This window comes from Sapajus apella, unplaced genomic scaffold (genome assembly GCF_009761245.1).
Source record: "Sapajus apella isolate SASKATOON/1434 unplaced genomic scaffold, GSC_monkey_1.0 scaffold9, whole genome shotgun sequence".
Classification (NCBI taxonomy): domain Eukaryota; kingdom Metazoa; phylum Chordata; class Mammalia; order Primates; family Cebidae; genus Sapajus; species Sapajus apella.
The window spans coordinates 33483542-33627720 of record NW_022436949.1 but is presented as its reverse complement, the minus strand read 5'-3'; the positions used below and the strand labels follow the sequence as shown (position 1 = coordinate 33627720).

General features: G+C 34.1%; 2 long non-coding RNA genes across 3 annotated transcripts; both read left to right on the top strand.

Moving 5' to 3' along the window:
- The first annotated feature begins 23684 nt into the window (after positions 1-23684).
- Positions 23685-99054, top strand: LOC116551343. Of its 2 annotated transcripts, none has more exons than XR_004268865.1 (3): positions 23685-24898; positions 95578-95715; positions 98976-99054. It is a non-coding gene; the product is annotated as an uncharacterized LOC116551343 (long non-coding RNA). The 2 variants fall into 2 exon arrangements; XR_004268864.1 differs by lacking the exon at positions 23685-24898 and adding an exon at positions 92045-92262.
- A 19801-nt stretch (positions 99055-118855) lies between these two features.
- On the top strand, positions 118856-121459 carry LOC116551344. The gene is made up of 2 exons (XR_004268866.1): positions 118856-118938; positions 119957-121459. It is a non-coding gene; the product is annotated as an uncharacterized LOC116551344 (long non-coding RNA).
- The last annotated feature ends 22720 nt before the right edge of the window (positions 121460-144179 follow it).

Below are 144179 nucleotides of genomic sequence, written 5' to 3'. Positions count from 1 at the left end.
CTGAGCAATAGCACCCAGCCTATTAAAATAGATTTTATTTTAAGTTTTTAGTTTACAGAAAAATTAAGCAGAACATTCAGAGATGCCATATCCCTTGCCTCAACACATGCATAATTTATTTTGTTATAACGCCCCCCACCGGAGTGTTACATTTGTTACAACTGAAGAACCTGTCATTTTCATCCAAGTTCTCAGTTTACATTATTGGTCACTCTAGGTACTTTGCGTTTTATAGGATTGAACAAATGTGTAATCATATGTGTCTACCGTTATGATACATATCATATATAGTATTTGTACTTCCCTAAATAGCATCTGTGCTCTATTTATTCATAATTTATTCCCCATTAAACCTCAACAACTGTTTTGTTTTGTTTTGTTTTGCTATCTCCATAAATTTGCCTTTTGTAGAATGTCATATAGTTAGAAACATATACTATGCATTCTTTTCAGATTGGTATTTTTCCACTTAGTAAAATGCATTGAAGTTTTTTCCATGTCTTTTTTTAAAATTTATGTTTTTAATTTTACTTTAAGTTCTGGGTTAAATGAGCAGAATGTGCAGGCTTGTTACATAGTTATACACGTGCCATGGTGGTTTGCTCCATCCATCACCCCATTACCTACATTAGGTATTTCTCCTAATGCTATCTCTCCCTAATCCCCCTATCCCCAACAGACCCTGCTGTGTGATGTTTCTCTCCCTGTGTCCATGTGCTCTCATTGTTCATGTGGTCTTTGGTTTTCTGTTCCTGTGTTAGTTTGCTGAAAATGATGGTTTCCAGCTTCATCCATGTCCCTGCAAAGGACATGAACTCATCCTTTTTTATGGCTGCATAGTATTCCATGGTGTATATGTGCCACGTTTTCTTTATCCAGTCTATCATTGATGGGCAATTGAGTTCATTCGAAGTCTTTAATATTGTGAACAATGCTGCAATAAACAGATTGTGCATGTGTCTTTATAATAGAATGATTTATAATCCTTTGGGTACATACCTAGTAATGGGATTGCTGGGTCAACTGGTATTTCTAGTTCTAGATCCTTGAGGAATCACCATACTGTCTTCCACAACGGTTGATCTAATTTACACCCTCACGGACAGTGTAAAAATATTTCTATTTCTCCGCATCCTCTCCAGCATCTGTTGTCTCCTGACTTTTTGATGATTGCCATTCTAACTGGAGTGAGATGATTATCTCATTGTAGTTTTGATTTGCATTTCTCTTATGACCATTGATGATAAGCTTTCTTTCATATGTTTGTTGGCTGCATAAATGTCTCCTTTTAAGAAGTATCTGTATCCTTTTTCCACTTTTTGATGGAATTATTTGTTTTTTTCTTGTAAATTTGATTCAGTTCTTTGTAGATTTAGGATATTAGCCCTTTGTCAGATGGGTAGTTTGCAAAAATTTTCTCCCTTTCTATAGGTTGCCTATTCACTCTGATGATAGTTTCTTTTGCTGTGTAGAAGCTATTAAGTTTAACTAGATGCCATTTGTCTATTTTGGATTTGCTCCCATTGTTTTTGCTGTTTTAGTCATGAAGTCCTTGCCCAAGCCTATGTCCTAAATGGTACTGCCTAGGTTTTCTTCTAGGGTTTTTATGGCATTAGGTTTTATGTTTAAATCTTTAATCCATCTTGAGTTAATTTTTGTATAAGGTGTAAGGAAGGGGTCCAGTTTCAGCTTTCTGCATATGGCTAGTCAGTTTTCCCAACACCATTTATTAAATAGGTAATCCTTTCCCCATTGCTTTTCTTGGGTTTGTAAAAAATCAGATGGTTGTAGATGTGTGGTATTACTTCTGAGGACTCTGTTCTGTTCCATTGGTCTATATGTCTGTTTTTCTACCAGTACCAAGCTGTTGTGATTACTGTAGCCTGGTAGTATAGTTTGAAGTCAGGTAGCATTATGCCTCTAGCTTTTTTTTTTTTTTTTCCTTAGGATTATCTTGGCTATGTGGGCTTTAAGTTCCATATGAAATTTAAGGTGTTTTTTTCCAATTCTGTGAAGAAAGTCAATGGTAGCTTGATGGGGATAACATTGAATCTGTAAATTACTTTGAGCAGTATAGTCATTTTCAAGACACTGATTCTTCCCAACCATGAGCATGGAATGGTTACGTTTGTTCATGTACTCTATTTTCAATGTCCTTTAATGGCTTGATAAATAAATTTTTGTTAGTGCTGAATAGTATTCTGCTGTCTGAACATACCATAGTTTATTCGTTTGTCTATGAAAGAGCATATTGACATTGGTTGCTTCCACATTTTGGCAATTATGACTAAAGCTAATATAAAAATCTATGTGTAGGTTGTGTAGATGTAACTTTTTTAGTGTGGTTAAAGGCATTATACTTACATTTCAGAAAGAAGTCCTATATTTCAGAGACGCATACTGAAATATGGATTAAAAGGTATAGTGACCAATGTTTGAATATTATGAGAGAAAGTTAAGTGAGAAAGACAAAAAATTGTGGGTTATTTTATTAAAAATTGATTTATGAGTACATGAAGATTCGGCTCACCTAAGAAAGGCTCATCTGGAGCCTTAGTTAATTCAGTCTTTCTTGCCTCCACCATTTTTCCATGTTCTCAAAAGCAATGTGTACAAATGTGTATGTTTTTCTTTCTAGTTGGTACAGTGGAATTGATGGCATGTCTTTAGAATTTTTATTTTGCTTCTTTTAAGACGCAATTTCTAGGGATGTTACAATAAACCAGGTGACTTCATATATTTGTTTATATATTTCCAGAAGGCTTAAGTTTCCATGAGATTTAAGAGATAACATGCCATCTGTTTGTTAATGGGACACTGAGTGACAGGGTAATTATTATTGGGAAAGGTCATATGAAGCAGATCCTCAAAAAATAATCTGACCTGAGTTTCTTCACAGATTAAAGGAATACATATTTGTAGGTCAAATCTTATATTGATCTAGGGAGTATGCTCTTACATAAAGAAAATGAAAAGTAATCACCACTATTTCCTTAACAAATACACACTACAAACACTTGCTCTCTCAATGCCTTCTCTTCAATCTTTGATACATTCTATGGCACAAATAGTGATGACTTGACCATTTGTGATGTCAACAAATACTTTGGATTACCCATTTTTCATTTCTTCTGTCACAAAATTTATCTTAGGAATTCTTAATATGTAAGCAACTCGATCCCAGATTCCCACTTTGTGGGTTTATTTTCCAGAAGCTTTGTAAGTACTAATTACTTTGTCAGTCAGTGACTAATAAGGGAACAGATGGCATTCTCCAATTAAGATAATTCCAGAATTATTTGAAAAAGCAGAGATCTTCAGTAAAAGAAAAGTCCTCCAGAAGAAAAGCAGGCAGATAAATGTCACAAATACGCATTTATACCTTTCTTCCATTTCTTGCTGGGACTCCTTTTTGGAAACCACAGGATGAGACAATCCATTGCTTTAGGGCCTGCTTGTCACACTCTCAGGGTGGACAGCAAAGTGGAGAAGATTATATGTAGGTTTGATCTCTAGCGGTAAACAAAGTATACTTGGGAAACAGAACTATCTTCAGTTAGAACATGTCCTTTTGAAATAAAAATAAAAATATTCAAAGTAAGGAGCAGGATTTCATACCCAAATGGAGGGAAAGAAAGAAGTTTCATGATCAAGTCCCTAGGATGGCAAGACAGAAGCAAAAATGTGGGAGTTGTTTTATGACAAGGGTGGGGGTAATTAATTCAGTTTAACAATATGAAGCCAGTTTTCATGTTATGGATACATGATGATTGAATGTCTGACCCTGACCTACTGACCTTTGCAGTGGAAAAGAGTTAAAGTAAAGCTCAATATTCTAATAATACCTGTAACCACAAGAGAGAGACATGTACATGTACATGTATATGTATATATGTATATGTATATGTGTATATCAGAGCAAAATATAAGAAATATCAGAAAGGATAAATTTAAAGAGGATATATTTGTATAAGAAAAAAATATTTTTGTGAGTTGCAACTGATTGAGGTGTGCATGTTGTGAAACACTGTGAGAAAGGGAATAGTTTTGTATGATTTTCTTGAAATGAAAAGTAAATTGCAAGGAAAAAATGTTGGATTATATAGTTCTCTGTTCTGGAAAATAAGAAATATTAACAATCTTAATATTTATAATTAATAGGCTATTTTTGGAATTTAATAGGAAGAAAGTTTAGTCTCAGAAAGGGTTCCTGAAACATGATTAAAGTATATAATCCAAAATAATTGAATGATTGCCTACCTCAAACATGACCATATCAAGAAAGGACAGGCAATCTGCTTGTAATCAATACATATAAATTTAAATATTTTATATATTACTATACAGTAATATTTCAGACTTGCTATTATAATAGGCTTACTCTAACAAACTTACTCTAACTGAAAGGATGGCTATGTATTTACTAAAGAAGAATATGCTATCATTACGTATAAAGAAGCATAGCACCGACTGTCCCAAGCTACAAAGTCCAGATTCACAAACTCACTCACTTGACGTATGATCTCAGGCAAGTTCTATAATCTCCCTGTGCATTGGTTTCCTCATACATAAAATTGACTAACAATTGGCAATTTTTCACAAGGTTAAATAAATTAAGTCATGCAGTGTTCCCAATGCAGAACCTACAGGTAGTAACTGTCATCATTATGGTACATTCATCGGGCTTTCCCAAAGATTTGACATGATCAAATTGATTTTTTTGATTTTTTTTTTTTTTTTTTTTTTTTTTTTTTGGCGTCACTCTGTTACCCAGAATGGAGTGCAGTGGCACAATCTCGGCTCACTGCAACCTTCGCCACCCGGGTTCCAGTGATTATCCTGCCCCAGCGTCCTGAGTAGCTGGGACTACAGGTGTGCACTACCACGCCTGGCTAATTTTTTGTGTTTTTAGTAGAGACAGGGTTTCACCATGTTAGCCAGGATGGTCTATCTCCTGACCTTGTGAACTGCCCATCTCAACCTCCCAAAGTGCTGGGACTACAGGTGTGAGCCACCGCACCCGACCTATCTTACTGATTGTTTTTTCAACTGTTAACATTTTGCCACATGCACTTTAAAAAATATATTATTATTATACTTTAAGTTCTGAGATACCTGTGCAGATCATGCAGGATTGTTACATAGATATAGACATGCCATGGTGGTTTGCTGCATCCATCCCCCCGTCATCTACATTAGGCATTTCTCCTGTTATCCCTCCCCAATCCCCTCACCCCCTGCTGCCCCTCCCCTAGTCCCCCCACCCCACATTGAGATATAATCTCACGTCAAGTAGAATGGTAATCATTAAAAAATCAGGAGACAACAGATGCCGGAGGGGATGTGGAGAAATAGGAACACTTTTACATGGTTGGTGGGAGTGTAAATTAGTTCAACCATTGTGGAAGACAGTGTGGCGATTCCATGAGGACCTAGAAGGAAATTCCATTTGACCCAGCAATCCCATTACTGGGTATATATCCAAAGGATTATAAATCATTCCATTATAAAGACATATGCACACATATGTTCATCAGGGCACTGTTTGAAATTGATTCTTAAGAAAACATTTCATTGACATGTAAAAGCAGAAAAGTGTCCTACTTAAAAAGTGGACATTTCTCAAAGTGTATATAGCCATATAACCACACAGTTTAAGAAACAGAAAATTGTTTTCTCAGAGGCTCCCCTATGTAGTGTCACATTTGCCATGTCCCCGGATGTCACCAGATTATTGTTTCTTGGTTCAGTGTTTCATAGTCTCTGAAAATGGAAGGTGTTTTCTTGGACAATTGGAGAAATGTGATCTACTATTCTGATTACTGAAAAGTAAAATGCATTGACATTTAGGTTCATAGTTACTAGTTATTATGTTCCACTTTATTCATTTTAAAAAGCGTGATCAACTCAGGGTCTCCCAATCAATTGATAATGAGAAATAGAGAACTATATCCTATATTGCAATCATATCACTGAAAACTATATATTTGATTGTAATCATGTTACCTGGAAATCTTCCTCTCTATCACCTTTAAGCCTCTCCCTTCCTTTTAAGTTCAACTTTGCTAATTATACAAGGTTTTGTTTTATTAAGATTTTTTCCAGCTAGTTAACAAAGATCAGATTAGCACTAGAATAGCATGAAATAGTGATTATTTTTATCTGAAACTTACACCAAATAAAGAAGAGTCATCAGGTACAACTTAAAATGAAGTAAGTCCAAACACAGCAACAAAAACAATGCACAAAACAAAAATATGTCGATATAGTTTATTATTATTTACTGCATGTCTTCAGCTAGTGATAAGATCAGGCTTCACATAGCCATAAATGGAAAAGTAAATTACACCTATTGACCCTTCCACCTTCTATATATAGATGTGTGTGTGTGTGTGTGTGTGTGTGTGTGTGTGCGTGTGTTTATAAAATATAGTGTATCTTTGAGGTTTACAACATGATGTTACAAGATATATATAGATAGTATATGAGATATGTACAGGGTAAAATGATTATTACATGAAGCAGATTAGCATATCTATCATCTCACATGGTTTCGTTTGTGACAAGAGCAGGAAAAATCTACTTTAAAAAATCTCTAGTATAATATAAGACAGTTTTATTAACCTTAGTCCTCCTGTTACACATTGGCTCTCTAGACTTGTTCATCCTACATATTTGTTATTTTATTTCATTTTATCAACATCTCCATTTTCTTTCCTATGCCCTCACCCTTTGTAACCACTGTTTTATTCTCTATGGCTCTGTATTTGAGTTCTATTTCTTTTCATTGGATATGCATGTGAGATCATGTAATATTTTTCTTGTTGTGTCTGTCTTATTTTACTTATAATATCTTCCAGGTCAATCCCTGTTATGGCAAGATGTCCTTTTTTAAGGCTGAATAACATTTCATTTCATTTCCTATAGGTGTACATATGTGTGTATATGTACATATACACACACATACATGCACACACCCGATATTTTCTTTATTCATTCATTTGTCCATGAGCATTCAGATTGTTTCCATATCTTGCTATTGTGAATAATGCTGCAATAAATTTTGAAAGTGCAGATATCTTTACATAGTGGTGATTATGTCCGTTTAATATATATGCCCAAAAGGGGGATTACAACGTATATGGTACTTCTATGTCTTTAGTATGGTAGTTACTAATGTTTTTAGTAACTTCTATACTTTCATAATGACCGTACCACCTTGAAGCCCCACCAGTGGTGTGCTAGGGTTCTGTTTTCTCCATAACCTCATGTTCGTCCTTGAAATGGGTTTAATTGAAATGTACCACCATAAGGCAAATTGAAACAGAATTAGCACTTTTTTTATTATTATTTTAGTAGATATGGGATTTTACCATGTTGGTCAGGCTGGTCTCAAACTCCTGACCTTGTGATCCACCTGCCTTGGCCTCCCAAAGTGCTGAGATTACAGGCATGAGCCACCATGCCCAGCCCAGAATTGGTATTAATGTATCAAATCTTATCTAAAACCTATAATTTTTGACTTAGTAATATTTTCAATTAAACATGTAATTTGGAGAAATGTATAATTAAGATGTAAAATCAGACTTGTCAAAGTTACCCTACTGTATATGAATTCAGATATTTAAGATAATCGGTATATGAATATTTTATCTCATAAATTGTAATAACTTACAATATGACTTAAATTCATATTTACAAAATATTTGAGTTGAATATTTTTGAGCGAGTTGAGTATTTTTAGATGCATGGAAAACATCAATAAAATACTTTTAAAATCCTGAATAATTTTTGACAATAAAATTAATTTGTATTATCAATGTTTGAGAAATACACAAATAAAGTAATTGTTCAGAGACATTCTTTTGCATTCATATCCCAGTTTCACCTTGCCTCTGTGAATCAAGTTACCTGAGACTTCCAATATCATCCTCCTTTCTTCTACTTCTTTCTTTTCCTCCTATGACAAGTTCTGTTAATTACAACATTTACATTGTTCCTTCTTTACACTATCAAATCCGCTAAACCTTCTTCAGTTGCTCTTGTGTAGTAATCAATTCCTTCCTGGTCCCTTTGTATGCAGATTTTATCCACAAATATATCATGCACTTTGTCACAAGATATGTTTCCCAATGTATAATTCTTTCTTTAATTGTTTTGGGTTTTTTTTGTTTGTTTGTTTTAGAGACAAGGTCTCACTTTGTCACCAAGGCTCGAGGGTAGTGGTATGATGCTTATTGTCACAGATACTCAGAAGCTGAAGCAGGCAGATTACTGCAGCCCTGAACTCCTGGGCTGAAATGATCCTCCTGCTTCAGCCTCCTGAGTAGCTGGGACTATAGGCCTGCATCACCACACCCTGCTATTTATTTTTACTTTTTGTAGAGATGAGGTCTAGCTACGTTGCCTAGGCTGGTCCTGAACTCCTGGTCTGAAGCAAGCCTCCTGCTGAACCCTCCCAAAACATTAAAATTATAGGCGTGATCCACCACCCTTAGCCCCTAATGTGTAATTCTGATGATTTTGTTCAATTGCAAAAGACTTAAATATTTCTCCCTACCAATAAAACAGTAGTATTTCATATAGAGCTTTAGGCCCTAAAATAATATATCTGTTAAACATATTATTTGTTTTACAGATATATTATTTTAGGGCCTAAAGCTCTTCTTTAACTCCAACTATCCTGGAATGTAATGCCAGCCATTATTTATATTTTCCCTGCCTTTGGGTCTTCAAATGTTACACCAATTAAAGGCTATAAGATTTGCCACAGGGACTTACGGTCATAGATATGGACATGAAGGGATTACTACAGATTGTAGTTTGAGTTTTCTGTACCGTCACAATGTTTTTACTTGGAGTATAAGCTTCAGTTCAGCAATAATAGTGTTATAGAAGATATTTTTATTCAGAGTGCATATAAGCATGAGAAGGTATCAGTGTTTCATATTTTAAAATATGGTTTGATATGAAGTGTGAGATGGATGCTAAGGCCTTCTAATCCACCATTTGTGTTTGCACTATTATATTTAAAGAATGGATGATCAATCGACCTTAAAGTTTCATTTGTGCTCACATTCTTTAATCCTAATTAAAACAAGAATTCTCAATTCAGTGCCACCATCTGATTAGACTTATTTCAAACTGTATTTTATGAAGATATTTTATTTTGAGATATCATTTTAAGACATTTTAGATAAGTGATATAAATGCAGCCAATGCAAAATTTAGATAGTATGTAAATAAAAATACTGTGCTGATGATTATCTTTCATGAAATAAGAATTATTTTCATAAAAAAGATAAATAGTTTCTATGTAGCTATTTTTTTTGCAGCAGGAAGTCATAACAGTATTTATTATGTCCATAAATGAACATTACAAGCCAATTCTAAAAATAATTGCACCACATTTTCCATTTGTTACAATGCTCTGCTAAGTTGTAGGATCCATAGTTCTGTATTATAAATGATATGTGGTAAGTACATGTTCTAATGTAACTTTATCATATTTCACAAACTTAAACTATCAATGACCATACAATCACAATAGTACTCTGTTGTTTTTTGTTTTTTGGTTTTTTTTTTACATGATGTTATGGTGAATGTGTTGGATATTTAATCCCTAGTCCAGTTATTTGTGAGACGGTGCCTAAACAGAAGAGTTTAGGGCATGAGGGCTCCAGCCTCAAGAATGAATAAATGCCATTTATAAAAGGGTTTGAGGCTGGGCATGTTGGCTCACGCATGTAATCCCAGTACTTTGGGAGGCCAAGGAGGGTGGATCACCTGAGGTTGGGAGTTCGAGACCAGCCTGACCAACATGGAGAAACCCTGTTCCTACTAAAAATATAAAATTAGCCAGGTGTGGTGGCACATGCCTGTATTCTCAGCTACTCAAGAGGCTGAGGCAGGAGAATCATTTGAACCCAGGAGAGGGAGCTTGAGGTGAGCCAAGATCCTACCATTGCACCATTGCACTCCAGCCTGGAAAACAAGAGCCAAACTCTGTCTCCAAAAAAAACAAACAAAAACAAAAAAAAAAGGGTGTTTGGGGCTGCGTGTTTGAGCTCTTGCTCTCTCTGTCTTAGCTTTTCTGCTATGGGAGGCCTTGGTAGGAAGCCCTTGCTACATGCTGACCCCTTCATCTTGGACTTTTCGGATTCCAGAACCAAGAGCCATTTACAATGAACAGAAAATTACCCAGTCTGCTGCATTCTGTTATAAGCAGCATGAAACAGACTGACACTGATGAAATCTATAAAGCATTATTTTGAATAAGTGAATTAATTAAAATGATTACAATACTGTATTTTCCATCACGATATAGTCTTTAAGGGAAATGTAATGGCCACAAAAATCAGTCTGTTCAGTTCTGACTAAAGATAGTAGCATATAACAAAAAGAATACTTAATAAAGAATTTAACCCTAGAATTCTCAGGTATTACCTTAGTTTTACCATTACATAGGTTATACTTCATGGAGAATAAAAAATTCTTTGTCATATTAAATCAGCTATTGGCACAATTATGCTATGTAACAAACCACCCCAAACCCCACTGGTTTATGTTGAAAACATTTCTTTTTCTTGCATTCTGTCTGCAGTTCCCTTGGAGCAGTTTTGCTACAGGCTGTGATTTAGCTGGGCTTGGCTAGGCATACCTGAGCTTGGCTCCAGTTAATATAGATTCAGGTCTTTTTCAAGACTATTCAGGCTTAAGGGGCCAAAACTACACAGAGCGTGCTCTCTTTTGGCAGACCAGTGCAGCAAAAGAAAGCAAAGCAAACTACCAACTTCACTTAAAACCTCTGCTCATGCCACTCCTACACATATCTCATTACACACACACACACACACACACACACACACACACACGCACACTCACTCACTCTTACCTGGTTAAGTAGAAAATCATACTTTCAGAAATATAGCCACTTCTTGAAGAGGGAGGGAATATTTATTGAAGAGTAATTTGTGTTATTGCAGTCCAAACTCTTATTCACAAACATCCTCTTCCCTCTTGTATGCAAAATATACATACACGCCTTCCCTATGCAGCATTAAAAGTCTCATTTATTTATAGCCTTAGGCTAAAATTCTAGAATATCGAGACTATATTAAGTATAAATTTGGTTCTTCTTCCTCCAGAGACCAATAAAGCAAAACATACGTGAAACATGCAATTAGGAAGAAAGAAAATAAAGGAGGTTCAGAACAACTGGCGGAATTGTAACACTGGAAAATGAAAAAGATTTGAGCCATATGGAATACAGTGATATATGGTAACTCAGAAATATCACTGGATAAATGTTTCCGCTTTCTGCTATCCTTTGTTTAGATAGCTTACTGGTTTAGAATTCTTTTTTCTTATTTCAAACAGGTCCCCATTTCAATATTATTGACAGTGTTTGCATCCATTTCCAGAATGTCTCCTGTTTTATCATTCTCCTTGGCCACAAACGAGGAAGTTACTGGAGACTCTTCCCTCCTTGGCAACTTGAGACTCAGTCCAATTACTACCGGTATGATATTGGTGGCACATGCATTATGCTTTTTCATCTCAAATACTTTCTTTTAATTCAGGGGATGGGTGCTTTCATTAGCACAGGTGTCCGAAATATGTAGTGAGTTTTCTATGTATGATCTTAGGTAATTCCATTTTCCAAAGAACATACCCACACTTTCTGAGTTGTGACTATACATACCTACTTGCCTATCTGTCTACCTCCCTCACTGCCTCTGTCTAGACTTGACTACAGGAAATTTGGATAAAAACAATGTGTAGGACAATTAGCCTGTTAAAGCCACCTCAATCTTCTTATATGTCTTTGATTTTATATTTGTCTTAATGCCATGTATTGTGATCGCATATTGAATTTTGTCTTTTTCTAGCGGCTACTTTTTAATGGTTGCAACTTTGATTTGGTTAGAAATAATTTTAATTCCCAACATTTCAATTTCTTATTTTTCTCTGTTCTTTCACATTTCTGTTGACAAATTTGCTAGTACTTTTCTGAGATTATCGTGTTTGTTTTGCTATTGTTATACCTTATCAAATATAGTTCATGCTGTTAAATTTCTGCCTAGAAACTTCTTTGATGAAAAGAAAATGAGTTTATTAGAAACATTTGTAGAATTTTTGCAGTTAGTGAAATGGCAATTTTTACCAAAAGTCATATTTCTACATAATAGGTTCCATTATTTTTTCAGCCTCTCAAAAGGGTTTCCTCATGACACATTACTATCAGTACCCTATATCTGGTATCAATTTCTATATTTATTAGCTCTTGTCAAAATAATACTATAAAATACAACACCTTGATTGAGTTGTTTAAACAGTGAACATTTATATCTCCACTCATTGTTGTCGATATTGGCTGAGGCTCTGTTTTATTCATTGGATCAGCTGGCTTTCGCTGGGATTGGCTGGGCTTGTTTCCAGGCAGCAAATCTCAGCTTAGTTTCAGTTGGCTTCATGTATTTTTTTGTTCTAGTGATGTAGCTAAAAGAGAGTGAATATTTGCTCATCAGTTATTGAATCAATCACAGTTCTGTACTTCTCAATGCCATCATCTACAAACTGAAGATCATACATCTGATCCTCAATAAGACTCTTAAACTGAATAGTGATAATGCCAATGGAAAATAATTTTCATAACAGGCATATTCAGTTCAATTCCTACTGATATCTACATTTCTAGTTGTTTAACCTCACACTATTTAATATACTTCAGTTTTAGAATAGGCACAGGTATCCATTTTTCTCTGAATAACTAAAAATGTAGGAATAATAAATAGGCATGATTGTTAAAGTGCTCACTTCCTTTTTATCTGTAGTGATTCAGTTAGTTGATAGTGATAATAGTGTTATTCCTCCTTCTCATTCTAAAGAAAGCATACTTTGTGATGTACTTTCTCTTATACTTGGTTAAGTGATTTGATGACTCTTTAGCTATTGACGGATATATTGCATGGTATTTAGATAAAAACATTAGTTTATAAAACAAATATATTTGAAGATGTATTTTAGCAAGTTGATGTGATTTTCACAAGGGAGTATTGAATATATCTGATATATTTAATGGTGTACTAATTACAAAATAACTTTGTAAGTGTACTTCTTTAGTAGCAGTGCAACTTTGTAATATCATTTTTATGATTTATGTTTCAATATATATAGTTATGTGAAATGTATGCAGAATATGAAATATATATTGTCAGTCATGTAAAATACATGTGATGTTGCACAGTAAATTAAATCTTATAAGAAGATTAATTTTTAATTCTTCAAATTGAAGAACCCATTATACTTTGTAAAATTCTCCTTTATTATCTAATTCAATAGAAATGTTGAATATTTTTCTAAAACAGTTGAAGTTTGAATGCATTATCAATGTCTTCTTAAATATCTTATCAAGGCTTCCTTGAATATTTATTAATGTCCATAGAAGCTTAATATAACTGTGCTAAAATGTGTCCATATGATTAAGGAGTCATGTTACTAAAGCATATGGGAATATAAATAGCTTATGATTAGAAATATTACAAAAATCAGTTAAGGCTCTTGTCCTTATTATACACATTTTTATTTTTTGCCATTATTTCTAGTATGGGTTTTAAATTTTAGATTATTAAATTATGCTATCTCATAAAGGTCCCAATTGGAATACAGATAACTTAGTTATGCAGTCATAAGTTCCTAATGGATTGTTAACTTACTGAAGGAGTTAGTCTTAAGTTTAGCTCAAACAAATGTTTAGGAATAATTTATCAATTATTTTAAAAATTAATTTAAATTTGTGTGGAAGCATACATTTATCAATCTTTACAATATAGTTTGACAATCACAGAAGATTTTCATATTAAGGAGCATCAAGTTATAAGTCCCCCCAAACCCAAAATAAATTATTATGCTAATTTTTAAACAAGTTTAATATTGTCAGTTGTAGTCAATGCTTTCTTATAAAATTGCCTACAGAATGAATTTCTAAATGGAAAAAAAAAGGCAAAAATGAGTTTTAACCCAACAACTATTTACAATGTAACAAGATTTATCAACAAAATAAACGTATCCTTATCTTCATGCAGCAGTTTCTTTTTTACAAGATATAGTAAATAATAACTAGGGCATATAATTATATCTCACTGATCCACTAATTGTTAATAAAATTTTTACTTTATGTTTCAATCTGGATAATTATCTACCTATCTATTTGTGTATCCATCCATACATCTATCATCTATCTACTATTCATGAGAGCATATCAATTAGAATTGCATTTTGCTGCAAGTAACAGAGAAACCTAACAAAAGTGGCTTAAGTAGGTCAATAAATTACTTGTTTCAAATACCTAAAGGTATTGGATTTGAAGCTCAGAGCTATTGGGAAGACCAGAGGGGTCCCCCGTGACGAGGCACCATTGCCCTCCCTTAGTTTGTGCCTTTTATGCTCATGGTAGGAAATACAAGCAATGATAATTGGTATAATTAACACACTTCAATATCAATGGCTTTAACCTGGTAAGATTTTATTTCTTATTCAAAGTCTTAGGTACTACCTTAAAATGTAACAAAAATGGAATAAATTCTCAGTATAAGGTTTGCATTTCCTAAGAAAAAGGACTGTGCCTCTTTTATCTCATTAAATTATTATTTATAATGGTGCCTAGAAAAATTCAAATGATTATGAATGGAATATTACTAAATTACTTACTCTTTCATGTTCTTCTTGTGTACACTAGCACCATTGTTTGCCTATATACAGCATAAAGCATAGTAGCCATAGTGCTGAATGCAATGGTTTTCTAACCTGTTAACACTTCTGGATTCTTTGAAAACCTCCTTATGTAATGGGAATTAATTTAGCAAAGGGAGTAGGGTAAGAGAAAGAGAGAATGAGTTTGTTTCTGGTCTTTACAAATTTCAGATTAGTAGACTGTTTCTCTACTAATAGAAGATTAAATAGTCTTCTATTTATTTCTTATAAACTTCAAACTTAAATGTTAGGTAAGTGCATTAGTTTTTTCTCACACTGTTAGTAAAGACATAGCTGAGACTGGATAATTTATAAAAGAAAGATGTTAAATTTACTCCCAGTTCCACATGGCTGGGAGGTCTAACAATTATTGTTGGAAGCAAAGGAGGAGAAACGTACATATTATGTGGCAGCAGGAAAGACAGCATGTGCAGGAGAACTCTCATTTATAAAACCATCAGATCTCCTGAGCCTTACTACCATGAGAACAGTATGGGAAAAACCATCCCCATGATTCAGTTATCAACATCTGGCCCCACCCTTGACACGTGGGGATTATTAAAACTCAAACAGAGATTTGGGTGAGGACACAGTCAATCCATAAAATTCTGCCCCTGTCCCCTCCCAAATCTCATGTCCTCACATTTCAAAAGAAATCATGCCTTCCCAACAGTCCCTCAAAGTCTTAATTCATTTCAGTATTAACTCAAAAGTCCACAATCCAAGGTCCCATCTGAAACAAGGCATGTTCCATCCACCCATGAGCCTGTAAAATCTAAAGCAAGTTAGTTATTTCCCAGAAGTATGGGTACAGGCATTGGGTAAATACACCTGTTCCAAATGGGAGAAATTGGCCAAAACAAAATGGCTGCAGGCTCTAAGCAAGTCCAAAGTTGAACGGGGAAGTCAAATCTTAAAACTCCAAAATGATCTCCTTTGACTTCATGTCTCACATTGAGATCACACTGATGCAAGAAGTGGGTTCCCATGGTCTTGGGCAGCTCTGCCCTTGTGGCTTTGCAGGGTTCTGTCCCCCTCCTGACTGCTTTAAAAGTCTGGCATTGAGTGTGTACTGTTTCTCCAGGCACTTAGTGCAAACTGTCAGTGAATCTACCATTCTTGGGTCTCGTGTATGATGGCCCTTTTCTCAGAGCTCCACTAGGCAGTGCCCCAGTGGAGATTCTGTGTCACGGTTCCACCACCATATTTCCCTTCTGCTCTGCCCTAACAGATGTTCCATATGAGGGCCCTGTCCCTGCAGCACACTTCTGCCTGGATATCCAGTCATTTTCATACATCCTCTGAAATGTAGGTGGAGCTTCCCAAACTTCAATTCTTGACTTCTGTGCATCTACAGGCTCAACACACCATGTGGATGGGGCTGCACCCTCTAAAGACATGGCCTGAGCTGTACCTTGACATGCCCTGGAGACATTTTCACCATTGTCTTGGTGATGACATTTGGTTCCATGTTACTTACGGGAATTTCTGCAGTGGCCTTGAATTTTTCCTCAGAAAAATGGCTTTTTCTTTTCTATTACATCATCAGGCTACAAATTTTGTGAATTTTTATGCTCTGCTTCCCTTTTAAACATAAGTTCTAATTCCAAACCATATCTTTGTGAATACGTAAAACTAAACACTTTTAACAGTACCCAAGTCACCTCTTGAATGCTCTGCTGCTTAGAAATTACTTCTGCCAGATGTCCTAATTATCTCTCTGAAGTTCAAGTTTCCACAAATATCTAGAGTAGGAGCAAAATGCTGCTGGTCTGTTTGCTAAAACATAGCAAATGTCACTTTTGTTTCAGTTCCCAAACAAGTTTCTCATCTCCATCAGAGACCACCTCAGCATGGACTTTATTGTCCATATCACTATCAGCATTTTGGTTGAAGCCATTCAACAAGTCTCTAGGAAGTTCTGAACTTACCCACATAGTTCTATCTTCTTCTCAGCCCTACAAACTATTCCAGCCTCTGCCTGATGCCCATTTTCAAAGTCACTTCCACATTTTTGGGTATCTTTACAGCAGTGCCCAACTCTACCCTTATCCATTAGTCTGTTAACAATGATGCTAATAAAGATATACCTAAAAATTGGTAATTTATAAAGGAGAGAGGTTTAATAGACCCACATTTCCATGTAACTGGGGAGGCCTCACAATCGTGGTGGAAGGCAAAGAAAGAGAAAGGCATGTCTTATATGGTGGCAGGCAAGGGCGCTTGTGCAGGAGAATTCCCATTTATAATACCATCAGACCTTGTGAGACTTATTCACTACCATGAGAACAGTAATGGGAGAAACCACCCCCATGATTCAGTTATCTCCACCTGGCCTCACTCTTGACATATGGGGATTATTACAATTCAAGATGTGATTTGGGTGGGGACACAAACCGTATCAGTAAGAAAATGTAAAATAGCAACTGTGAAATAAAACATTTAGTTGATATAAACTGAATACAAATTAAGCAGTCTTAAGAAATTAATTTAGTGATATACATATATTATATAAATGTATATGTGCATATATACCTCTGTGAGTTTGTTTAGCTATTTATAGTTTCCTTCCTTTGCAATTGGTATGGACCTTGTATCACTACTTGAGATACCTTATTTTATAATTCTATATTTAAATCAGAGAATCCTCATTAAACAGTCTTAAAGAATGTTATTTTTTTTGTAGAAATTAAAATTCCAGAGAATTGCCACTGAGCCATTAATGTGAATAGCAATAATAAAGGTCCTTGTGTGTCATTTGCATGATATATAAAATATCACAAAGTTATGTCTCTCAAATTTTTATTTATATAAAGAAATAATTACATGAATTTTGCATAGGTCTCAAATGACTAGTATATATATTTTAATATAATGATGAAAAAAAATCCGGAATCTATTTACTGTATTTTCAACTCTGCTTTTTCACTACTGAAGCTTCATGTATCTTTTAGTACTGGAAAGATCTTGTTTGTGTGTAGTATTTTTGTTGATTAAAATAGGAATTTAAGGCATACCTTCTGGAAAATGTTTATTTTCAGAGGAATATTTCAGTATGACTAAGTTACACTTAACACATATAAAAATAATCACAAACTTTGCATGTTACTTTAGGGTTTGCATAATTTTCAGTAATATAACATTCCAGTTATATATATATATATATATATATTACTCCATATGGTTATACAGAGCAGATAGCATATCCCAATATTTTTCTTTTGTGTTTAACACCTTAGAATAAACAGAAAAGTGAGATTCCAAGGCTTTTTAAAAACCATCTTTAATTATTTGAGTTGAAAACAAAAATTATACATAATAAGGCAAACAAAAGCCATGCACTGTCTTGAAAAAAAAATCCCAAAGTAAATAAATACATTAAAAAATATCAGTTACAAAGTTAACCTAAATTAGAAGTAATTGAAATTCAGAAATGTTCACCATTGTGCTACTGATTTTATTTGGAAATAAATTATTCACACAACTTTTTTTTATCAGGAATATATATTTTTTAAAAAGGAAACAAATATACAATAGGTATAAATTTTATATATACATATATAATGTGTTGGTAAATAATAGGATTCGGATGGAATATAATTGAAAAGATTGAACGTGTTTGTCTTATAAAATGTCTATTTAAATTACAGAACCTCTGTATATTAGTTTGAAAAACAAATATTACGCTTTAGGATTAGAACAACTATGCTCATTTTATGTTCATGATTTTGTTAGGAATATTTCTTGATTAGTCTATTTTCTAAACTCATTATCAGAAAATTTATAATTTTTTTCAGACCTGTTTTAGAAACACACAATTGTTTGCATTAAGTTGGTACACTGATCTTAAATTTCAGAAATTGAGCTTTGATAATGAGGTCATCAGTTATGATAAGAATTTGATTACTAGCAGTGTGTATTTATTTGAACAGATATGATATATAAATTTATTGAACATAAAACTATTGAAGCTGTTCATTTCTGCTGCAAAGTTATTCTGATATTCAGGAAACAAAAAGATTTGTGTTATTCATTCTTTGCTGATACCCATAAATTGTGAAGTTCTAGATGAACTGCTGTGAGGATTTATGAGGTAGAAAGCACTACTCAAATCCAAAGAATTACTGGAGAATAATTAGAATGCTGATAATATGGAGCTTGGTATTTAGGATCTATAGACTCAAGTTTAAGTCTTAATATGGCAACTATAATTGTTATATGCTTTTGCATGAGGAGGTGACCTTTCTAAATTTCTAAATTTAGTTTTATTTATCATTTTTGAAGGGAAGGGAATGGTTCTGATAGTTAATACTGCTTGTGGGTGTGTCAGATTGTCTACTACATTATGCTACTTAACACAAAAAGCACGGAGTTATGCACTAGCATTTCCCGCAATTTATAGAGGAGGGCCTATAGACTATGATATATAAATATTCTAGGGATAGAGTTGTTCAAGTAGTAAATAATAAAGCAGTAAAACATTTTTAGACAATCAGATTCTATAGCTCAAGCATGTAACCAACAGTATATTCCTTTTTCACAGGACTATTACAAAGATTCAATTAAAACCTATTTCTAAAAATCAAAATAAGTTGCATTATACATACTACAACTTCAAGACTTACTAGTTATTATCGCTATTAATAATACTTATATACAATATAAGATTAATTTTAGTCAACAGCAATGTTATACATTTCATAATGATGTTATTTTGTATTCTTAATCTCATTATACCTAGGATCCTAAAGGGAGACCAACACATAGCATAAAATTATAATACTGTTGTATTAATGTGTAAGTAAAGCCACATATGAGCTAACTTAGCAGTATGGGAATTGAAGTCCCTTGCCTTTCTTGAATAAAATACACTGCCAATGCAGTCTACACAAATTCCAGGTTCAAATTCTTTAAATTTACATAGGAACATGAGGATGAATGTGTAACAGTCTGAGTGCATCCATTTCTAGGTTGATGTTTACAAGTTATTTTTCTACTTTCATGTTTGCTTACACAAAATCAATTTGATAACATACTTTAGAAATTGTATTAGAGAGTTCCAAATCTCCAAACCACAAATCTCTTGCCTTTCATATTTATATTCCATTGGTTTATGTACTCTTTAACTGAGTTGAGTAATTTGAATAACAAGTATGAATGATACAACAGATTTGACAAAAATTCTTCTGTGGTGATCACCAATGAAACTTGTAGGGAATTTAGCCTGACAAAGAGCCTGTTGTTCCCTGGCATTCAGAAAGCCAAAGCCACCAGAAGGGTACATTCTACAGAAGGGAATGTAGAACATCTGTTTGTTAAGCTGGTTAGTAATGACAAGATAAAATGCCTTCTGCTATACATTTGGATTTCATTTGAACTTTACAGCAACCTCTTAAAGCAAGTAAGGAAGAAGCTTATTATTTATATGAGGAAATTGAAAACTTACCTAAAAATAAATACTCAGAAGTGACAAAACTGGGAATGAAATCAAATTCTGTTTCCCTTTCACTATACAATATGCTTTGTAAAATCTAAAGAAATGAGCTGAAACATGTTTAGGCCATTAGCTTCTCTTCAATAAGATGCATTGTCTCTAAATAAGTTATTTTATGTATTTTAAACAGAAAATGTTGCATCAGAATAGGAAAGAAACCAAATATCTCATTGGGTAATGAAAATACACACACACACACACACACACACACGCACGTGTAGACACTGCATTGGCTAACGCTGCATTGTATGAAGCTAGGATTCCTCTAGTGAGTGTAAAACTTTAGCACAGGGCTCTTTACTACAGAAATATGACAGGCATTTTTTTTTATTTTCCCTGATGTAATTCACGGAAGTTAAGATACAGTCTTCTTTTTCATTGTACCACCACAACTCAGAGAAAAGAGGTTTCAAACTTGAGAGACATTAAGAGAATTTCCTATTTGGTTCCAAAATGTGTATAATGCAAAACCCATATGTAATTATTTTAGTGTTTTGAACCTTTTAACAATTTCTTGAAGTCCATGTTCCCCATAAAGGATAAAAATTAAATGCATAAAACTCATTGAAATAGAATACAGTAGATTACATTGAAATATAGTAATCAAAATATTAGAAAAAAGACATTTGTGATTAAGCAATCTATATACTTATTTATTAACAGATTAAACAGAAAGATCTAGTGACGGGGCTGCTAGCTATTTTTTTCAAGATAGTAGCAAGTGAAAATTATGACTAAAAACAACTGCAGTCACTGCAATATGATATGAAATTATGTGTGAATACAACTTTGAGAAAGTCATATAATGCTTATTTTGTCGTTTGCTGCCCATATTCATCTATAAGGAAATGAATAATTTCCATTAATGTTAGTAAAAATAATGATATACTATTTGTCTCATAAAAGTTCAGGAACACTTTTAATTCTGTTTACAAACCATTATGTTTCACAGAATGTAGAATAAGGATTCCTGCTACAGAATATTCTATGGCCCACATTTTCCTTTTCTTTTTAGTCATCTCTATGTCTTCTGTACATTTTAGTTTTTGATTTTATATTTTATTTCCCTTCAAAAACGATAGTCAGTTCAAATATAAACACTGCACATTGCCAAAGTTATATTCTGCTGTTTAATATGATAGCATTTGAGTTGGAATTAGTTTTGCAGCAATAACACAAAACCTTAAATAACAGAGTAAAAATATTTAGAGGAATGTCATACCATAAATTCCAATTACAAAAATTAACACAAATATTCAATAAAATAATATAGATATAAATCTAATGTTTTAAATATTTGTAAGTATGGTTTGTTTGTTTTATTTCAAAAAAATCCTTAATGTTAAGATGTAAATGTAGAATACTCAATATTTTTATTAGTTTTTAAAAGAAAGGAGTTTAAAAGGATTCAAGAACAGTGTATGTTAATTAGGAGATATATATATATATATATATTTTTTTTTTAAGTCCTGAAGTATACCTAAATAGTGGAGCCTTGAGAATTAAAACAGACAGAAACAACACAATCCTTGCCCAAATTTACACATTCATTGCTTCACAGGAAAATTCTGTGAATTTGGATTCAGATCCAAATTCAGATATGTGTCACTGTCTTCTTATATTTGAATGTATGCTTAGATGACACCCAAACAAAGCTGAGAGCTTTAGTGTGTAATCTAAGATGCATCCAAACACCTATACCTTTATAAGCACTAATTTATTCATTCAGACATGTAATACCAGGTGTATAATTCCCACAATGTCTCGTGTTACGTAAAAAATTGGTGAGAACAGAGATCAAACACTTATTTTCATTAAATAAAATGCTAACACCTTCACATTCACATTTATTAGGACGTTAAACTGAAGAAGTGAGAAGGAAGTCATACATCTTTATTTGATTTAAGTGAGCTAAGTGCCCCAGAGATAAGTGTTTTCTACCTTCTGGCCTTCTATCAACCAGAGTACAAAGGAGCCTGAGGTCTGGTGCTCTGGGCAAAACGGGTGCTTTAATTCTCTGAATCCATTAAGACAGCCTCATCATGGAATCCATTCTTGCTTATATCTGTCGCTATTATTTGACTGAAGTGCTCAGTCATCTCAGATCATCTTTCAGATGGTTCAAACAAAGTCTCCTCTGATCAAAATATTTTAAATTTTGCCCCAGATTCCACACTTTCATTTTCTTTCGCATTTTTTCTATATTACTCAATAACATCCAGCATGTGCTATATTTTATACTTTTTCATTGTTTATCTTCTGATTTTGATTGTACACTCTGCTAGAGAAAGGAATTTTGTTTGGCTTATGTACTTGTATGTCTCCCATACTTTGAATATTGCCTGGCAGGTGGTACTTCTTGATGAAAAAGTTGTTGATAGATAAATAAATGATTAAAGGAGATGTCTCCAAATAGGATAGTTCCACCTACCAGTTTACCTTAACATCTCAAATCCCAGTATGGATGACCAAATCAATGCTTTCTCATGCCACCAGGCAGCCTCATGATCTGCACATACTCTATTAACCTCTTCAGTTTTCTGAACAACAAACAGGAAGATGACACAGCTAGAAATTGTGAAATCATCTGTGTCTCCAGCTCTTCTTTCATTACCATTGCAGTCTTAGCCTCACATATGAGTAGAACATTTCAAAAAGTTTCTGAACAGTGTGCTTCCTCTTAAAAGAATTGGAATCCCTGACAGTGATAGCTCTAACTTTCATTACTGGCATACCATTGTCATAGAAAGATACTCTAGTTTTACATTTTTTTCACCCTAAACCTGCATTTTCTTCATCTGGTTATTATTTTCTTGGGGGAAGGAAAACCGGATGTATATTTTTTTTTTTTTTTTTTTTGAGACGGAGTTTCTGAGTTCAAATTAATAATCTAAAAAGATTAATTTCTTGCATTCTTATGTTTTAGAAATGGTGTTTCAGAATTAACAAAGATTAAGATTTTCTTGAGATTATCTCACTCTGTATTTACTATTTCCACCTGTTTGTAAACTAATTTCTCTATATAAGCATGGAACTCATTTAAGCGGTATGTTAATTTGACCTTATAACTAAATTGATAAATTCTTTCGCAATACCAAGTAGTGACCATCCCTTCTTTTCCAAAGGAGAGAATGAACCTTGTGGACTACATGTTAATTACTGCACCAAACTCATTTTGCTAAGTGCTTGGGCATAAGTAAAAGTTATCTACCATCTTCTCCCCTTCCTGTGTTCATCTGTCTTTCCTTATCTGTGTTCTTTCCTCTCTCTCTATTTGGTGGCATGCTCAGTTTTCAATCACTTTACCTTGGCATCACTAACAAGCCTACTTTTTTTTTTCTCCCACATCCAGGCTGTTCATCCAACACATTTCAAAATTCTGTTATTTCTTCCTGTTCCTGTCCTTAAAAGCTGTCACTTCCCCTCTGTTCCTGAAGCCAAAAACCTCATCTTAATATCTTTGTCTACAGCAACATGTTCTCTTCTACTCAAAATTTATTCTGTGGTTTATTTTACAAGCCACATAAATTAGAAAAATTCCTGTTTTCCTTTCAAGGTGATTGCCCATTTTACATTAAGTTACTTCTGACTTGATGGAAGCTGAGTTCCTTTTGATTCACCCTGATGCTCTTCTTTCTGCCTGTTCACATGGAAACCTGCCCAATTTACTTCTCCACATTGTTTTCAATTGCAGACATTATTTGTTTGTAATTCCTTTCATCCATATCTCTAAGTTGAGAAAACTCAAACCTTACACTCCTGAATCAATCAGGATAGGATAGGAAGTGCTGTTGTGACAAGTAAGCCCTGAATTGCAGAGGTTCACAACAAAGGAGAATTTTTCCTCAACGCCATTCTCAGGTGTTGAGACCACTGCCTGTGTAGTTTTGTGGTGCCTTTACTTTAGGTCCAAGGTGGGCAGAGTAGTGTCTGGATAGAACATTACAGGTTTTGGCAGGGGGACATAGAAACTATGTACTGAGTTATTAAACTGTCTGCTTGGAACAGACAAAGGCCAGTTATGTTTACATCTAGTGAAATTTAGTCCCATGACAATGCTCTAGCTGCATAGGGTGAGGATATGTGTTTCCTGCTGGTTTGCTGAAATCTTGAGCACCATCCTCTTTGGTCAACAGTAATATAATCTTCCCTACCTTCACAGTCACTGCCACTACCACCAAAATTTTGCATTTTGACCAAGAAAATTCAGTTGACCTGGAAATATGAAAGGTTTAATCTGTCACCAGCTCTCCCCGAAATGAGGCTGTCAGTTTGAAGCAAGGCTCTGGCAAACTGTAAGTCTGTGTGGCAGAAGCAGGGCAAAATCTATCTTGGAAATGTGAGTTCCAGAAGGACAGATAAGAATAATGACAAAAGTCTGCTGCAGCCTCTTCAGTGCAGTTATACACACATGCACTATTGTTACTAAATTATTTTTCCTTCAGATATAAGAGGCAGTAATATAGTGTGTGAATGCCACCTGCTTAAAATAAGAAGTAAATGAAAAGAAACAATTAGCAAATGCATTAGACAGGGTACCATTGGGGGAGAAAATGACTGATTTCAGGAATCTTCTTTGAAATACAAGAGAGAGAACTGATGTGAGATTCAAAGATTTGCCATTCACAATTGAATTTGAACACTCTCAAGGTGAGATTCCTGATTTTAACTAGACACATTGAATTTACTAATAGAATTCCTGTTCTATATTACCTTTTCAATCCTAGTTATTTAATATAAATTATAAAAATATATTAAAATTTTGTATAGAGTCTACAAAATATTGTTTATTGAATATGGCAGTTGATTTTGTAAGTATTATTTTAGGAAATTATACTAATTCCAATTTCTTCTTTTGCATTAGATAATAAAATCAACTGAACATAAAATACTAATACCATGGGTGATCTTAGAGATGATTTCCTTTAAAGTCCCAACCAATTCTGGAACATTTCTTGTGTGCTTGAGTACAGTTGTTTTTTTTTTTTTTTCTTTGATTTATATCTCTGTTAAGAAGCTTGATACATCTCTTGTCAACCTGTTATGTTATAAACACTTCTATTTTTCAGACAGACCTTTCTTCCTATTTACCTGAAGTCTATCCATAATGTCTAGTATATTATCATGGTTCTGATGACTGGAAAAATGTCCATTTCATCTTTTATATAAAATAATTTGCAAATCACTATGGCTTCTTTCTTACCTTTTCCTTCTCCTTTCATTCCCTTTTCCAAAATAAATTCCTTAGTATCTCTGATGTTCTCTGATACGACAAAAATTACATATCTTATAACAGTGTCATAAAATTTTCCAGTACCTTTTCGTTCATTTAATAATTACTTATTGTCTGTGTATTCTGTAACATCAATACCCATGCTGATCCAATGTTGAGTATTCAAATGCAGTTTCTGCTCTTGTGAAAGTTACAGCCTAATTGAGAGACAGATATTTAGAAAAAGATATGTAAGTTAATATATCATAACATAGCATGGTGCATGTTCCAAAGGTAAATGACAGTGTGCTTTAACACATGGTATATTGAACAAACTACCCTGGATAGGCATGTTACACTAACATGTTTATTAATTTAGCCTCCTAAATTCATTTCTGCTCTTAACATCCTAAGTGGCATTAGCTTTATTTGCTGCAGCATTAAAACTGTGACAAATTTCTTGTTAATAATATATGACTTTAGTATCAATATGCTTAAAAGCATATAGAGCATATAGAGAACTTTAAATTCTACCTTCCAATATTTATTTTGCCATAGTATCTTCTATTAAAAAACCCTAAACCAACAGCAGCAACAACAAACAGTGTCCACAAAGCAACAAACAAAAACCTTGGCAGGTTTTTCTGAGTTTTCATGCATTTGTTTGGAATTATTTAGAGGGAAATTAAGTTACATTTCAGGCTTAGGTCTGATGGATTGCGGAGAGAGAATGAGGTGCTGTTTAAGTTGAAAATCTTTGGAATGTGTCAGATTAGATCACGAGAGACAATTGCTATTTGTACCCCTTTGCCAGAGTTCAACAATAAGCCAGAGTGTAACGACTTATTGTTTTCATCTAGCCGGGAAGTAAAAGTCTCTTTTTATTCTTTTTGCAACTTAGTAATCATAGAATTCTCAAGAAAGGCCTAAGGTGGAAAATGTATTGAACTAGATAGAACTTAGCAATTTAACGAAAAGTGCTGTTCTTGTCCTGTAAAAATGAAAGAGATGATTGAAACTTAAGACATTAAGAGGTAAAAGAAATTGCATTCTCAAGATTAATTTTTTAAAGGATCCAAGGAGTTCTAGTTTTTCTTTTTTAAAGAAAAATTGTAGTTGTAACTTGCTAGAAGAAAATGAAATCTTTAAATTTTATTACAAAGAGGAAAAAAACAAATCTGACCTAGACAATTTATGTGTGTATGAGGTCCATTAGAAATAGTTTATAATTTGTTTTGGCAAAACCAAAACAAATACAAATGTTTCCCAAATTAATACATTTTCAAATTAATAATAATCTAATTTATAATTTATGAAAAATTCTAAAATATTAATATATACTGAAAGAACAGTAGTTTGATTTAACCAATTTTCTAACATCTGAAATAAACACTTCACGTAAAACATTAAAATAAAATATACTGTTAAGTGAAAAGTTAATTCATTTTCTTAATCTATAATAGAGATAAAGAAAATGTGATAATTACAAAGAAGATGATGAGGAAACAGAATGACTATCAGTAAGACCAAATTGTATTCACAACCCTAGAATCATGCTGAAGCCCACCGAACATAAGTGAATTACTTTTCCCTGGGTGTGTCTGTATTTCTCAAATAAACTGAGAAGTCTGTGTATTATTGACTTCAGTCTGTGTACATGTAAAGGGGCCACAGTTGGCTTGCAAGTCAATTTTTAAGGTACCTGGGCTTTGCCTTCTTTAACAACCCTTTTGCTCAGAATGTTGTGTGCTGTCTGGCTTGCCTTGCAATTAATCCTGGATTTGAAACTGACAACTGTGAACCAGCAAGAAAATGATGTGGCAAGAGTTGCCATGGCTGAAGAATATTCAAAGAAAGGTCTGCCTGGGCAGGTCACAGTTCATGGCAGGATCACAGACAACAGGGCAGATGCTTGTCTCCTGAGACCCCTTAGGCCACAAAGACTTTGAAATGTTATATATATATCTCTCACATTTGTTTTTTTTTTTTCAAAAAAGTAAATATAGTACAGGTACTAATTTTTAAAATTATTATTACTATTATTATTATTTTTTGAGGCAGGGCCTCAATATCAGCCAGGCTGTAGCACAATCATGGCCCACTGCAGCCTGGTTCTCCAAGGCTCAAGTGATCCTCCCGCCTCAATCTCCCAAGAGTCTGAGACTACAGGCATGTGCCCCTATGCCAGGTGCATTGTGTGTGTGTGTGTGTTTTTTGGAGAGAGCATTTCACCATGTTGGCCAGGCTGGTCTTGAACTTCCAGGCTCAAGCAATCCACCCTCCTTGGCCTCCCAAAGTGCTGAGATTACAGGCATGCACCGTTGTGCTCACTGATACCAAATATGAAATAACATTTTGAGTAGTTTCTGAGGCAGTACCTCGTAATCAAATACATTAATATTTCTGTATCCAAAAGATATAATAGTCACACGAAGAGGAATAAATTGCAATTATAGAGCATGTTATTGCAATTAAGATTCAATTTGCAAATGAGTAAAATAATTTTTAAATATATTAGATTTTGAAAATTCCATATATTTTGTTATTCTAGATAAGGTATTATAAGCCCATATGTACAAAATATTTACTGTGTATTTAAGATGTTTCAGGAAACCTGAAAAAAGAATATGGAAGAGCAAGAAAGATAAATCCAACCTTTTGGTTTCACACAAATTTTAAGAACTCCGAGGTTTGGATTTATACAGGGAAGGATTGTATTTGGGGTTTTCCATGTGGGGAGACGTGACCCCCATCAGGCACAGGGCATTTTCTCCTGCAGTGTCTCACACAGCACTGTAGAAATACCAATTGGCAATTGCCTCACCACACTATCAATATTTTTATTTATACTCTCTCTCACTAGACTGTGCAATCCTTAGAAGCAGGAATTATGTCTTATTCATATTTACATTTCCTGTACCCAGTTCATTGCCTGGAATATGAAAAGCACTAAAAATGTATTTAATAAATAAGTATAATGAAATGATTTTTGCCCGAGTTTGGGGATAATAAGGCAGATCACTTAATGATTCTTAATTTTTTGTGCTAGATTATACTAAATTTGCTCCTCAACTAATCAGAGAATGCTTATGAAAATAATACAGATTCATAATATGCAGGCGTGGAAAGCAAATTCAAGTCCTGATACTGGTTTTTAGTACTGTATAGGTCTCTAGTTGAGATCATATGTATGAAAGCTGAAAAAAAAATCAGAATAAGTAAAAGACACAATATACTTGTCACACAAATATTTTAAATTTGATATACTGTGAACTTAATTTGAATGAATGAGGATGAATGAGTATCTGCTGAAGAAATGGCATGTATTATTCCTGACTCCTACTTTCATCTTCTGTTAAATAAAAAACAAATAATGACAACCTCTGTGCTTAGCACTGTTAAATAATTTTAAGAATGAAATCATTTCATGTCAATATTATTTAACAGAGGAGCTCAGGAAAGGGAGTAAACAATATGGGCTAAACATTTTTTTAGAAAGATATTTTGAGGTACATTGAGAGATTGGAAACAGCAAGAAAAAAGAACAATCTATTAAAAGATTCAAGTTAGTGTTGTATATTACAGAGGAGATGCAGTGATAACTAAATATACATAGATTTGGGAGGGCTACACTGAAAGATCTTGACAAGGGGAAAACACATTGCAAATGCCTGGGCATGAGTATTAAGGGATAATAATAAAATTTAGATCCATAAGTTGTGTTGCATTCGGATAGAATTTGTAAGATTTCATACAGAGATCATAGGTTTTATTCCAGTAAAATGTGTTTTTAAACTTAAAATCCATAATTACATTCAGGGTACAACAAATCACACTGGACAATTGCCATGTCAATAAGGATTATTACATATTTTCAAATTTTGGAATTATAAAAAATATTTGCAAGAGTTTCAGCAAAATTAGCTTTCTAGGAGGGGAAGGATGGCCAGATCTGCCAAAGCCAGAAACACGGTTAAAAAATTTAGAAGCTTCCTTTTTCAGGGAATATGGGCCATCCAAATGCATGGGTGTTTTTGCTCAGCAGAAGAATGGTGAGACTCAGGCAGGCCCATGATATCGTTCTGATTTCAGAAGATTTGGCTAATTACAGTGGATCTCTAGCCAGAAGAAATAGACTAAGTAACACAATAGTTCACACGGTTTAAGATGGGAGAACTAATGAGGAAAGACCTGTAGTCCCAGAGGCCACCTACCTGAAGGTGCTGCCTTTTGACTAACTCATTTAAAGCAGGCTGTGACCAGGTAAGAACTAGAAAATACTCCGGATAGGGCCACCATGACCTAAAGAATCAAATGACAGTGTCAGTGCTATCGTCAGCATAGGAAATACAATCAGAATAAAAAGGAAAAACATAGGCATATCTAGGAAGAAAGAGTAAATTTAAATTTAAAAGTACATTTTTTTCAGTTCTCAAGTTAAAGCCTGCTGGATTCACTTTTATGTATCTTTTTGTTGTCATGCTTTTCCATGTTTTCACATGTTGAGCCACATTCTTTGTATTTAAGTTCTTGCATCTCCTCCAGAATCTCCTTGATCTATCTTTAAGAACTTTCAACTGAAAAGTTATTCAACTATAATTTTTTTTTTTTTTTTTTTGCTGGGGTGATAAAGGGTATTTCTGTTCTAATAACTGTATTTTTTTTTCTTAAAACTAGGGTTGTTTTTAGTTTATCATTTTCCCCTGGCCACTAAGAAAACTGATATTTAACAATGTAAACAATTAGGAACTAGAGAGAGATAGAGCATATGTGTTATCAATTGCTTAAGAAAATATTTGATAGACATTAAAATACAAATTTCTTACAATCAACAGAAAAAAAGAAGTCAGCAGGAAACATAGCTGAGCAATCAAGACTAGGATGACCTACCTGCTTTACCTCCATGTATACAAATTATCTGTCTTGCTCATTCTCGTGTAAAGAAAGCATCTAAAAGGAACAGAATTACAGGCATACTTTGTTTTATTGCCATTAGCTTTATTGCACTTTGCAGATATTGTGATTATTTATTTATTTTACTTTTTAATTTGTTTTGTTTCATTATGCTTTAAGTTCTAGGGTACATGTGCAAAACGTGCAGGTTTGTTACATAGGTATACGTGTGCCATGGTGGTTTGCTGCACCCATCAAACTGTCATCTACATTCTGTATTTTTCCTAATACTATTGCCCCCCAGCCCCCACCCCTGACAGGGCCCAGTGTGTGCTGTTCTCCTCCCTGGGTCCATGTGCTCCCTCTCTTCAGCTCCCACCCATGAGCGGGAACATGTGATTTTTTTAATTGAAGGTTTGTAGCAACGTGGTATCAAGCAAATCTATTTGTGCCATTTATCCAACAGCATGTGCTTACTTCATGTCTTTGTGTCACATTTTGATAAGTCTCACAAAATCTCAAACTTTTCCGTTATTATTGTATCTGTTATGATTATCTGTGATCAATGATCTCTCACGTTACTATTGTAATAGTTTTGGGGTATCAACAAATTGCACCCAAATAAGATGTCAAACTGAATAGATAAATGTGTGTTGCATATGTTCTAACTGCTCTACCAACTGGCTGCCACCCCCTTGTGTCTCTCTCTCCTCTCTCTATGTCTGTCTGCGTGTCTGTCTCTCTCCCTCTCTCTCTCTTTCTTTCTCTGACTGTCTCTGATGAGACCTCCTTACTCCCTGAAACACAACACTATTAAAATTAGGCCAATTATAACCTTACAATGGCCTCTAAGCGTTCAGGTGAAAGGAGGAGTTGGAATCTTTCACTTTAAATCAAAAATTAGAAATAATTAGGCTTACTGAGGTAGGCATATTGAAAGCTGTGATAGGCTGAAAACTTGGTCTCTTGTGTCAAACAATTGCCAAATTGTGAATACAGAGGTTAAAAAATTCTCTAAGTAAGTTAAAAGTGATATTCCAGTGAGCCCATGGACGATGAGAAAGTAAAACAGGCTTATTTATTTATGGAGAAGGTTATAGTGGTCTGGATAGAGGATTAAACTAAATCACAACATTCTGTTTTAACCAAAGCCAAAACCTAATTATACAAAGTCCTAGTGTCTTTAATTCCAAGAAGGCTGAGAGAGATGAGGAAAATAAAAAGTTAGGAGATAGCAGAGATTGGTTCAGGAGGTCTAAGTAAAGAAGCTGTCTCCATGATGTGGAATTCCAAGATGAAGCTGCCAAGTGCTGTTGCAGAAGCTGCAGCAAGTTATCTTAGAAGATCTAGCTAAGATCATTGATAGAGGTAGTTAACACCACACAACAGATTTTCACTGTGGACGTAACATCTTCCTATAGGAAGAAGATGCCATCTAGGACCTTCATAGCTAGAGAAGAGACGTCAATATGTGGCTTCCAAGCTCTAAAGGACAGACTGATTCTCTTGTTAGGAGCTAATGCAGCAGGTGACTTTAAGTGGAAGCAAATGCTCATTTACCATTCTGAAAATCCCAGGGCCTTTGAGAATTATGCTAAGTCTATTCTGCCTATGCACTATAAATGGAACAACAAAGCCTGAATGACAGGACATCTGTTTATACCCTGGTTTACTGAATATTTTAAGCCCACCGTTGAAACATACAGTTCAAAAAATATGTCTTTTCATTTCAAAATATTCCTTGTCATTGATAATGCACTTGGTTGCCCAAAAGCTCTGATGGAGATGTACATGGAGATTAGTGTTGTTTGCGTGCCTGGGAACACAACATTCTGCTGCCCATGGATCAAGGATTAGTTGTGATTTTCAAGTCTTCCTATTTAAGAAATACATTTTGTAAGGCTATAGCTTCTATAGATAGTGATTCTTCTGAACGATCTGGGCAAAGTGAGTTGAAAGCCTTCTGGAAAGAACTCCCCATTCCAGCTGTCATTAAGAACATTCGTGATTCATGGGAAGAGGTCAAAATAAAATTAACAGAAGTTTGGAAGAAGTGTACTTCAATTCTCCTGGATGACTTTGAGGGATTCAAGCCCTCAGTGGAGGAAATGACTGCAGATGTGGTGGAAACAGTGAGAACTAGAATTAGAAGTGGAGACTGAAAACACTACTGTATTGCTGTAATCTCATGACAAAACTAGAATGGACGAGAAGGTGCCTTTTATGGATGAACAAAGAAAGTGGTTTATTGAGATGAAATTGTATCTCCTGGTGACAACGCCATGAACATTGTTGGAATGACAACAAAGACTGTAGAATATTACACAATCTTAGTTGATAAACCACAGTGGGGTTTGAGAGGATTAACTCCAATTTTGAACAAAGTCGTACTCTGGGTAAAATGCTATGAAACAACATGGCATGCCACAGGGAAATCTTTAGTGAAAGAAAGCCCAGTGAGTGAGGCAGATTTCATAGTTGTTTCATTTAAAAATTTTTCCACAGCCCCTCTAACCTTCAGCAACCACCATGCTGATCACTCAGCAACCATCAACATTGAGTTGAGCCCCTCTTCCAGCAAAAACATTATGACTCTCTGGAGGCCCAGATGATTGTTATCATCTTTTTACCAATAAAGTTTTTTCTAAATTAAGATATGTACAGTTTATTTTAACACAATGCTATTGCACACAATATACTATAATATCTTGTAAACATAACTTTTATGTACTGGAGAAACAAAAAGTTTGCATGAGTCACTTTATTGCAATATTGCCTTTATGGCACAAGTTTGGAACCAAACCCACAATGTCTTCAGTTGTGCCCGTACTAAAAATAACTGGGAATCAATATTGAGAAAACAAGTGTGCCATCAGGAATCTGTAAAAAAGTAGCTTAATAGAACAGCATCATTTTTACATTTGGTATGAAATATCTACTTTTTTTTTAAATCTAAGTACAAGTATTTCTGGAAATGTCTTTTGCACCTTCCTACTTCCATTAGAATATATATTATCACCTTAATCAAACAGTCAGTTTATTTTTTCCCAATTTTTTTCAATATTACATTTTGTGTGAGAAATTGAATAGAACATTGGGAGACCTTTATAAAGTTCTGTGAAGGCTGCTACATTCCTTCAGCTGCTTACATAGTGTAGAGACAAGGGCTAACTCAGATAGAAATTAAGTGAAATTGCTTCTGTCACCACTCCACATGTTTCTTTGCTTCTATCTCTTCCTTATCAACTTTTTACAGTAACTAATTAGCAAGTGGACCATAAGTTCCCTTGTGATGACTGAAATCATTTTGTTCTTCAAACAAGGTTATTTGACCCCAAACTGCCTGGCATCCTAAAATTTTCTTTCTGGCAATCTCTGTCCAGGTAAATTTGATAATTTCTTCAGAGAAGAATAAGAATAGATTACATACATCTCTTTGTTTTATTGGTGCTTATTTTGTGCTGGAAGTCTGTGTAGTGATAATCTTAATATCATAAATATTATTGACTATTGGATTTTTTATAGTTGCCATGTCAGTTTTCATAATCAATATATGTATATAAACTACTCGAGATTTATGAAATGTTTGAAACCTGTGTAGCCATCTTAATATCATAAATATTATTGGATTTTTTAATAGTTGCCATGTCAATTTTTATTTTATATATATGTATGAATAACTTGAGATTTATGAAGTGTTTACCCATCTATCTGGTGGATGTTTACACTAAGAGAAAAATGCAGAGAGGCAAACAAAGTAGAATGAATACTCTTATTAGTGGTTGTTATTGGGACTCCCGGTCTTCATGAAGATTCATAGGTACCCAAAATAAATTCAGTAACTATTTCATACCTAGTATGAAGATAATGCACAGATAATTTTAATGAGTTTTTTCCTCAAATACATTTAAATACAGATGATAGGAAATTATACATTCATGACAATATATAATAATATAACATCTAGCAGTATAACAAAAATTAATTTCTCCCTTAATGTTCAGTCTTTGCACAATACTCAATGTTAACACAATGTAAAAAAAAAAAAAAAAAAAAAAAAAAAAAAAAAAAACTCTCCGAGGATCTCTGAGGGAATTAGGAATTCTGATTAACCCTAAAAGATAATCAGGAATTAATAGCATGTAAAAATATCATTTTGAAAAATGGAGTGGGGTTATTGATTATGCTATGGCATAGGTGTTGGAAAAGAAAAAGGGCTACCTAAAATGTTGATCGTTACATATGAGATAGCGTATGCAAATCATTACAAATGAGATAGTGTATGCAAAGAAATATTGATGAAATGGCGTTTTACAATGCTGACCCAAGCTATCCTTGAACTCCTGGGCTCAAGCAATCATCCCACCACTGCTTACCAAGTAGCTGGGATTAAAGACACGCCACCATGTTTGGCTATATTTTTCTAAAACAATTCAAAAGACTTCTAAAATTTCAGTTTGCAGAAACAATGAACTAGAAAGAACACTGTTAACATCCTGATAATAAGAAAATAGCTGAACAAACTGCAAATTAACTATTTCTTCTGGAGCTATTAGAGACCTGAACTTAGGGAACAACCAAGTAATCTGAAATCTGGGGAAAGAGATGTACAAGGTATGGCTTACTTGGGGCTGATCTGCAGAGAGATACTAGTAAACACACTCACTTGAGAAAACTGGTAGAAATCCCCTGCATCTCATGGATAGAAGCTACCCTTGAGATAGGGGCAGGCATGCTTTATCTAGTTATGAGTGGGAAAGTGTGGTAGTCATGCCTAAACGCAGAGGTTTCCATACTGTAGGTCCTAATGAAAAGAGAAAATTAGAGTAGTGTAAAATGTTAAATAGGGTAGTAGGTAGGATTAACCAGATTGAAATCAGGACAGGTAGGAGTTTGAATTTTTGTTATAAAGAAAGTAGCCAGAATAAGCAAAGACATGGAAGCAAGCCAATTAGGCTTACGACTTATTAAGATTTTAATAGGGCTGCAACAGAAAATATTTGGCGAGATAAAATTATAGATCGGAAACCTAACAGCAACAACAGTGAAAATTCTGGTATACTAGGGTGAATTGTATTAGATTCTTCCTGAATACTGGCAAATAGACATTCTAGGAAATACAAAGGTTGATCAACTCGGAACTGTCCTATAGATCACAGAGATGAGTCTGGAATTAGATGTGAGACTGAGTCTCTATTAGCTGTAAACCTATTGAAAACTATGATAGTGAGCGAGCTTACTATGAAAATAAATGTAATCTGGGTGTACCACTCAGCTCCAGGAATAGTGAGGCAGTAAAGAGAAATACACAGTCTTCTAGGGCATCACATAGTCTTTAAAACACATTTATCAAATTACAAAAGAAATCTGGGCACTATGAACATGAAGCAAGTCAAACAATCAGTTTATTAACCAGATAGGAAGGTCATCTATCTATTCTCTTTCAGACAATTTTGGACCCAAAGGCTTTGGGATTAGAAAAAAATTCAGAGAAATTTCAGTTATACTTCATGACAAGGAAACAATATTAATATTCTAGGCTACTATAACAAAGTATCATATATGGGGGTAAAGTTACAGAAATTTATTGTCTCACAGTTTAGAAGGCTAAAAACTTGAATTCAAGGATTTTTCAGGGCCGTGCTCTCTCTGAAGACTTTAGGTCAGATATTTCCTTATCTTTGCCAGCATCTCATTGCCTAGGCATTGTTTTGCTATGGCACCATAACTCCAACCTCTTCTGTCTTCACATCTTTCCTCTGTGTTTGAATGTCTCTATGACTTCATGTGGCATTCTTCCTGTGTTGTGTCCAAATTTCCCTTTTTCTCATAAGAACCCAGTCACATTAGATTAAGGTCCACCCTAATGACCTCATTTTAACTTGATTAATCTGCAAACTCTATTTCCAAATAAGGTCACAGGTACTATGGATTAAAACCAACATACCCTTTGTTTTTTGAGTGGGGAGAGGCACAGTTTGGCTCATAACAGTTACAAACACGAGAGAAAATTTAATTCTTGTATTATTGGGAGAGGCAATAATAACTAACAAAGGGTGGCAGAACACTAGCTAGTGTGTACTTGGCCTTCACTGTGTCCTAATTATCATCCTAAGCAATCTAGAAAACTATTAGTTTAGTTAATCCTTATAGAAATCATGTGAAGTAGGTACTATTTTCTTTATTTCTTTTTTCCTAAGACCCCATGGATGATGAGTGGTAGAGCCTAGGTATTCACCTAGGCAGCATTATTGTGTTCTTAGAGTAAGCAGGTTATTTAGTCACATCTTAATATAGGAAACAAAGTTCATGAGACTCCTGGCATTAGCTAAATCAGTAATAGTTAGAAACTAAAAGCCACATTCATATGATAACTTTTCCTCAAGAGTATCAGAGTATAGAAAACATGTTCTTATATTTGGGAGAGTAACTCAGGCATCCATAGTGAAGACATCCAAGAAAACTGAAAAGAGAGAGAGGCTTATGTCTCCCAGGATGTGGAAAGAAATAGTTCTCATGAGATTAGCTAAAGACTTTTGGAAGACTTTATTGCTACCCATAATATTTACACCAGCTTGATGTGGCCAGGAAAATTATCACTGTGAATAATTACGTTATCAATTCAAAAGTAATAAAAGAAAAGGCAAGCATCTGGGAAAGAACATAGAGAAAATATAACTTAGAAGAGTAGATTGGCATGGAAGAAGTTGTATTAGAAATTTTACAAAAATGTGCAGAGATAATAAATTGATTAGGGCAGAGAAAGGAATTCTGTATTGAGAACTGGTTGTTAAGCTTTAATAGGTAATTTCTATTTAAGTAGAAAATGTGGAATCATCACTGCAAGAAGAATTTTGTGCTTGTTGCAGATATGGAAATCAAGTTGACCAAGAATTTTGATGGCCAAGGGGAGGAGAAATGGGGCAGTAGCTTGTTGACATAGTACTTTGGAGAAAACCTTGTGAGTGTGTTTTACTAATGAACATTTGTAAAATAACTACTACTATGAACAGAGAGCCATATAATTGATTTTTCTCCCTTTTCCAACTTGCAAGCATTTGGAAGGTCCAGTGATTGATGAGGGGAAGTTGAAAGCATATTAAATAGGGTCCACTTCTATTACAAATGCAATATTTGCCTGATATTTACTGCTCAATCAGTAGTTGTAATGATTATGCAAACTCAAAAGCTAAATATATGGATGTTCAGGTGTCAGTTGCAAGAAAATGCTTAACACTTTTGAATAAGTGGTCCAGACTTTTGGATATCATTTTGTTTTCCTGGATAACATGCTGAGCAGCCTGAGTGAAAGTTACTTGGTTTGAAACACAAAACGTGTTCCAGAAAACAATTAATAAACAAATACAATGTAATAATTTCATTCAATTTAGCTGTTGGCTGTATTTAAAACAACCAAGAAGCTGAAAACTAAATGATTCTTTGCTAAATTAATTTTTTATGAAATAAATGATTAATTTGGGATGACAAATTATTTAATTATGGTGTGATGCAAAATATTTATTTATGTAATAGTACTGTAAATTACAGCAGTCATGAAGACCGAGAGTCAATCCAACATACTTTTTTGTAGGCATGTCTAACTAATTTTAGTAGAACAGGCAGAGAAACAGACATGCTTTAATTCACCGTAATCTCTGCACCCTTGTGCTGTCCATGATCCTCGGAGAAAGACAACACTTGCTGGGAGTTATGAAAGAATATAAGCCTGTTTTGTTATTCAGAGAACCTATTTCTGGTTAGAACTTTACAAAACAGTATACCTTCATGTGGGTGAGGGACTTTGAACAGTAATTCATGACATATCATACCCTCAGCTGTTTTAGTATTGTCATTCTTAGTACCTACACTTATTTTTCAGTGCATTTTTCAGAATGTTCTCCTATTTTCTAATTGTGGCTGAAATAACATTTTCAAGCAAACCATCAACAGCTGTGTTGTTCCTTACACATCACACTGCATTCTTCCAGGAATTAGATTTACTTGAAAATGAAAGACTGAAAAAAGCAATTTTATCTTTTATTTTTCTCCCACATGTATCTTTTGCCCCAGAAATAAATTTCAATATCTTTCTGAAGAAACCTGGGTTTTAATTATTTTCTCAGAGACTGACAATTCGTATTTCCCAGATGATAAATTAAATGTGTATTGCTTGATTATATATCATATTTCATTATATGCAGCTGGATAATACCCCCGTGAAAGTCATTCCCTAGAAACAGACCAATAAAGTACCATTCAGTACACTGCTGATTCAATACACAAATTAGTACTTCAGTATTCAGAAATGGTTAATAAAACATCACAAACTGTGTAACTTATTTTGTTGAAATATTTTAATAATACCATTTTCTTTATAGTTTGCAAAGCAATTGCATAAGTGTTATCATTTTGTACTCATAAAAAACCCAAGAGATATCTATTGCTGTCTCCATTTTAGAAAAAAAATAAAAAATATATTACAACTGAAAGATTTTCTTTGCAAAAGTACCCTTGGCTGTTAAGTGGCAGGGCTAAGCATTTTACACTGACCCTCTGACAATAAGTTTTAGACTAGTTTCTATAGTACAGCTTCCTGTAGTTTTGTACGTGTGAGGCTATTTAAGTCCTCTTCTGAGAAAAGAAAATATTCTCAGTGTAAGGCATTAAACTAGCAGCTTTTAGTGCATAATCTGGAAAATGCAAAGCAAAAATACCTTAACATGTTTGAAATTCACAAATTTAATAAAACAGTGATTAAATGAAAATTAAATATATTTAGTTATATGCAGTATAAATTATAATTTTCTTTGTTTAGGGCTTCTGAAAAATTGTGATTGTTGGTTAACAGAACAAGTATTTCTCTAGGACTGTAGCAGACGCTTTCTTTCTAGTGACATGCATGAGTGGGTGGTGAGTATTTCAGATCGGAACATGGAGTTCTTGTGAACAGACAAAGAATATATGACTGGATTTCTCCCTCTCCCCCCCTCTCTCCCCCTCCCTTCCTCCCTTCCTCCCTTCCCCACCCCCAACCTGTGCTAAGCTTTGTCATCACACAGCATTTTAGAGTTAAACACCAACCCCTCTTCAAAAAGGAAAACAAGAAACCAAGTCTAGATAAACCTTGACTACAGATAGCTTCTACAAAAGATCATTTCTTTATGCTTTTTTTAAAGGAATAATTCCAAAATGCTTAATCAGACAAGTATTAAATTTTCTCTTTTCTCAGGATTAGATAAAATAAAAATGTAGTTTTGGTTATCATTAAATACGTTTTCAAGTCCTAAGGAGCTATTTCTTCTCTTTTATTCTACTTAAGAGAAGTATAGGTAAGATTATGCCAAGGGTAGTTTTTCATTTTCATAGGAGGTTAGGACCAATATGTAAGCAAAGAAAACCAAATGTTCATTTTTAACTCTTGAATGAGTAACATACAAAACAAGAATTTACATTAAGCCTACAAATTTTTTGAGCAAATAAGACATATCTTTTTTTCTTTCTTCTTTTTTTTTTTTTTTTTTGGAGACAGAATTTCACTCTTGTTGCCCCAGGCTGGAATGCAGTGGCATGATCTCAGCTCACTGCAACCTCCGTCTCCCACGTTCAAGCAATTCTCCTGCCTCAGCCAACTAAGTAGCTGGGACTACAGGTGACCGCCACCACTCCCAGCTGTTTTTTTGTTTGTTTGTTTGTTTGTTGTATTTTTAGTAGAGATGGGGTTTCACCATGTTGGCCAGGCTGGTCTCAAACTCCTGACCTCAGATAATCCACCCAGTTGGCCTTCCAAAGTGCTGAGATTACTGGTGTGAGCCATCATGACTGGCCTTCTTCTCTTAACATAGGTGTTCATATTCCAGAGAAGTCACAGCAAAATTTTTGTTCAGGTTTATAGAATTCTGAGTTGTCATCTTCTTGGTAGAAAATCTGAGTAATCTGCTTGTGATGCTCGCGTACTACATATTATGCATGTGAATTTGCACAATTCACATTTCTTGTGCATCAGTTTCCATTTCTGAAAAGTAAAAAAAAAAAAAAAGAAGAATATTAACTTGAGAACTGATTTATAATCTTAAGTGAAGTTTTGGTTATTTCTGATAATTACTGAGAGTGTTCCAGACGAACGAGATAAGTGCTAAGTAATGAACATCATTTTTCTTTCCATTAAAATGTAAAAGGGGACTAGAAGAAATACATATCCAGTATTAGATAAAAGGCTTTGAAAAAACTATATATCTGTCATCCTTACCTCCTCACTTACTCCAAGTTTATGTAGAAAGGTTAGAGAATCAGTAGATTTGAGAAGGGGGATGTCTTTGACTTAGAAAAGGCTTGTTAGAGTCCTCTGCATTTTATATATCTTGGCTTTCTCTTAGAGTGAGGGATTTTTCTCTTATTTCAAGGCTAGCTCAGGAAGTTTCAAAAGATTTGATGAGATAGGGAAGGCTGATGTCAATCATTACTCCAACAAGATGCTTTTTTAGCTGATAAATCTTGGCTTGTTATTTGTTGCTATTGGAGAGAAGGGTGCCAAAATGGGTTTTGTGCTCATGGGGCCTGACCCTCTGAAGAGTTTAATCAATGCAAGCATAGACTCCTGTCTTTTGTCTTAAGGCACTTAAGACAAAAAACTCTTAAGGCACGAGACTGGCTTGGGTGAATTCACCAGCAGTGAGCAAAGGGAATGTTGCAGGGAGAGATTGAGCTGGGTTTCTGTGCCTCTGGAGATAAAACAAAGCTGTGTATCCCATGGTCAGCTTGAAGGGACATTACCTTTGTAAAAAATTGGCAACCTTGGAGGTCTTCTCTACAGAGTAAATTGCCTTTAAAAGATCCCCAGTGCACCCCCATAATAAAAATAGCATTTGAGTATATTTGCTATTGAGGTTATACCAATGCTAGATTACAAATACACCAGCCAGGGCTGAGTGTTGTGGCCCATGCCTGTAATCCCAGCACTTTGGGATGCCAGGGAGAGCAAATCACTTGATGTCAGGGGTTCGAGACCAGTCGGGCCAATATGGCGAAAGTCTGTCACTAAAAAAAAAAATATAAATTAGCCAGGCATGGTGGGGTGTGCCTGTAATCCCTGCTACACGAAAAGCTGAGGCATGAGCATTGCTTGAACCCGGGAGGTGGAGGTCGCACTGGCTGGGATCTGGCCATTGCACTCCAGCCTTGTTGACAGAGTGAGACTCCATATCAAAAACCAAAACCAAAACCAGAATAAAAACACCAGCTGCAGGTAGTACCTTCCCCAGCCCATTGTCTTACTTCGCTCCCTGTTTCCCATCCCCAGAGGAGCCAGAGGCAGCTCAGTCTAGCAAGGAGAAGCAGTGGATGCCTCAAGAAAGGATACCACACCTTTTCCTGCTGCTCTGAATTTTTCAGACCAGAGTCCAGCCAGAGAAAAGACATGCTTAAAATGGATGGCAGCTTATAATGTTGATATTAATGTTAGCTGGACTTCTTTAATATATAAAAATGAGTTTTCTAGTATCTGAAAGGAACCAAGAATGATTTTGCATCTAAACATACTATCCAAGGGCGCGAAGGTAAGAGCCGACAGACATTACTTAAAGGAAGAAGGAGAAAGGAATATGGTTTTTATACATTGTACAGCATTGAGTTTAGCTTTGTAAAAATATTAGTACTGCCTTATCAATTACATTTTCAAAATATTACTCAAATATATTACTCAAAATATTACTCAACTATGTGTTTGATCCTCGTTGACTTCATATTAGTCCAAAACAATGACTAGTCTCACTTAAATAATTGCACCAGTTTCTGATTTGATCAGACTCAGGTCTGAAGATTTCACAGAGCAGCAGGAAGACGGTGTGACATTCCTTCTTGAGGCATTCACTGCCTCTCCTCACTAGATTGTGCTGCCTCTGGCCCCTCCGGGGATGGGAAACAGGGAGAGAGGTGAGGCAATGGGCTAGGGAAGGTATTATCTAGCTGGTGTATTTGTAATCTAACATTGGTATACTCTCTATAGCAAATACACTCAAATGCTTTTTTTATTATTGAATGGGGGTGCACTGAGGATCTTTTTATTTTTCTTGTACTTTAAAGTCTGGGGTAGGTGCCCATCCCGCAGGGTTGTTGCAATGGTGTACACATGCCTTGGTGGTTTGCAATCTGTTCCCTTCTCACCTACATCAGGCATTTCTCTCAGTGTTTTCCCTCCCCAGCCTCCTTGCCCCCCACGGTTCCTCCCTAGTGTGTGATGTTCCCCTCCCTATGCCCACATGTTCTCATTGTTCACCTGCCTATGAGTGAGAATATACAGTGTTTTGTTTTCTCTTCTTGCGTCAGTTTGCTGAGAATGATGGTTTCCAGATTCATTCATGTCCCTACAAAGGACATGAACTCGTCGTTTTTTTTTATGGCTGCATAGTATTTCGTGGTGTATTTATCCAGGAGAACTTCCCCAACCTAGCAAGGCAGGCCAACATCCAAATCCAGGAAAGACAGAGATACGTCTCAAGAAGTACAACCCCAAGGCACAAAATTGTCAGATTCACCAGGGTTGCACTGAGGATCTTTTAAAGGTAATTTACTCTGCAGAGGAGACCTCCAACATTGCCATTTCTTTTCAAAGACAAGGAAATAATAACATTAAGTGAAGCTTTTTCACTTAAAAAAAACTGGGGACACAACTGACCACTGGAGACACAGCTTTGGTTTCATCCCTAGAGGCATAGCAAGCCAGCTTAAGCTCTCCCTGCAACAGTCCCGTGGCTCCTCCACTACAGGTGAATCCAGCTGCTTCTACTGTTTCTCCTCCAATCCTCCTCTCTCACTCCTCTACAGAGCAAGAGGAGTGATTTTCTCAGAAAATAATTTAGGTCACATTTAACTTCTTTTCTTAAACATTGAAGTGGGTCCATATTACATTTACTACAAAATCTAGATTACCTTGGCCCACATGATCAATTCTCCACGTTTCTCCACCTTCTTTCTAAGCATCTTCCCCATTTCTGTCCTGTGCTTCAGACTCGCTAACCTCCTATGATCATATTCTGGCTATTGGTAAGCTCTTTCTTGCATGTGATTCCCAGTGTCTCTTCTCTCCATCTCTGCAGATGGCCAAATTAACTCCACATTCCCTCTTCAGAGAAGACTTCCTTGACCTCCCTATATGAATGAAGTTTCCTATGCATTTCTCCATCTTGACTAATTATTTTCTTCTTAATAGTATTTATTGACGACTCATCACCCTCTTAACAAAAATATTAATTGTATGCTGAGTCTTTTTGCTAAATTTTTCTATTAAAAAGAGTGTCTCCACACTTCAGACAGTGTCTGCACATGGTAGACCTTCAATGGAATGGACTCCCGTGTTACCATCATTGTCTTTTGGAGGCCATTTAATGAGACATGAAATGAAGGCCATATAAAAAATTTTAACTGCTTACTATTTATGCCGGTATTAACTTGAATTTATTTTTTAATTAGTAAGATCTAGGTTTAAAATTGTGCTGTGTATGAATTTTAGCACATTTAATTAACTAAAATCTTGGCCATTTATCTGTTAAATAATAAATAGTAATACTTGGCCAAACAATCTATTAAGTAAAATACAATATTTGAAGACCCTGAGACTTAAAGTCGATAGCAGAGTCCAAGGTTATGATTAACTCCTCTCTCTTCTTCAAACATATAAAAATATGTTACATATTTAAGTCATAGATTACTATTCTTATAATTAGGTAAATTTGTATCAAGAATGTATTCATTATTAAATACATATATATGTTTACCACAAAAACTACTAACATGAAATGTGGTATGTGTTAAAGTCAAAGAAATACATGGGAATGTCTCCAGTTTCCCTGCTGTGTAGGATTTAGATGGTAGAACCCACAGAGGTGATTCTGATAGGTGAACAAACACAACACAAAATATATTTTTAAAAGACTCTGGACCATAATTTGTATTGGTAAAGTAAAAATCCAAGTCCAAGCATAAAACTAACAACAGAAAAGACAACCAATAATGCTATTATAAAAAATTAGTCTATTCCTGGTAATAGCAAATTATATCAAATTATTCAATTGAATTTAATATAAATATGCCTAAGGTCATCTGATATATTAAAACTTTAATAGGTATACAAATTATGAAAGATATTGTAAAAATACATTATCTGAATCAAATTTGAATTGGGGCCTAGAAATATGCATTTCTTAGAAGCTCCCAAGTAATACTAATGCTGGTGATCTGAGAACCACATTTACTACAAGATTTAGAATGAGATAATAGGTTAATGTAATAAGTTGGAAATTGTGGAAATGAAAATAATAAACAGCAATATCAAACAATTCAAAATACAGGAAGCTCTAGGTTGGATAAAGCGAAAGGCAAAATTCACATTGAAACATTCAGAGAAGAATCAGTCCACAAAAATAATGAGAAATACATATATAAAACAAGAATTAACAGACACAAAGGACTTATTAATCTTCCAGAAGAAGCACCCTCTCCTAAATTATCATGTATAAAAAGCAGAATGAGAAAACTAAAGCAAAAATTCCGAATAACTCACAAAGAAAAAGACAGATCTCTTCTAATGGAAGTATAATAATGTACCAGCAGACTTATCCTCAGCAATTAGAGGTGTCAGAAGGGGGAAGGGAAGAAAAGTAAGCATGTTCTGCCTTATGTTGTATTCTGGCCTTGAACAGATTGAATAAGGTCCATTCACATTCAGGTGGAGAATCTGCTTTACTCCGTGTATTAATTTAAACATTAATCCATCTAAAAATGCTTTCAGAAACACAGGCAGAATAATGTTTAACCAAATATCTGGGCACCTAATGATCCAGTCAAAGTCAAACATAAAACTAACCATTTTAGGTAGACAGATTTGCCTACTGGTATATGTTGTATATGTTACCATTCTTTTGACTCATAAATACATATATTTGACTCATATAAATATATATATGTAACTCATATAAATATATAAATAACATATACATTGACTCATCTATGTATATTTGACTCATAAATATGTATTTTTTCCATCTGACTTCTTGGTTGTCTCTCTTATTGTCTCTGAAGAAAGTTATTTGGTGATTACTTCACTGTGGGTCCCCGAGTATTATGCTCTTTAGATTTTATATATCCGAAAAAGCTTTTGCTTTTTATTTGTGGACACAATTGAAACAGGAAATTCTGTCATTTGGGACAACATGGATTAACCCAGTGGTCATTACATTAAATGAAATACCCAGGCATAGAGAAACAAATGTTATATGATCTCACTTATATGTAACATCAAAAACAATAGCACTCCTAGAAAACAAAATGGTGGATACAATAGGCTCAGGGGGAGGGGTGAAAGAGAAAGGGGAGTTGTTGGTCAGTAAGTATAGTTACAGTTAGATAAGAGGAATAAGTTCTTGTATTTTATTGTACAGTAGAGCAACTAGAGTTACTAAAATTGTTTTCTATAAAATAGCTGAAAGTATTTTGAATATTTTCACCACAAAGAAATAATGAATGTTTGAGACAACGTATGCTAATTATTCTGATTTAGTCATTATAAAATGTATACATAGAGGGAAACATCATAATGGACGTCATAAATGTGCACAATTTTTGTCAATTAAAAGTAAAATTTAAAATATTTAACTGGTATGGTGGCTCATGCCTGTAATCCTAACACTTTGGGAGGCTGAGGCAGGTGGATCACTTAAGGTCAGAAGTTTGAGACCAGCCTGACCAATATGGGGAAACCCTGTCTCTACTAAAAATACAAAAATTAGCCAGGCATGGTGGCAGGCACATGTAGTCCCAGCTGCTCAGGAGGCTGAGACAAGAGAATTGCGTGAACCTTGGGAGATGGAGGTTGCAATGATCCGAGATCCTGCCACTGCACTCCAGCCTTGGTGACAGAGTGAGAATTCATCTCAAAATAAATAAATAATAAAAATAAATATTTAAAGTCCCATTGAATTATAAGGTAACGTTTTTAACATAGCTATGATACTTGAAGATTTTAATATGTTCCTTAAAATAGTAGGTAAAGTTGATAAAATATTAGTAAGGATATTGAAGATTTGACAACACAGTCCATCTGATCTAACATGGATGTTAACCCCTGACACACGTAATAAGACATACATATTTTTTAAGGACACATGAATTATATTTAAAATGAATGATTATGTATTTACAAAGGAAATCTTAAAAACTAAATAATTTTTATCATAGAAAAAGCAATGCAATTCAATATCGTTTTTTAATCAGAAAAAAATTAATTTGAAAAATATAAAGTGCATTTTGAAATAATTGTAAACAGAAATTCATATGATAAACTATAAATATTTAAAACTGAATAAAAATGAATGTAATTATGTTTAAAATTTTGTAAGATTTGGTCAAACTGCTGATTAGAGGCAAATTAGAGCAAATTAAAGAACTCATGCAATTATATTAAATATTGTAATTCATGAAAATAAAGCAGTAAACAGAAAAGTAGGAGAAGGTAAATGATAAATAGATGTATTTTGTTAATGTTATCTAAATAACAATAAAATAGAAACATTAAATCTTGGGAGAAGAAACTATAAAGATAATAAGGAAAACAAAAACGTAATTCTTTGAAAAACTAAAAATGCAAAATGATTTATCAAGGCAAACTAGAAGAAAACATGAAAAAGCAAAACAACACAGTTAGACTGGCAGAGGTTGTTTAACAATCTTAAGACTATGAAATGGCAAGATACTTGAAAAAGATATAGGATATTTCAAAATATATTATCAGTTAATATTAATGAAATACAAAATCATTACTTGACTCAGTGGCCAAAAAACATTTCTTCAAAAAGTTTTAGAAAATGTCTGTCCCATATATCTTTGAATGTTTAAAAAAAAATCTTTCAATAAACAGACAACACTTATTTTATTCAAGCTGTTCAAAGAATAGAAAAAGAAGAAGTACACCATAACATATTTTATGGGACCTATGTAACCTCGATGATAAAACTGGACAAAAATAGTACAAGAAAATACAATTGTAGAGCAAACTCAGTTGTGAACATAGATGTAGAAAGCATGCAAACTTTTACCAAATTAAAACCTGCATTGTTTGTACATAAATTACATTTAAAATAAATCATATTTAAATTTGTTCTAGCAGTAACAAATGGCTTTCTTATAAAAAATTGTCAGTATATTTATACATTAAAAAAATAAGATAATCTCAGTTGTTGCATTGCAATAGTTGATAAAAATTCAGCTATTACTCATAAATAAAAGCAAAGACAGAAACAAAACACTTTGCAATTCATACATTGAATGTTCCTTAACCTAATAAAAATATATTTGTTAAGAACCTGCATTACATATTATTATCTTTATTGATGAAACTTTAGTGATATCGCAAAATCCTATAACAGTACTCAGTTCAAACTAAAAGTGATCTATCTTAGCAATTTTCGATGTCCCTTGTAATAAAGTGGAAGTGGTCAGAATACACAAGTGCTAATTTGACAAGGCAGGCCGTCAGGACACATAGCTTTATTGAATAAACACTTCCTTCTATATATACGTGATTGTCCTCTCTTTAAATGTACTCTCAATGGATGGTGTAAGAGAAAGAACATTGCAGACAGCTTGAAATTATTGGCATGAGAATGTATAAAGAAACAAGTAAACACCTTTTTCTAGATTCAATTGATCCCAAAGAAAACAAGAATCAGCCTCAGGAGGACTATTGTCACCCTCACATTTACACATCTTTTTCACATATATTCCTGATTCTAGTAGTTTAAGTCCAAGCAGTTACTCTCATTTTTTTTTCTTATTTCAGCACAGCTGAAATATTTCATTACTTAATAGGAAGAGCCAACAATTACTATTTAATATTGTTTCAAACAATTTGTTTTAAAGACTGTACATTTGGGCAATTAACTTCCTGGGTATTTATAGATTTATATTTTGAGTCTATTTAAATTTGTTTATTTCATGAAATTTTCAGAAAGGTTAAAACTGTCTCATTTATAAATATTTAAAGAGCTACTAGATATACTAGCTATCCTTGATAAAAACAGATACCACATGGATGGAATATGATAAAGTGATTTGTTTACTTTGTTATCAGGAAATAATGGCTTATAAAACATAAAAACTTTCATGTGAAAAACATAAGTACTGTGTTCATTTAGCTATGATCTTAGGATGCTAGAGTTCTGTTGTGCATTTGACACTGAGGAATAAGATTTGGTTTTTTTTCAATGACTTCACAATTATTCCAACAATAAAAAATATTCATGAAATGAATTCTATTTCACACATTCAATCACTTTTTAGTGTTCAAGAACTTCAAAATTGATGTATATATAAAGTATTAGATTTTTTATGATTCATTATTGTGAGATACCTTAAAAAGCATTGTTTTTACATACTAGTACATTAAATACTTCTGTTCTATTATTAGAACCTATTTTTAAAAAGGATCATAATACGAATATTTTAATAGCTATATGTTAACACTTGAAAGTTTTGTTTTCTGTGTACTTTAAAAATATATAATCTTTTTTACATTCTTGTAAATTAAAATATCAAATATATTTCTCATTTATTTCTTGCTAGCATCTAATAAAAATATTCATTTAGCCCATGCAGAAATTAAACTGGAAAGCTTTATTTTCTTTTCCCCAATGATAATATTTTTTAAAATTTTGTGCTTTATAGCAGTTTCATATGGTGTTAATATCTTGCTGTAGCGTGAATCTTGAGGTTGTGTTTTCTTATTCATTTATTCTCATCTGCTGAAAAGAAATTCCTATGTTTCTGCTGCAACCTATTGTGTTTGCACCTTTTAAAAGTTCGTTTTGTACTTCCTTGCTGAATACTTTACCCATTTATTTACTACCTGTATTTTTGGAAGGAATAATAAAAATAATTTTCCCTTTCTATGTTTGAATCAAAGTGATTGTTTTTAAGTTTTCCTAATTTTACTTTTACTTTAATTCCAAATGAGTTGTTCTAAAATTAATCTCACTTATATTGTACTTAATATACTATTTTAAAGTATAATCTTTACAGCAATAATTAAAATGATTATGTTTTCAAACTTTTTGTTTTTAATTTTATGTGGGTATATAGTAGGTGTACATATTTATAGGATACATGAAATGTTTTAATAAAAGCATGCAAGATGGATGATCCCATCAAGGAGAAGAGGGTATCCATGGCCTCAAGCTTTTATGCTTTTGGTTACAAACAATCCAATTACACTCTTAGTTATTTTAAAATGTAAGATTATTCACGATAGTCACCCTGTTCTGCTATCAAAGAGGAGGCCTTATTCATTCTTTCTGGTTTGTTTGTTTGTTTGTTTGTACACGTTAACCATTCTTTTCTTCTTCCAGTTCCCCACTAACCTTCTCAGCCTCTGGTAACAGGCCTACTACTCTCTGTTTATGAGTTCAATTGTTTTGATTTTTAGATTCCACATATAAGTGGGAACATGAAGTGTTTGTAACATCACGATCTTCAGTTCCATCCTTGTTGCAAATGACAGGATGTCATTCTTTTTCAGGGCTGAATAATAGTCCCTTGGGTATATGTACCGCATTTTCTTTATTCATTCATTTGTGAATAGACACTTAGGTTGCTTCCAGATCTGAGCTATTGTAAACAATTGCTGCAACAAACATAGGAGCACAAATATCTCTGTGATATGCTGATTTCCTTTCTTTTGGGTACATACCCCTCATTGGAATTGCTGGATCATTGGTAGCTCAATTTTTAGTTTTTTGAGGAAACTCCGCATGGTCCTCCATAGTGGTTGTATTAATTTACATTCCCACCAACAGTGCACAAAGTTTCCCTTTTCTCTACATATTCACCAGCATTTGTTATTGCCTGCCTTTTGGGTAAAAGCCATTTTAACTAGGGTGAGACAATAGCTTACTGTAATTTGATTTACAATTCTCTGATAATCAGTGATGTTAAGTACCTTTTCATATACCTATTTGCCACATATATGTCTTCTTTAGGGAAATTGCTAAGCAAATCTTTTGCCCATTGTTGATCAGATTATTAGGTTTTTTTTGTTTTTTTGTTTTTTTTTTTTTTTTTCTCTGTAGAGTTGTTTGAGCTCTTTATATATTCTGGTTATTAATCCTTTGTCAGATGGGTGATTTGGAACTATTTTATTCCATTCTGTGTGTTGTCTCTTCACTTTGCTGGTTGTTTCCTTTGCTGGGAAGAAGCTTTTTAACTTTGTGTCCATTCTTGATGTGGTTGTCTGTGTTTTTGAGGATTGCTCAATTTTTTTCCCCGGACCAATATCTTAGAGAATTTCCCCAAAGTTTTCCTGTAGAAGTTTCAGAGTTTGAAGACTTAGATTTGTCTTTAATCCATTTTGATTTGATTTTTGTATATAGCAAGAAACAGGGATCTAGTTTCATTCTTCTGCATATGGATGTCCGGTTTTCCCAGCACCGTTTGTTGAAGTAACTGTCTTTTTCCCAATGTATGTTCTTGGCATTTTTATCAAAAATAAGTTTGCTTTAGGCATGTGGATTTGTTTCTGGGTTCTCTGTTCTGTTTCACCTGTCTATGTGTCTGCCATTACCATGCTGTTTTGGTTAAAATCGTCTCTCTGTAGTATAATTTGAAGTCAGACAATGTGATTTCTACAATTTTTTTTTCCCTTAGGCTAGCTTTAGCTATTCTGGGTCTTTTGTGGTTTGATATAAATTGTAGGATTCTTTTTTTCTATTTATGTGAAGAGTGTCACTGGTACTTTGATAGGTATTTCATTGAATCTGTAGATTGCTTTAGATAGTACAAACATTTAAAAAATATTGATTGTTTCATTCTATAAACATGAAGTGTGTTTCCATTTTTAGAGCCCTCTTTAATTTCTTTCATCAGTGTTTTATAGCTTTCATTACAGAGATCTTTCATTTCCTTGGTTAATTCATAGGAATTTAATTTCATTTGTGGTTTTTGCAAAGGAGATTACTTTTTAAGTTTCTTTGTCCACATTGTTCACTGTTGGCATGTAGAAATTTTACTGATAGTTGTATGTTAATTTTGTACCCTGCAACTTTTATCAGTTCTAATCGTTTCTTTATGTGTGCATATATGTGATGTCTTTAGATTTTTCCAAATATAAGATCATATCATCAGCAAAGAATGACAATTTTGACTTTTTCCTTTCCAATTTTGACGCCCTTTAATTCTTTCTCTTGTCTGATTGCTCTGGCTAGCCATTCCAGTGCTATGCTGAAAACAGTGTGGAAATTAGGCATCTTTGTCATGATTTTAGAGAAAAGGCTTTCAGTTTTTCTTCATTCATTAAACAATGATTAACTCTGAAGAAAATGTGAAGGCTTTTAAATAAAATTTACATGAACATTATAGGTATAAATTTATGATATGTGTATATTCTTATGTTATTCTCAAGTTTTCCCAGATTAATTGCATTAATGACTTTGCAAAATATTGACATTTAACAGTAAAAATATTAGGAAGTGGAAAGAAAAAATCTTATTTGTAGAATAATGCTAATTAAAAATTTAGAAGCAATGATAAAAACAGAAAAATTGCTATTTAATAATCATCATAGTAAAAACTGAATAAGGAAAAAAATCCATTAGTCAATGTGAAGTAATTAAATTATACATGCTGAGATATTCAAAAAGCCTAAAATTTTGCCTCATAAGTTACCAATTAATGACAAAAGGAATAAATAATTTTACAATAAAATAGTTTGTGAATGCTAAGTTCATATCACCAATTATGGAGCCATTAGCAAATTACCATTAGCTATTTATTCTTCTTAAAGATATTTTATTGCAATAAGTAATGATGACTTTTTCTCTCTAAATAGCTTCATATGTGTGTGTGTGTGTGTGTGTGTGTGTGTGTGTGTGTGTGTATATATATATATATATATATGAAAAAAGGATGAGTTTATGTCCTTTGTAGGAACATGGATGAAGCTAGAAACCGCCATTCTCAGCCAACTGACACAAGAACAGAAAACCAAACACTGCATGTTCTCACTCATAAGTGGGTTTTGAACAATGAGAACACATGGACACAGGGAGGGGAACATCACACACTGGGGCCTGTTGTGGTGGTGGGAGGGATATGGGAAAGATAGCAGGGGGTCGGGGGATTGGGGAGGGATAGCATTAGGAGAAATACCTAATGTAGATGACAGGGTTATGGATGCAGCAAACCACCATGGCACCTATATATCTATGTAACAAATCTGCAGTTCTGCACGTGTACCCCAGAAGTTAAAGTATAATAAATAAACTAAAAGAAATGAGGTGATATAAAAAGGGTACCTATTTTCAACCCAAATAAATATTTTTTTCTTCAACACAAAATGTAGCTTGTTAAAAATAAACATCTGGAAGTAACATTTTTATTTATTTATTAGATTATTTGTTTATTTTTATTAAAGATTGAAAGTCTTCATCTCATAAATTAGAAGGATTTAGACTTTATAAAATTGAAGAGAAAAGTAATATGTTATTATATATTTACCAAATAGATAAACATTTATTGACAATGTGTGTGGTTTTAAAAAGTCTCTGAACTTTTCATTTCTAAACGTAGTCTTTGTGGAGCTTGAATTCTCAGTTCTGTGGAATTGATGTGGTTCTAAAATAATATAACAATTGAAATTTTATGAATATATATATTAATGAGAAACTAATATCTAGAAGGCAAATGTTGAATAACCTTTTATGTTCAAATTTTATAATCTAGTAGATTGGTTCAGATAAACACCCCAAATTATAAAGATCAAAGTTAAGAAAGCTATTTTCTCCTTATAGCTTCAATAACATATAGTTTCTGCTTTTACTATAAAATTCCAATTCCTTTTATGAGGAGATCGTGCATAATCTCAGATTATGGCTTGAAGTAGAATAACAAAGCAGTATCAATAGTTTGCTCAATTTTGTTGTGGAGTAGTATTCAATTACATAAATATATAACAATTTGGTTGTTAGCTCATCTTTTAAAAAAATATAGATTGTTTGTTTTCAGTTACTATGAATAAAGTCAGTATGAACAATCATGTAAAAATTTTTAAAATTTTTCATAACCAATTGATGGGGGGGAAGTTGAATTCAAATATGTCTGCCCAGTGACACAGCATACAAACCTCAATAACAAAAAGAGGGAATACTTTGACATTTCTCTAATAATAAAGTTAAATCATGTTTTCATAGCAGGAGCTACCACACATTTTGTGAAAAAATAGAAAAATATTTCTCTATGTCATAGAGATTTACAGTGCAGTTCATCTTAGGCTGAGTGTTTTGCTTTAACGTTTGTCAATGCGCTATTTAATTTTTTATTAAATTCACAAAATACAGGGAAGATATGAGCTATCATGCTGATAGGGATATTTTGGAAGAGCTGGGATTTGGAATGCCCTTCCCTATCCTGAAACATTCTCTGCATCTGAAGTCCCAAGTGCTGTCTAGTGCTGCTATATGTGATTTTGGAATGTATATTTCAGATATGCTGACAAATATTACTGATGGCAGGGACCTATCTTATCCTAACTTAGGATAAGATAAAGCTATGTGTGTAAGGTACAAATTTTGTGAAAAGAGAGCCAAGATTTATAGCCACCTGTTTGTAAAAATGATGCCTTAGGAAGGAAAGGAGGGGATTCTTGTCAAAATGGTGGACTGAACTAATAAGGGTTGTCCCACACGTTGAAAAATGTAAGTACTCCAGGAATCATGTTTTAATATGTATGATTAAGCTCAAAAGAAATGACAACAGAAACAATTCCAAGGTACAAATATAAATAAAGTAGAACTGTTAGATCAAAATATTTTAATTTGTTTTAAAAAGATGGCCATGCCATACACTTTCACATTTAGCTAGAAGGAGATGAAACTGAGTATCTTGCACAAAATCATTATTGAGGAAATGCTAACTCTGCTTCATGAGTTAGCATTTTTTACCCCAATGTCTTGGATACAAAGTAAGGAAACAAGAGGCTTTTAAGGATATGAGCTTATGTTTAAATTGCCAGTAAATTATAGAAACTAAAATCAAAAAATAATTTTAAAAAATGGTCTGAATTTAGACAATCCATATGGGTTACAAAACATAAATAAAATGTTTTATCAGAAAGTTTGCATATGAGGTCTTTCAAATACAACAGAAAATAACTTCTATGGCATATACTAAAGAGCTGACAAATAACTAGAGATAAGAGAGAACTGTGAAAGATATTTTAAGCATGCATAAAGTAGTCAGACTGAAAAATGAACTGGAACCTGAAAGAAAAAAAAGACATTAAAATCAGGCATATTAAAAACTAGAAATTCTATATACATGAAAGTATAGTCTTTGCATTAATCAAAATACTAACAGACAAATCAAACCAGTTATGAGAACTCTTTTAAGAGAGAAAAAATGAACTGGAAGTAAGATGGAGAACTTGAGGAAAGAACAGCAAGTCTTTGAATTGGGGCTTGGCAACAGAGATAATCACATATAATGTTTAGTGTATTTATATATTCTTTTTTTATGGGCTGTGTAGGTAATTTAGAACAGTTCTAAAATGTTTTTCTCCTGTGATTTTATTTTTCTTAATTATTTGTACCACTTCCAAAACTGTACCTTTGACAAAACTTATGCATTGCAACTTTGGTCACTAAAATTGTAGGGGCATTAAGGAAGTGAGTCTGTCCACCTTGAATTGTTACCGGCATCTTTACAGAGGTATCATCATCTCTTTGAGGGTTCTTTTGAAGCATTTGCTTTGAATGGAATAACTCATCACAGAGATACAACCAGAGAATAAGAACGTGTAACGTAAAACAGCGTGTCTGGAGTGGTGTCAGACAAATCCTGAGACAGTTTACAATTCCAGTACATTTTATAAGATGATGACTTTAGAAGACTGGAATAGGGACAGGGATTTTGGTTACAGTATAATATGAGTCCCATTTTTAAAAATGTTACAGGGTCGTATGGAAGTTTAATGATGGAATGTTCATGTAAGCATGAGTACCTATGGATATTTTATTTTTATAATGTGACATAAACGTTGAAGAGAGTATAAAATGTTGACAAAAAGATAATAATAATCTTATGTAAAATAAAGGAATGCCACAAGCAATGTCACATAATCTGAATTGGAAAGAGGGGGCAGTGTTCTTTACTGGATACTGCAAGAAAAAGTGGGGTGTTAAACTAGAAAAGTGGGCATATAATGTGGAGACATTATGCAGATAGTTTAAAATAAGTGAGGACTTGAAGAGACGTCTAATAAACAGATAAAAATTAAGTTTATCACAATATAGAATATGAAAAACAGCCAGTTAGATCTACAGATTACAAAATAAGAAGAACAAAAATTCTGATAGAAAGGAGCTGTCTGACGAATTAGAACAGATATTCAAGGTATGAGGAGGGGTTACTGTCAAACACGGAGATATTTTCATAAAAATGAGTGAAAGTGGGAAAGGAGTTTAGGGGAGTATATTAAAGCAAAAGGGTACTACCAAATGTAATCATTAGATGCCTCGAGTTGACCTTTAATAGAGTGCTTTCTGAAGTGACAGTGGCATTTTCAGTTTTCAAAGTCAAAATGCAATGCCAATCGTCATCTCAAAATGCATTCCCCAAGTGTTTCTGGGAATACGGCTGCGTCTAGCTGCTGTCGAGTCTAGAAAATGTCATTCTTAATTTATTCACGCCACTGTATTTTGGGTCTTCTTGCTGTTGCATCCTAAACTTTATTCTAACTAAAGCAGATATTAGTATCACTGGAGGGTTGTTGCTGTGAGGGAAACTGAAAATACATGACATTAGAATCATGCTCAGGCAGTGTAGACCTGTAAGGTTGGAAAGCTGGTGACCCTTGCTATGCCATTACAGCTGATCAATTGTTGTCTTTGAAAAGGTAACTAAACCACATGCTTGTTAAGCAAATCAGGTGACTATTGAGCCTATATTTTTGAGAAAATTGTTACAAAGATCCATAATGTAAATATATATTGCCTGTTTCTGTTTGCTTTATGCAAATTACTACAAAGAACCTGAGATAAGATCTGACTTACTTTCAAAACAAAATGAAAGGGAAGCTCCAAAAATATGGGGCTTTGCTGGGTTGCAATATCCAAATCATTTATTTTTATTCCTCCAAAGCAGAAAGATAAAAGTGTCAGTCTAAAACCATGTATTGAGACATCTGATTAAGATTTCTAATCCGTAAAGGCATCTAAGTGTGTAGCAAACATCAGATGTGGAGTATTGTCTTTCACTCCCATGGATTGTGTCAGAGACCTTCAAGTTACCTCAATCCAAATATGTTAGAAATAGGCACACACAAGAAAATCACAAGTCAGGCTCAGGACGCATGCCTGTTAAAGAACACTGTGATTTGTTCCTGGCATATCAGTACTGAGGGGAAGCAAATAGACCATGAGTCTAAAAAGTTTTGAGAGAGCAATTACAAAGAAATCACAAGATTGGCCTAAAAATTGTGATTGTTTATTTCTAAAACAATTCTTGGGCTCGCAGAACTGCATCTGCAAAAAGTAGTTTGTGAAAGTATGCAGTCTCCGAGGGGAATACAGATTCAGTCTTCAGATATAGCCGCAGAAGCGAATGAACACAATGATGACTCTCCCGGAAGACAGAGCCATGTGCCATGGAAGACAGAGCGCAAGATAGTTTTTCTCACAGCTCACAATCTGAGTCTACCCAATGAATTTACTCAACTTTCAACAGTCAGCCTTTATTATTTCTTCCCAGAAAGGCATTGTTATTATGTGCTGACTGACTTGTTTCCCATTATATTTTCTGAATGAATTATTTTTAACTACAGTAATTGTGTTTCTGTTCCACTCTCATGTATTATTCCCATTAGCTACTTCAGACCCAGGCAAGAAGGGGTGCTGCCTTGGACCCCATATTTTGGCAAACCTGTTTCTGTCCTTCCCGAGCCTCACCCCAGTTTTCAAGCTCAGAGTTGCACAGTCCAAGAGGCAGTGATGCCTGTGCCTAATTGAAGCATAGGCTTTACTTCTAGGCCATTCTCTGGCTGCCTGATAGTCCACAAGCCCTGCTCAAATAGCCCTTAGTTGGCTTCCAGATATTTCCCAGACCTTCTACTCACATCATCCGCCTGGAAGTTACTGGCCTTAACTTAGACCCAAGAACTGGCTAAGGGCAGCAATGTAGTTTGTCTTGCAGACTGGAGTGTCACCAAATTAATCATAAGAGAGGGAAGTGAAGAGAGGGCCATGGTTATGAATTCAGAGCTAGGGGCATCTTTCCTTGTGTTGTCATATTCTAGGATGGAAAAACAAGAATCTGAGAATTCTGAATTTGTCAAAGTAAGTGAATTGAATGTATTTTATATAATGGTCTAATTTGTTTGGTTCATATAGTTTTAATTTTTATGTATTCGTTTATTTTTGAGAACCTGAAGTGCAGTGGCACGATCTGGGCTCAGTGCAACTTCCATCTCCCAGGCTTAAGAGATCCTCCCACCTCAGCCTCTAGGGTAGCTGGGACTACAGAAACATGCCATCATGCCTGGCTAATTTTTATTTTTATTATTTTTTTTTGTAGAGTTGGGGTTTCACTATGTGGCTCAGGTTGATGTCAAACTCCAGGACTCAATGGATCCACCTGCCATGGCCTCTCAAAATGCTGGGATTACAGGCATAAGCCACTGCACCCAGGCTGTTTGTAATGATTTAATATTGTCTGTCTTAGCCATATATCATGCTGTTTATAAACATCAGAAATTTATTTTACACAGTTCTGTGAACTAGAAAATCTACAATTAAGTCCCTGGCAGATTTGATGTCTGGGGAGGGCCCACTTTCCCATAATGATACCCTCTCACTCTGTCCTCACAGGGTGAAAGGGGTTAGGTAGCTTTTTGAGGTCTCATTGTAAGGGCACTAATTCCATTCACAAAGGCTCTGACCTCCTGATCTCTCAAAAGCTCTACCTCCTGCTAGCAGTACATTGAGGGTTAGGTTTTAATCTACGATTTTCGAAGGGACACAAACATTCAAATGATTACATAGGCATAGGATATGTAAGACTACATTTGTAGTATTTTTCTTGCCCCCATAAATATTGGGACATACCTGAATATGTCTGTGTAAAGTGAGGTTGGATATAAAGGATGGAATATTTTTCTATTAGTTTGTAAGTTTCCAGGATACAAGATCTGTGACTGAACCTAATAGAGAGGGATGCCCACGAACCACAGATTCTGAGATTTGTGCTGGAAGAGGTCATGAGATAAGACCTTGGGCTTTGTACTTTGGATAAAGAATGAGTTTCCTTTGTTGGAAGCAGTGAGCACTGATAAGTGGTTGCCATATGAAGGACTCTGGCAGTCTACCAGTTATTCCCTTCAAATCCATTCCCCTCTTTTTTTTTCCCTGGGCACGTGGCTACAGAGCTGTGAACAATTTCTGTTGTTCTCACACATATTAGCCATGTGAGGCTCTGTAGTAAGTTCTCATCAATGAAATATGAACAAAGTCATGTGTTCATTTGGTTTAAAGGAGATTTCTTTCTCTGGTCCTCCTCACTTTTCCCTTCCTGCAGACTGAAATGTTGATATGCTGGAGGTGCAGCATCAGTCTTGCTGATGAAGACAACATCCATGGGGCTGATGGAGGAAGAAAATGGGAAGAAAATGGACTCAATAAAAATTCACAGAGAAAAGCTGCCTTATGTGCATGAGATAAACGTCACTCTTACTTAAGCTGTTGTATTTTTCTTCCCCATCAGTTTAGCCTTCATTCTAAGAAACCTGCTTAGAAAAATATGGGCTTATTGTAATCATTTAAAGTGGCAAATGTGTTATTATGGGCAAATGAAATTATTAAGAGGATCACAAACTACTTATTTATCTTTCATTAGAGAAGATAAAAAACAGAATGTGTTGAAAGAACTCAGTTATGTCATTTTGTTTCATAACTCCTTATGCTTAGGAAGTAAGATATTAGAATTCTAGGAACAGTCAGATTTATGTAGTCATTTGAAACCTTATGAATATCTTCTTTAACTTTTAGAAAAATATATTACATATATATACGCATATAATAGTATATAGAAAATTTAGTATAGTGTATAATATTTATAGGGTGTATGCATAGTACATAGTATATAGATTATAAAGAGCATAAACTATGGCATATAAAGCATTTATAATACCATATATTACTCTTCATGTATTAACTTTTAATATCTATTTCAATTTTCACATATTGGCAAAGTTTATGTTTTCTAAAACTATTTTAAATTTTCTATTTTTACAGTTCACAGAACAATTATCTAATTGTTCTAATATTAGGTAGAAAATCATTCCCTTTTATGTTGTTTATCTTATAAATTACATATTTTTACATTTTATGCTCAGTAACTTATAAGAAACCACCTAGAAGCCCATCATTAACTTTATGAATGTGTAAATGGGTCTGCTATTTGCTAGAAGTCAATGAGATACATGCTTGGTGTCTACTTTGTCAAGCATTCCTTTTTGAAAATCTTAAGCAGAGACATCTTGTAAATCTGAGTCATAGACCAAGTGTCTGTCTGTCTGTCTCTCTCTCTCTCTCTATATATATATACACATATATCTATATATCTATATATATATAGATATATGTATATATATATATATAGATATATGTATATATATACATATATAGATATATGTATATGTGTGTGTGTGTGTATAAAACACACAAAGACATACACACACACATTATTTCTGTTAGTATCAGTTGGTTTATATGTTTTTTTTTTTCCCCATTTATTTATTTTATTGCATTTTAGGTTTTGGGGTACATGTGAAGAACATGCAAAATTGTTGCATAGGAACATACGTGGCAGTGTGATTTGCTGCCTTCCTCCCCATCACCTACATTTGGCATTTCTCCCCCTGCTATCCCGCCCCAGCTCCCCACCCCCCACCGTCCCTCCCCTATTTCCCCCCAACTGACCCCAGTGTGTAGTGCTCCCCTCCCTGTGTCCATGTGCTCTCATCGTTCAACACCCGCCTATGAGTGAGAACATGCGGTGTTTGATCTTCTGCTCCTCTGTCAGTTTGCTGAGAATGATGGTTTCCAGGTTCATCCACGTCCCCACAAAGGACCCAAACTCATCGTTTTTGATGGCTGCATAATATTCCATGGTGTATATGTGCCACATTTTCCCTATCCAGTCTATCGTCGATGGGCATTTGGGTTGGTTCCAGGTCCTTGCTATTGTAAACAGTGCTGCAATGAACATTCGTGTACATGTGTCCTTATAGTAGAATGATTTGTAATCCTTTGGATATATACCCAGTAATGGGATTGCTGGGTCAAATGGAATTTCTATTTCTATGTCCTTGAGGAATCGCCACACTGTCTTCCACAATGGTTGAACTAATTTACACTCCCACCAACAGTGCAAAAGTGTTCCTACTTCTCCACATCCTCTCCAGCATCTGCTGTCTCCAGATTTTTTAATGTTCGCCATTCTTACCGGTGTGAGATGGTATCTCAATGCAGTTTTGATTTGCATTTCTCTTATGACCAGTGATGATGAGCATTTTTTCATATGTTTGTTGGCCTCACGTATGTCTTCTTTTGTAAAGTGTCTGTTCATATCCTTTGCCCACTTTTGAATGGGCTTGTTAGTTTTTTTCTTGTAAATCTGCTTTAGTTCTTTGTAAATTTTGGATATCAGCCCTTTGTCAGATGGGTAAACTGCAAAAATTTTTTCCCAATCTGTTGGTTGCCGATTCACTCTAATGATTGTTTCTTTTGCTGTGCAGAAGCTGTGGAGTTTGATTAGGTCCCATTTGTCTATTTTGGCTTTTCTTGTCAATGCTTTTGGTGTTTTGGTCATGAAGTCCTTGCCTACACCTACGTCCTGAATGGTTTTGCCTAGATTTTCTTCTAGAGTTTTTATGGTGTTAGGTCTTATGTTTAAGTCTTTAATCCATCTGGAGTTAATTTTCGTGTAAGGTGTCAGGAAGGGGTCCAGTTTCTGCTTTCTGCACATGGCTAGCCAGCTTTCCCAACACCATTTATTGAACAGGGAATCCTTTCCCCATTGCTTGTTTTTGTCTGGTTTGTCAAAGATCAGATGGTTGCAGATATGTTGTGTTGCCTCCGAGACCTCTGTTCTGTTCCATTGGTCTATATCTCTGTTTTGGTACCAGTACCATGCTGTTTTGATTACTGTAGCCTTGTAGTATAGTTTGAAGTCTGGTAGTGTGATGCCCCCTGCTTTGTTCTTTTTGCTTAGAATTGACTTGGCTATGCGGGCTCTCTTTTGGTTCCATATGAAGTTTAAGGTGGTTTTTTCCAGTTCTGCAAAGAAGGTCATTGGTAGCTTGATGGGGATAGCATTGAATCTGTAAATTACTTTGGGCAGTATGGCCATTTTCACGATATTGATTCTTCCTAACCATGAACATGGAGTGTTTCTCCATCTGTTTGTGTCCTCTCTTATTTCATTGAGCAGTGGCTTGTAGTTCTCCTTGAAGAGGTCCTTTACATTCCTTGTTAGTTGTATTCCTAGGTATTTTATTCTCTTTGTGGCAATTGTGAATGGAAGTTTGTTCTTGATTTGGCTCTCTTTAAGTCTGTTATTGGTGTATAGGAATGCATGTGATTTTTGCACATTGATTTTGTATCCTGAGACTTTGCTGAACTTGCTTATCAGTTTCAGGAGGTTTGGGGCTGAGACGATGGGGTCTTCTAGATATACAATCATGTCGTCTGCAAATAAAGACAATTTGACTTCCTCCTTACCTATTTGAATGCCTTTTATTTCTTTTTCTTGCCTGATTGCTCTGGCTAGAACTTCTAATACTATATTGAATAGCAGTGGTGAGAGTGGGCATCCTTGTCTGGTGCCACATTTCAAGGGGAATGCTTCCAGTTTTTGCCCATTCAGTATGATATTGGCTGTTGGTTTGTCATAAATAGCTTTTATTATTTTGAGATACGTTCCATTGATACCTAGCTTATTGAGTGTTTTTAGCATAAAGGGCTGTTGAATTTTGTCAAAGGCCTTCTCTGCATCAATTGAGATAATCATGTGGTTTTTGTCTTTGGTTCTGTTTATGTGGTGAATTACGTTTATAGACTTGCGGATGTTGAACCAGCCTTGCATCCCCGGGATGAAGCCTACTTGATCATGGTGGATAAGCTTTTTGATGTGCTGTTGCAATCGGCTTGTCAGTATTTTATTGAAGATTTTTGCATCTATGTTCATCATGGATATTGGCCTGTAGTTTTCTTTTCTTGTTGAGTCTCTGCCGGGTTTTGGAATCAGGATGATGTTGGTGTCATAAAATGATTTGGGAAGAATTCCCTCTTTTTGTATTGTTTGGAATAGTTTCAGAAGAAATGGTACCAGCTCCTCTTTGTATGTCTGGTAGAGTTCAGCTGTGAACCCATCTGGACCTGGGCTTTTTTTGGGTGGTAAGCTCTTAATTGCTGCCTCAACTTCAGACCTTGTTATGGGTCTGTTCAGGGTTTCGGCTTCTTCCTGGTTTAGGCTTGGCAGGAGGCAAGTGTCCAGGAATTTATCCGTTTCTTCCAGGTTTATTAGTTTGTGTGCATAGAGTTGTTTGAAATAATCTCTGATGATGGTTTGAATTTCTGTGGAATCTGTGGTGATATCCCCTTTATCGTTTTTTATTGCATCAATTTGGTTATTCTCTCTTTTCTTTTTTATTAATCTGGCTAGTGGTCTGTCTATTTTGTTGATCTTTTCAAAAAACCAGCTCCTGGATTTATTGATTTTTTGAAGGGTTTTTTGTGTCACTATCTCCTTCAGTTCTGCTCTGATCTTAGCTATTTCTTGTCTTCTGCTAGACTTTGAGTTTTTTTGATCTTGCTCCTCTAACTCTTTCAGTTTTGACGATAGGGTGTCAATTTTTGATCTCTCCTTGCTTCTCATGTGGGCAGTTATTGCTATATATTTTCCTCTAGAGACTGCTTTAAATGTGTCCCAGAGATTCTGGTATGTTGTGTCTTCATTCTCGTTGGTTTTGAAGAACATCTTTATTTCTGCCTTCATTTCATTGTTTATCCAGTCAACATTCAAGAGCAAGTTGTTCAGTTTCCATGAAGCTGTGCGGTTCTGAGTTAGTTTTTGAATTCTGAATTCTAACTTGATTGCACTGTGGTCTGAGAGACTGTTTGTTATGATTTCCATTCTTTTGCATTTGCTGAGGAGTGATTTACTCCCAATTATGTGGTCAATTTTAGAGTAGGTGTGATGTGGTGCTGAGAAGAATGTATATTCTGTGGCTTTGGGGTGGAGAGTTCTGTAAATGTCTATTAGGTTTGCTTGGTCCAGGTCTGAGTTCAAGTCCTGGATATCCTTGTTAATTTTCTGTCTGGTTGATCTGTCTAATGTTGACAATGGGGTGTTAAAGTCTCCCACTATTATTGTGTGGGAGTCTATGTCTCTTTGTAAGTCATTAAGAACTTGCCTTATGTATCTGGGTGCTCCTGTATTGGGTGCATATATATTTAGGATCGTTAGCTCTTCTTGTTGCATTGATCCTTTTACCATTATGTAATGTCCCTCTTTGTCTCTTATGATCTTTGTTGCTTTAAAGTCTAATTTATCAGAGATGAGAATTGCAACTCCTGCTTTTTTTTGCTCTCCATTTGCTTGGTAAATCTTCCTCCATCCCTTTATTTTGAGCCTTTGTGTATCCTTGCATGTGAGATGGGTTTCCTGGGTACAGCACACCGATGGGTTTTGTCTTTTTATCCAATTTGCCAGTCTGTGTCTTTTGATTGGGGCATTTAGTCCATTTACATTTAGGGTTAATATTGTTATGTGTGAATTTGATACTGCCATTTTGGTGCTAGCTGGCTGTTTTGCCCTTTAGTTGAGCTGGTACTTGTTATTCCTTTATATGTGTAGAGCCTCTTTCAGGAGCTCTTGTAGAGCTGGCCTGGTGGTGACGAAATCTCTGAGTACTTGCATGTTACCAAAGGATTTTATTTTTCCTTCACTTATGAAGCTTAGTTTGGCTGGATAGGAGATTCTGGGTTGAAAGTTCTTTTCTTTAAGGATGTTGAATATTGGCCCCCATTCTCTTCTGGCTTGTAGGGTTCTGCTGAGAGATCTGCTGTGAGTCTGATAGGCTTCCCTTTATGGGTAACCCGACCTTTCTCTCTGGCTGCCCTTAGTATTTTCTCCTTCATTTCGACCCTGGTGAATCTGACGATTATGTGCCTTGGGGTTGCTCTTCTTGACGAATATCTTTGTGGTGTTCTCTGTATTTCCTGGACTTGAATGTTTGCCTGCCTTGCTAGGTTGGGGAAGTTTTCCTGGATAATTTCCTGAAGAGTATTTTCCAGCTTGGATTCATTCTCTTCGTCGCATTCGGGTACGCCTATCAAACGTAGATTAGGTCTTTTCACATAGTCCCACATTTCTTGGAGACTTTGTTCATTCCTTTTTACCCTTTTTTCTACAGTCTTGCCTTCCCGTTTTATTTCATTGAGTTGATCTTCGACCTCTGATATCCTTTCTTCTGCTGGGTCCATTCGGCTGTTGATACTTGTGCATGCTTCACGAAATTCTCGTGTTGCGTTTTTCAGCTCCATCAATTCATTTATATTCCTCTCTATTTTGTCCATTCTTGTTAGCATTTCGTCAAATCTTTTTTGAAGGTTCTTAGTTTCTTGGCATTTGGTTAGAACATGTTCTTTAAGTTCACAGAAGTTTCTTACTACCCACCTTCTGAAGTCTGATTCTGTCATTTCATCACACTCGTTCTCCATCCAACCTTGTTCCCTTGCTGGTGAGGAGTTGTGATCCCTTTTAGGAGGAGAGGTGTTCTGGTTTCGGGTGTTTTCATCCTTTTTGCGCCGGTTTCTTCCCATCTTTAAGGATTTATCCACCTGTCGACTTTGTAGTTGCTGGCTTTCAGATTGGGTCTCAAATATTTCAGATTGACGTTCTGTTTGTTGATGGTGAGGTTATTTCTGTTTCTTGGTTTTCCTTCTGACAGTCTGGCCCCCCTGCTGTAGGTCTGCTGAGGTTCACTCCAGGCCCTGCTTGCCTGGGGTTCACCTGCAGCAGCTGCTGAACAGCAAGGGTTGTTACCAGTTTTCTTCTTCTGCTACCTTTGTCCCAGAAGGATACCCGCCTAGTGTCAATCTGATCTCTCTTTTATGAGGTGTCTTTTTGGATATATAGGGGTCAGGGAGCTGCTTGAGGAGACGGTCTCTTCTTTATAGGAGCTCAAATGGTGAGCTGCGAGGTCTGTTGTTGTTCATTCAGAGCTGCTAGGCAGGTACTTTTAGGTCTACTGCAGCAGAACTCATAAACTGCTTTTTGTTCCCAGGTGCTCTGTCCCAGGGATTTAGGGCTTTATTTATGAGTTTCCGTTATGCTGCCGCCGCCTTTTTTTTTTTTTTTTTTTCCTTCAGACCTGCCCAGCCCAGCAAGGAGGCAGCCTAGTCACTGTCGGCCTATAGCAGCTTTGCTGAGCTGCTGTGGGCTCCGCCCCGCTGCCGAGTGAACTTCCCTGCAGTCCTGTTTATATGGGTGTAGTTAGAACTGCTTTGGCGATGGTGGCCCACCTCTGTTGGGGCGGAGTTTCTGCTGTGGCGGGTTGCCTTGGCAATGGTGGGCTGCCTCAGCAATGGCGGGTTGCCTTGGCAACGGCGGGCTGCCTCGGTAATGGCGGACGCCCCTCCCCGACAGAGCTGGACCGTCCCGGGTTCAGCTGCGCTTGCTGTGAAACTCTCAATCCAGAGTTTCTCGTTGCTGTTCTTTTGCAGGGGTGGGGCTAGCCGAGCCTGATCGCCTGGCTCCCTGCCTCAGAGCCTTTTTTAAGTTTGTGTTCCAGTCGCCTGTTGAAGAGGCGCTGGGGTCTGTTTGTTTTCCCCTGCGGCCACTCACTGCGCTGGCTTAAACAGCGGCACTGAGGTTTATGGCGCTTTTTTTTTCTTTGTTTTGCCCTGGAATCTACTGTCCTGGTTCTCTGCTCAGTCCCCTTTTTGAACCAGCGTATGGGCGACTTCCCGTGGCTCCAATCGCCAACCTAAAGGGCCCCCGTACCAGTGTATTTTGTATGGAGAACCGCAGCTCCGGGGCGCCGACAAAGCAGCCGCATGGGGCAAAGCAGCGGCGCTGGCCGAAACAGCCGCGCTGGCGACCGTGGAGCACCTCTGCCCGGGAATTTCCTAGACTGTGGGCAATAAAAACATGGCGTCCACTCACCCTCTGCGCTTTCACTGGGAGCTGCAATCCTGAGCTGTTCCTAAACGGCCATCTTGGATCGACACCCCGTTTATATGTTTTTAAGTCATGTATTTTTTTATTGAACTTCCATCTAGATGTTCTATCCATTATTGAAAGTGGGGTATTGAAGCCTCTATCCATTAACGTAGAACTATCTATTCCTTCCTTCAAGTTTTTCAGTACTTGCTTCATATTATTTTGGGACTATGTAGTTTTGAGAATATATGTTTATAACTATATCTTCTTAATGAATTGACACTTTTTAAATATATATCTGTGTCTTCCTCACATACCAGTTATAAATTTACTTTGATATTACCATAGCTCTCCTGTTGGTTGATATTAGTATGGAATATCTTTTTATATCCTTTAAATTTCAACCTGAGTCTTTAGGTCTAATGTGAGTCTCTTGAAGTTATGTCATTTTTAAAATTCATTCTACTTTCCCTTTTGATTGAAGAGTTTGATAGTTTTCTATTTCAAGTAATCATTGATAACAAAGGACTTATTTCTGCTATTTTGCTTTATACACACACACACACACACACATATACACATATATATATATATATATATATATAGAGAGAGAGAGAGAGAGAGAGAGGTTATATATATATATATATATAACCTATAATTTTTTTGCCATTATTTTCTCTATTACTGCCTTTTCTGTTTGCTTTTAATGAGCTACTTAATTCCCTTCTTTTTTTTTTTTTTTTTTTTTTGCATCTTATTTTGTGGATATTTTTTCTGTGCTTATTATGGGTATAATATTCAACATCAAAACAAAGGTAACCCACAATAGGAATATATTTTACATCAGAACCCTCCCCCAAAATTTCAACATCCTATATTTAAAACAATATACTTTCAATTAAAGTTAACATCCATAGCATGCAAATACCCTACTCCTATGGAACTTCACTCCCTTTTATATTGCCTCTCTTACAAATTACATGTTTCTACATTTTGTGTTGAGAATTATAATGATTGATATAATTATTTTGATACTGTTCATCCTAGATATCATTTAAGGAACACAAAGTTATGAACAAAAATCCAATAATACTGGATTTTATATTGAACCACACATTTTCATAATTTCAAGTATCCTCTATTTTCATTCTCAAACTATATCTTCTGCTTGCTCATATCTTTTGTGTTTTAAAATGTCTACTATAAATTTAACTGCAGAATTTATGTTTAGCTCTTTTTGGAATGTCTTTCTTTCTTACATTCTATTTTGTTTGTGCATCATTTTTATGATTTCTTTTAGTTCTTTAGTTTCCAATTTTATGTTTTTCTGTGAGGATAGTCACGTACCACATAGTGGCATTTCATTTAATGGTGGACCGATCATATTTATGATTGTTCACCCATAGGATTATAATATTGTATTTTCACTGACCCTTTTCTGCGTTTGTATATGTTTAGATACACAGCACTTATTTCTGTGTTACAGTTGCCTACAATATTCAGTACAGTAACATTCTGTACAGGTTTCTAGCCTAGGAGCAACAGACTACACCATATGGTCTAGGTATATAGTAGTCTATACCATCTAGCTGTGCATGAATACAATCTGATGCGCACATTGATGAAATTGCCTAATGCATTTCTTAGGGCATATTGCCATTGGTAAGCAACATATAACTGTATATTTATAGTCTTTGTCTAGTAAATCCAATGTTGGACTTCCTCAGGGACAGGTTCTGTCAACTTATTTTGTTCTGTTACCTGGACCATATTTTTCTATTAGTCTTCTGATTGTTATAGAAACCTGGATATTTGGATATTATTGAGTGATAACTTGAAGATTCTCTCCTCTCCTCAAAATTTTTTATTTTCTGATTGTTTGAAACTGTTGCAGTAGTCTGTTTAACTACTTTCTAATCTCTTTTTGCAGGTGATTCCTTTACTTGTTTGATAACTGACATGTCTGTTCTTTAGCTTGTGTTCAGGTATTGTATTGACAGTTTTTGTTTTTATTACCAGGATCTAAAAGAAGCAAAGAAAATGTCTCGCCCAATGTTTGAGACGGGTTTTGTGCCGTAGACACATTTAGCCAGACTTGCATTAAGTCTATTGATTAGCCTGAGGTAAAATCTTTGGGCCTTGTTGAGCATGTGTCTTGCCCTGGACACGCATGTGGCCTTCTTAATTCCCCTGTATGCATGGATGCTTTTGAATGTCTTAATTTTTTCAAAGAAACTCTCCCCAGCTGTTCCTCCTCAGCCTTAGGTGGTTTATTACGTGTCTAGAACATAATATTTTGTCTCAGACATTTTTGATTTATTAGATTATCTTATAGTTTTGTTGTGGTTGTTGTTGAGATGGAGTGACACTCGTTGCTCAGGCTGGAGTACAGTGGTGTGATTACGGCTCACCGCAACCTCCGCCTCCCAGGTTCAAGGGATTCTCCTGCCTCAGCCTCCTGAGTAGCTGGGATTACAGGCATGTGCCACCACATCCAGCTAATTTTCATTTTTAGTAGATACTGGGTTTCTCCATGTTGGTCAGGCTGGTCTCAAACTCCCGACCTCAGGTGATTCGCTTGCCTTGGCCTCCCAAAGTGCTGGGATTACAGGCGTGAGCCACCACACCCATCCCATCTTGTAGTATTCTTGAATGATGCTCATTCCTTTTCCAGCCTGAGTTCTGAATTAGGTGAAAGTGATGAGCACCTTGCCTCAATCCTTCAAGTAGTCTTCCAAGAGTTTATAGCAGGCATGCACAATAATTTGCAAAGGAGGCTTGTTCTACTCTCTCCAGACCCAAGAACCAAGGTTCTATACTGGGAGCTTAGGCTGCCTTCAAGACTGTTCCCATGCTGTGAAGTGGGTGGAGCAAGGGAAAGAAAAAAAAATCACAAATATTTTTATTTCTTATATCAGCTATGTTTTGAGTTGGCATTTGCTTTGTTGCTTTGCTATAGTAAACCTGGAACTATTTTTCAAAATTCTAATGAAGTCAAATCTGACTGGTTATGGTTTTTTTTCAATGTTTTTATGGAGAGATGATAGTTGAATCTGGCTGTTCCATTTTGCTGAGGTAATCCTATCACTAAATATGCTTCCCGAATCCTAATACAGGAGATTGTAAGAAAGAGGACAACTTGGCTCCAAAATTGATGCATTAACATGCTACTGGAATTGGCCTCACCAAAAGATGCCTCCTTAAAAGTCAAAATAGCCTCCTTGTTTGAACAGAGGTAGGCACTTAGAGTTTTGTGGTATATTTTGTCCCACAGGTTATTTAGAAGTATGTCGTTTAATTTGCACATATTTGTGAATTTCCAGAGGTCTTTCTTGGTTGATGATTCTGATTTTATTCAATTATTTTTGGAGTACATTCCTGATTGATCTCTACTGCCTTTCATTTATTTATTCTTGTTTAAGGCTTGGCATTTGGTCTATTCTGGAAAATGTACCATGAGCACCTTGGAAGAATGTGTATTTTGTTGTTGTTGGGTCAAGTGTCCAATGCATATTTAGTAGGTCTTGTTGATTGTTAACTTTACTATTGCCTTGTTAATCTTCTGTATGGTTGCTCTAACCATCAAAAGAAGGGCATTGAAGTCTTCAATTATTGTGGAAATGTCTTTTCTCCACTCAATTCTGTCAGTTTTGCTTAGTGTAGTGTTATCTCTGTTTAGGTACATATATATTCATAATTGTAATCTGTTTCTAATGAGTTGATTATTTTATGATTATCAAATGTCCCTCTTTATCTTTTGGTAACTGTTTTTATATTACTTTGACATTGGTATAGCCACCAGCTTTTTTTGTTGTCAGCATGAAATATGATATTCCATTTTTTTACTTTTGATTTTTTGTATGTCTAAATCTAAAATGTGTTTCCTATAGAAAGCATATAGTTGGAACTTTAAAAAAATTTAATTTGACAATTTCTGCCTTTTGGTTCGATTTTTAATTTGTTCACCTTTAATATAATTACTGATAAGATTTGGAATACTGATGTATGCAATTTTGCTGTTTGTTTCTTATGTGTCTCATGTTATTTTGTTACTTTTATTGCTTTCTTTTGCATTGAGTATATATATTTTAATTGTAATGTTTAAATGTATTTAATAATATCTTACTGTATTTAAAAATATTTTCTTAGTGATTTCTCTAGAGTTTACTATTTACATCTCAACAGTCTATATTAATACTAAATCATCGTGAGATGTAAAAAGGTTATTTAAATATAGCTGTTTCTTCAATTTCTTGTGCTTTTATTATTATATATATTTTACATTTATATATGTAAAGAACACAAACTTGCATTTTTATAATTATTGCCATATATACATTTATTTTTTAAAGAAGCTAAATAAAAAGCAGAGTAAATATATACTGTAAAATTTTTATATTAATTATTTTATCATTTCTGATTCTATTCATTAGTTTCTATAGATTCAACTTATAGTTTAGTATAATTTTGTTTCATCTCACATAGGTTTTCTCCTATCCACGTCTTTTTTAAGATGGTGTTTTGCTCTTGTTGCCCAGGCTGGAGTGCAATGTTTTGGTCTCAGCTCAATGAACCTCCACCACCTGGGTTCAAGTAATTCTCTTGCCTCTGCCTCTGGAGTAGCTGGTATTACAGGCATGCACCACTATGCCCAGATAATTTTGTGTTTTTAGTGGAGATGGGATTTCTCCACTTTGGTCAGGCTGGTTTTGAACTCCTGACCTCAGGTCATCCGCCCACCTCAGCCTCCCAAAGTGCTGGGAATACAGGCGTGACCCACTGCCCCTGGTCAACTACCCACCTCTTTTATTCTATTATCTGATATATTTCTAAATGCTAAAAGTCCAATGATACAATTTCGTGTTTACTATTTTATACACCTGCTTTTAAAATCACTTATGAAAATATTTTATAATTACATAAGTACTTTAATCAGTTCTCTGATTTGCTGTTATTGTTTTAGATTTGGATTATCATACAAGATTATTTGCTTTCAGCCTGAATATCTTCTGATTATTTATTTTAAAGCAATTTTCCAAGTAACACATTGTCCCAGTTTTATTTATTTGGGATAGGTTTTACCTTTGTTTTTGAAATATACATTTGCTGGAAAACAATTCTTGGTTGACAGCGTTTATTCTTTTACATCCTCTCTGCCTTCTGGCCTCTTTTATTTTTTATTTTTTAATGAGTTGTCAACTGTTAGTGGAATTGCCTCAAAGGTAACAAGTCATTTGCTTTTTCCTACTCCTTTAAAGATAGGCCTCTGTCTTTTCATAAACTTTTACAATATGTCTGTGTGCAGATCTCTTTGGGCTTATCCTACTTAGAGTTTATGGAGCTTCTGAGTATGTAGATTATTTTTTTAATCAAATTTAGAACAATTTCTGTCATTTAAAAAATTTGTTTTCTTTTTTCAGTTTCTCTTCTCTTTTAGGTACTCACACTAGTATATTAGGGTGCTTAATGCTGTCCTACATTTCCCTGAACCCTGTTTATTTTTGTTAATCTTTTTATTTATTTATTTGCATTAAATAATTTTTAAAAATATTTTTATTGTACTTTAGGTTCTGGGGTACATGTGCAGATCATGCAGGATTGTTACATAGGTACATACATGGCAATGTGGTTTGCTGCCTCCATCTCCCTGTCACCTATATCTGCACTCAGTATTTTCCCTGATTTTTATTGAATAATCTCTATATACTTTTAAATTTTCTCTCTCTCTTTCTCTTTTTTTTTTTTTTCAGGAGCTCAACTCCTATCTTAAGACACCCTAGTAAATTTTTTACTTGGATTGTGTGTTTTAATTTTCAGATATCAATTTTCTTTTATAAAGTAATTTATATTTTTCTCCTCTATTTTGTGACATTGTCATTGTACTTTACTTCTGTAAGCATGAATTCATCTAGTTTTTACATATATTTTTAATGGTCTATTAATGTCTTTGTGTATTGAGTTTCATATGTTGGCCTTAGGAGTAACTTTTAATTTTTTTTTTTTCTGTGTATGTGGTAGACTTTGCTGTTTACTTGCAAAGCTTATAACATTTGCTTTAAACCTGACATTATAAGTAATATATTCTAGAAATTATGGTTGCTTACCATCACTCCTTTGCCAGGGCTAGCTTTTGTGGTGGTTTACTTATCTACTTGTTGAGTGGATGAAATGGACTATTTTATTGTTCATGGGAGCAATAGCTATGATATCTGTTTTATTTCTGATATTAGTAAATACTGTCTTGTCTTTTTTTTCTTGCTTACTCTGACTACTAGTTGATTGATGCTATTGACCATTTCAATAAACCAGCTTTTGGTTGTGTTGATTTTCTTTATTGTTTTTATATTTTTAATTTCATTGATTTCCGCTTCCCTTTTTGGTGTTTCTTTACTTCTTGTTTGCATTTTAAATTGCTATTTGTTTAGTGTCCTAATTTAGAATGCCAACTTTTACAGGTTTTTAATTTTGTAATTATGCAGTTAGTGTGACACCCTGCCTTCTAAGCACTGATGTTTATTGCATCACACAAATTTTAATGAGTTGTATTTTTATTTACATTCACTTCAAAATAGTTTTATTCAAAAAATATTTTTTGCCCATTGGTTACTTATAATTGAGTTGATTAATCTAAAAATATATATGAGTTTTCCACCTATACTCCTCCTATTGATTTGTAATTTAATATCACAATGGTTTAATAACATATTTGGAATGATTTTCATTCTTTTAATTTTTTAAATAAAATTTATGACCCAGAACACGATCTCATTTGGTAGATGTTTCATGTGAGTTTGAGTAAAATGTGTATTTTTGGTTGGATGGAAATTTCCATAAATATCATATATATAAGATTGATTTATAATGCCATTTATTAAACTTCATACTTCTAAACAGGTATTTTGAAGACTGTAACTATAATAGAGGAATGTTTACTTATTTCTTAACTTCTCTTAATTTTTTTTAGTTTATTTTACCGCTATAGCTAGGTGTATACACATTGGAATTATATCTTTTTATAGAATTGATATTTTTATTTGTTGCACCTCTGTTTATCTCTAATAATTTTTCTTGTGCTAAAGTCTGCTTTTTCAAAATTCCCATAGTGACTCCAGCTTTCCTTTGATCAGTTTTAGCATGGTAAACATTTCTTCATTTATTTATTTCAAACTATCTGAACCTTCAAATTAAAAAGTATTTTTATAAATAGACAACATAGAGTTTTCATAATTATTTATTCATTATAATAATCTTTATTTTTAGTTGCTGCATTTAGACTGTTCACATTTAAAGTTATAAATTATATGGTTGGATTAATAACAGCTATGCTTATTACACTTTCACTTCCTTGTCAGAGGCATATATTTATGCATTCTTTGATTTTATTTGGGTGTTTTCTATAGCTTCATTTAACTTTTCCCTTTAGTGTATCAACTACACAGTTTAAAGAAAATTTCTATGCTGGTTTGCTCTAGTATTTACAATATTTTTAATGAATCTAATTCAACTCTTAAGTAACACTAGTTGTCTTTGTGTGTAGTTTATGTGTCTTATACTGGAGAGTTCCAAGTTCTTTCCTCATGATATTGTACTCATCCATTTTTTTAATCCATGTGCTATAATCACATGATACATTTCCACTTAATACTTTAAAAAAGTTATCATTAATATCAATAAGAAAAAAAGATTTTCCTTCATCTTCATTTACTTCTTCTCTGATATATTTTTTCTTCATGTAAAACCATTTTTCGGATCTATATCATTTCCTCATGCCTTAAAAAAAGTCTATGGAAATTTCTTACAAATCAAGTTTGCTGGAAAACAATTCCTTCTGTGTTTGCTTGTCTAAGAAATCATTTATTTCTCCTTTACTCTTGACAGTTAGTTTAGCTGGACATATTATTTTGAATTCTAATTTTCTTTTTGCTTTCTCTTTCTCTTTTTTTCTTTCCTTCAACTCTACATGTTTGCTCAACTTTCTGCTGGCTTGTATTGTTTCTGACCAAACATCAGCACTAAACCTTATCTTTGTCCCTTTGAAAGTAAAGTATTCCTACCTTGTGCCAGTATCTCTCACAATTTTATTTTTGTCTTCTCTTTTTCTGCAGTTTGAATATGCTATAAATAGGAATCGTGTTTTTTGATACTTATTCTGCTTTGATTTATCTGTGTTTCCCAGAACTGTGGTTTGGTGTCTGTCATCAGTTTTGAAAAGGAGCTCTTACCCATTAGAATTTTACATATTTTTTTCCGATTTTTTCTCTCTTCTCATTCTGGTGTTAAAATTTGATGTTATACACGTTTTAAATGTTTGTTTCAGTTTTGACATGTAGTTGTTCATAGTTATGGGTACAATGTAATGTTTTAATATATTTATATATTGTGTATTAATCAAATGAGGGTAAATAGAAAATTAAGGACTTAAGATTTTATTGTGGTGAGAACATTCTGAATCCTCTCTTCTAACTCTTTTGAAATACATGGTACCTCTTTGTTAATTATAGTCATCCTGCTGTCCAATAAACACCAAAATGTATTCCTCATATTTAACTGTATCTCTTGACCAATCTCTCCTTATCTATCATTTCCTCTCCCCTTTCCAGTCTCATAACTGTTATCCTACTTCCTACTTCCATGAGATCAACTTTTTAAACTCCCCTATATGAGTAAGGACATGCAGTGTTGGTCTTTATGGGCTTGGCATTTTTTGCTTATCATAATGTCTTCCAGGTTGGTTCATGTTATTGCAAAGGACAGTGTTTCCATCTTGTTAAATGCTGAATAGCACTCCATTGTATATGTACCATTTTTCCTTTACCCATTCATTCATTGATAGACACAATATTAAATGTCTTGGCTACTGTAAGTACTACTGAAATAAACATGGGAGTGCAGAAATCTGTTCTACATACTGATTTAATTTCCTTTGAATATATACATTTTGACATTTTCTCATAGTTCCATGGGGATTTTGTTCCTTTTCTTTTCATTTATTCTTTTTCTTTGCACGTTATTTTGGGAAGTTTCTGTTGGCCTCTACTCAAATCAATGATTCTCATAGTCATGTCTAGTCTATTGAGTCTAAAAACATATTCTGTCTGTACATTACATTATTTTTGTATTTCTAGATTTTCTTTTGATCCTTTCTTAGACTTTTTAAAAATCCTTTTACTTACATTGCCCATTTTCTTGCATCTTATCAATGACTTTGGGACAAAGCTCATATATTCTTTCTCTCTGGAGAGAATGCCTTTGTTTTGCAGATAACTCTGTTAGCATGTCACAGATATTATTCATTTTCCCCTATCAGAGCCATGAAATCTTTCTCAAATGTTTAATGTGAAATCTCCTACAAGTTCTGGATGTAATGCCCATAAAAATATGTTGGACCGCTAAAAATATTGCCTCAATTATTCTCTCATTCTCGCCCAGTTCACAATCATCTTTCAGCAATTTGTCGTAACTACTATTTAAGTGTCCATGCAAGTTTTTCTATTGTTGGTTGTTTTGTAATGTTCATGTTTTTATTAAATAATTTGACAAAGGATACAATATATATTTTAGGACTTTGGTATAATATGTCCTAACAGTTTTTCTTTGCAGTGGTTTCTACCCCAGGTAAATAGATCTTGGCTGTAATTCTCTGGATCTGTTTGTCTCTCTAGATATTGTGGTAGCGATTTGCTTTTCCAATTAATTTGCTTTTCCAACTCAATTATCTTATAGATCCAAGAAAATTTATTGATTTTCTCTTTCTCCTGTCTTTGTTTATTGTAAAGATGTAAGCAATGACTTCCCAGCTCTTTTCATGTCTGAGCTGAAACTGGAAGTTTCCTAAAGGGCCCATTAGATTTTAAATTTATCTTTTTATCTGAGTTTTATTAATTTTGACACATTAGTGTCTGTCTATGAACTTGATTGTCCATGTTGTTTTCAGGCCAGTGTTCAGAACAAAAAAATATTTTTGAAAAATTGTTTCTATTTTACATTTTGCTTTGTTTTGTTTTGTTTCTATGTAATGGCCTTGGTTCGTCTACATATATCCCTGCATCTGATCATTAATCACACAGAAGAGTTCTTTGGTTCTGTCTAGATTTTGTTTTGTGCAACCATAATGGAAGACTATAACTATAGTTTGAATATATTTAGTTTCATAGGTTAAAAAGATGGGATTATAGATAAGAAACTAGGGAAATTGAGTTGACAAATAATCCTAATTATATGATGTTTTCTCCACCAATTCCTTTCTACAGGAAACATACCTAACATTTAAGGCACGTGTATAAGAAAACCACAAAAGAAAAAAAAATTATACTGTCTATTTAATTTAACAACATTTTTTCTTTGACTATAATCATATTTGTATTTTATTTTAGCTCTTCATAATTTTTCTTTCACATAAATCCTGCATTAGTTACATTTTTGAAGTATTTTTAACGTTCTAACTTAAAAGCAGAACATAATAAAGAGATCAAAAACGTCTACCCATTATTGTCAACATTAAGCATTGAAAATTAAATAGAAATCAAAAAGAATAATCTATAAAGTAAATAGAAACAAAGGTTTTCTTAAATGTGGTATTAACATCATTATTTAAATAAGGTTATTACTACATTGTGAAATTACAATGAAATTGTCTACTAATAAGATAAGGGGTTTTAAATTATATTTGATGTTTAAATATAGTTTGCCATACATGGGTTTGGAAATGGGATATCATAACAGTACATTCACTAGAAAATCTTGCTAAATAACTATAAACATCATTATAATTTTAATAACAAAAATATTCTGATCGTACCATATACCATGCTTTATGCCTCTTACATAACTGCTAATTCTCAAAACATTAAAAACAGAACTGCCCCATGATCCAACCATCTCTGTTTTTTTGAGTACTGTCAATAACAGAAAAAAAAGGTAAGAAAATTTACTATCGTGATTCAGATGATGGGTAGAGGGGAAGAATATATAAAGTGATGAATTATGTCACTATAAATTATACAGCACAAATGGAAGAACACAAATTTTTTTTATCACATCACGTAGTCCAAAGGAATATTAGCAAAAACTAATCTGACATTGACAACATAAAATTGCTGCTCACAAGTTTTGGTTGCGCTTTTCTATTCAAAGAACCGTATTTTGACTTTGCTGTTCATCTCTATGAAATATTTATTGTTTCAGCAATTTTTCAATAAACTGTTTATAATGTCCTTGCTCCGTTATTTTATCTCTTCTATTGTTTCTTTAAAATACATTCATATTTTATATTATTTTAGCCTATTTACTATTCGAATGTAACTTTCTAAGCAAAATACATTTTTTTTCCTTTTACAAGATTTTTTAAATGATAAATATTATTCTAAGTACCATTTGGTCAGCATCCAACAATCTATATCAGTAACATTTGCAACACGATTCAGTTCTAAGCATTTTTATTAATATAGAAACACATGTTAAGATTTATTTATACAAATTATATTTCAATGTTTTTATTTTTTCTCTTCAGTCATATGTACTGCATGTTTTTACATATTTCTCCTACCATTTTGATGTTTTGTACTTTATTTCTATTTTCTAAGTAGCTGTTAAAATTATATATATTTCATTAAAATTTGAAGTAAATTAATTTCTCCAGCTTATTTACAAAGAATGCAATGCCTCAAAATACTATATTTAAATATCTCTATTTCTGTCACTCAAGAAAATTTTATTACCCACTACTCTTATTTTATTTAAGAATTATCAATATGGATGGACATTTCAGTTTTCATGTCAACATTTGTTTAGATTTACCTATGCATTTACAGATTTTATCTTTACAGATTATGCTTTTCAGTCGTAATTATAAGATCATTTTATTTCTTTCTGAATTAAATATAAAAATACCACAAGACATTAATGGATGCCACAGACACCATGTTGTTGTTGTTGTTGTTGTTGTTGTTTTTAAGAAAATTATCTCATTGTAGTAGTATTCTGGTGATAATTTTTATTTACTTCTCCAATTATTGGTCCTGCTTAAATAATTTTACCAACCAAATCTTTACAATTTAACCTACAATTTTAGCAATGTTGAACTGTTGTTTTGGTGATCCTAATCAGTTTTCTTAAAGTAACTTTAGTTGTTTACTGCCTATTTCCTTTTGATGAATTTATCTCAATTTGTCTCAAAACTTTACTTCCAACTACTCTTGGTTATACCAAGAAGTAATTTGAAGACTTGAACTCCAATTTAGATGTTAATTCTCTGAAAGTCAATTCATTCAAAACTAAATAAAATCCCTACTTTATAAAGTCAAATTACTTTAATGAACTTACTTAAAGGATATAATAGCTCAATATATTACATTTGTACACATTCCCCTGCCCCACCTCTGTACTTAGTAATTTTCAAGGCCTGATTTTCTTGTAAGCCTAAGCTTTGGGGAAATTTACAAATGTCTAAGATGTTTTGTGACACCTTCTCTCTTTTTTATTTTTTAACTGTTAAGAATATTATTTGTGATAAGAACTGATAACAAACACTCAGAAAAGTTTTGATACTTAGTCAAAACACACATGTTAACTGTCTTTAGGGTAAAAACATTCACTGATGTTAAATCACACATTACAGTGAAGATGGCAAATGAGTGCTTCGAACAGTGTGTACTCAAGCGTAATGAAATATGATAAAGGCCCAAGGAGGCCTAATTATTTTGTTCTTACAAAAGTGTGGGTACCTCCAGGGAGACTACCATGATAGAGTGAATTATAATGAATCACTATTTTAAATGTTGTAATTGCCGTCACAGTTGTTGGTAGATAAAAATTGTTAAGGGACAATCTTTTAATCGATTTTATATTTCTTGTTTCAAGAAATAAACATGATTCTGTGTTGTAATGGCTTATTTTCTACACAATCTCTGATTGCATGATAGCTTCTTATACAAAAATATAAATTCCCAGCCTTTCTATTTTTCTGGTCAAGAAACTGTTTATGTGTATGGGGGGAGCAACTTTTGAATTTTCTGTTTTCTCCTTCCATTTCCCTAGGCTTGGTCAAAGTAATTAGAACATCTTTACTCTGAGTCCTTATCTCAGTACAAGGCTTACAGTTATAGAGGAAAGCGCAGTTTTGTTAGAACATGGAAAAAAACATACTTTGAATCTAAAGTGTGAATCAGTAATAAGCACAGTCAAGTATTGGGAGAGAGGGAATAAGCAGGAAATGTGAGACACTGACTGAGGAAAAGGACACTAAACGGAGGGACTGGAGCCCTGGGTGGCAGTTTTATGCAATGCAAAATTGTGCTAGCCCTTAATTCAGCATCTAGGGAGCTAACAAAACCTCCTAAAATGTGTACTAAGCTTCATATATTCCAAGAACAGCACATATAAAGAAACTGTGAGATAAAATTTCATGATTGTCGTTTTACAGCACACAAGCTAATGCTGGAAACTGTGTGCTTTAGCTTCGCTGTCACCTGCTTCGTCTTTCTTCCTGCTCACTCTTCTTTTCTTTCTCCTCTTTCTTCTCATTTTTTCTTTTTCTGTTGTTTCTTTCCTTTCTTCTTCTTTAATGAATATAATCACAAAAATAGGTATCTGGAAGGACCCTTGCAAAACATATTGTGCTTAATGTACTTCGTGACTTTATTATTTATTTATTTTTGAAATGGAGTCTCTCTGTGTCACCCAGGCTGGAGTTCAGTGGCACAACCTCAGCTTACTGCAATCTCCTCCTCACTGGTTCAAGTGATTCCCCTGCCTCAGCCTCCAGAGAAACTGAGACTACAGGTGTGCACCACCAGGTCTGGCTAACTTTTTGTATTTTAGTAGAGATGGGGTTTCACCATGTTGTCCAGGATGGTCTCCAACTCCTGACCTCACCATCCACTCATCTTGCCCTCCCAGCACTTGAAGTCTCACATCTAAAACTAGCAATTTTTGAGCAAAGAAATATTAGGTGAATCAACTTTCTCGCATAAATAGTAATTAACTTTCAGATTAGATATAAAGAACCAAATTCTATACCTGGAAATCTCATAATGTGTTAAAGGCATAAAGAGGAAAATTACAATCTGGCATGAGAAATACATCTAATTTTTAAAAATTTTTGCATCTTGAAAATGTTCTGTTGCTTCAGGTAATTCAACATAATTCAAATGGAAATCCTTCCAAGAAAAGTAAATATAACTTCTTTTATCAAGCATCGATTTTGTATTTAACCAGAAGCAAAACTGAAGGCACAGTTTTAAACTTGTATTTTAAGATAGATTGTTGGCACAGAGAAAAAAAAAAAACTTTTTATTTCAAATTAGACTCATTCCCCTACAACAAGGAGTCCACTTTAAGTAGATTGCAATGAAGCAGGATTTTAAGATTAAATTATATCATTAAATTAAGCACCTACACTGTGATAAGAACTATTCTAGATCTGGGAATTTCAGAAGGAAAAAGGCTGAAGCAATTTTTTTTTTCTTTATTTCAAATTCAGCTATAATGAAGATGACAATAGTCAAGTTAACAGGGAAGTATGATCATTTTAGGTTCATATATGTTGAGAAAAAAATGAAATCGAATAAGAGGGAGGAACTGAAGACAAACTTATGGGTTTGGTCAGGGAGAAGTATAATATCTTCTATTTGAGCCCTTCAATTGCCTGGATAATAGGTGGGGGTAAGTACATCTGATTATTCACCAAGAGTAACTGGAGAGAAAGTGTGTGAGTTCAAAGGAGAATAAAGCAATTAGGAAATACTTGATTTAAGGAACTTGCCATTGCTAGAAAGCAAGCTGAGTGCCTGTGGTTTCCTCTCTTAAGATGAATTTAAAGAGAACCCATGGTCATGATATTTCAACTGCAGAGATGCACTTAGGAAAAATACAGACAAGCTTTAGTTTTGTTTTGTTAATACAAGAAAAATTTGCTTGTGTATGCAACTTTTTCTTGTAATGATTGACTTGTTTTTCTAAATAGGAGATGTGAAAATGATGTATGGTGATAAGAAGATAAAAAAGTAGCTGAATGCAGGATTTTAAGTCTTGGTGAGTTCAAATAAATATTGTATTCCTGGTATACAATCACTTATCTGAAATCCTTGGAACCAAATGTGCTTTATAATTTAGCATATTTTAGACTTAAATAATTATGTATTTTATGTAATGCCTCCAAGAAGGATTGGAGAAGAACCTGCTAATCAAATATGATTCTTCTTCTGCTCTGAACAAATGCATAGTCACATCAACTAAGAAAATAGTAACTATAAAAAGTGATGAATAAAGTTAATCATGTCAGATTTTACCACAAAGTGAGTTTTAGCACCAAATTTATGAGAATACCATTTCATTTTAAAATTTTTAGCATCTTGGAGTTATAGTTTAGAGGTTTTGAAAGTGTAACCAATTAAGTAAGCAAGAAATATAGGAAGGGGTTTCAAATCACAGGATATTTGAATTTGATATTTCAGAAATTACGATATTATATTGACAGGTTTAAAAGTATGGCTGTGAGGTTAGTGGATAAAGGTATAAAATAAATGATAATTTAGTTGATGGGCTACACAGATTTGGAGACCAGAATTATGGACAACTTTTCCATATGGCTATTGATGCCATGGAGGTGAAGGGATAGAAAGAAACGGTGTAAACCAAGACCCAGGAACCTCATAAGTAGAAAAGTGTTTTGAACGTTTGTAGATGACAACAATGAAGGGGAAATGTGTCTATTTTTGATCAAATATATTTTTCCTTGAACACTTTGGGTTTATAAAGCTTATTCTTATATTGTATTTTAGTCCTTAGAAAAATGACTCACTTTCCCATCACACAATCGAAACATGGAAAAGAAAATAGATTCAGGAAATTACATAAGTCAGTTAAATAATTCTGACAAGAAGTCTGTTAACCCCATCCTTCCCATTTTTGAGCAAACAAAATATCACAAGCTTCAAGTCAGAGAAATCAAACTTTACTTAGAAGTAGAAGGTTGTATCTTTCATACTTTGCTTGAGAAACGACAGTTTATTTCCCATCTTTCTTTTCCTTTAATAAGAAACGAAACACAACAAAACAAAACTCCAATGGAAGCTTGTATTATTCAGGTAAGATGTATTTTGCATTTCCAAAAATTATGCATTGAGATGTATAGATATTGAGATAACAGAAAATATCAGATCATCAAATCACATACAGGAATCTCAGATCTTACACAATCAAACTTTAATATTAATTTCAAAGTGGAAGTACTCATGAAGAAGTCTAGAGCTACAGATATATTTTCCGATTTTCTTTCTAGCCTCATTAGGAAACCTCATTAGTGAGGTCCAGCTATAATATATGCGTTTTCTAAGTGCTATATATTATCATTTACATAAAAGATAGCCAATTTCATCGTAAAACAGGCTTATTTTACATATCAAAGATTTTGTGACATACTACAGGAAGCTATATTCCCTTCTCTCCAAAATCTGTGGATTACAAGTTGGTTTGTCATAAGAACTCCTAGTCAAATAATGTACATTCTATTAGAAAATACCATCAGTATATTTGTTAAATCTCTTTTATTAGCATATCTTCAAGAGAATTTGATCAGAACGGATTATAGGGCTCTGGGTAACTCTCTTCTTCTGGATACACTTTCCAGGCTCTGCCAATATCTCTTTGACACATATGTCTCAAATGTGTTTTTATGTGTCTTAAAGTTTCCTCAAAATTTTATTTTAAAAAATGTACTTCACACCCCAATGACCATCTGGATTTGAAACATAAAACAGGGATCCGGAGTAATTGCTACAATCATTTTAATAATAGCTGTGTTCCTTCTAAGGCCTTTTAATTGTGTATTTCTAGCTCAATTAATTTTGTTGTTTATTCATAGTCATTTGAATATTTGTAAGATTATACTAGGGCATGCAGTATTTTTAAAGCCAAATTTATTTTTCTAGCCAGTAACTCATCATAAGTATTACATTAATTAGAGATTTTAAATAATCTTCCAGGAATATTCGCTAGTTCTGTGGTTCATGGTACACGTAAGTCTGAATTACATTTAATTTTGACATAAAATTATAACCTTTTTGTTATAATACATACATGTAGCAGAGAGGAAAGCAATGTTTACATACATCAATTAAAATTACACTACCATTCTTCAATATTTTTGCAGCAGAAGTTTGACCATGCACAGCACATTCCAGTGACAGGTCCTTTGATCAAACAAAATTGACCAGTAAATTCAGGTTGTACTGCTTTGTGAATGTAAGCATATTTCAGATATCTTCTACACGCTTTTATAGATACTGATTTCCAGGTGTCGTGTTGGTCACTATTCATCCACTCTTATAACAACAATGTGATTTTTTTTTTCTCTATCCACTGCCAGCCAGTTGCTGTAGGAAGTCAAATTCCCTTTCAAATTATATTAACCAAGTAATTCTGTATTAAAGACTACATTTTTCAGAGATGTTCTGCCCTGAGACTTACTGTAGTGTTTCCATTAATGATCATCAACTTTTGCACTAGGGAAGCCTACACTTTAAAAATATTTGTTACATACTATTTAGAATATCAATAGCTATTGCTATGTAATGGTTTAAGAATGATGTTGCCATTGCTAGTGGTATCATGTTCAATTACGGTAATTATCCAATTAATGTCTTCACTCATAGCCTATAAACCATGAACTAAATGGTAGCTGTAGTCGTATACTGGTCAGTTGAGACAATGGTATGTCACGGTGGAAGGGTGGCATTTCTTTTTCTGAATTATCCAGATGGAATTTTTAGCTGTACAGATCTGGGAACAGTCTGAAATTTTGCACTATTTGCAACAAACAAAAATTTTGCCTGTCAAAATTTCATGGATCCTAGTAAAAGATATAAGATTCCTTGGTCAGAGACAGAAGGAAATATTCTTACTCTTAGTGAGGACAAATACCTGAGTATCAGGGACTGTATTCATTCCCTGAGCTCCAATTCCCGTGGAATGATGGAAGGAGAGCCAGTTGACATATGCTGATGCAGAGGGAGTTTTTATATAAAAGGAATTCTGATTTTAGGCAATCTGAATCTTGATGTGTAAATATTTCTGCTCTTTATTCCAAAAGGATAGGTGATCTGTTATCTTCTGAGCTGCAAGCAAATGTTTTCTTTGTTCCTGAGAAAGACACTATCATCCAAGGCAGTTCCCTACACGAACAGTCTTAAAAAGATTTCTCAGAACAAAACGTAGTTGGTGCCTTACTTGCAAACAGCAGACAGGAGAGAGTCCCATTGAAAATTTTCTCCTCAAAATATCCACTTTTTCTTTCTATACTGTCTTTACTTCTGGATAGTTTTTTGAATATGTCACTTTATTATCTGTTCTATTTTTTTGACAGAGACGGAACCAAATATATTTAGTTTGTTCATTACAGCATTTAAAGTCCAGTTGCATGACTTCCATTGCAGGGATTGCTTCCCACAAAATACACAGTATAAATATAGTTATCCCTACAGAAATGCCACCAATGAACCAAGAGTGGCCCTTAGAGTTCGTCTTAGTGTTGTATTTGACCGAGTGTAGAAAGTTATCACAAGACAAAAGTATGCCAGATTGCAGGGTCATTTATTATGCCGGCGACCACAGAGGACTCACGTCTCTCCAACCTGTGGTGGCAAAAGGAGTGTGCCATGATTTTTTATACCCGAAAAACCACCTTGGGAGTGGGGGTGAGGGGCAGGGATGGGGATGAAAAGGCTTCAGACATTCCGAGGGCTAGTGGATTCTATAAATTACCTCCTGGGCAGAGATGAGGGTGGGGGTCCCCGGACATTCCAAGGGCCAGGGGACTTTTGTCATTCCGTTTGTTACTTAAGTGGTTTACAGAAGTCAAGATAAACATTTGTTTACACATTATCTGGTTAAGGTGGAAATCACAGACCTTAGTTACTTATTACAAGTCGCAGAAGCCAAGATGGCATGGGTTAGGACTGCTTGCCTGTCACATTAGGGCCACAGAGAGCAGTTACTGATAAGAAAAGGTAAACAGCTTTACATAGTTTTGAAGAACAAACTGGCAGTTCTATTTAGAGGCCAAGGACAGTAGTTATTGTAAGGAGAATGGGGCAGCCATTTCAACTTATCTAAAAACAGTTTTGCATTTTATAAAATAGTTTTGCTCCGGTTCTGGCTCTAGGCCAGCACAATATCACATTAGGTCTACAGGACCAAAAGATGATGTTTCCTGAAATAATTCAGTTTCTCTTATGATCATTCCCAAGTTATAGTTCACAATCTTTTAGGAAAGGAAACACTTTAATGCCTGTCTTCCACATAGAAGTACAATTCTATGATCACACATTGTGTTTCTGAAAAAAAAGAAAGTGTAATTTAAGATTATGGAAGGCTTTCAGTGAAACCTGTATAAGTTGAATACACAGTGTGAAATTGTTTCCAACTTATCCTCTCAGCCAGCTACTTAGTGACTCTTAATTCAGGCATTCCTGTCAGTTAAATGGGCAGCTTTTTGTTTCTACTGACAAAGAAACATAAGGTTCAGACCACATAGTAAGGGTTGCCCCTTGCTGAATCTGTCCAGCAGATTCTGGCTCAGCAACGGATGAACAGAGTACACAGACACAGGTATTTTGCCTGTGAGCCAGGCTAAGGGACCCCACGGCTAAGCTGAGAAGAAAGTATGCCCTGATAAACCAGAGACTCTGATATTTATTCCAAAGAGACTTAATGACAAAGGCCTGGAGCAAACACCATTTTGTGGGTATAACATTGTCTACCCTTCAGTAGGGGGCAGTCAAGCGCACAGATGATCAAAGGTTGGTTTCTGGAGAAATTGGTAAACAAACTTATCTAGATAAATTTCTTTACACTCCTTGCTAGCTGCTCTCTGCCTTTAGCTCATGGTAAGAGGATTAGACTGCCTCCAGCCATAACCCTTTCCGGAAGCTTTTGCAAAACCCCTCAGCCTTCCAATAAGGTTTGCATCTTTCCTGTAATTTTTCCCACCACCCTGACCGATCTACAGCCCCTATATTTGGCCTCAATGACAGTAAGGTAACCCGCTTGTGTATGGGCAGTTCCTTTTGCCAGCTTTTTCTCTTAGAGATTTTTGAATACAATACTGCTACTTTGCAAATAAACTTCATTGAGTTGCCCTCTCCTGATTAATACCTCTCTAACATTGCACAGAACATGATCAGTATTTCTACTCTTAAAAATATCAGATGACTTTGCCTTATTGATGAGAGTCTTTTTGACCATGCCTGATAACAACCTATTAACAGTCTTCAAATGGATTATAACTAGCTCTATCAAATATCTTCTAGCATAAAAGTATCAGGTTAGCATAGTAGTCAGAAGTCAGTTAAAAAAAAGAGTTACTGAGAATAAAAGCATTTGCTACAACCATTTCTTTAATCAGAGTTAAGAATTATAACTCTGGAATTTTGTATTGTTTGATGTTTACTATTGTAGTTGCCTTGAACAATTTCTGTTTCCTAATAGATTGGCCAATTGGAACTGAGGTATGAGCAGACAGCCAATTATCTCCTTAAAATGGATGGGGCATTACACCCTGTTTAAACATAATATTCATTGAAATTATGAAATCAGACAAAGGCAATGGATCTACAAATTAATATCTTCAGTCACTATATCAATTTGAAGATATTCAACCTTAAACCTATTTACTTCTACACCTCCATAAACTCCAGTTTCAAGCTCAGAACATCTTTATGCTGGACCTTACTATATATTGAGCACTAATATCTAGTAAACCTACATAGATGAGCATAATACTTGCCCCAAGTTTTGTAAGGTAATTTGACCTAGATACTTGCATCTGCCTGAAATCTCTGATTAGAAGATGGAAGAGCAGATTTTGACCTCTCAGTTAAACTATTTCAGATTCTAAGGTTCTAACTTGGTGGATAAGTTCTGTTTCTATTCAAGTCTTTCTGTTTTAAATCATGATATTCTTATTTTGATTTTAATTTCTCTAGGTTAAAATACATAGAAAAAATGTTTTTTCTTGGGGTTTCTAAATATGGAGGTAGTATCAGGATGGCTTCCTTATCCCATAAATATTGATAATGGGATTTCAACTCAATAGTAGAAAATCGTGAGAGTTGCTAATCTATTGGGTCAGTTACTACCCTCCATTTATTTTTTCTTTTTATTTCAAAATGGAAGACGGTTCAGAACTATCCTCACCAAACTGGAAGTACTGTTTTGCAGAGAGAAGTGTGCAGCAAAATTCAATCTGTCTACAAAAACAATGGGTTGGATTGGAGTCAAGATGTTCCTTAAAAAAATTTGATAACAAAAAAAATATTTATGAATAGATGTATTATTGTTTCAAGATCTCTCCTAAGTACCATCTTTAAATGATTTCTTTTTAAACTTGGCATTTCCTTTAGTAAGATTTTCAAAAATACATGTGTAGAATTCCTGCATTGTTATTGATGGTATCTGAGTGCTTTGAGTAGTTATAAGAGAATGCCACAGACTAGGTGGTATACAAGCAACAATCATTTTATTTATCACAGTTTTAGAGGTTGGGAAGTCCAGCATCAAGGCTCTGGCAAATTTCATATCTGGTGAGGGACTGCTTCCTGGTTCACAGAATCTTTTCTCAGTATGTTCCTCATATGGAAGAAGGGACAAGGGAGCTCTCTGGAGTCTCTTTCATAAGATAATTAATCCCATTTATGAGAGCTCCGTCCTCATGATATAATCACCTTCCAAAGACCTCACATCTAAATACCTTCATATTAGGGGTTAGATTTCAACATATGAATTTTGTGAGGATGCAAAAATTCAGTCTCCTGAATATTGAGTATTTTAGATTGGAGTAAAGGGTAATTGATATTTACATCTCAGTATGACATAGGGTCTGATCATGGAAAGGATCTTAATATATTAACACTAATTGTGCTAATATTAACTAGAGAGAGTAGGAGACCTGCTTTTTTATTATCAATAGGGTAAACATATATGGGTATGTTTTCTTGTTTACCAGTTACTTAAATTTTATGAGCTCTTGTCATTACTTTTGAAATTCAGATGAAGAAATTGATTCTTGAACGGTAAGTTACTAATGTAAGCACAAATTTCATAAGTGGAAGGCTAGAAGGCTAATTAAGTTTTTCTGGCCCACGATCCTTTATACTATATGATACTAGGAAATGGAAGTAAAAAAAAATTCAAAAAGGTAAGAATAATCAATATCTCAAAACTGTTTAAAAATGTACATTTTAGATTTGGAAGCCAGGCATCCTTTAAATTTCTAGCTGATTATAAACTGAAAGTGATGAAACAGTATCACATATAGAATAAATGATCCATACTTTTTTCTTAATTATACACAAAACAAAATTTCACAGTATCTGTGACTGAAAGCTTCTGTTAAGTTTTGCAATTAACTGTTCTCTCAGAAATTGAAATATACTGCAAGAATTACAGTAACAAGTTATTCTGTGCAATCAGTGAGGTATGTTTTTGTGTTTTACATACATGCAGACCTCTGAGATGCTCAGTTTATTTTGAAGTCTTCCACTAAAATTCATATGGATCTGAATAATTTTCAGTCTAATTTTATTTCCTCTGGTACTGTAAAATATTTCCAATTAAGAAGTGGTATTCATTCTGATGCCATGCATTGCTCAGAAATCTCACATTTTCTAAAGATGCCAAAGTAATCTGTATGATCCATTTTCAGTTTTTTCATGATTACAGGGCCTCCTTCTGTTTAAAAACTTCACAGACCTAGTATAGCATAAGCATTAGTAAAAAAGAAATAGATATTTTTTATGTAAAGAATCATTTATGGATCTTTTGTAGGTATACAGATCCAATATCTTTCAGGGAGAGACTCAATCCCCATAATATCCCCATGTGTTCAGTTTTGCATTTGATGCTTGGATTTAGCTGACAGATGTGTAAAGTCACAAATAACTAAATGACTCCCTACTGACTTCACAGCTATACTGTAGGAGCTGAAGCTTCTGAATTACTGCAGGGACGGTCAGCAAGAAGCTATACAATATTGCCTGTATCCATGAGTAAGGAACTTGTTTGAAATATGAGATTGGAAATATGCATACAAAACAAATTGTTTATGAAACATTCTTTTTAAGGTACAATATTTAGTTTAAAAATGGTCATAATGTTTTTAGTGGTTCTTGCTATGACTATTATGGAATTTAGAGCATCAAATTAGCATAAATATGTTTTCTCATATTTGTTTCAGGTTTTTTTCTTAATGGCTTATGTGTCTTTTAAGTATAATATTCCACGTACTTAATTTGAAGTTAAATGGTGTATGAATTTCATTTGAATTATACTAAGTAATTGCATATGTGTATGTTTTAAAACTCCCTTTTATTCAGAACTGCATATAACCAATAATAACTGAAATTAATCCAAAATTAAGTTGATGGAAATGGTTTGAATTTTGCTTTATGACTTAAGTGAACTTTAGAAATGTTGTATACCACTTATTCCTCCTGTCTTTTGCATTGTATCTGATTTTTGCACATGAGAAAGTAGGAAATGTTTCCTCATGTGCTTCTCATTTGGGAAGAAAAAGTAGAGAACAAAGAATAAGTAGAGAAAAGGACACTCATCTGGTGTCTACAAAAATTACAGTTCTTGTATCATGCCCTGTTCCCACCAACAGCCTCTCGTAACCATAATTCTTCTTTCTACTTCTAAGTTTAACTTTTAAAATTCCTCATATATTTGGGGATTTGCATTTATCATCCTGGGCCTGGTTTATTTCACTTGATATAATGTCCTCAAGGTTTATCCATGTTGTCACAAATAACAGGATTTTATTTTTATGACTGAACAGTATCCCATTATGTATGTATACCATGTTTTCTTCATTCATTGATAGTTACATTGATTCCATATCTTTGCTGTTAAAAATAATGCTGCAGTACACATGGGAGTGAAGATATCTTCAATATACTAATTTCCTTATATACTAAATTCCCTTAGATACATAACTGGTAGTGAGATTGCTGGATCATATAGTAGTGATACTTTTAGTTTTCTAGTAACCCCCATACTATTTTCCAAAATGGACGTACTAATTTACATTCCCACCAACGTTGATCAAGGGTTTGCTTTTCTCTACATCCCCACTAACATTTATCTATCTATCATCTATCTACCTATCTATCTATCTATCTATCTATCTATCTATCTATCTATCAATCATTGCCATTTTAACAGCTCTGAGGTGATTTCTCATTGGGGATTTAATTTGCATTTTACCTGATGACTAAAGATGTTGAGGATTTCTTCCTACATCTGTGAGTGATTAATATGTGTTCTTTTGAGACATATCTAGTCACATCTTTTGCCTAGTTTTAAAATCAGGTTGTTTTCTTACTATTGAGTTTGTTGTATATTTTAAATATTAACCCCTTATCAAAAGTATGTTGTGCAAATATTTTCTCTCATTCTGTGCATTGTCTCATCACTCTTTTGACTGTTATGTTGGTTGTGCAGAAGCTTTTTTGGTTGATGCAAACTCATTTGTCTATTTTCGCTTTCTTTGCTTGTGAGTTTTGTTTCCTATTCAAAAATATCATTGCTCAGATCAATTGCATGCAGTTTTTCCTTTTGTTTTCTTCTAGTAGTTTTACAATTTTAGGTCTTATGTTTAAGTCTTTAAGGCATTTTGAGTAGAGTTTTGTTTATGATGTGAAAAGAATGTCTAGCAGTAGTCTTTCACATGTGAGTATCCAGCAGTAGCAACATTTATTGAAGATATTGTTCTTTCTCTATTGTGTGTTCTCATCAATGTATTGTAAATCAGTTGATCATAAATTTATGAATTTATTTCTGCAGTTTCTATTCTGTTCCATTGGTTTATGTGTCTCTTTTTATGCCACTACCAGGCTATTTTGGTTTCTGTAGCTTTGTAGTATATTTTGAAGTCAGGTAGTGTGATGTTCCTGCTTTGCTTATTTCACTGAAGATTGCTATTTATAGTCTCTCATGGTTTCATATGAATTTGGGGATATTTATTCAATTTCTGTGAAAAATGACATTGGAATATTGATAGGGTTTGTATTCCATTTGTAGATCCTTTGGGGCACTAGAGACACTTTTACAATATACCAATCCATTAATGTGGGATAATTTCCCATTTATCTGAGTCTTCTTCAATTTTGTTCACTTATGTTTTATAGTTTTCAGTATACAGGTCTTTCACTTTTTTGGTTGTTTTTTCCTAAGTATGTTATTTATTTTTTCATAGCTATTTTAACTGGTATTGATTATTTCATTGTTTTGGGGGGAGGGGTAGTTTGTTGTTAGTTTATAGAAACATTACTGATTTGGGGATGTTAATGTTTATCCTGCAATTTTGCCAGATTTGTGTTTTAGTTCTAAAATTTTTGTAGTGGAATTTTTAGTGTATTTTATATGTAATTATGTCACCTGAAAACAAGGACTATTTAACTTTTTCCTTTCCAATTTAATGCCGTTTATTTCTTTTACTTTCCTGATTTTTTTGACTAGGACTTCTATTACTATGTCAAACAGAATTGACAGAGTAAGCATCTCTGTCTTGTTCCTGGTCATAGAGGAAACACTTTCAGCTTTTCACCAGGTTCATGTTACCTGTGAGTTTCTTGAAGATGACCTTTGTTATGTTGAGGTATGTTTCTTCTATACCTAATATATATCTTCTTACCGTGAAATAATGGTAAATTTTGTCAAATTCTTTCTCCGCATCTATTAAGATGATCATATGATTTTTATGTTTCATTTTGTTAATATGGTATATCCCATTTATAGATTTGGTTATGTTAAAATATCTTTGCATCACTGGGTTAAATCCCATGTGGTCATGGTGAATGATCCTTTTAATGTGCTGTTAAATTTGGTTTGCTAGTGTTTTGTTGAGGAATTTTTCATCCATTTTAGGGATATTGGCCTGTACTTTTATTTCTTGTAATGTCCATGTCTGGTTTTGATATTAGGATAATTCTGGCTTTGTAAAAAAGTTTGAAATTACTCCCTCTTCAGTTTTTTAAAAGAGATTGAGAGTGATTGGTATTAGTTCTTCTTTAGCTTTTGGTAAAATTCAGCAGTGAAATAATTGGATCCTGGGCTATTTTTTTTAATGAGAGATCTTTTTATTACTGATTAAATCTTTTCTTGATAGTTTCTGTTCAGATTTTCTATTTCTTTTCAGTTCAGTCTTGTTAGGTTGTATGTGTCCAGAAATTTATCCATTTTCTCTAGATTACCCAATTTGTTGGCATTTAGTTACTCATAATAGTCTCATAATCTTTTGTATTTCTATGGTATATAATGTCACCTCTTTCATTCCTGTTTAAGTCTTCTTTTTTTCATTCTTAGTTTAGCTAAACTATTTTTGATTTTGTTTACCTTTTTAAAAAACCATTTCTTAATTTCATTGATATTTTCTGTTTTTTCTAGTATCTGTTTTAATTATTTCTACTTTGATATTTATGATTTTTTAAATTATGCCAATTTTGCACTTTTTATAGTTTATTTAAAAAGTTGTTTATTTACGATCTTTCATCTCTGTGAAAGATATTCTCCCTGAAAATCTGTCTCTGGGTATTGAAGTCCCCTACTATTATTGAATTGTACTCTCTCTCTCCTTTCTATTAATATTTCATTTATATTTTTAGGTGTTCTGATGTTAGGTGCATATATATGTACAACTGGATAACTTCTTGACAAATTTTCTTTATCACTATATGATTACCTATTTGGGTTTGGAATCTCTGAGGTACATGTTTATTGCTGTAAACGTCCCTCTTTGAACTGCTTTTTCTGCATCCCATAAGTTTTGGTATGTTGTATTTCCATTTTCATTACTTTTAAGATATTTTAAATTTCTCTTTTAATTTATTCATTGATACATTGGTTGTTCAGGAGCATGTTGTTTAATTTTTATGAATTTGTGAATTCACCAAAATTCCTCTTGTTATTGATTTCTAGTTTTGTAACATTGTGGTTTTAAAAAAAATACTAGATATGATTTCAATCTTCTTGAATTTGTTAAGACTTATTTTCTTACCTATGATCTCTCCTGGAGAATATTTTGTGTGTGCTTGAGATTTGTATTCTTCTACTCTTGATTGAATGTTCTGTATTTGTTTGTTTATCATGTCCATTTGTTCTATAGTGTAGTTTTTTTTTTTTTTTTTTTTTTTGGAAGCGGGGTTTTACTTTTGTTACCCAGGCTGGAGTGCAATGGCGCAATCTCGGCTCACCGCAACCTCCGCGTCCTGGGTTCAGGCAATTCTCCTGCCTCAGCCTCCTGTGTAGCTGGGATTACAGGCATGCGCTACCATGCCCAGCTGATTTTTTGTATTTTTTTAGTAGAGACGGGGTTTCACCATGTTGACCAGGATGGTCTCGATCTCTTGACCTCGTGATCCACCCGCCTGGGCCTCCCAAAGTACTGGGATTACAGGCGTGAGCCACCGCGCCCGGCCTATAGTGTAGTTTAAATATGATGTTCCCTCATTATCTTCTCTCTGAAAATCTGTCTCTGGGTACTGAAGTCCCCTACTATTATTGAATTGTACCCTGTCTCTCTTTTCTATTAATATTTATATTTTAGGTGTTCTGATGTTAGGGGTGTGTATGTGTGTATTTACAACTGGATAACTTCTTGATGAATTGACCTCTTTATTACTATATAATTACCTATTTGGGGTTGGAGAATCTGAGTAAAATCCTCCTTAGAGTTAGAAGAGACTTGGCTTGTTACCATCTCTGTCTCAACAGGGAAATATTGATGTCTATATGTCATTTTCATTATTGAGATGTTAAAAAGGGTAAACATTTACGTTAACTTGGCCTGGTTGAATTCTGCACCAGTTGGAATTCCAGAAAACAGAGTCAACTGATATATAACAAGCATATGTGCTGTATAAATGAAGGATGATTATATACTAAATTTAGCTTAGAGTAAGAATTAAATTGGAATTTCTAACTTTCTAACCAATTCAACAATATAGGTCATTGAACAACCACCTTAAGGAAATTTTGAATTTGAATGGAAGATACACCTTTGCTAAATTATTCTTTTAAGGTAGAGAAAAATGTAACAGAAAATATGAAAATATGTCATTTAAAATAAAAAAGGACATTTATACACGGAAATAAATAAATCATGTAGATACAAACACACAAAGATCTAAATGAACTGAGCTACATACCATATGTATACATAGTTGTAGGAAGACTTAGTATCATAAGGCATAAGTATCATACATATATGTATTGCAGCAAAATGTAAAAAACAAAACCAAGATGTTCTTGAGGACGAATAAGGTAGCATGATATACGCTATTGAATATTAACATACATTATCATTACAAATTACAAAATGTTTAAGACAATGTAGAATAGTTCCAGGCATATAAATTAACAATGAAAAGTAATAGAGAAAGACATAGGTATATTACCATTTGATAACCTATTTAATTGTGATGCTGGGTTAATTGTTTTCTTATAGAACTTAAAAGAAAACCAAGTCTCAATGCCTTATTTCATGCAAAAATATAAATTCTACATTGAATAATCTGTGTATTAAAAATCAACGTGTGTAAAGCCACATGACTTGGAAAGGTAAAGGTAGTGTTTTGGGTTGGCTAGGGAACAATAATCAATGTGAATAATATGCATAAGAAAAGTTTCCTTTGGAGATTAAATCTTTCATGTTTTTTGAAAAGCTAAGATGCTAAAGAGCTAAAAAGAATTGATTAGAATATAAAAGACACCATTAACCAGGAACACCACACTGGTGCTAGTGAAGCAGTCTATGGAAGATGATTGTCTTCAAGTCTGGTAGTGGACTTGGAGTCACTGTATGGTAGCTGATAGTCAAGAAGGAAAGATATATGTGAAGTGAGAAGAGTAATAACAGAACACTTAAAGACAAATAAAAATCTGTTTCTCACTGTCTCTACCTTTGATATGACAGATGATCCGCAGGAGAAGTACATACTCCTCGAGCTCGATCTGTCTGCACATGCACTTATCCCAGGAAGCTGAAGTGGGAGATCTGATGCGCAGTGGAGGACTGAACTAAAGCCTTTGACTTTTGCTCTATACCAGTCAGGTGCACCTCCAGATAAACTACAAGATGTGCAAGTATCTGCTTACTTGGACTAACAGTCATAGCTTAATAGCTTTACTTCTGCCTTACAAACCTAATTGAAAACTATATGGGAAAAGTCTTATTGCCAACCTAAACACAGAAAGGAGTAAGGAAAAAGGAAAAAAGTATGAACTGTAAAAGTAATGAAGTTAACTAAACAAAATCTCCTGTTTCTCAAAAGACAACAAAAACTGAAAATACATGCCACAGCCTGCACAATATATTTGCAGTACACACATTCATGCAGATTAAGAGTTAGAATATAAATGTTCATATATATATATATATATATATATATGAACTATATATATATGTATGCTCAAAGAGGAATCAACAATCAATATGATGAAATAATTGATAGATCAGAAGTTGAAAAGTCAGGAAATGTTTGAACATATAGTCAACCTCATAATATCAAGTTAATATGCTTTGGAAATGTATGTGGTAACCTCAATTCCATGTGATTGGTTGAAATTAAATAGTCGGATGAAATCAGATGTGTGAATATGTGGAATAGGATACCTCAAAAATTGGTAAGGGAGAAATCAATTAAAATATGCGCTGAGAGAAAATTGGGGCAATATCTAGGAAAGTAAAATATTGTCATAACTTTTGGTCCAGCATTTCTGTTCCTGGTTATATGCCCCATAGAAATCATCACGCTTGTACAAAAGTAGACTTGTACAATATATTTATCATTTGTAATTAAAACATTAGAAAAGAACAATCCTCTGAAGAATAGAAAAGTCGTGCAGTACTTGTACAAGAAATTTTTATGAAATTCCAATATATTTGTGGGCATATCAACATGAATTATTAAACATAATATTAAGCAAAAATACATAAGAATAGAGAGAATAGGTTATCCATACAAGAAAAACAAAAATGAAATTAAAAGCTATTATACCATATATTTACAAAAATTACATTATTATGTAGTAACTAAACAAAAAATTCAATTAAAAAGATACATTTAAATCTCTATATGACTGAGCTAGAATCAGGAATCCAGTTTCTGAGCTGATCAGGAATCCGTAGTAATTTATTTTTAATTCGTAAAATATAATTTGTACTTCTTTGGGGAGATACAAATGATTGATACATTAGTATTTATGCTTTTTTTAATGTTGGATATAAATCAGCCTTCTTTCTGTCACTGAACAGCCATGGAAAGCTTGCATAAGCAGTGACTAACATCCTTGGACAAATTGCATAAATCCATTTCTTTAAAATTAAATTCAGTCTCAAGATAAAGAGGTAAATTTTATGTAACAATTTATTCAGTGAATTAACCATTCAAACACACACCCCTACCTCCAACTTATCTTCTACTCCCACTCAAACAGAAGAGGGGGAAAGAATAACATACTACTGCTGGATTTTAGATTCATTTTCCTTATGTATTGGCATGCATCACCACCTCTGGAGGGCTTGCTATAACATATACTGTTGGGTCCCAATCCTAGACTTTCTAATTCAATAGATCTGACATGAAATGACTTGCATTTCTAACAAGTTCCAGATGATGCCCATTCTCTTGGCAATGGAAAGTTTAAGGTAGTATTTTGGGTTGGCCAGGGAACAAGAATCAATAATATGGATAAGAAGAGTTTATCCATTCTCCTGACCTGGAGGCCACTCTATGACTGCCACTACATGAGACCCATGCCAGCAGCATGAGCAACATGAAGAGCACCATAAACTTATTAGAAATGCAGGATTTCCGGTTCCAACCCACATCTGCTGAATCCAAATCCACATGTTTTGTGTCATTTTTATATAACAATGCTTTTAAAAAATAGTTTTCTTTTAGAATAGTTTTCTACTTACAGAAAAATTGTGAAAATAGTACAAAGAGCTCCTACATATTTCACACTGTCTCCCTATCTTATGTATACTTGTCATAATTATTGAACCCATACTGATATGGTATTAAATCCATTTCACAACTCTTTCAAATTTCCTTAGATTGTATTTAATATTTTTTCTCTTCCAGAGTTTTTTCAAGGATATCATGAGGTCCAAAATGATGTTAGGATACAGTGTTGTGTTGAGTAGTCAAGTCTCCACAAGCTCTTCTTGGCTGTGACTGCTACTCACATTTTCCTTGATTTTGATCACCTTACAATTTAAAGAAGTAATGATCAGGTATTTTGTACTATGTCCTTCACTTGGCTTTTGCTTGATGCTTGTCTCCTGAGAAAACTGGGGATATGCATTTTGGGGAGGAAGACCACAGAGATAGAGTGACACTCTTTTCACATCAATGCTACAAACTATCAAAAGGGCTTATCACTGTTGATATTAACCTTGATCACCTGGCTAAGATATTATTTGTCAGCGTTTCAACTTTAAAGTTACTCTTTGTTTTTTTTATTTTCATAAAGTGCTCTTTGAAATGAAGTCACTCTGTGCAGCTGACATTCAAAAAGTAGGAAATTATCATGGTGGCAGAGTATCTGTATAAATAATGTGCAATTCTTTTATTTTCAGAGTTTTGAATTATAGCATTCCTATAAATCTTATTACTAATGGCTCCATAAATTGTGCACAACTGATATGTATTAGTGCACACTTTAAAGCCTGTGGACATGAGCTGTATTTGAAAAACAATTCAGATTGAAGATCTACCTGTTTTAAAGTGAATCTTAATTGGAAAGTAATGATGCCTCCTAGTATTATACTACTTTAGCTCAACCTACGATATCGGCCGTAGCCCAGAAAATATTAGAGCTACAATTTATACAGTTCAATATCATCTGCCAAGGCCCGCCTGGACTGCATCTGCAAAACCAGCTGTGGTTTCTTTGCTCTCATAATTCATGTCAGGATTTTTCAGCCAATGCATCATTGGTTTTGAATTTTATAGTGTTCCTCTCTCAATCCTCCGCCCCTCTAGTTTCTAACTGATAAAGAATAATTAGGTGAGGTTTAAACTATCAGGGCTATTCAGGGTTTGTGCAGAATAGGAAGGTTTCTTCCAGGTTACAGCACAATTTGAAGAGCCTGGCAAGAAGTATCCAATACTAGCAAGTAAAAAAGCAGCTTGAGCATGAGGATAGAACTACCCATGATATTTAGTACATGGAAAAAATGTAGAAGATAACTTACGTACCTTGTTATTGATCCATCAGAAAAAATTTTGTAAAGCATGCTTTCTGCTTTTGACTCAATGTAACCTCACAAATGGTATATTAATACATATGTATTATTTTTTCCAGATAAAAACTGCAGTGAGAAACAAGCATCCTCTCCATCCAATTGAGGGGAGGACTGAGGAATTCTTATGTGGCTTGAAGGTAATACAAAGCAAAATTAAAGGGAATTAAGTAAAGAGAAAAAGCCATAATTCATACTGTAAACTATAACTGACATCATCAAAGTTCTTGAGAATATTTAATAATTTATACTAGAAATAACTGGCTGAAACCAAGAAACTGGTCATAACATTTGAAAGTAATATAATTTTTAGTGTTAAACTTAAATTATTTGTTACTACCTTGATATATGATTGCGATAAATTATTTAGTAAATATAAATTATTTAGTAAATATAAATTATAAATAAATGTGTTAGAAAAATAAAATTATATAAAAATGTATATTATTAAAAATGAAATTTAAAAATAATTTATTATAATCGAAGTAACACATTTAAAACATTCAATAATAAAATATACTTGGCATACCATTCTAGCTCTGCCTCTGCCTCCAAAACAATATTCATCAAACATAGGAAAGAGATGTATGTGACGGGAAGGTCAGTATGAGAATGCAATGGAGGTATATAATTACATCAAAACACAGACATAAACTGTGCTATTTCTAAAACTCAGTTATCAACAGGAAGATAATATCCATATGTAAATGGTGCAAGGATGGGATTAAAATAAATAGGTGCATATATACACACACACCCCAAATACAAGTAAATCTTCATTACTTTTTCAAATACCCAAAGGTGCCTGAATTACTAACATAAATTTTAATAAACCCTCAGTGGAGGAAGATTTCTTCATCCCAGAGTCAACAAATTCCCATTAATACAGGGTTCTCTCATTTAAACATCAGAAATTGGTTAGAAAATCAGATATTTTTCTTGAAAATTTTAACCAGGAGTCTATTTCTTCAAATAGGCAAAAACGTTTTCATGGTCTTGGTATCTTACTCCATATTACAAACCACCTTTTAATACTATATTTGAAGAAAAATTTAAAAATTTACGCTATCTTAGATCAGAAAAATATACAAAAAAGAATGTAGAAAATTCTACAAATAAAAATGCTACATAAAAATTAAATTATAATTCATGTTTTTTACATTTTTATTATGGTAAAATATAATATGAAATTTGCCATTTTAACCTCTGAAGTGGACAATTTAGTGGCATTAATTGTATTTACAGTTTTGTGCAGGAATCACTACTATTTTCAAAAATTTTCATCACTCCAAACAGAACCTCTGTCATTAAGCAACAACTCCCTATATTTTTTTCTTACTCCACCCCCAAAAACTCTAACCCAAATTTTGTCTATAGGAATGTCCCTGTTCTAAATATTTTATATAAGAGGAATCAAACAACATTTACTCTTTTGTGTCTGGCTAATTTCACTTTGCATGATATTTAAAAGCTTTATCCTTATTGTGACATGTATCAGAACTTCATTCTTATGGCTCAATTATATTCCATAGTTTGCACACATGCCACATTTTGTTTATCAATTCATCTGATGATAGACATATTTGGGTTATTTCCTCCTTTTGGCCATTGTGAATAATTCTGCTATAAACATTAGCATTTGGATACTAAATTAAATTGCTAGCTCATATAGTAATTCTGTTTAACATTTTAAGGTATCATCAAACTGTCTTCCACAGCAGCTGCATCATTTTTACATGCTGACATGACATGTCATTGTGATTTTGATTTGTGATGGCCTAATAATTAATGGTTTTGAACAACTTTTCATGTGCTCATTATCCATGTGCATATGTTTAGCAAAATGCCTATTCAAGTTTTTTGCCTGTTTTTAATTGGGTTGTTTTGTTTTTTTTGTTGTAGACTTACAGGTTTTTAATGTTTTGATATAAATCTCTGACAAGATACATACTTCACAGTATGTTATCTCACTTTACAAATGAGTCATTATTTCACTCTCTTAATAATGTGTTTTATTAACCAAAGGTTTTAATATATTTTAAACTCGTACTGTGATATGATATACCCTGTGATTAACAAATTTATTACTTAAAAAAGTTAATTTTTTAAAATTACTCCATATATTTGTCCTTATTGCTCACTTCCTACTTCATGAACATCAATTATCTGTTTGACAGATTGCCATTTTCCATGCTTCATACTAATTTTTTCTTTTTCTTTAAGATGTAAAGTTAGGTTAAAAATTTAAGATTTTTCTTCTTTTTAAAAGTTCAGATGTGTACAGTTAAAATGTATCTCTAAATACTGCTTTTACTATGTTCCATATGATTTCATATGTGGTGTTTTTACTTTCATTTCTCACAAGGTATTTTTTTTTTTTTGAGACGGAGTTTCGCTCTTGTTACCCAGGCTGGAGTGCAATGGCGCGATCTTGGCTCACCGCAACCTACGCCTCCTGGGTTCAGGCAATTCTCCCGCCCCAGCCTCCTGAGTTGCTGGGATTACAGGCACGCGCCACCATGCCCAGCTAATTTTTTGTATTTTTAGTAGAGACGGGGTTTCACCATGTTGACCAGGATGGTCTCGATCTCTTGACCTCGTGATCCACCCGCCTCAGCCTCCCACAGTGCTGGGATTACAGGCTTGAGCCACCGTGCTTGGCCTTCTGATATTTTCTAATTTCCCTTGTGCTTTATTCTTTGATCTATTTATTTAAAAGTTTGTTATTTAATTTTCATATGAGTTTTTCAGTTTTTTTCTGTTACTAATTTCTAGTTACTTTATATTCAGAAGAAAAACAGATGATTGTAATATTTCAATCTCCTTAAATTTGTTAAGGTTTGATAATTTAAGTCACGGTATATACTGAAGAATATTCTGTGTAACTCTTGCTCTATCTAGAACTTCCAGTTCTATGTTGAATACATAAATGTGTCTTCTGGGTTGGGAGGAATAGTTTGTGTATGTATCTGTTAGGTCTAGTTGGTTTATTATATATTTTCTCATTGATTTTCTGTCTGTTCATTTCATTATTAAGAGACATCCAAATGCTCTTTTGGTTACTGTTTTCATGGATGATCTTTATTATTTTACTTTTAGGCTCTTTGTGTCTTGGCATCTAAAGTAGGTTTCTTGTACTTGTCAGAAAGGAACCATTTAACATTTATCCATTTGTTATATGTTTGTTGTATATATTTTTGTTTCTCAATTTTTTCATTTCATTTTTGTAATGACTTGATGTTTTTGTAGTATACCCCTTTGATTTCATCATTTCTTTTATGTGTATTTTAATTTATTAGTGGTTATCTTGGGGATTATATTAAGACCTTAAATTCATTATTTTTTATTATTTTTTTATACTTAAATTATTGTGCAGAACATGTATGGCAGTTTGCTGCATCTATCATCCTGTCATCTACATTAGGTATTACTCATTCCCCAATCCCTATTTATCCTTCCCCAATCCCCTCACCCACTAACTCCTGACAGGCCCCCATGTGTGATGTTCCCCTCACTGTGTCCATGTGGTTTCATTGTTGAACACCCACCTATGAGTGAGAAAATGCAGTGTTTGGTTTTCTGTTCTTGTGCCAGGTTGCTGAGAATGATGGTTTCCAGCTTCATGTATGTCCCTGCAAAGGACACGAACTCATCCTTTTTTATGGCTGCATACTACTCCATGGTGTGTATGTGCCACATTTTCTTTATCCAGTCTATCCTTGATGGGCATTTGGGTTGGTTCCAAGTCTCTGCTATTGTAATCAGTACCACAGTAAACATATGTGTACATGTGTGTTTATAATAGAATGATTTTTTAAAATATTATTGCATTTTAGGTTTTGGCATACATGTGAAGAACATGTAAGATTGTTGCATACGTACACACATGGCAGTGTGGTTTGCTGCCTTCCTCCCCTTCACCTATATCTGGCATTTCTCCCCATGTTATCCCTCCCCAATTCCCAATCCGCTGCTGTCCCTCCCCTATTCCCCCCCAACAGACCCCAGTGTGTAGTGTTCCCCTTCCTGTGTCCATGTGTTCTCATTGTTCAGCACCCACCTATGAGTGAGAACATGTGGTGTTTGATTTTCTGCTCTTGTGTCAGTTTGCTGAGAATGATGATTTCCAGGTTCATCCATGTCCCTACAAAGGACCCAAAGTCATCGTTTTTGATGGCTGCATAGTATTCCATGGTGTATATGTGCTACATTTTCCCTGTTCAGTATATCATCGATGGGCATTTGGCTTGGTTCCAAGTCTTTGCTATTGTAAACAGTGCTGCAATGAACATTCATGTGCATATGTCTATATAATAGAACGATTTATAATCCTGTGGATATATACCAAGTAATGGGATTGCTGGGTCAAATGGAATTTCTATTTCTAGGTCCTTGAGGAATTGCCACACTGTCTTCCACAATGGTTGAACTAATTTACACTCCCACCAAAACTGTAAAAGTGTTCCTGTTTCTCCACATCCTCTCCACCATCTGTTGTCTCCAGATTTTTTAATGATTGCTATTCTAACTGGCATGAGATGGTATCTCAATGTAGTTTTGATTTACATTTCTCTAATGAACAGTGATTATGAGCATTTTATCATATGTTTGTTGGCCTCATCGATGTCTTCTTTTGTAAAGTGTCTGTTCATATCCTTTGCCCACTTTTGAATGGGCTTGTTTTTTCTTCTAAATCTGTTTTAGTTATTTGTAGGTTGTGGATATTAGCCCTTTATCAGATTGGTAGATTGCAAATTTTTTTTCCCATTCTGTTGATTGCCAATTCAATCTAATGACTGTTTCTTTTGCTGTGCAGAAGCTGGGGAATTTGATTAGGTCCCATTTGTTTATTTTGGCTTTTGTTGTCAATGCTTTCTGTGTTTTAGTCATGAAGTACTTGCCTATGGCTATGTCCTGAATGGTATTGCCTAGGTTTTCTTCTGGGGTTTTTATGGTATTAGGTCTTCTGTTTAAGTCTTTATTCCATATGGAGTTAATTTTAGTGTAAGGTGTCAGGAAGGGGTCCACTTTCTGCTTTCTGCACATGGCTAGCCAGGTTTCCCAACACCATTTATTAAACAGGGAATCCTTTCCCCATTGCTTCTTTTTGTCAGGTTTGTCAATGATCAGATGGTTGTAGATGTGTGGCATTGCCTCCGAGGCCTCTGTTCTGTTCTATTGGTCTATATCACTGTTTTGGTAACAGTACCATGCTGTTTTGATTCCTGTAGCCGTGTAGTATAGTTTTAAGTCAGGTAGTGTGATGCCTCCAGCTTTGTTCTTTTTGCTTAGAATCAACTTGGCTATGTGGGCTCTCTTTTGGTTCCATATGTAGTTTAAGGTTTTTTTTTCCAAGTTCTGTGAAGAAGGTCATTGGTAGCTTGATGGGGATACCATTGAATCTGTAAATTACTTTTGGCAGTATGGCCATTTTCATGATATTGATTCTTCCTAATTATAATCCTTTGGTTATGTACCCAGTAATGGGATTGCTGCGTCAAATGGTATTTCTAGAACCTTGAGGAATCACCACACTGTCTTCCACAATGGTTGAACTAATTTACAATGGCACCAACAGTGTAAAAGTGTTCCTATTTATCCACAGCCTTGCCAGCATCTGTTATCTCTTGATTTTTTAATGATTGCCATTCTAACTGGCATGAGATGGTGTCTCAATGTGCTTTTGATTTGCATTTCTCTAATGTCCAGTGATGATGAGCTTCTTTTCATATGTTTGTTGGCTGGATAAATGTCTTCTTTTGAGAAGTGTCTGTTCACATCCTTGGCCCATTTTTTGATGGGGCTGTTTGCTTTTTTTCTTGTAAATTTGTTTAAGTTCTTTCTAGCTACAAATAGAATAAAATTCCTTGGAATATAACTAACAAGGAATGTGAAGGACATCTTCAAGGAGAACTACAAATCCCTGCTTAAGGAAATAAGAGAGAACATAAACATATGGAAAAAATTCCATGCTCATGGTTAGGAAGAATCAATATCATGAAAATGGCCATACTGCCCAAAGTAATTTATAGTTTCAATGCTATCTTCATCAAGCTACCAATGACTTTCTTCACAGAATTGGAAAAAACCACCTTAAACTTCATACGGAACCAAAAAAGAGCCCACATAGCCAAGACAATCCTAATGAAAACAAACAAAACAAAAAAACCCCACAAACCTGGAAGCATTATACTACCTGACTTCAAACTATACTACAAGGCTACAGTAATCAAAACAGCATGGCACTGGTACCAAAACAGAGATATAGACCAATGGAACAGAACAGAGGCCTGAAAAGTAATGTCACACATTTACAACCATCTACTCTTTGACAAACCTGGCAAAAACAAGCAATGGGGAAAGGATTCCTTATTTAATAAATGGGATTGGGAAAACTGGCTAGCCATATTCAGAAAGCTGAAACTGGATCTCTTCCTTATACCTCATACAAAAGTTAACTCCAGATAAATTAAAGATTTAAATATAAGACCTAACACCATAAAAGCCCTAGAGGAAAACCTAGGTAATATCATTCAGGATATTGGCATGGTCAAGGACTTCATGACTAAAACACCAAAAGCAATGGCAACAAAAGCCAAAATAGATAAATGGGATCTAATTGAAGAGCTTCTGCATAGCAAATGAAACAGAGTGAAATGGCAACCAACAGAATGGGCAGAAAATGTTGCGATCTACCCAAAGATCTTAAATTTATTACAACTTAGTTTGAAAAATATCAGCTTTATTTCAGTAGTATACAAATACTCCTATACATTTTGTCCATCTCTTTATATTGTTATTTTCACTGACTACATCTTTGTACGTTACATACCCATTAATATAAGTTTATAATTATTGTTCTGTACTTTTTCTGTTAATTCATATAGGAAATAAAGAGGAGTTTCAATCCCAATTTTTAGTTATATTGCCATTTACATTTACATTTGTAATTATATTATAGTTTAAAAAATATACACATTCAAGTTGATGTCTAGTGTCCTTCTCTTTCAGCCTAAATTTCTTATAGCGCAAGTCTACCAGTAATAAATTTTCTTATCTTTAGTCTATCTGGGCATGCATTAGTTTATTTTTCATTCTTGAACAAGACATAGATATATAATATGGATTTAAAATTATTGTTTTACATTATGAAATTGTACAAGTTATAGAATTATTGAAATTGTACAAGTTATAGAATTATTGGTTCTCTCACTCTTTTTTTTTTTTTAACAACTCTAAACATGTTATACCACTACCTTCTGGACCCCATGATGTTTGATGAGAAATCATCTATAAATTTTATTGGGAATCCCTCTATGTGAGGATTTGCTTCTCTCTTGCTGCTTTGAAGAGTCTTTTTCTTTTTCTTTTGGCAACTTGCTTATAATCTTTCTCTGTGTGGATTTTTTTTTTATTTTGTCCTAGTTCAGATTCTTTAGATTCTTAGATATGCAGTTCATATCTTCAGATTTAAGAAAGTTTTGACCACTATTTCTTTAAATATTTTTCTCTTCTTTTTTTTCCCTCCTCTTCTTCTGAGACACTTATAATGTACAGGTTGGTCCTCTTGATAGTGTCCCAAATGTCCCTTAAATTCTAATCACATTTTTGAAAATTCATTTTTCTCTCTGTTTCTAAAATTGTATTATCAGTTTTCAGTCTTCATATTTTCTGATTCTTTTTTCTATCTACTAAAAACTGTGGAATCCATGTAGTGATTTTTTTTAAAGTTTAGCTATTTTACTTTCTAGTTCTAGACTGTTTTGTTCCTTTCTACCATTTCTGTCTCATCACTGACTACATCATTTTGTTCATAAGTCATTTTTTAAAAATATTATTTAGTTCTTCAGGTTCTTGAACGTATTTAAAACAGTTGGTTTAAAGTCATTGTTTAGAAAGTTAAATGCCTATGTTTCCTCATGGACAGTTTTTGTCAATTTATTTTTTCTTTCCTTTTATTTGTTGTATACTTAAGAGAGAAAATTTCAGTTTTGTTACATGGCTATATTATGTAGTGGTGAAATCTGGCATTTTAGCATAATCATCACACAAATAATGTAGATTGCGCCCATTAAGTAATTTCTCATCCCTTATTTGTTCTCCCACCCTTTCACCTTTCTAAGTCTCCAATGTTTATCATTTTACCCTTTATGTCCATTTGTACATATTATTTAGCTTCCACATATAAATGAGACCATGCAGTGTTTGAATTTCAGGTTTTTAGTTGTTTCACTTAACGATATTCTAGTTTCATCCATGTTGCTCCAAAAAAGACACCCATTTTATTCCTTTTTATGGCTAGTGTTCCATTGTATGTGTGTGTGCATTATATAATATATACCATATTTTCCTTATTATTCATCTCTTGAAGGACAATTAGGTTGATTCTGCATCTTTGCTATTGTAAATATTACTGATACATGAATACAAGTATCTTTTTAATATTTTTGTGTGTGTTCAGGGAGTATACCTCATAGTGGGATTAAGGTTTGAATGGTAGTTCTATTTTTATTTCTCTGGGAAATCCTCATACTGTTTTTCAAAGAGGTTGTACAAATTTACATCCCACCAACGGTGTATAAACATTCTTTTTTGCTGTGCACCTCCCTCAATTTTTTTTTTTTTTTTACTCTGTAGTAATTGCCATTCTGACTGGCATGCGACAATACCTTATTGTGACTTTAAATTGCACTTCTCCGATGATGACTGGTGTTGAGTATTTTTTATATTTTTGTTGCCCATTTGTATGTCTTCTTTTGAAAAATGTCTATTCATGTCCTTTGCTCATTTTATAATAGGGTTATTTGGTTTGTTGTTGCTGTTCTTTGAGTTCCTTATAGATTTTCAAATCAATTTCCTGTCAGTTGCAGTGTTTGCAAATATTTTCTAATCTTCAGGTTGTTAAGTCTGTTGATTATTTTTTTTTACTATATAGAGGCTTTTTAATTAAATCTTCTTTATTTATTTTTGGTTTTGTTCCTTGTGTTTTTCAGGTCTTAGTCATAAATTCTTTTCCTACATTATTTGTTATATGCTTTGTAGCTAAATGTTTTTTTGTTGTTGTTGTTGTTTTGTTTTGTTTGTTCTGGTTGTTCTTAATGAACTTTGACTATTACAATTTGATAGCATTATATATCAGATTATCTCTTTTTCCCAAGGTTTGAGTATCACGATTGTTGAAGGCCACCTTTGTTCAGCCAGTGTTTTGACAGACATTTTGTTGAATGTGAGGAGCTTAAACAAAATAGTATATGACAAATAACACTTGTCCCAATCTTTGAGGATAGACCCAATGCCAAAGCACTCCATCAACACTTAATGAGGCCATTTGTAACTCTGCCTCGGCCTCAGCTTTTACTTCCTGCTTACACTGAGCTTACAGATCAGCCAGTGATGAAAACTTAAGTCATTTTTTGGCCTGTGTCATCTTCATGACATACACATGGCTTTCCAGTTTCTCCAGTACAGAAAAACACATTTGAAGCCATCATTTTCTGAAAAAAACTCAATTCACATCCTCTCTTTTCTTCTTACTCCTTAGACTATCTATGGTAAGTGATAATCACAATATTTTTCTCCTGGATGTTGTGAGTTTTTTAATCACTTTTTAATATTATTGAAAAATGCCTACCCTTTTCCTACTCTGACTTTATTTCAAGCTAGAAAAAAAAAATAAACAGATATGAATGCCTTATGCGAGTCTTTCTGCCTCCAGATGTTAGAACAGACAAGCTATATTGTGAACACACAAGTGAGACATTAAACAATAAAATTAAAGAGGGTAACATTTTAGTAATAAAATATAGAATAATTTCATATGAAGTTTAAGGTGCTTTTTTCCAATTCTGTGAAGAAGGTCTATGGTAGCTTGATGGGGATAGCATTGAATCTGTAAATTTCTTTGGGCAGTATGACCATTTTCATGATATTGATTCTTCCTAACCATGAGCATGGAATGTTTTTCCATCTGTTTGTGTCCTCTCTTATTTCCTTGAGCAGGGATTTGTAGTTCTCCTTGACGAGGTCCCTCACATCCCTTGTAAGTTGTACTCCTAGATATTAATTATCTTTGTAGCAATTGTAAATGAGAGTTCACTCATGATTTGGCTCTCTGTTATTGGTGTATGAGAATGCTTGTGATTTTTGCACATTGATTTTGTATCCTGAGGCTTTGCTGAAGTTGCTTATCAGCTTAAGGAGATTTTGGGCTGAGACAATGGGGTCTTCTAACGTTCATGTTGTCTGCAAATTGAGACAATTTAACTTCTTCTTTTCCTAATTGTATGTCCTCTATTTCTTTTTCTTGCCTGATTGTCGTGGCCAGAACTTCCAATACTATGTTGAATAGGAGTGGTTGGAGAGGGCATCCTTGTCTTGTGCCGGTTTTCAAAGGGAATGCTTCCTGATATTGTCCATTCAGTACGATATTGTCTGTGGGTTTGTCATAATTATTATTTTAAGACATGTTCCATCAATGCCTAGTTTATTAAGAGTTTTTAGCATAAAGGGCTGTTAAATTTTGTAGAAGGCCTTCTCTGCATCAATTGAGATAATCATGGTTTTTGTCTTTGGTTCTGTTTAGGTGATAGGTTTATAGATTTGCATATGTTGAACCAACCTTGCATCCCAGCAATGAAGCCGACCTGATCATGACAGATAAGCTTTTTGATGTGCTGTTGGATTCTGTTTGCCAGTATTTTAATGATAATTTTTGCATGAATGTTTATAATGGATATTGGCCTGAAGTTTTCTTTTAGTTGTGTCTCTGTCAGGTTTTGGTATCAGGATGATGATGTTCTAATAAAAATAAGTTAGGGAATATTCACTCTTTTTGAGTAGAATTTGGCTGTGAACCCATCTGGACCTGGACTTTTTTTGTTTGGCAGGCTATTAACTGCTGCCTCAATTTCAGATCTTGTTATTGTTCTATTCAGGGATTCAACTTCTTCCGGGTTTAGTCTTGGGAGAGTATAAGTGTCCAGGAATTTATTCATTTCTTCTAGATTTACTGGTTTATTTGCATAGAGGTGTTTGTAGTAATCTCTGATGGTAGTTTATATTTCTGTGGGATCGGTAGTGTATCCCCTTTATAATTTTTATTGCATCTATTTGATTCTTCTCTCTTTTATTCTTTGTTAGTCTGGCTAATGGCCTATCTATTTTGTTGATCTTTTCAAAAAACCAGCTCCTGGATTCACTGATTTTTTGGAAGGTTTTTTTGTGTCTCTATCTCCTTCAGTTCAGCTCTGATCTTAGTTACAAGAAGTTACACTTCTTGTCTTCTGCTAGCTTTTGAATTTGTTTGATCTTATTGCTCTAGTTCTTTTAATCACTACATTAGGGTGTCGATTTTAGAACTTTCCTCATTTCTCTTGTGGCCATTTAGTGCTATAAATTTCCCTCTAGACACTGCTTTAAATGTGTCACAGATTCTGGTACATTGTGTCTTCATTCTCATTCATTTCAAAGAACATCTTTATTTCTGCCTTTACTTCATTATCCAGTATCATTGAGGAGCAGGCTGTTCAGGTTTCCATGTAGTTATGCGATTCTGAGTTCATTTCTTAATCCTGAGTTCTAATTTGATTGAACTGTGTTCTGAGAGATGGTTATAATTTCCGTTCTTTTGCATTTGCTGAGGAGTGTTTTACTTCCAATTATGTGGTCAATTTTAGAATAAGTGTGATGTGGTTCTGAGAAGAATATATAATCTGTGGATTTGGGGTGGAGTGTTCTGTAGATGTCTATTAGGTCCATTTGGTCCAGATCTGAGTTCAAGTCCTGAATATCCTTGTTAATTTTCTGTCTAATATTGACAGTGGTGTGTTAAAGCCTCCCACTATTATTACATGGGACTCTAAGTCTCTTTTTAAGTCATTAAGAACTTGCTTTATGTATCTGGGTACTCCTGTATTGGGTGCATTTATATTTAGTATATTTAGCTCTTCTTGTTGCATTGATCCCTTTACCATTAGGTAAAGGGATGCCCTTCCTTGTCTCTTTTGATCTTTGTTGGTTTAAAATCTGTTTAACCAGAGACTAGGATTGCAACTCCTGCTGTTTTTTGCTATTTGCTTGGGAAATCCTCATCCATGCCTTTATTTTGAGCCTATGTGTATCTTTGCAGGTGAGATGGGTTTCCTGAATACAACACACCAAAGGGTCTTGACTCTTTAGCCAATTTACCAGTCTGTGTCTTTTGATTGGGGCATTTAGCCCATTTACATTTAAGGGTCCTGCCATTTTGATGCTAGCTGGTTGTTTTGTATGTTGATGCAGTTTCTTCATTGTGACCATGGTGTTTACCATTTGGTTCTTTTTTGCAGTGGCTGGTACTGGTTGTTCCTTTCCATGTTTAGTGCTTCTTTCAGGAGCTCTTGTAAGGCAGTCCTGGTGGTGATGAAATTTCTCAGTAGTAGCTTGTCTGTAAAGGATTTTATTTCTCCTTCACCTATGAAGCTTAGTTTGGCAGGATTTGAAATTCTAGGTTGAAATTCTTTTTTTTTTTTTTAAGGATGTTGAATATTGGCCCCCACTCTCTTTTGGCTTGTAGGGTATTTGCCAAGAGATCCTCTGTGAGTCTGATGTGCTTCCCTTTGTGGGTAACTCTACCTTTCTCTCTGGCTACCCTTAGTATTTTTTCCTTCATTTCAGCCCTGGTGAATCTGACGACTATATGTCTTGGGGTTGAACTTCCCAAGGAATATATTTGTGGTGTTCCCGGAATTTCCTGAATTTGAATGTTGCCCTGCCTTGCTAGGCTGGGAAGCCTACATAGTGAAGACAATCTTAAGCAAGGGAAAAAAAAAAAAAAAGGCTAGAGGCATCACACTACCTGACTTCAAACTATACTACAAAGCTATAGGAATCAAAAGAGCATGGTACTGGTACCAAAACAAAGATACAGACCAACATAACATAATACAGACCTCAGAAACAATGCCACACTTCTATAACCATCTGATTTTTGACAAACCTGAGAAAAAACAGCAACGGGGAAATAATTACCTATTTATTAAATGGTGTTGGGAAAACTGGCTAGTCATATGCAGAAAGTTGAAACTGGATCCTTTCCTTACACCTTATACAAAAATTAACTCTAGATGGGTTAAAGATTTAAACATAAGACCTAACACCATAAAAACCCTAGAAGAAAACCTAGGCAATACCATTTGGGACATAGGCATGGGCAAGGACTTCATAACGAAAACACCAAAAGCAATGGCAACAAAAGCCAAGATAGACAAATGGAATCTAATTAAACTGAAGAGCTTCTGCACAGCAAAGAAATTGTCGTTAGAGTGAACTGACAACCAACAGAATGGGAAAACATCTTTGCAATCTACCAGTTTGACAAAGGGCCAATATCCAGAATCTACAAAAACTTCACAAATTTACAAGGAAAAAAAAAAAACTCCATTAAAAAATGGGCAAAGAATATGAACAGACACTTCTCTAAAGAAGATATTTATGCAGCCAACAAACACATGAAACAAGCTCATCATCATTGGTGATTAGAGAAATGCAAATCAAACCACACTGAGATAACATTTCATGCCAGCTAGAGTGGTGAACATTAAAAAATCAGGAGACAACAGGTGCTGGAGAGGATGTGGAGAAATAGGAATGCTTTTACATTGTTGGTGGGAGTGTAAATTAGCTCAACCATTGAGGAAGACAGTGTGGTGATTCCTCAAGGATACAGAACTAGAAATACCATTTGACTCAGCAATCCCATTACTGGCTATATACCTAAGGGATTATAAATCATTCTATTATAAAGACACATGCACACGTACGTTTATCACGGCACTGTTCATAATAGCAAAGACTTGGAACCAAGCCAAATGCTCATCGATGACAGACTGGATAAAGAAAATGTGGCACACATATACCATGGAATAGTATGCAGCCATTAAAATTATGAATTCATGTCCTTTGCAGGGACATGGATGAAGCTGAAAACCATCATTCTCAGCAAACTGACACAAGAACAGAAAACCAAATACCACAGGTTCTCAGTCATAAGTGGGTGTTGAACAATGAGAACACATGAACACGGGGAGGGGAACATCACACACTGGGGCCTGTCGGGAGTAGGCAGGGGATAGCATTATGAGAAATATCTAATGCAAGTGGTGGGATGATGGATGCAGCCATCCATCATGGAATGTGTACACTTAATGTAACAAACCTGTTTGTTCTGCACATGTACCAGAAAACTTAAAGTATAATTTAAGAAAGGTATATATAAAATATAGAATAATTCCAAATTGTCCTACTATCCAATTAAATATTGCTGTTTATACACCATAATTAATGCATTCATATTTATATTAATATTTGAATATATTGTTTTGATTAATAAATTAATACTAATATCCATCAATATTTATATCAATCTATAAATTAATACTAATAACACAAATTTTAGAAACATATGCAGAGTATAAACAACACAGAAAATACATCACAATTCATTTTATGAGGCTAACACAACCTTTTTACCTAAAACTGAGATGACAGTGCAGGGAAAAATTATAGGTAACTAATTCAAGAACACAGTGGTAATATTAAAGTGGTAAATATGCTAGCAAAATGTTAATTCCACTTCAGTACATAAACATTAAAATTATAGAATAGAAAGAGGTGCAAATTCATAATTCTAATGAAACATTTTTAATAGATCCAATAAAAAATAAGACAATGTCACTACCTGTTGACACCAAAAATACACCAACTCACAAATATTGATTATTTAATGGTTCATTATGCAATTTCAACTATCTTCCAAGGATTAAAAATGTATACAGTACCAATGTAACAAGCATATAGGATCTACACATGTACGCCAGAACTTAAAGTATAATAAAAAAAATGTATGCAATAATTGTAGGAAATGAAAACTAATTATGCTGAGGTCTAGACAAGGCCTTCAGATGTTGTGATATTCATCATTCTTCTAAATAGAAAATAGGTCATAGAGGAAATCATAATGGAAATTAAAAAGTATTTTTTGATGATAGCTAAACATTGTAACATAACCAAATCCAGACCTAACAGACCTGTGGCATCTCATGTGTTTATTATAAAAGAGAAAGACTGACAATCAATATATTAAAAGGAATCTGAATCAAAATACCAGAAATAATTCAAAGTAAAATTTAAAAGAAAAATAAAATAATGTAGAGTAGGGCATAATGTAATGAAACTAAAACTAAGCCTAAGTAAATCATTTAAAATATTGTTATTTTCGAGTGACAAAACGATACCTTTGTTGGAAGGCTGATCATGCTTAGTGGGTAGAAGACACATATAGCTGAAATGAGGATGACAGTGGGCCATTAGCAACAGATTCTGCCAAAAAGAAAACACATTATGAATTATATTTTATTAATGAAATAAAAACTTAGCTTTAAAGAAAAGGTGAATAAAAACTTAGCTTTAAGAAAAGGTGAAATAGAAAATATATAAAATCTTACAACTCTTATATATTAATTCAATTATAAAATAATTCAACTCCTTACCCTTGTAATATCAAAAATATACAAATATGGGGTATTTAATGATTCATGATATAAATAATAATTTAACTATAAAACAATTATATTAATACAATGACAGCAATATGAAAAATATTTGCCACTAAAGAAATTACAGGCCTATATGATTTGCCCTGCAAACTCTAATAATGCTAAAGGAAAAGCAACACATCTATCTTATCAACTCTTGCAGAGTATCAGCAAAACAGAAAATATGTCACAATTCATTTTATGATGCTAACATAACCTTTTTACCAGTAACTGAGATGACAGTGCAGGAAAAATTATAAGTAACTAATTCAAGAACACAGTGGAAATATTAAGCAAAATGTTATGAAACCGATTAAACATACATTATAGCTTCCTTGGTTTAAATCCGACTCAGTTTGACACTAGAAAATCAAATACTGTAATTCATCTCAAATGCTGAATAGGAAAATATATGTCACAATAAATGCAGAAAAAGATTTTGAGTAACTGCAATATGTATTAATACAGAAAATGCTCTTAGCAAATCAGTAGTAAGAGTGAAACTTCCACAATATGAAAATACTTACCTCCAATAGCAAATATATTAATCAGGAAATTTAAGTTTTCCCTCAGATCAGGAATGAAACAAAGATGCACACCAATGTCATTTCTATTTGACTATGAGCTAAATGCTTTGGCCATTGACTGAAAGGTTTAACAGCATATTCATTATCATTTTATCTCATATACACATATAATAGCATTTAGTTGTCACTAAGTTTTGGTTTATATAGATAACTTGTCCATTTCCCTTTTTTCTGCACTGGCTTCTTAAACATGTTTTGAGATACATCTATGTTGCATTGTAGCCATATTTCACTTTGTTCCATTGCTAGAAAATATTGCTGTATTATACTCCAGTTTATTTTCCATCCTACTGCTGATAGTCATTGAGTCATTCATAGCTTGAGGTATATTCATAAACAAATTTGTCATAAACATTTCTAACACCCTGTTGTACCTGCTCAAAGACTAAAGATTATTCGGAGTACCTATCTGGAATTCACGGGTCATACCATACATGGATCATCAACATTGCTGAACTGTTTGCCAAAGTCACTGAGCCATTGTCTACTCTTTATAGCAAAGCAGAAGACTTTCATTTCTACATGGCATAACTAATAACATTTGCTATAATCAATTAAAAAATACCAGTCTTGAATTAATCTAATATGTATATATATACACATTCATATTTAGAAACATTTTCCCTTATGATTTTTGTTTTTCAACTTGTTTAAAAACTCTTTTCAACTCCAAAGAAGTTCATGATATACAACTGCTTAATGTCTTTATATTTTTCTCAAATAAGTATGGAATTAAACTGTGGAAATGATATGGTGTAGGAATTCAATTTTATTTTTATATTGATATGACAATATGGTATCTCAATTTATTAAAGTATCCGTTCTTTCCTTATTTATCTACCACAACATATCTCATATATCAAGGGTTCATATAAGTATAGATCTATTTTGTGGCTCTCTTTTCTATTCTAACATCCGTTTTCCAAATGCTTGTGCCAATTCCACATTTTTCTTAATCACTTTAGCTATATAAAAAGTTACAACATCTTATAGATGATCTCTTTCCACCTTATTTTTCTTCAGAAATACTCTGCCTAATGGACTATTTTTGCATTTATATACATAAAATATATGAATACATTTGTCAAGTTCAACAAAAATATTTTATGACTGGAATTATACTGCATATACATAAAAATTTGTGGAGACGTAATATCTTTATAAGGTAGGATTGCCAAGAACTCTAAAGGGTCTGAAATTTTATTTTACGTGTCAGCTCTCCAGTTTGCCTGACACAGTTTTAAGAATGCTGGCGTGGGTAATACATAATTTATACTGGGCAAAGGTTAGCCCGTCTAACTCTTGCCTGAGAAGGGGACATTATCTTTATTATATAGAATGATAAATTTTACATTTGATGTTTATTGTATTAATATAATAACAAATAGCTTTAAAAATAGTTGGAGAAAATGGAGTTTATGATTCTGAATGAATAACATGCAGAAACATGAGAGGGGCATGAGTAGTTTTTTACTAACAGGAATCTTTATCAGCAATCATGGCATATCTTAATGTTTATTTATACGTTAATGTATCTAGATTTGGAAAGAATAAAATCTCTAGGAGAAAGGAAGAATATTTACATATGGAGGGACTTCCAGGAAGCTTCTGATTTGTAGGCAATTATCCACATCTTGAGCTTCATGGTATTTACGTGGATATTCTCTTTACAAGTATTCTTTAAAATATGCATACATATTTTGCAAAATTATTATCTGTAATTTTATGAGAAAATATGTAAAAGTATTCTTTTAAAAATAACATAAGCAATACAACCCAGTAGGAGACAGGACCATTATGGATTTGAGTGAACTTAGAGTTTCATTGCATTTATTTATTAGCTTTGTCTAGCTATGGTTTTTCTACACTTCTAGGGAGTATCACTCCAGGAGTTCCAACTAGGAGCCTAAGGTTTGGGGAATTAATTACAAATACTTTTTAAGTATTTTGACTTCTATGACTTATGAAAGAAATAAAAGTACAAATTATGATTCTTATTATTTTAGGTCAGTGGATTTTAGATATGAAGGCCTTCATTATGTTGACAAAGACTTTTAGCCACTGTGTTTTCGAGAAAAAACATATACATAGAAATGTACATAAATACACTGTATTACCTATAATTTCAAAAAATTCATAGGTCTACATAAGAACATTCCCAGATCAGCCATGAACTTAGTTAAGAACCAGTTCTTTCTTCAGGGTTTTCAGCCTAGTTGAGGATACAGGACACGTTTTTAAGCAATTAACAAGACTAATGACAACATGAAGAACGTTCAAATGGCCAGATGAAAAGCATAGCCAGTAACGACTACAGTAGTACACAAGAATAAAAAGAAAAATCTTGGACATTGATGAAGAGTTGATGGAGAAGATAAGATCCGAAGGATAAATAAGACAAAAGTGTAGAGAATGAAAAGGGCTTTTATGTAAAATGAACAGATAATGAAAAGGCAGAAAAACAAAATAAATGCTGTTTATTTTTGGCAAAGGTGATATAGGGTGAGTTGGGTCAATACTTATGTATCCAATAATGTGACAGCACTAATTGTATAGACATAAGAGCAACTAGAGAAAATATTCAACGTGCTCAAGACACTGTGCTTAAAACGAAGTCACATCTTTAGTGAAAAAATGTCAAAATTAAATCTTAAAACTATGTAACTATAAAGAGAAGTAAATAAATGTAGGAAAGATTAACAAGGAGGCAAAACGTTTCTGTCTATGAGGATTTAAAAGTTGTTTAATGATGTTGAAGTATAATGCGTGGTTCAAACTGAAAGTAGCTCAGTAGCAAGGAAGACCAGGATGCCACAGAGTTACCTTTACATCAATTGTCATGTTTAGATTTTTTTATGAAAAATGAAGACATAGGTAGAGAGAAACAAACACCATGGTGCTGACCTCAGAAGAGAAAGAAATAGCTTTGAGTAAGATGCACTGAATTCTTACATGTTTATTTGCATTACACCAAAACATTATTCAGAAAAAGTTTGCAATGACCTAGAAATGCATACTACTATATTTGCTAGGATTTTCAAAAGCAAAAACAAGGAAACAGAAAATCAGAAAATTGAAATGAAGAAAAATAAGGTTAAAATATATTTTGATAGAGTTCAAAATTTAAATCATAAATTTCTACAGGCCAACAAATTGTAAGAAGTTAATGTAGCTGTGGTTTTTCAAGATGTCAAAGAAATAAATATTAGTAAATTAAGACACATTGTCCCTAAAATACAAAAAGTTTTAAAGTAACCATGCCAATTTTTGGAATTAAACGCCGAAAGACATAGTTCTTACATGTTATTTAAACAATATATTATGACACATAGTAACTATGAAGGACATTAATAAAATTTTTTGAAATTGCTTATATCTACGTTTTTAATGGCAAACTATAGTTTGGTAAAAAGTCTATGGAGAAAAAAATTATGAGAATATCTACACTGATGTAGAATTTAAGGTACAAATTTTATAAATCTATCACTGTTATAAAATATGAGTTGATATTTTTATATACATGGTGTTGTTTTAACTGTCCTTTAAAATTTATATCAAATTTATGCTTAAAGGTGGAAGATATTTTAAGACTACACTGTTAACAAATACATATCTAAATGACAAGGCGTCTATCAAATTGAATGGATTATTTAACATTTTCATTTTCTTATTGATTTGTTTATTCTTTCTTAATAGTAGATATACTATGTTGCCAATTATTAGATTAACAATACTGAAATCGGTCAAACATATTTCACACATACTTTATTATTATACGCACAATAAAATGGTGTCACAACAAGAATTAAGAGAGCATCCAGCAGCTGAAGGAAAAGAACATCCAAAGATCTCATGACCTTTTCTGTGTAAGGATGCTTGCTTCGGGGACCATGGGATATACACATGGCTTCTACTCTCCTTTTACTGTAGTCATAAAGAGCAACTGAAGCTCATAAAAAGTAGCTGGCAGATTTGTAAAAGATATAGCAGCTTGTTCACAGAGTTTCTATAGAGCCATCTAAGGAAAATTTCCCTTCCAAAGCATTGCTAGGAGCTATTTATCTTAGAACTGCCTACTTTGTCACAGTGAACTGAGTATTCCTCCTGTCATCTAGTTTGCCAAACAAGGACCTGTTCTCTTTGACTTTTTCCGCAATAACAGTCAACACTGTATACATGAAGCATGAGAATTCAATACTTATAGAGTAATGGATCTGTCCTGAGGTGAAGGTCAATTTATGTGTTTGTGTATATACACATTTGCAAGATAATTCATATTGTAAATTTATTACATTAATTTGCACATATTTTATAGCAGTTCTGGACATACAGATGGGCAGAAGATAACCATCCCTTTGTAAAAAAATTAAGAGGTATTTAATTCTCTCTGCTGATAAGCCTGTGTTCTAAAATGTTCACACTATTTAATCTGACCTTTATTTTTAATGAACATAAAGACTAAAGTAGCATTATAATGTTATCTAGAAACTAATGTATAGTTGTCCAATAACAGCTGATAAAAATTTCACTAAAATTAGCTTATTAAATAAGTTTCCAATAAGTAAATGAACCCTGGGGGATATAAAATGGCAACAATAATTGTCAGGAAATGTTTCCAAAACATTCTAGATTATTTATTTCAACTACAGAATCTGGGAAGGGGGAGTTCATAAAATATGGACAGAATAAGGAAAACTCTAAGTGTGTATTAGAACCAGAGTTCTGAAAGGAAAAGAAGAGAGTCAGAGAAAAGTAGAGGCAGAAAGTGACAGAATCTGATAGCGTTTCCAAAGGCACCCCAGCTAGAAGGAAATGTAATAACTGCCACAATGCCCCAGAAAAATGAAGTTGGGACTTAATATATCTCTTGTAATATGTCACAAGGTACCTAGTCGACATCTACGTAAATGTAGCCCTCATTGGCTGGAATCATAATGACATCTGCATCTGGAACTGGCCACCAGTGTAACACCCACAAAATGCATGACAGATTTCAGACCACATGAAAAGTCTACAGAGTGAGAATATGAAAATCCATCAATGAGGAGAAAAAATGTTATCTCCCACTAAGAACACTTTCCAGAAGCTACACAATTCCAGTTATTGATTCATTCCATTTACTAGAGCCTGTTTATCTTGCTATGCCTAAAAGCAAGGGAAACTGAAATAGTTGCTATTATGTTCTGTAACTCAGCTTAGCCTAGCTTCAGAAGTTTTAATAAAGAATATATATTGAAATATTTTCCGGTAGCTATTCACTTCCAAATACGCAATTTTTGTTTCAGCTCAATCTTCCATTTTAATATCCTATCACACTCCTTCATATAGGTTTAGATATAATTTTAACTTCTTTCTAAGGGACATTGTTTCCTATAATAAAGGTAGTTCAACTATCTGCTAAGTCATTGCTTTCCTATTATAAGCTATTTTGATTACAATCAATCTGTGCAAAACATTAGGATGCTTTAGCAATGATTAAACACCAATGAATACTTTCTTAGTTTTACATGGTGAGCAAAACAAATATGGCCCCATAGTCTCATCTCAGTTTCCATAAGTCACTATCAATTCAGGCAGAAAACAAATTGAAATTTTTGATTTCCCCAAATGGAAGATAAATTAGACAGCAATGTTGAGTTATAATCTCCAAACCCAAAATTTCTGTGTTTTCCACATAAGAAATCCAAACTGAAAGGTGTATAACAGCCCAAGAACTGAATATGAACACCAGCCTCAAGAGCAGAACATTGACTATCAGGACGAAAACTCCAAAATGCACTGGGGAGCCTTGTGGACACAGGAGGTCTTTCAGAGAGTGAGCATCATCATGACAGGATGGGCATGCTAAGACATCTCTGTATGCTATTTTACTCCCTCATTAAGGAGAAATCAAATTCCTTTTCTGACTGAGATTTTCACACAGTTGGGAGAGAATTATAACCAATTTTTGGTGCTCTTTTTAGGAAAAGCTCTGAGCCTCAGTAATATATTATGAACCAGGATAAAATGATTAGATTCATAAATAGTTTTGGAAGGCTAGACAAAGTGATATTTAATAACCCAACTGAGTGGTAGTGGATAACGAAATACTATATCACCATTAAGAAATAGGCCCAATTAAATATCTCTTTTTGTGTACTTAGTAGTAGTAGCAGTGGTAGTAATATTATTAGTGTAATGCTTTATGGCAATCAAAATCAGCATGATAAAATCATTCTTACCATATAGCTTGTCTTTTTATTTGAATTGTTATTTTTAATTTTAAATATCAAGTAAATGAGTTATTTCTGAGGCCTCTCTTCTGTTCCATTTACTTCCTATTTACTGGGAATTACCTCCTATTCAAACACTGCATTTATCATAATAATAAAATGTTTACATAATTATTCATATATTGTTTAAAATCTTTTAATTATACAAATACTATTCAGGACATAGGCATGGGCAAAGAATTCATGACTAAAACACCAAAAACAATTGCAACAACAGTCACAATTAATAAATGGGATCTAATTAAACTAAAGAGCTTCTGCACAGTAAAAGAAACTGTAATCAAAAAGGCCACCTACAGAATGTGAGAAAATTTTGCAATCTATCTATCCGAGGGCTAATATCCAGAATCTGCATGGAACTTAAACAAATTTACAAAACAAATCACAGCCCCATCAAAAAGTGGGTGAAATGTATGAACAGGTACTTCTCAAAAGAAGACATTTATGTGGCCAACAAACATGAAAAAAGCTCATCATCACTTCTCATGAGAAAAATGCAAATTAAAGCCACAATGTTGTGATACCATCTCATGCCTGCTAGAATGGCAATCATTAAAAAGTAAGGAAATAACAGATGCTGGCGAGGATGTGGTGAAAGAGGAAAACCTTTATACTGTTGGTGGGAGTATAAATTAGTTCAACCATTGTAGAAGACAGTGTGGTGATTCCTCAAGGATCTAGGACCAGAAATAACATTTAACCCAGCAATCCCATTAGGGGTATATACTCAAAGGATTATAAAGCATTCTACTATGAAGACACATGCACATGAATGTTTAATGCAGCACTATTCACAATAGCAAAGACTTGGAACCAACCAAATGTCCATCAATGATAGACTGGATACAGAAAATGTGTCACATATATACAATGGAATACTATGCAGCCATAAAAATGATGAGTTCATGTCCTCTGCAGGGACATGAATGAAAGTGGAAACCATTATTCTCAGCAAACACATGAATAGAAATCCAAACACCATATGTTTTCACTCATAAGTGGATGTTGAACAATGAGAACACATGGACACAGGGAAAGGAACATCACACATGGGGGCCTATCAGGTGGTGGGGGGCTAGGAGAGGGATAGCATTAGAGGAAATACCTAATGTTGGTGATGGATTGATGGGTGCAGCAAACCACCATGGTACATGTATACCTATGTAACAAACCTGCACATTCTTAGAGTATAATTTAAAAAATGGAAGTAAACCATTTCCTCAAACATACTTTAATAAATAAGAAAAAAATGAATAGAGAATCCAAGTATCACCTACACATTATTGATAAAATTGATTTTAAGTTTAAAAATTATCTAATGTGAGAAAAAATATGTTCACTAAACTCTGTGTTTGTAAGTTTCAATTAAAAAATTATTTGTAGGGAATATTTACATGGCCCCTTCTCACAGCAATCTAAGAAAACAAAAGAAACAAATTTACCCTATATCCAGAACTCTTGACAAATTATTAAACAATTTTTACCAATTAAGAAATGTAAATACTATTGCTGCCTTACCAGATAACTCAGAGCATCTTTGTCTAAGGAAGTGAAAGTTACAACTCAAACTTTTTTGTATTTAAAGAAAATCTATTTTCATAAAAGTCATAGGTGGGAGAGAGATGTTTCCCCTAATATCTCTGGTTATTACCTTAAGTAAAATCATAACATCTTTTGAAGGTATTAATGTGATATAGAATATTATTTGATTTTGGTAAAATAATTGCTTTAGATATGAAAATGAAAAAAGAACAAATATGTGGCAAAAGATAATCTCATTCACCTGACGTTAGATTCTATTAGCTAAACTTTACTTGCTATATATATATATTTTTTTTACTAGCTACACAGTTCATATCATTTGTTACTATAAAGTGGAAGACTCCAGAGACAGCTTCTTATGAATACTTCCTGAAAGATCTTTGAGGTCAAAAAAGTGATTTAACCTCAGAGATCGGCCTCAAATTCCATAGAGTGCAGGAAAAGAAAAATGTAATTTAATTTCTAGGACATTCAGCAGCTAGGGATTTCAACAGCTATAGGCCAACACATGATTTGTGTTGTAATAACCAGTCATGACAGCCACATATTTTTTGATTTATGTTTAAAAGAGCTTTATACAAAATTTTTTTTAAATATGCTGGGATGCTTGTTAGCTTCTTTTGTGGCAATTGTGTGTGCAAATGCACACACAGAGACACAGACTCACAATGCCTCAGAATTTGAAGGAAAACGATGTCATATGGATGTATAAAGTCAATGAAGTGTGTAGTTAGTAAAATTTAAAAAGTAGAAGGAAATCATAGTTACAGTTACACAATTCTTACTAGTGGTTCAGGTCTTGATATAATCCTTTATTTTCAAGATAAACATCATTTTACAGCCAATGGACATTTTACATTGTACAAATACTTAAGGACCCTCTCTTAATTTATAAAAACTGATCCCTGAGTATTGCTCTGCACATAAGGTACACACTTGAATGCTGTATAAGTAAATTTTTAATTTAATTTCAAATAGTGGAGAGAAAAATGAGTTTGCTTCAATAAATATGTATTTGGTTGTTAGCAACAATAATGCACAGAAATGGTTATGTTTTTATACATTTAAAAAGGAAATAGAAAATACCAATTTCTTCAAAAAATAAACATCTCTCTTTGCTGAGTGCTATGCAATATGTCAATATTCAATTAGCTCTATGTGAGAATCTTAACAATTTTTATTTTACTATTTTTGTGCCCAAGCATTGAGACAAGATTTCTGCTACTAAGTGGCCATGAATGAGACAATGTATAATGATTTACTGAGTTCTGGAGTCTACAAGATTCTCCACAGTGAAATAAGCAAATCAGAAGATAACAAAGGCTTATTCCCAGTTTTTAAGCCACAGAAACAGACGAAGAAAAACATGTTGTCTCAATGGCTCCTGAAATTGGAGCTTTTCTGGCTAAAATTGACAAGCTTTAGGATATTGTTATACAATATCGGTGGATGAGAAGATTCTGAAAATGACTTGAAACTCAAATTCTATTTTGACTGTTAAGAGTCAAATACATATTTAATGGGTTAATGTTGGCAATATTCAAAGGTGTTTTAGCTAACATTCATGTGTAAACAAGAACAAACATTGGCAAAAGTGATAATTACTATATTAGTTGTAAGTTCATGTGGAAACTGCCTTTACTAATTCAGTTAGGGATAGGCTGCGATGTTAGGGGTAAGAAACCTGTGCGATGTGATGTAGAAGTACCATAATATTAGGTACAAAAATACACCAATATTCTTTTTTTTTTTTTTTTTTTTTTTTTTGAGACAGAGTCTGACTCTGTCACCAAGCGCCAGGCTAGAGTGCAGTGGTGCGACCTTGGCTCACTACAACCTCCGCTTCCCGAGTTCAAGCAATTCTCCTGCCTCAGCCTCCTGAGTAGCTGGTACTACAGGCATGCACCACCAAGCCCAGCTAATTTTTTTGTATTTTTAGTAAGAGGGGGTTTCACCATGTTGGCCAGGATGGTCTCAATCTCTTGACCTCGTGATCTGCCCGCCTCAGCCTCCCAAAGTGCTGGGATTACAGGCCGATATTCTTTTTATATAAACAAAACAACAAAACAAAACAGAATGCCAGGGAAGATTTAAAAAAGGATAAGCAAATGATAGGGTACACAAATTCCCAGTTAGATACTATCCTTATGCTTTAACATCTGCCAATGAATACCTTTATTCTGTTTTGTTGTTAAAGTTCAATAACCCTCAACCTAGAGCACACATTAGCAAAACAAACAAACACACAAACAAACAAAAAAACAACCACAAAGTTAAAAACATAAGTAAAGGTCTTCAAGAAATACAAAATTATGAGCACCTCATTAGAATTTATTCCATAGCTACTAACGCTAAAGACTCCAAAAACTTGTGAGACTTAATCTAGTGTACAGTTTTGTTATGTACCTTATTCCTTCATATGCATGGGTTGATCCTCCATGTCCATGGGTTCCACATCAATGGATTCAATCAATATTGGATAGAAAAATATTCATTAAAAAATTGCATCTGTACTGAATAGGAATGGACTTTTTCATCTTGTCATTATTCCCTAAACAATACAGTATAATAACTATGTTCATGGCACTTACATTGTATTAGGTATTATAAGTAATCTAGAGATGATTTAAACTATACAGTCAGTTGTGCATAGGTTATATGCAAATATTACACCCTTTTATTTCAAGAACTTGAGCATCTACAAATGCTGGCATTTGTGAAGCTCCTGGAATATTCTTCCATGAATATTAAGGGATGATGGTACAATGTGACCCAAGCAAGGTACCTAAGGTACTGGATTCACAGGCAATTTTCAACACATGAGAATTAGCTTGTTTCATTTTTAATTTGTGTTCTAGGATAAGGAAAAAATTTTGTATAAGGCATTCTTGCCTCATCAAACTCCTACCTATGGAGATCCTAAGCATGCAGCATCTTCATAAAATCCTGGTGTAATAAAGGTTACTATTCATGTCTTCCTTTCTCATAGCTTATCAATAAGGAACTGTCAAAACTTTTGAGACAGATAACATATAGACACAGTTTTAAAGTGGAGGCAACAAATCTACATAGTAAAGATATCTGCATTATACTACACACACCAAAATAGTATTAGGATATATTTAGGAGTCCTTCCCATCCCAATACACCTTGGTCTGGAGGCTCCTCTGCAATTATCCCATTATGAATTTTGACATGATTCAAGATGTTCAAAATGAAATGTTTGAAAGTACTTTATGCAAAATATTTTAAATACGCATAGTAGGTTCCTTTGTAGCCAATATGAATATGTATAGACCCACATATATGCAATGTATGCATACACACACACATACCCTTACACATATATGCATAATCACATATTGAGAGAGAATTCAAAAATATGAATAGAAAATGATATATCAAAAATGTACATCCTTCTGGCATATTAATCCATGACTCCAATTTATATAGAGTTCACATTATTTCCATCTCTAATTATCTGCTGGAGTTTTTTCTTTTTTAAATTTGTTTATTATACCACTTATTTCAAACTATTCCATTTGATACAGTTTGTCTGTATCTCCACTCAAATCTCAACTTGAATTGTAATAACCCCCACATGTCAAGGGCAGGGGACAGTTTTAATTGAATCATGGGGGCAGTTTCCCCCATACTGTTCTCATGACAGTGAATAAGTCTCAGGAGGTCTGAGAGTTTTATAAATGGGAGTTCCCCTATACAAGCTCTCTTGCCTGTTTCCATGTAAGAAGTGCCTTGCTTCCCCTTTGCTTTCCACCATGATTGTGAGGCCTCCCCAGCCATGTGGAATTGTGATTCAATTAAACCTCTTTCCTTTGTAAATTATCCAATCCCTGGTATGTTTTTATTAGCAGCCTGAGAACAAACTAATAAACCATTCTTGAGGATTTACAGTCTAAATTTTCTCAACATTGGTAGGAATTGGAGAAAAATTCTAATGCAACTAATAATCTAAAATCAAAATGGCAGAAAATAGTTTAAAACTTTTACAGTGTTAAAAATGGAATATTACAAAAGTATGTTAAATAACTACAATATTTGTTACGTGAAACAAAGAAAAGAAGATAATTCTGTATAGAACAAAAAAGAAAAAGAAAGGAAGGAAGAAAAACAAAATTGGCCAAGAAATAGTAACACAGTTTAATCCCAGGACTTCAGGAGGCCAAGCAAGGCTGGCAGATCACTTAAGACCAGCCTGGGCAACGTGAGGAAACCCCACCTCTACAAAAATACAAAAAATTATCAGTGTCTTGTGACAGATACCTGAAGTACCAGCTATCTAGGAGGTTGGGATGTGAGAATCACCTGATCCCAGAAGGCTGAAGCTGTAGTTATCCATGATGTGCTCCTCTACATGTGTTGCTTGGGTAATAGAGCAAGACCCTTTTTTAAAAAAAATAAAATAAAAACTATTGAAATGCTCTTTCTCTCATAGATAGATGGATTTATCCACGGATAGAGATATAGAAGCAGCAATAGATGTACAGATACAGATATATTTCCCTCCCAAAAAAAGGACCAATGGAACTTACTTTGGATAAAATAAAAAATTTTACACAGTAGAAATATTTTTAAAAGTTTTTCTTTGTAGTCCTGTAACAGTCCAAACTTGCCTCCATTTAATCCTAATCTTCAATCCTCTATAAGTAACTGAAAGTACATTTTATTTATTTTTTAACCTAGTAAACATTTTGGGTCAATTAAAAATTTGCAGTAAAATTTTTTAAAAAGTTGTCTAACATGATTGGCTTCTCTCTATCATGTGAAAGAAAGTACTAGATTATAACCACATTCTTTATGTCAGAATATCAAAATATCAGTACAAGTTTTCTGTCTCTGATCTCCTGCAAAGTTACCCGCACTGTCTTTTCTTATATAATTTAACATCTTAACATGAATTTTTTTTCTCTAAATAGGATAACAAAATCTTTAGAGAAATTTTAAGGTTTCAACCAAGAAGACTCAGAGGGGTACACGATTTTTTTTCTATTGGGTGAAATTGTATCTTTTTTAAAAAGCATATAGTTTTGTAGGTACTGCAGACAACGGTAATTTGATTTGGGATTAAATCTATGACTACTTAGAAAATATATATATTTTCTTTGTGAATACTTATGGAATAAAAATAGATAGCTATGGACAGATCTTTTTTCTTGGCTTGTTAAAAAAGCAGTGTGACAAATCTTGACAGGCAAGAGAGAGCTAAGATGATAGGAAATATCTGTTTCTGGAAAATGAATATAATTTAAAAATACATTTCTTGTTCTCCTGACTTTGAAAGATTCAAAATGCATAAGCAAGATTTTAAATAGCATTTGTGACCCACCAAAATATATTTTTATTATTTTCTTCGTTACATATCCTTAAAATGCAATTTTTATGTCTTAAATGTCATTCCCATAATAATGCATTTAATATCTTCAGTTGTTCAAGAGATTCCATTTAGAAGTGTCACTTCCATTGAGAGAAGTATACTTCATGTCACTATATTAGTACCAACAATATGCAAATAGTGGTCTTTTTTTATAATCTGGTCTGGTAGTGAATATTACATCAATGCTTTGTAATAGCTATATAAATTACTAGCAGCATTTACATTTTGTCTTAGAGTTTTAAAATGGCTTTTCCTTATAATTTTATTCTTGTTTTATACAACAGCCTTTGAGAACGCAGAAGGCAGGTATCACCATTCCTGGTTTAAAGATGGGAGTAGTTGTCTACTAGTACATGCAAGACATTGGAGGATATGAGTTAAAAACACAACTCAGCTAAGGGATACAAATGCAACCTAAAGGATAAGGCAGAAATTACATTCAGTTGCTTAAAACATTACCAAAAACATTCGATCTATAAGACCTTGAGTAATATGACTAGGAGGTGGAGAGAAATATTATAGAGGTAAAGCAGGAAGAGTACAAGAGGTTCTTGGACATGTTGATAAAAGAACAAATGATCTGAGTTAACAAGTCCTCTCATGATCAGACAGAAGATCATCAACAAGGGCTTCTCAAATGCCTCAGTCGGCATCACATAAATTAGGCTAAACACTAACCCTTCACACTAACTCTCACACACACAAAAACACACCCTCCACTTCATCCACCTATCACCCTGTTGCCTACTAAGGACTTTTTATGTGTTGATATTCTGAATATTAATGGAGCTATCTGTATTGTTGTGAAATAGCACTTTTTGTCATATCTCTACCATATCTCATTACTGCCAGGACTTCTGAAATTTTGAGACTTTGAAATAAAGGAGCAGTGTGTACGTATGTATGTGTAGGTGTATACACAACATACACATGCATCTTTTCCTACTCAGGACTAAAACTTCCCATCCTACACTATCTGCAGAAAATCTGGTGTAACCTTATATTATTATAAATACTTAGGCATAATACAATAAATGATACATATGTAAAGAGTACAATTTAATAGGTTTTGACACACATATACAATCATCAAACCATCACCACAATCAAGAAAATGAAAATTTCCATTACCCCCAAAGTGTCTTTGTGCTTAAGGAAGCTGCTGTGAGGTTTTGCAAACTGTTATCAGTTAGTCTTACCTCTGCATGACAGGCAGATCTGAAAGGGCCAAGCAACACCTTTCATTGCATACAAATAACCTGCCTACTCTTCAGCAACCACAGAATAATTTTAAAAAGGAAGTTCCAAAAAACAGTGGGCTTCTGATTAAAACATATGTGAGAGACTGATGATACTTTGAACAAAAAAGTAATAAATGTTTTATATTAATAACATATAAGAAAATCTAAAACCTTTAAGGAAGACAGACAATCTGCAATGTACCATGGCTTGACTTATAATTCTTTGAATTTACGATAGCATAAAATGATATTGCTTTACTATTATCCTCAACATACAATGGGGTTACATTCAGATAAACCCATCCTAAATTGAAAATATTGTAGGTGGAAAATGCACTTTCTAGTTACAATATTTTTAACTTACCATGAATCTATTCAGATATAACCCCCTTATAAGTGAAAGAGCATCTGTAATAAAATTTTTAGAATAATACTTATAATACATAAATGAAGAATAGTATATTCACTTCTGAGGAATTTTGATGGCTATAAAAATCAAACAGGAAACATAAAGTATGGAGAAAAGCTGTTGAATCTGAGATTGTGATGGGAAGATTACATAATTAGCAGATATACACTATAGACATATTTTGAAGTGTATCTGCTAATTATGTAATCTTTTCATTATGATCTCAGATTTAAAAAGAAATAAGTGCAATTAATAAATGAATTAAAAGTACAATGAGGAAGAAGAAATTTTCATAAACAATTTTATAAATATTTACAAATTAATAAAGGGGTAAATACAATAAAGAGGAGGAATTTATTTCATAAATATAATTTGTACAAATATTCACAAGAAATAAATACAATAAGAAATTACAAACCCTGATCCATGTTGAAAAATTTGATCTAGTTTCATGCAGAATTGATCAGGAAAAAAAATGTTGATAAAATTATCAAATGCCAAAGTGAAAGACAAAGAATTACAAACCACCAGAGAAAAAAGGTACTTGCAAAAGAAAAATTAAAACAACAGCATTGGACATTTCAGCTAGAAAATAAGACAAATACACCTGTAAAGAAAAGGATAACAAATTCATCATCCTATACATATCCATAATTTAATTTCAATAAAAAACCTTAGAGATATCTTTCATACTCTCAGAAATCCAGTTGTATTTTATACCCTTACTTACTAAGGAAAATAATTTACTTATGACTGAAACCAAATAACATTCCAGAATTGAAATCTACAGAACAGGAAACAAAAAGAGGAATTGTTAAAGATTTAAATTATAGAAATTAATTAAAATCTTTAAATTAAATTTCTATAATTCTTTAAATTAAATTATAGACGGTGGAAGGGGATCAATCAGGAATATGTGATTTAAATTCTGCATTAGGACTTTTGAAAATGAAGAGATATAGTATTGAGTATTACTAATTTGCACCAGTAGTCAGCAAACTACTCCAGCCCACTGCCTGTTGTGTAAGTACTATTTTATTGGAACAAAACTATGCCCATTGATATCTGTATTGTCTATGGCTGATTTAGCACTACAATGGCAGGTGTGAGTAGTTAGGACAGAGGCTGTCCCAAACCCCAAAACTTATTATTTCACTCCTTACAAGAAAAGCAAAACCAAACCATGGTCTAGACAGACCTAAAAATATTACACCTTCTCAGCAAAATCTAAGGTTTTGAGGCAGCAAATGGTAAAGTAAATTCAATATCTTATCGATGAGTTGAGGAAAATAATAGAGAAGTACAAGTATTCTAAAGCTACGTTTTAAATTGGATATCATTCCAAAAGACATAAAGAAAAAGAGTGGAGCCAGAAACAGTGTATCCAATTCTGTGAAGAAAGTCAATGGTAGCTGGACGGAGATAGCACTGAATCTATAAATTACTTTGGGCAGTGTGGCAATGTTCGCAATATTGATTCTTTCTATCAATGAGCATGGAATGTTTTTCCATCTGTTTGTGTCCTCTCATTTCCTTGAGCAGTGGTTTGTAGTTCTTCTTGAAGAGGTCCTTCACATATCATGTCAGGTGTATTCCTAGGTATTTTATTCTCTTTGTAGCAATTGCAAATGGGAGTTCACTAATGATTTTGCTCTCTGTTTGTCTATTATTAGTGCTTGTGATTTTTGCACATTGATTTTGTACCCTGAGACTTTGCTGAAGTTGCTTATCAGCTTAAGGAGATTTGGGGATGAGACGATGGGATCTTCTAAATATACAATCATGTTGCCTGCAAATAGAGACAATTTGACTTCCCCTCCAACTTCATATGGAACACAAAAAGAGCTCACATAGCCGAGAAATCATAGGCAAAAAATAAATAAATAAAAAATAAATACAGCTGGAATCATCACACTACCTGACTTCAAACTATACTACAAGCCTACAGTAATCAAAATAACATGGTAGAGGTTCCAAAACAGACATATAGACCAACGGAACAGAACAGAGGCCTCAGAAATAATGCCACACATCTACAACCATCTGATCTTTGATAAAGATTACACTGTTAGTGGGAGTGTAAATTAGTTCAACCATTGTAGAAGAGAATGTGGTGATTCCTCAAGAATCCTACCAGATTCACCATAGACCCAGTAACCCCATTACTGGGTATATACTCAAAGGATTATAAATCATTCTATTATAAAGACACATGCCCAGGTATGTTTATTGCAGCACTGTTCACAACAGCAAAGAATTGGATCCAACCGAAATGCCCATCAATGATATACTGGATAAAGAAAATGTGGCACATATACACCATGGAATACTATGCAGCCATCAAAAAGATGAGTTCATGTCCTTTGCAGAGACATGAATGAAGCTGGAAACCATCATTCTCAGCAAACTGACAGAGGAACAGAAAACGAAAGGTCCCATGTTCTCACTCATAAGTGGGTGTTGAACAGTGAGAACACATGGACACAGGGTAGGGAACATTACACACCAGGGCCTGTTGAGGGCTGGGAGGCTTGGGGAGGGACAGTAGGGGGTGGGAAGATAGAGGAGCGGTAGGATTAGGAGAAATACCTATTGTAGGTAACAGGGTGATGGATGCAGCAAACCACCATGGCACATGTATACCTATGTAACAAAACTGCAAGCTCTACACATGTATCCCAGAACTCCCACCAATAGTGTAAAAGCATTCCTATTTCTCCACATCCACTCCAGCATCTGTTGTTTCCTGACTTTTTCATGATCACCATTCTAACTGGCATGAGATGGTATCTCATTGTGGTTTTGATTTGCATTTCTTTAATGACTAGTAATGATGAGCTTTTTTTCATGTTTGATGGCCACATAAATGTCTTCTTTTGAGAAGTGTCTGTTCATACACTTCACCCACTTTTTGATGGGATTGTTTGTGTTTTTCTAGTAAATTTGTTTAAGTTCCTTGTAGATTCTGGATATTAGCCCTTGTCAGATGGATAGACTGCAAAACTTCTCTCCCAATCTGTAGGTTGTCTGTTCACTCTGATGATAGTGTTTCTTTTGCTGTACAGAAGCTCTTTCGTTTAATTAGATCCCATTATAAATGGTGTTAGGAAAACAGGCTAGTCATACGCAGCACCACTTGATAGTGGTGGATAAGCCTTTTGATGTATTACTGGCTCAGTTTGCCAGTACTTTATTGAGTTTGGTAGCGTGATGCCTCCAGCTTTTTTTTGCTTGTTTGTTTTATTTTGTTTTGCTTAGAATTTTCTTGGCTATAACGGTTCTTTTTTGGTTCCATATGAACATGGATGTGAAAATCCTCAATAATTTCCCCATTCCTTGTTTAGGTCAGATTTATCAAAGATCAGATGGTTGTAGATGTGTGGAATTATTTCTGAGGCCCCTGTTCTGTTCCGTTGGTTTATATATCTGTTTTGGTATCTGTACCATGCTGTTTAGGTTACTGTAGCCTTGTAGTATAGTTTGAAGTGTGGTAGCTTGATGCCTCCAGCTTTGTTTTTTGTTTGTTTTTGTTTGTTTGTTTGTTTTTTCTTAGGATTTTCTTGGCTGTAATGGCTTTTTTGGTTCCATATAAACATCAATGTGAAAATCCTCAGTAAAAAAGTGGCAAACTGAACCAGCAACACATCAAAAACCTTACCCACTATGATCAAGTCAGCTTCATCCCTGGGATGCAAGGCTGGTTCAACATATGCAAATGGATAACTGTAATCCATCACATAAATATAACCAAAGATAAAAACCACATGATTATCTTAGTAGATGCAGAGAAGCCCTTTGATAAAATTCAACACTTCTCTATGCTAAAAACTCTCAATAAACTAGGTAGTGATGGAACATATCTAAAAATAATAAGAGCTACTTATGACAAACCCACAGCCAACATTATACTGAATGGGCAAAAGCTGGAAGCATTTCCCTTAAAAATCAGCACAAGACAATGATGCCCTCTCTCACCATTCCAATTCAACATAGTATTCAAAGTTCAGGCCAGGGCAGTCAGGCAAGAGAGAGAAATAAAGTGTATTCAAATAGGAAGAGAGGAAGGCAAATTGTCTCTATTTGCAGATGACACGATTGTACATTCAGAAGACCCCATCATCTCAGCCCAAAATCTTCTTAAGCTGATAAGCAACTTCAACAAAGTCTCAGGATGCAAAATCAATGTGCAAGAATCACAGCATTCCTATACACTAATAATAGACAAATAGGGAGCCAAATCATGAGTGAACTCCCACTCACAATTGCTACAAAGAGAATAAAATACCTAGGAATACAACTTACAAGTGATGTGAAGGATCTCTTCAAGGAGAACTACAAACCACTGCTCAAAGAAATAAGAGAGGGCAATAACAAACTGAAAAACATTCCATGATCATGGATAGAAAGAATCAATCGTGAAAATGGCCATACTACCCAAAGTAATTTAAAGATTCAGTGCTATCCTCATCAAGCTACCATTGACTTTCTTCACCTATCAGAAAAACTACTTTAAATTTCATATGTTCTCATTCTTACATAAAGACCTCAATGGACTGGGCATTTGGGGATCAGAGTCTAGGTCTGCTAACAGGAATTGCAGAGAACAGTTAAGTAATATAAACCTGAGGTAGGTGAGGAGCACTCCAAGAAACAGAGTGAAGCTATGCCATGTTGTACCACTGCAGTCATGATAAGGATCGGGGATTACAGGCATGCACCTCCATACCCAGCTAATTTTTGTATTTTTAGTACAACAGGTTTTCGCCATGTTGGCAAGGCTGGTCTTGAACTCCTGACCTCAGGTGATCCACACACCTCAGCCTCCCAAAGTGCGGGATTATAGGCGTGAGCCACTGCACCGGTCCTTCTGATTCTATTTTAAGTGAGGGGAGTAGTCATTGGAGGTTTTGAGTGAACAAGTATTTCATTGTGATATTTTAAAACAATTACCCTAGTTTTTTTGTAGGCAAGTGATGGTTGGAATAAGGAAAAAAGGAGGAAGAGCAGTAAGAAGGCATTCACAGTAGTGTAGATGAGAAATGATGGTGCCTTGAACAATAAGTCTACCAGCAAAAGTGATAAGAATTCTTAGTATCTGGATGTATTTTGAGTTATAGATAACTATCATTGACAAATATTGGTGTAAAAGAAAGTACAGCTAAAGATGTTGGCCGGGAAAGATTATAGGCAACAAATAACAAACAAGAAAAAAATACAGGTTTTTGTAAATCTTTTTTGATTAAATCACATTAAAGCAAAGAGATAGATGATGAAAAAATGCTATAAGCTTAAAACTAGTAACATTTCTAAAAACAGGATTGATATTTTAATAAATAAGTCTATAGGTTTAAATAAAAACAACTAAATAAAAGATGTAAATTCTAAAGTTAAAAATAAATTTTAAATAATATATATGAAAGATATAAAAATTAAAAAGTTATATCATCTAGTATAAACATCTATAATTGGACTTAATGCAAATTAATTCTGTCATGTAGCCTTTAACTCTATTTTACTGATTTGCAGCTTAATAATGCATTTGCTTGCTAGTTTTAACAAAGGAAACAAATCTTGATACGTAACTGCAATTAAATTTATAGAAGATATCATATAAATAAATGTGCTTGTTCATGGCATTTCTATATTGGGAATGATAGTATAATGGCAGATTTATTTGGGGATTTTATATGTAAATTTTTAAAATGCCTTATCACATGCAGATCTGAATCTCAACACCTAAGCAGATTACATTTCTCACATCTTTCCAGGAGAGCATTTAGATTCAATTCAAAATTCTATTTTTGCTGGATATGTAGACCCAAATCACAAAGCTCTGGCTTAGTTTATTGTCACAGAGACAGCAGAGCAGAGCCTCAGGTTTTCTTTAGTAGAAAAATTGTAGATGGATAACATTCATTTGTTTATTATGTATAAAAATTTTCTGAGTCAAGTATTGTTCTTGCTTATTAGCAGAACATGAAAGACACAAAAGACCTAAAGCACTGAACTTTTTTAAGTTTTAGGGTTTAGGAAGCTCAGACTCTACCTGTTAGGGACATAAATAGTTGTTTTAATAAAAAACTGGTCAGTATAATATTTGTATTTAAGTTTGTTAAGTCTGTTAAAAAAATCCAGCCCAGTAAAAATCAAATATATTTTCAAGAAAAAACATTTAGATTGATTTTTATTGCTAAAATTTTTAAATTAAAAATTACAAATTCTGTGTTCCATGCGTATAATCAATTTTGATTTTTACCTAAGATGCAAGTATTGAGAAGAGAATAATTAAGAAATTTTTGTCTTGGAAAGTGTTCAATAATTAACATCTATTTTCCCTGTGTGTTAAATTGGTAAAGGTATATTTCCTTCATGTAAACTACACCATACTCTGTTTAGACTAAGACATTTTCTATATCTTGATGCAAAATTTACAGAAATTTCCACATGGGTACAGATTACAGTTGTCACAAAACCTCTGAGGAATAAAAATAGGCATTTTCCTTTGGGGTTCCTAGGGCATTTCTATTATCTTCAACTTGGCTACAGTAATATAAGTAAAAAAAACTGAGAACCATTGAGACTCAAAATAGACTTATTTCCACAATATGCAATGCTATATTAAAAGAGCATTGTTTGAAAAGATCAATGACTTCATGTATTATTCAATATAGTATAGGGATAGGGAGACACTACTATACACATATATAAAAATAAATTCAAAATTTAAAAAATTTAAAGAAATTTAAAGATAAGCATAAACAAGATCAAAGTGACAAGCACTCCATAAAAATAAGTGGAAGAAAAAATATAGTGGAAGGAATAGGATTTTGAATTAAGGTTGCATTAATTTTATGTTGGAAATCATGACAAAAAATAAAATTGTTTAAATAGATGGCCATTGTACGATAAATCTATAGCGTATTTTTTTCTTCAGATGTATTAGTATACACTGAAAATCAAATATTAATTAAATGAATGACATTGTTTATTACTCTATTTTAAACATAATTAAAAGTTACCTAATATTATGATTTTTACCTCATTTCTTAGAACTAAATTTAATAATAATTTTCTCAAAACTGACCTTGAATAAATGCTAAAATACATGATCACCTATATATAAAATATCATTTACTATAAAATTAAGAGAAAGCATAAAATTAATCCAATGAATGTTATAATATAACTACATAGAAAGAGTGGAAACAGGAAGTGTCAGTCTGGGTGAAGAGAGTGTAGAAGAGCAAAGACAGCTTTTTATTCGTTTTCCCAGTGAGAGGGAAAGCCTCAAACTGAAAAATCAAGAAAGAGCAGAATAAGCATGTCATATATACATAAATAAATGCCAAACTCTGTTTCAAAAAGTTGAAAGAGGTTGCCTCTGGGGAGTTAAAAAATGAAGGTGGTTGATGAAGTCGGGGGGTTGCTGCTTTTTATGATAAACCTTAAAGAACGATTTGATTCTCTAAGCTATATGCATGTACAACTTTATTTTTAAAAAATAAAAATAAAAGCTGTGAAATTACATTGACCAAATAATTGGTGGGGAATTCATAGGAACTGATGCTTGAAGGATTTTTTATTTCCCTTTCAAGATATTCATGTAAATGGTATGAATGAAGCATTCTAAAATTCAGGCTATTAATTTTTTTTTTCAATTTCTGGTTAAAAATAATGATAGTTTACTGTGAGTCAGGTACTATGCTATGGTTTTGAAATTATTTTACTAAATATCAGAAATGATAATTTAATAAAAATTGAGGCCCAGATAGTTTAAATATAACAGAAGGTACCATGACTATTAAATGACAATAGTAGCATTTAAACCAAGAACTTTGAGTCTAGAAACTGGGTTATTACTACCTGATGCCATATAATGTCAATTATCTTTATTAATCATTCTTGTTTAGGGGGAATAATATCCCCCTAACTATATCTCCAACTGTATCCCCAGAACCTATGAATATTTTACTTCACACCCCCAAAGAGACATTACAAATGGTGATTAATGATTAAGTTAAGGGGTTTGAGATGGGCAGGTCATTCTGAACTACCTGCTTTGGCCTAATATAATAACAAAGATTACAGGGGAGTCAGAGACAGAGATAGAAACATGAGGATGGAAGGAAAGTTAATTGTGTGTATGTGTGTATGTGCGTATGTGTGTGAGTGTGAGAGAGAGAGACAGAGAGAGAGAGAAACAGAAAGAGAGAGAGATGAAGATACCATGTTGCTGGCTTTGGCATTGAAAATAAAGGCATGGGTCATGAGGCAATGAATGCAGGGAGTCTCTAGACCCTGGAAAAGGCCAGGAAAGAGACTCTTTCTTGAGATCTTCGAAGGAACACCACTCTGCTGACCAATTTTGTATTTCAGACTTTTAGAACTCTAAGACAGATAATAAATATGTGATAAGTCACTAGTTTTGAAGTAATTTGTTACATACTCAACAGAAAATGTATATCTACTTCTTGTATAATATGGCTTGGCTGCAATAGGATCATACCAACTGGGGAACAATACATAGGGAAGTTCAGTCTCAATACATTCACCCAAGAACCTAGAAGGACTCTTGTTTATAATGAAGTATTTGCCACTTAGGTGTATTTCTTTCCCTCCTCTTCTATCAGAAGCAGGCCTTAATTCTTAACTATTTATCTCATCAGTGGTTTACATTGTGGATCAGAGTACCTGGTTTCCAGGGCTGAACTGAAGCTGATTTACATAATCTTCATCCATGACTACCAATACTTATGTTATCTATTTAAATTTGTAGGAACTTTTATATCCAGAAACAAATAGATGTTAGAGTATACTGATATAAATATTCAAAAAGTGGCAGCTAAGGAGGAAAAAAAAGATTTTGCAAGATTTAATAAATTCTTTTTTTGAGACGGAGTTTCACTCATGTTGGAGTGAAACTCATTTCACTCATTGCTGGAGTGCAATGGCGAGATCTCGGCTCACCGCAACCTCCGCCTCCTGGGTTCAGGCAATTCTCCTGCCTCAGCCTCCTGAGTAGCTGGGATTACAGGCACGCGCCACCATGCCCAGCTAATTTTTTGTAGTTTTAGTAGAGACGGGGTTTCACCATGTTGACCAGGATGGTCTCGATCTCTTGACCTCGTGATCCACCTGCCTCGGCCTCCCAAAGTGCTAGGATTACAGGCGTGAGCCACCGCGCCCGGCCGATTTAATAAATTCTTATCCTAATCCTCAAATAACATGGGGAGAAACAGAGAGGGAGAGGGAGAAGGACAGAGAAAGAGAGACAATATCTGAACTTAAAGACCCTGGAAGTAATTTGGTAATGACAGGTTTTTTACCAACTTTCTTTTCCTTCCTATTTTTGTACATTTTGATATCATAACTTCTTTTATGAACATTAATGTTTCAAATGAAACATTTTTAAAATGGAGTACTTCTATTGATTTAGTCAGAAGAGCTATTAAATAGAACTAACTGTGTAATCACTATTGAGACCTGTGATAAGACAATATGTAAGCACACTAAGGACGCTGGCATTCTTGTCATAATAGTCTGGTCCATTTAGAAATATGTTGCACTTTCCCTCTTGCACATATTACTATCGCTAAACAAACTGAAATTGTCTTTTCTCAGCTCCTAGAGTGAGAACATCAAAAATATTGTAGAAATATACTTACAGCTTAAAACTATACATATTCCTGCTCTTCAATATTTCATTTCTACAAGGTAGTTAAAGACAGGCAGGATTCACTGCTCAAGTACAGCAATTTAACTCCGTATTTATTACTAAAGAATATCCTAACAAGAGATCTCAAAAATTAAAAAACACACATATATATATGCCATGCTTATTTAAAATAAAATATGTACCTTATAGGTTTGCATGTTTATATATAGGTACATGTTCACATATAAACATACATATATGCACAAATACTTATATGCACATATACACATACACATAACTATATATATGTATACTAATCAAAATATTAAAAGTAGTTATATCTAGTCTATCATTGATAGGCATTTGGGTTGGTTCCAAGTCTTTGCTATTGTGAACAGTACTACAATAAACATACATTTGCATGTGTCTTTACAGTAGAATGATTTATAATTCTTTGGGTATATACCCAGTAATGAGAATGCTGGGTCAAATGGTATAAAGAAAATGTGGCACATAAACACCATGGAATACTATGCTGCCATAAAAATGGATGAGTTCATGTCCTCTGCAGGGACATGCATGAAGCTGGAAACGATCATTCTCAGCAAACTAACACAAGAACAGAAAACCAAACACTGCATGTTCTGACTCATAAGTGGGAGTTGAGCAATGGGAACACATGGACACAGGGAGGGGAACATCACACAGTGGGCCTGTGAGGGGTTCGGGGAGGGGTAGCATTAGGAGAAATACCTAATGTAGACGGTGGGTTGACCAGCGCACCAAACCACCATGGCACGTGAATACCTATGTAACAAACCTGCACGTTTCCCAGGATTTAAAGTATAATAATAAATATACATATATTTTAAAAAGTGGTTATATCATGTTCATATTACTTTGTTGACTAAATTTTAAAATATAGGTTATTCATAATTAAAAATTATTCATTTCTATTTTAATATGATCAAGCTGCAGAGAATTTGGATTTAGAATTTCTCATAATGTGGTGATGTAGATATTGAAAACGGTCTTAGTAATTGCTAGGTTGTACATTGTTCTTAATGAGTATTTCTGAGATAGTTCTCACAGTGACCTCTGTGGGAAGCCTTAATAATAGCTTGGAGGAAACTACTATTTGCCTCAAGGTCTTGTATACTCTAAAGAAAACCCAGTTATACAATCCTCAGGCGCTAATTCCTGCACATCTGGTGTCGCATTCTGCAAGTTTCTATAAATCACCTTCAGAAAGCAGTAAAATAAATGTGAATTTATTTGGTTACAGTTGGGCAAAGATTGAAGATAATGATGTTATTGAATTTAATGGAAATGTTTGTCACAGAGATCTGTAGGATCACCAACTTAAAATGATGACACTACAGTGTGCACAGTTAGAAAGCATTTACAACACAGGTTTTCATAAATAAATCAAAGAGGGAATTAAATGTCCTGCCTGCTACATATAGGTTATAGTAGGATGTGTATTCTGAAGTTTGCTGTGTATTTTGAAGACAAAAGACTTACTAAGTTGAAATAGGACCTTTCATTGTCGATAAAATGTACTAAGTTAAAGCAATGTGAAAATAGAGAGGAGGCCAATAACATGAACACTAGGAAAGGGAAAACTATGAATAAAAGTCAGTGGCTCAAATACCAGTTAGATCCAGGTTACTAAGGATGGATATTATAGTGATATTAATGAAGAAAGTAAAGAAGGTACAAATCACATATGAAGTGTGAAAGGTGAGTCTGACAACAGATATGAGTAGATGACAGTGTGTTATGTGTGATAGGGAAAACAGTTCCCCAAAGATTTCCACAACTCTAATCCCTGAAACCTTTGAATGATTTGTATCACGTGGCAAAATGGACTCTGAAAATATAACTGAGGTCTTACATCAGAACCTGAAATTACTTTGCATTATTCAGACCAGGACAATCTAATCACATGTACCCTTAAAAAACTTTCTCCAGTTGGGAGAAGAGAGCAGGAAAGTTGGACAGATTTCGAGTTTAAAGGGGCCACATGTAAGAATTAGCAAGGGGCACTAAAAAGCCAAAGACAGCCACCAGCTGACAGCCAACAAGGAAATGGTGACTATGGGTACCCCTCCTTCAAGAACTGGATTTTGTCAAAAACTGGACTGATCTTGGAATCAGATTCTCTCTAGAGTCTCTTGATGACAAGCCAGTCTGTTGACACGATTTCTGCCTGGAAAATTTTGAGCAGAGAAACCAGCTGAGCCAACACAAACCTATGAACTATAAAACTGTGAGGTCATAAATATATGTTAAAAATAAAATGATGACAAAACATTTGGATAATGACAAGTAAAATTAATGATGTCTAAAAGTTTGGGTAATGACAATTTTATGGCAATTATTAAATCGATGTTTGATATGTAGTTAACCTGAAAGATATGTTAGTTGATGGACATTCATAAAGAGAGAAGTCTTCATGTGAACAGATATTTTTTTCTTCTCAACTTTTATCAGGGGGTGCATGTGCATGTTTGTTACATGGGTAGACTGTGTGTCTCTGAGGTTTGTTGTATGAATGATCCTGCCAGCCACACAGGGAGCATAGCACGTCAAAGGGAAATTTTCAATTCTCACACCCTCCCCACACTAGTACCCCTGCAGTGCCCAGTGTCTGTGGTTCCAAGCGAACAAATACATCCTCTAGCTTTTAAAAATATTGCAGGTACTATAAGTCCGTGGCAGATTAAAGGAGTAAATCAGAACTGCTATTTTTTCAGACAGAAATGACAAGCATGTGCTTGCATAATGCCAAGATGTGAAAACAACATCTTGAAGGGAAGATAAATATAAGCCATCTTTACACTTTAATTTTCAGGAAACAACACTTCTCTAATATCTAGAGTATTTGTTTCCTCTTAACTATAGAATTCAAAATATGAACAATTGTAATTTTATCTATAATTATAGGTAGGCCTGTATTATTTATCTTGAGTTTTATATTATTTCATAAGTTTTCTCCTTTCTAAATGATTCTTCCAGTGCCCTCTCTTTCCAGTATTTAAAGTTGTTTCTGTCATTGATGTTACACCTCTCCTTATCTTAGACACCAGCTCTTTCAGTTTTGACTTGGTCAAATTGTGTCACTGCCAATCACCATGATCCTTAAAATTTCCATTTCTGTTATTATATTTTACAAGTAAAATGTTTTATTTATTTATTTACTTATTTTGAGATGGAGTCTGACTCTGTGCAACTCTGTGGCATGATCTCTGCTCACTGCAACCTGCGCTTCCCAGGTTCAAGCAATTTTCCTCCCTCAGCCTCCTGAATAGCTGGGACTACAGGTGTCCACCACCATGCCCAGCTAATTTCTGTATTTTTAGCAGAGACAGAGTTTCTGCATATTGGCCAGGCTGGTCTTGAACTCCTGGCCTTGTGATCTGCCTGCCTCAGCCTCTCAAAGTGCTGAGATTACAGGCATGAGCCACCTGCCTGGCCAAACATTACTATATATATTTTTTAATCTCCTTCCTTCTACTGTACCTCATACCACAGCTGACTTACTCTCTCCATTTTTCATGCCTTTTCTACTATTTTTACCCAGTGTATTAGGGTTCTCTAGAGGGACAGAATATATATATATATGTATACACATATATATATATATGGGGGTTTATTAAGTAGTATTAACTCACACAGTCACAAGGTCACACAATAGCCCATCTGCAAGCTGAGGAGGAAGGAAGCCAGTCTGCATATCAAAACTGAAGAACTTGGTGTTTGTTGTTCGAGGGTACAACATTCAGCACGGGAGAAAGATGTGGGCTGGGAAGCTAAGCCAGTGTGGCCTTTTCACGTTTTTCTGCCTGTTTTATATTTTGGCTGTGCTGGCAACTGATTAGATTGAGCCCACCCAAATTAGGGTTGTGTTTGCCTTTCCCAACCCACTGACTCAAATGTTAATCTCCTTTGGCAGCATCCTCACAGACACACCTAGGTTCGATACTTTGCATCCTTCAATCCAATCAAATTGACACTCAGTATTAACCATCACGTTTAGTTTATATGAGCAACTAATATCCATCCCAGAGGCCCCAATAGAGCTTTTAATCTCCCTTACAACTCCATCCTCCCAGTTAGTCCAGCCAGAAATCCTGGACTCTTTTTTTTTTTTTTTTTTTTTTTCCTCACATAGCATATCCAGCCTGTCATTATTTTCTGTAGACTTTGACTGCAAAATACAAACAGACTATGGTCAGCTCCTTTTCTATTGACACCCTTACCCAGACGCTATTTCTCATTGGAATTTCTGAAATTTTCTCCCACCTACATTTTGCCATTTTGCTTTTGCCCTCACTCTTACATAGTCTATTTTTTTTTTTTTTTTGAGATGGAGTCTTGCTCTGTCGCCAGGGTGGAGTACAGTGGCACAATCTCGACTCACCAGAACCTCCACCTCTTGGGTTTAAGGGATTCTCATGTCTCAGCCCCCAGAGTAGCTAGAATTACAGGCATGTGCTAACACATCCAGCTAATTTTTGTACTTTTAGTAGAGATGGGTTTCCCCATGTTGGCCAGGATGGTCTGGATCTCCTCGATCTCCTGACCTCA